Source organism: Elgaria multicarinata, chromosome 9, assembly GCF_023053635.1.
Source record: "Elgaria multicarinata webbii isolate HBS135686 ecotype San Diego chromosome 9, rElgMul1.1.pri, whole genome shotgun sequence".
Lineage (NCBI taxonomy): Eukaryota > Metazoa > Chordata > Lepidosauria > Squamata > Anguidae > Elgaria > Elgaria multicarinata.
Window position 1 is genome coordinate 9491020 of NC_086179.1, and position 144179 is coordinate 9635198.

The following is a 144179-nucleotide window of genomic DNA, read 5'->3' on the forward strand; positions in this document are numbered from 1 at the left end:
AGGTGCTGCATGCCTACAAATGAGGCCTGCTGGAATCCCCTTTTCTCTACAACTGTTAAAGGCACAGGAGCCCTGTCCTCCTTTTCATACGGTCGCCCTATGAAGCAGACCTCACTTGGAGCAATGCTGACCCATCTGGGCCCTCAAAGGAATTTCCAAATAATATCCTACCGATGCCATGAAGCGCCACTGCGTCTATTTGATAAAAACAATTGGGAGATGTAGGTGTTTATCCCTTCTACTTTCCTTCCATTCTCTTTAACCTCCCAGCCGTCCCCTTCTGAACATGTGCAAAGTGCCTTCCTGTCACCACTGATAACTGCAGTGTACCTTAGATACACTCCCTAGGGCATGACTCCCGTTGAAAGCAATGTGGGCAGTAGTAATCCTATACAGGGCTATCCGTCGTGTTCAATAGGGCTCAATCCCTGCTAAGCGTGTGCAGTACAATATGAACTTTACAAAATGTAAAGTTTCCAAGCAGGGTTCAGTTGTCTTCCAACCCCTTCTTTTAAACGAAAGAAAGGCACGAAACGACCTCCCCCCACTCCCAAATTCGCCTCTCCAAACGGCATTCCGGCCTTAGCTAGACCTAAGATTTATCCCAGGATTGTTCTGGAGTCAAACCTGTTCATCTAAGTGCCACACAGGGCTTCCAGTGCTCAGGCAGGGATTAACCCGGGATGATCCGGGGATAAACCTTAGGTCTAGCTCTGGCCTCCCACTTGGTGCGGCCAAGCCAACTGGACGGGCTGCCACCCGTGAATTGGTTCTACACGTGTTCACTTGCTGAGAGTCTACCACAGGTTTTCCCCGAACTGGTGCCCTCCAGATGGGTTTGGACTGCAACTCCGGGGAGTCCAAACCCATCTGGAGGGCGCCTGGTTGGGGAAGGCTGGGCCAGCAGGCCTGCACTGAGCGGCTGCTTCTATCCCCCCCCCCCCCCGCTCCTTTGGCCACTCCCGACCTGCAAGAATGGCCGTGACGTCAGCGCCCAGTGGCGTCGGCCAGGCTGGCCCAGTCAAGGGGCCACCGAAAGCGCCGCCTCCCAATTACAACCTGTCAATCCGGTTGCAACGAGGGGAGACAGAAGCCGAAGGAAATGTAGACCTACCTCGGCCAACGCCGCTTCCTTTCCTTGCAGCAGGCTCAGGCCTCCATGGGATTTCTCCTGACCTCAGCACAGGTTCAGGGGCCGAGGCTGCAATCCTATACAGGGCTACTCAGAAGTAAGCCCCATCAAGTGGACCTACTCCAGAGTCAGCCTGGCAGCCTAAGCCCGTGATCTATCACTCAGGTCGGTCTAGGTTGAAAAGTAACTTTTGCTACAGATTCTTTCGGCAGCCATTCCCCTCCATGCCCCCACCTAAAAAAAAAAAGGGGGGGGGAGAATACATGTGTGTAGGGTGACCATATGGAAAAGAGGACAGGGCTCCTGTATCTTTAACAGTTGTGCAGAAATGGGGAATTTCAGCAGGTGTCATTTATATGCATGCAGGTGAAATCCCCTCTTCATCGCAACAGTTAAAGCTGCAGGAGCCCTGCCTTTGACCAGATACAAAAGTCGGCAGGGCTCCTGCAGCTCAAACTGTTGCAAGGAAGAGGGAATTGCATGCCTACCCATGACACTTGCGGAAATTCCCCTTTCAGTACAACTGTCAAGGGCCGTAGCTAGACCTAAGGTTTATCCCAGGATTGTCCTGGGGTCGAAGTGCCACACAGGGCATCCAGCGCTCAGGCAGGGACGAATCTGGGATGATCCTGGGATAAACCTTAGGTCTAGCTACGGCCAAAGATACAGGAGCCCTGTCTTCCTTTCCATATGGTCGCCCTAATTATGTCCCACTTTAGAAGGGGTGTGAATTCACCACCTCCTTATCCCACCCCAAAGCAATGATGCAGTTACATGATTTCAGGCTCTGGATTTCATTGGTTTTAGGTGTGTGTGTGTCCTTATTTAGGTGGTAGAGCATTTGACTTCGCTCTCTTGAAAACGTGGGCAGCCCGTCCTGGTGCGGCCTCTCTGCGCATTTTGCTGAGCGGAGCCCTGGGCTTTTGCCCCAAAGTCCAGACGGCGCCACTATTCCCATGCATACGTAGCGAATTCCCCTCCCGTTTGATCTTCAAAACAGCCCGTGTGCGGTAGGTTCGCTGAGAGAACAAAGTAGGTCATTCGCTCAGGGTGCTTTACGGCCAGGCAGGAATTCGAATTTGGGTCTCCCCGTTTCCACGCGCGAACCTCGACACCACTTCTTGTTCTCACGGCAACTCAGAAGATTACAAGAACATAGTAAGTGTGAAATCCCTTGGACACCATGCACATGCTAAGTATGATAGTTTAGAGATAATGAGTGGTGAAGGTGAGGAAACAAATTCTTAAGTACCCCCCCTCCAAAATATCCTCCTAAGAACACCCAGAAATGGAATTTACCCGGAGGGAATCCTGTTCAGACAAAACAATAACGCTCATTTAGTGATTAGGTGTTCGTTCTTATCTATTTTATCCAATCTAATTCAAACCAAACCCTCTGGACACTAATAAGTTGGCTGAGCCATTTATATTTTGGCTGGCTTACTTTTGAAAGCGGACATAACCAAGGCTCAAATCGTCTTTTCTATTTATTACAACAAAACGATTAAAAGTAATATTTTAATTGAGACACTGATTGAAATTAATGTCTCAGGAAGGATTTTTCTTCTTTTTCTTTTAATATTTGAATTGACACATCAATTGGGGTCCTTGTCAGTTCTTCATTGGTATTTGGAGAAAATAGGGGACTGAACCCCGATAAATCGAATTTATATCCTTTCCATATAATCAATGGTCCCTGGTTGATTAAACACTGAAATCTTGGGGTAACACTTGATCAGTAGGAGAGGGTCCCCCTCTACTCCATGGCCAGCTTTTCTGCAGCAGTTACGGTTAAAAACGCATCGTGACATGTCTGGGAGAGTAATTGTTCCAGAGTAGAGTTTCGATGTGGATTTATACAGGAGAAGGATCACGGACCTGTGAACGTGGCCAAAATAATTTACACGCTGTTTTAGCTGCCAGGGATACACAAATATCATTCGGCTGTAAACTTCGGAGTGGAAAAATCAAATCCTATTTAGGAGAGCAATAAACGTATTTAATGTCATTACTCATGCATGTTAGCTGCCGTTTTTCTCTTGAATTTCTGCCTCCCTTCATTTTAAAGTTTTTTTTTTTTTTAAAAAAAGTGCATTACTTTACTCTCTCAGGCTGCGATGTACAAACCGAGTGAAACGCGATTCTTGCTCAGGAGTAAATCCTACCTTATTCAGTGGGATTCATTGCTAGCAAGCGTGCATAGAATTGCAGGCTTAAACTGGAGTAATTCTGAGTTGCAGGAATGCCTCGGCTTTGGAAATACATCGAACTCAGCCTTTTGAATATTAGCGAAGATATCTGTGCTCAAAGAAAGGATTTGTACCCAAACTTCTTGGCATCGCCATGTGTGTGTGTGTGGTGGTGATGAGGTTAAATTTCGCGCTAAGGAACCCCCCAATCTTTCCTGATTATGGAAACCATTAAGGAAGAAAAAGAAAGCCTATAAACCCGATGCAGGATTCAATTAAGCCAAAGCCTTTGGATCGCTCCTGTTTTCGGGAAAGACGATGTGAAAAATAAGGCTAAAACCTTACTTGCCCTGGGGTAAAGTTCATTGAACTCAGTAGGACTTACTTCTGAGAAAACATGCACGCGTAGACTCGGGCCCCACATCACTCACGAAGCCAATTACTTTCGCTTAACTGGGTGGAGGATCTTCTTAGAGTCAGCTATGAAAGCATGACAAATGCGGGGTGAGTGATTTGCTCAACAGGCAACAGAACAGAATAATTTAAAAATAAAAACAATAAACATAATTAACATTTAAAAATGGAGACACACTTTTTTTTTTTTTAAAAAAAGGAGTTTCCCTGTCCCACCTGCACATTTTAACCCCTGTCTCGATTTTGTTAAAATAATAATAATAATAATACCCCCCCCTTAATTCGTTTCACTTTACTGAATGTAAGGTCTGGAGGAGGGAGGGGGTGACAGGAGGGGGAAGGGGAGGAAAGAAGACGAGGCAACTTGTTGCACTTTCAGAAAACGGGGGGGGGGGGGCGAACTGCTCCCTCTGAACCGCTAGGGGATGCAATGGCTCAATGCACAGAACGTGGAGACAGTACTAGTTAAAGTTCGAAAGCGAGTCGAGCAGCCAATCGCTGAAGGCTTTTGCGAGGAGAGGGCTTTTTCTGTTCCCTGACTGGCTCCGAGGGTATCCATTCGTCTCTCTCTCTCACACACCCCCCCCCCCGCCACTTTCCCAAACTTCATTTTAGCAAACTAGTTGTCTGCGCACCAGCTCCGTGAACCTAAGGGGCTAGTACGCGTTTCGTTATTCGCCCCGGCCCTCGGGACGAGATGGATAATTATGGGATAGTAAGGCTGCTGAGAAATGAAAGTGTGCCCACACCATTCAGATCAACGCTTAAAAGGCAAATAAAATAAAATAAAATAAAAATTCCAAACATTCTCCCAATTTCTCATTTTCGCTTGCAGCACGAGCTACGGAGTCCTTGTAATTATTCACCTTGACATTTTCCCAGTTTTGTATTCGTTAGATAGGGTTGTTTCCTTTGTCATTTGCTTAATTCTCCGGTAACGTTTAGGGGTACCTATAGAAGAAAACAGGGTACCCTGCGTCACCCCCTTTGAATATTCCATTAGCCATTATTTTCAACACCCCTCCCCCCAAAACACAGTTTTACCAAATATTAGTGCTGCCTGGATCAGATTAACTCGATAGAAGGTGAACCCCCCCCATTAAAAAACATTTATTTCCGCATCTGCTCAGAGACACATGATATAATTAGCGTGGAGCTCAAAAATCATGGCAGAAAAAAAAATCTTCACGTTATAGCTTGGTCTGCCTCTGAAATGGTAACCCAATAATATATAATTTGGGAGGTGGGGGTGGGGGTGGAGGAAGGCTTTCTAAAATAAGTAGAGGAGGAAAAAAGTCTTGATTCCCCACCCCTCCCCTTAATAAAAATCAACCACAGAAACTCAAACTTTACCGGAGATGGTTAAGTATTTCTCAATAACTCAAAAAATGAGCAAAGCAAAGGTTGGATCTTTCCGGTCCGGGTTGAGGGTGGGAGGAACGGATCCTTTTTTTGGGGGGGGGGGAGGGAGATCAGCAACAGTTAGCTCCCTCCTTGTTCAATGACAGGCTCCTCCCCCTCGGTGCTGATGACACTGGAACCTCCTTAAGTCGTGTCTCGCCACAGCTGTCTGTGAATACTGAGCCGGCTGGCGCCATCCCGGGTCCTTTCAGAAATAATGCCTTCCCTTTAAAAAAAAAAAACAGAGCCAGCGAGAGAGAAAAGTAAGGGAGGGGAGAGAGAGAGGGAGGGGGGTGGAGGGGGGAAAAGGAGTACAATTTGAGCCGATCAAGTTCTCCCCGGGTCCCTCCCATGCAACTTTTAACGCCGGTTATTTTTTCACCGCCTTTTGTAGAAGTGCGTCTTTCTCCTCCTCATTCTTTCCGGCGCCTCCTGTTCGTCCTTTGCATTTTATTTGTTTGTTTGCGCAAGCGGCATTCAGAATGATCGCGGCTCTTTAGAAACCAGCGTTCCCCAACCTCTTCTCCTGGGCTGCAACAAAGTTTTGCACCGTTTCTGATCTTCTTTTTTTTTGGGGGGGGGAGGGGGAACCACCCACCCACCTACCTACCTACCTACTTACTCACCCAACACCCCCCCCCAAAAAATTCAAAAGTCCAGTAATATAATAATAAATAATACTAAGAATCCAGAAATACTCAGCCAAAGTTCTCACCGGCTCTCCCTTAGGTGAAATCGACCCGACAGGAGACGCTGGGGGAAATTATTGCCCAACCCAGAAGCGGCAGGAGCCGCCGTCAGAGGGAGTTTTTCGATCCCTCGGAGGCTGCAAAGAGCGAAAGAGAAACAGAGCGGAGCGGTCCCTTTTCGGATAGGTGAGCGCGCTCGACTTTCTTTCTTTTCTTTTCTTTTTCCGGTAGGTGGGTGGGTGGGAAGAAAGTCGCAGGGGGTGGAATTTGCGGCCATCCCTTTCTTGGAGGGAGGGGGGGGGCTCCATCTCCCGCGCCTGCAAGTATTTGAAAAGTTGTTGTGGTTGTTGGTAACCAAGTTTTTTTCGCCTTCTCTCTCTCCCCCACTTCCCCGGTTCTGTTGGGCTGCCTTCTCTCCTTGCGCAGGTGATCAGAGAGGAAGGGAAGACCGATCGAAAGGCGTGCGCTGGAAGAGCTCTGCCCGTCGCTTCTCCCGATCTTTCCTGACCCCCCCCCGCTCTTTTTTTTTTTTTTTTGCGCGCGTGTGTGGGGGGAGCTGCTTATTTAAGAAACACCTCTAGCACCTTTGCGTGTACACAGAGAGACACTTTTTATCCGACCTCTCCCAGCTTCCTCTTGACTCCCTTCGGACGAATTCAGCTTGACGAACTTTAAACAAGTTGTTGGCATTTTAATTATTTTTAAAGCCCCCCCTTGTCTCTTCCCTCTCCCCCTTATTTTTTTTTTTTTTTGCACGGGTGGGGGGGCAGAGGCACGATTCTTTAAACGCCCCACCGTCCGCGCTGCGCCATCGCGAGAAGAACGCCATGGAGGTGACCACGGATCAGCCGCGCTGGGTCAGCCACCACCACCCGGCCGTCCTCAATGGGCAGCACCCGGATTCCCATCACCCTGGACTGGGCCATTCCTACATGGACCCCACTCAGTATCCTCTGGCGGAGGAAGTGGATGTACTTTTTAACATCGACGGACAGGGCAACCACGTCCCGTATTACAGCAACTCGGTGCGGGCGACGGTGCAGCGGTACCCCCCGGCCCATCACGGTGAGTCTCGGCCCGTGCCCCTCTCCGAAGGTCCTGGGAAGGGCGAGGGGACAGCGGCCTCTATAAGCCGACCCCCTCTCCCCGGTTGCTACATTTGACAGCCCATAGTAAGCCCCGGAAATAGAAGCAGAGCGATCGTGTGTGTGTGTGTGTGTGTGTGTGTGAGAGAGAGAGAGAGAGAGAGAGAGAGAGAGAGAGAGAGAGAATTTTTCTTCTTCTCTTCCCCGCTTCTGCCTGCCTGCTCTTCCAAACTGCTGATTTAATGCAACCAGGACAAGCCATTAGCGACTGACAAGCGCAAACCATCTCTGCTTAAAAGGCTTTGAACACGAGGGCTGCGTTGTTCTCTGATCCATTTTCTCCTGGCCTCCTCGCAAAGAAGCAAGGCGGCCCCAATCTCATGGCATGGCTTACTCGGGAAGTAAGCACCCCCCTCCTCAATTTGGATCACGGGGACTTGCTTCCAAGTAAGCGTGCAAGCCCACAAACCTTTCCTGAAAAAGAAAAAGGAAAAAGAAAAACCCAAACCCGTTTGCAAGGGGGACTGCGCCTGGAAGTGCGCGTTCCTTGTTTCAGCCGGGAGCAACTTCGCTGGAAATCGATAGTGCGTTTCCTTCCGTGTAAACGCGCTTAAGGGAAGGGATAGGGCGCTCTTGAATCCGGCGTATGGGAGGGGAACGCTCCCTTCCAACAGAAACGCATTTCGGGCTGCAGCCCTTATTCCCACTTACCTGGGAGTAAGTCCTATTGGCGAAATACGACTTACTTCTGAGTAGACATGCATAGACTTGTAGTTTAAGGCCGCAAACCTAAGGATATTTGGAGAGGAAGCCCCATCGAACTCAGAAGGCTTTCTTTCGAGTAAAACGTGGCATAAGCCCGGGTTGCAATATTATAGCTTTTAAGGCGTCTTTAAATACGAAAATAAATAAATCCCACCACTTTCAGCTGGTTTAACCGGCTTGTGGGTGGTCGTGGTGAGGTGGGCATGGGAGCCAGAAGCAGGGAATTGTAAGGGGCACGATCCAGACACAGCGAAGCACTTTTAAAATCCTCCTGGATTTTCTCAGGCTCTTTTCCCGAGAGAAAGCCATTTGGACGCACCATGGGGATTTACCTCCGAGTAAACAGGCCTGCCATCGGCCCACTGCCGCTGCCTCGGAGACTTCTCGCGGTCTTAAAAGCGCTTTCAAGTTTGGGTGGATCGTGTCTCCGCTATTTTAATCCCTCAGTTTTAGTATTACACCCGGAGGCAGGACCCGGAGGGCTTAAACCCACAAGCAAGCAGTTACAAAACTTTGTCCTGGCAGAAATTCTGGCTAGTAAGTTTTATATTGGTATTTTCCCATGCACCCTGCACAAAACTTGAGGATTTCTTCACCCTGCGTGTCATTACTGGGTTATATGTATAACACCCATGAAAATCACAATAGGCTCTTTTGACAGTGATTTTGAAACCACTCAATTAACGTTGGAGACTTTACAAGTTGGGCAAAGAAAGAAAAAAAAATAATAAAAAAGAAGAAAGGGGGGGAACCCCTGCAAAGGTTCTAAAATATAACTCCGAAAAAGTGGTGTAATGACTTAGCCTCCAGGCTGAGATGTTAGAATTAAAGCTGTCAGGGAAAAGAAGTGATATAATTGTCTCACTGGGACTTTGTGCCATTAGCGTCTATGAGGCTGCGTTGAATATTCACAGGCAGAAAACAAAGAGACCTTGTCAGGACCTAACTAGCTTCAGAGTTTGACCTGCCAGTTTTGGGGCTCTTCCCAAAACTGGATGTCAACAAAGCAGGGACCTGTGGAAGTGGAAGCCTTTTTCTTCCATTTCAATGGGGCAGATGCTCAGCGCGTGTTTACTTAGAAGTAAGGCCTACTGAGTTCAATGGGGCATACTTCAGAGCAAGTCCAGATTTTAAGTGAAGTTGGGTTTACTCACACCATCCAAGGCCCTGTCCTTAACAATCCCCTTGAAGCCAAGGAGAACTCAAAGTGTGCCGTTCACATTTTGATTTTTGCAATTCAATTGAGGTGTTCTGTGTGGCTCCAAAGCTAGCCCTACCTTGGCTGCTTTTAAAAAAGGGTTTATTTTGCTTGACTTGTGTGTGCGTGTGCGCGCGCTCTACGAGGGATAACAAATTCGCAGGCTAAAAGGCCTGGGGTAGAAATGGACGCAGAAAGTGCTAAAGAGAAACACACCTAGGCAGTTTAAGAAATAATGATTAACTGGGGTGTGAATATATATATAATATATATATATATATATATATATATATATATATATATATATATATACACACACACACCCTGTCTTTTTTCTAAAATACTATATTACCAACTTCTTCTATTCTTAAGGGCTCCCCCTGAATTGTTTTCAAAAGCGGAAAAAAAAGCTTTAAATTATTCTGAAAGGAGAAAGAGGAATGCTTCCAGAACACAGCTGAAGTTCAGAGAACTGAATCCTCGCTACCCGACCCATTAGTAATTGGCTTGCAACACATTGCAAAATATTGTTAGTCTCTGTCCCTCCTGCTCGAAGTTGCAAGCCATCCCTTTGATCTCCCTAGAATATGACTGCATCTTGTACTTCCTGCCCAAGAGCATTTTCACATGTGAGGATTAAACCGGGTTGGAATGCGATTTGTGTGTGTGTGTGTGTGTGCATGCATTTACAATCGTCCATTGCTTCAAAATAGCCACTTGATTTGATTATTAATTATTATTAATTATTATTATTATTATTATTATTTAAAAAATCCTCATCAATAATATTCGCACGTGTCAGAATAACTCACGGGTGCTTTTTCCGTGCCATCTGTAAAAAGCTACCCGTTTTGGACAAACGCATCCACATAACCTGTGCCAACCAAAGTAATTTGGGATTTAGGCTGACTGGTTTGTTCTTGAATTCACTGGAACTGCCTTTCAACAGAGAGCTGGTAAGGATCCGGTTTCCATTTCTATTGCAGTCAAGGGGAGTCCAGTGGGGTTAAAAGCAAAGAACAGGGTTAAGGTCATTCTGCTATCTGTCTGTCATCTGTCTATTATCTTTCTCTATATTTCCAAGCCTACAATTAACGCTAACCCAACTCACTAGCCGATTTCAAGTAATGTAAACCTATTTAGCACGTAATCACGTTTCTGATTTCCCCACTGTTTTCGGTGAAACATCCAGAGCTAAATAGTCCTGTCCATAGTACTTAGAGGGAATGCATTTACAACTGCCTAGGATCAGGGGAGCAGCCTGTATTCCTTTGCAAAACTATAGAGGTCCAGGTCCCAGACAATATGTGTGTGAGGATCAAAGGGTCCGGTGGCTGTTTACCTAGAAGTTAGCCCCGCTCAGTTTAATAAGGCTTACTTCTGAGTAAGTCTACAGCAGAGAACTGCCTCCCTTTGGACCGGGCAAGTTGTGGTTTTAAAAGGACTGCAGACGGAGCCAGGAAACTTTAGCAGCTCTATTGCGAGTGTGTGTGTGTGTGTGTGTGTGTGTGTGTGTGTGTGTGAAATAGATACAGTTTGGAACAGTGTCTTTTTGGGGAGGGGAACTTCTCGAGGAATTATACAGAGATCAATACATGTGTTGTTCTGGTTTGGTCTTTGTCCATGAGTGACAGAGTCCCTGGAAAACTGCCTTTCTCGCTGCGATCCTAAACCCATTCACTTGACATCCTTGCCCCAAGTGCATGGATTTAGCATCATGAGTTCCTATACATTAGTGTGTGTATATACTCAAGTCATACACCGGCTGATCTAAGATATGATCTATTGATTTCAACTGAACAGGAGTCGCAATCCTAAACCTGCAAATCTTTTGCGCACTTACGTGGGAGAAAGTGGCACTGAAAATTTACTAGTGAATGCCAGTCATTGACATATAGCTGCTGCCCTATTGAATGCAGTGGGGCTTACTTCTGAGGAAATGTAGGCACCACAGTTTGGATTGCGGGTAGGCTTTCTTGGAAGGAAGGTGGTTGCAGACTTAAACAAGACCTTTGCAGGAATTAAACAAGAGAGAAAGGAATCCCCTTTTCCCTCACCGGGAAGTGCATCACTGCCCTATGCTGGTTTACTGAGAAGTGAGCTTACTCCCAGGAAAGTGTGTGTAGGATTGCAGCTTGACTTCCCTGAAGGGTAAGTGTGCCCCATGATCCTAGTGTGTTTGCTCAGAAATCTGTCCCATTGAGGTCAGTAGGGCTTGCTGCCAAGAAAGTGCGCCCAGGCATCAGCCTTATACTGAAATCCTTGGGGCATTTACTCGGGGGTAAGGTCCACTGGACTGTGTAGATCTTACATCAGATCCCTGTAGATCTAGGGCCAGGTTCTTATGCATTTGACTAACTGTCCCAGTGAACTTGACTGAAGAACTTGACCCAAACCTCAGTGTTTTAAGAGGTAGTGTGGGTAACATCCTGGCCGAAAGCCGGGTTTGAACCCAAACATTTTGGCCTACCCTGATGATGGCTCAGGCTGTCTCAACAATAATATATATGGGCTTCAAAGTTTGCAGAAGTTGGTTCTTTTCTCTAAGTCCTACTTAAAGTAGACTCATTGAAATGAATGGGATTTAAGGTAGTCATGACTAACTGAAGTCCCATTCATTTTAATAGGTCTACTCTAAGTATGATTCTACCCAGGGAGTCCTTGTTACGGTGTTCTGTCAATTTCACACCGCCCCCTAAATCCTGGGTTAAGAGGCTGTGCAGGATCGATTTGGGGAAAGGGCCCATTAAAGAGGATTTGGCCAAATTGGGAGGGGGGGAGGGAGGAGGAAGACAAACACAGTGTGTTGGGTGTGTGTGTGAGAGTGAGTATCCAAATAAAAAAGACTCCAGTGAATTATCTTCTTAAACACTTTCGGACACAATTGTCTGTCTATATAGTTGAATCCAGAGTCCTGTGCAAGGGAACTTTGTTTCCACCCCCACTCCAAACTAAACCAGTTTCTGGTAGAACTTATGTGCGTTTACACGGAAGTTACTTGCTTCCAGGTAAGATCTATTAAAAAACTGGAGTTCTTTTTTTAAATCTTCATCTGTAAAGCACGGAGATAGGCGGAATGAAGGGCTGATTCTCATGTTAAACAGGGAAAGCAAACTCTGGTTTGTCCCTGAGTCATTCTGGCCTCTCTAACTCACCAATGTTGTCATCTGATGAGAAAGGAATTGATGGGCCTGCTCTTCTGTCTTTAACAAGACCGGCAGGTGAAGACCTGTCCCCCACCCACCCTTCACAGCAGGGAGATAAACATTTTGACCGCCTCCTAATGCCTGCAGAATATGGTGCTGTTAAAAGGCACAGCTGCAGTGGTCAGCTGAAAAGTTGGCAGGGCTATTGGGAAATTATTATTATTATTATTATTTATTTATATAGCACCATCAGTGTACATGGTGCTGTACAGAGTAAAACAGTAATGTATCTTTAGGATGCAAATGGTTTTTTTTTCAGTCACATTCCATAATTCTTTTAGCTGTGCACTTAAACATATATTGTATGAACTAGTCTTAAAATTCCATTCAAATCTGTAGGATTTACTTTCAAGTAGATTTGGTTTTAAAAGGGACTGTTATTAGGAAGGCATCCTGTTTTCATTGGAACTGACTCCTATGTGAGGTTGCAGTTCTAAGCAAACCTTGTCCCATTTAATTGAGTGGGAATTGCTTTTGAGTAAAACATATTTTGGACTGGGAGTAAAAGGCAGAACTTATAAACACGTATGAAATATAAAGTGACCATATGGAAAGGAGGGCAGGGCTCCTGTACCTTTAGCAGTTGGATAGAAAAGGGAATTTCAGCAGGCGTCATTGGTATGCCTGCAGCACCTGGTGAAATTCCCTTTCCATCACAACAGTTAAAGCTGTAGGAGCCCTGTCCTTTTTTTGTATGTGGTCAAGAGGGCAGGGCTCCTGCACCTTTAATTGTTGTGATGGAAAGGGAATTTCATCAGGCGCTGAAATTCCCTTTTCTATGCGTCTGTTAAAGATACAGGAGCCCTGTCTGTACTTTTCATAGGGTCACCCTATGAAATAAGTCCGATTGAACTAAATGGAACTTAACTGCCATGTATCCAAAATATGGATTTAAATGTCTGGTGTGTTCATGCCTAGGCTAGGCACACAACGCATTTGTATGCTTGTGTACTTGGAAATATTTTAAACTTCACAGAAATCAACGTATTTTGCTTGTCAGTCTGTGTTTAGGCGAAATTTTAGTTGGGCTTAAGGCCAGAGACTTACATACATCCCAAAACTCAAGAAATGCAAGTAGTAGTGAGTCCCATTTATTCCAATAAACTGAACTTCTTGCTCATAAATGTAAGATCTGAGGGTTGGAGAGCTGGGATAGAACCGATCCTACTCACGCTTTCCTGATGATAAATTCAAATATATGTTGTTTATTAGAATTGAATCCTATAAGCAAGAATTGATGATAAATCCACCATCTTGAAATGAAATCTCCCTTCTCGGTAAATCAACTTCCAACGTCTGCTTCCTTTCTGAATAGCACAGTGATCTTACACGTTTACATATATCTCTTTTCTGTGTGTAGACTTCAACCAAGATTCACTTCCAAGTAAGCGGACTGCGAAAAGATAACCAAAAATAGGGGAGAATCCAAAACACACAACATGGTTACTATTAATACATGTATCTTGCCCATCCTGTTTTAATTTTAAACAGTCTTCTCAAAGCAAAGAATCTGATATCTTGGATCTACTCAATAATTACTGAAATATGCTTTGCAATTTTCATGGATCCATGCGTTATTTTTCATGCAGCAGTTTGAACTTTTGCCGCTCTGCTTTCTTTCTTCATTGTCTGCATTCCTTTTGTTTCAGAATTTGGGTACTGCTATATTTAGGATTATGATGTCTGTGCCAAGCCTAGGCAGTGAGATAGATTCTTTAGAATCTAGAAAGCATGGATGTCTGACATGATGTGAAGAAAGGTAGGGGGTGGTTTAATGATATCCACAAACCTCACGCTCTAACTCCCCCTCCTCCCAATTTTAGCCAAATGACAGGTAATGGGTTTGGAACCCTGCTAATTTGAGCATTGCCCCACTGAACAATCGGTCACCTGTCTCATCCTGTCCTGGTGTGTTATTGATTTCAGAGTTCTGTCCTGAATGGGGCAGGCTCAACCACAGAGGCAAGCTAGAAACAGTCCACACATTTTGACTGGCCTTTATAGCCAGCCCAAATTTGTCCTTGCCATAATCCATCACCTTGCTGTAGGGCAGGGCCTTTTTTTTTTTTTTTTTTTTTAAAAACATCTTCACATGCTCAAGGCTCAGAGCAACTGTGGGGGCAGTTCACTTCCAACACTCGGCACACTGTCAGGGAAGTCTTCCCAGTTCTGCGATCAGCAGGTTAAAAGATGCACTCTCCAATGGCGAACTGGTGCAGGCATTTGCGGACCTGTTCAAACTCGGCAGCCATCTGGGGATGCAGTATCCCCAGGGCTCCCACTTCAGCTGCCTGTACGCTTCGAGGAAACACACACACAGAGGCTAGTTAGCCACCTTGTTGAGTGCTGTTCCTTGTTCCAGAGGATGTTACTGACAGCCACCTGATCTCGGTCAGCTGCTTGGAGCACAGGCACAGTTGTAAAGGGGAGGAAGTCAAGACGCGACATAAACTTAAAAATGCAAAAGCAGCATTCTGGCCAATGCCTTATGCAGCTCATGATAGGAGAAGACACATACAACCCGGTCCAGCTGAAGTGGAAGGACTGTTGATTCCAACAGGACGCTTAAACACACCCATAGAAGTCCTTCGCTGAAATCAATAGGCCTGTAAGAGTCTTGTCTATGGTTGGAGCATGCCCAAGCTGATATTGAGGGGTGGGTAAGTGGGTAGCAGTATCTTAGTTTGGACAAGGTAGCAAAGGACTGCAACAACCTGAAACAAAACAGCTTGAGCTACTCCTGATCATGAATTGTCCACAGTGGTGCAGCTAGGTTACTTTAGACCAGCCTTCCTCAACCTGGGGCGCTCCAGATGTGTTGGACTACAACTCCCAGAATGCCCTGGGAGATGCAGTCCAACACATCTAGAGCACCCCAGGTTGAGGAAGGCTGCTTTAGACACTGGCCATATTGGTCTTCTGAAGGCCCCCTTTAGATGGCCTTTGCCTAATCTACACCAAGCAGGATATTGCACTATGAAAGTGGTATGGAAGCGGTATATAAAATGCAGGAGCCACACTACTGCTTTATAGCGGTATCGAAGTGCACTGACAACTGTTGGGGCCCATTGACACAGACCATATACTGCTTTCATACTGCTATATCCTGCTTGGTGTGGTTCCTGCCTTTTATATACCACTTTATTTTATTCATTTAAAACATTTATATCCCACCCTATATCAATAAGATCTCAGGGCGGCGTACAGATAAAAGCATACAGTATAAAACAATAAATATACACAGCTAAAAACAAATTAAACCATAAACCAAGTTAAAACGATATATAATTTAAAAGCAGTAAAACTATTATTGATTTATTTATTGCATTTTTATACTGCCCAATAGCCAAAGCTCTCTGGGCAGTTTACAAAAAATTAAACCATGAAAACCATTCAAAATTTAAAACTGCTTTCATAGTGCAATATCCTGCTTGGTACAGCACCATGTACATTGATGGCGCTATATAAATAAATAAATAATAATAATAATTGGTGTAGATTAGGCCCATGTGTATAGCTTGAGTTTTGAAGCACAGAACCAACATTTCTCTTCCTCCCCCTCCCAAACTGTCACCCCATGCTTCAACATTCCTGTTATGTTAGAGCAACCACAAAACTCTTTGCCAGCCTTGATTTAAAAACAAATAATAATTATAATAATAATAATAACCTCTGAGCATATGCAGCTTTGCATTATGAACTCAAATCATAACACCGTAATGACAACAGGGGGAAAATGGAGTTTCACATCTGCTGCTTTGATGCCCTAATAATTTCTGGTTGTTTACGTGCACATCCCACCCTGCCATGGGGTGTGGGGTCTTGGACTTTGGCTCCACTTCCAGGCGTAGCTGCATCACGAATTGTTCCAGGTATTTCTGTTTGGGGTTGCCACTCAGATTCTTACTTGAGGACATCCATCAATTTATCTCGACTACTCACTTATTCTTTTGGCTAACCGGGCTCTGCTTTGCTTTTTGTCCTAGCAGGTGGCCAGGTGTGCCGCCCACCTTTGCTGCACGGTTCTCTCCCTTGGCTGGATGGGAGCAAAGCTCTTGGAAGCCACCACAGCGCCTCCCCTTGGAACCTGAGCCCCTTCTCCAAGACCCCCATCCATCATAGCTCGCCCGGACCTCTCTCCGTCTACCCACCGGCGTCCTCCTCCACTTTGTCTGCGGGCCACTCCAGTCCGCACCTATTCACCTTCCCGCCGACCCCACCCAAAGATGTATCCCCGGACCCCTCCATCTCCACCCCGGGCTCCACCGGATCCAGCCGGCAAGAGGAGAAGGAGTGCATCAAGTATCAAGTGTCTTTGGCTGAAACCATGAAGCTGGAGTCTTCTCATTCCCGGAGCAGCATGGCCTCGTTAGGGGGTGCCTCTTCTTCAGCTCACCATCCCATCTCCACCTACCCATCCTACGTCCCTGAATATGGCTCTGGACTTTTCCCCCCTAGCAGCCTGCTAGGGGGATCACCAACTGGCTTCGGGTGCAAATCCAGACCAAAAGCACGCTCCAGCACAGGTAGGGTCCTTAACGGATTGTGATTCTTTCTCTTTTGGGGGCAGGGATGTGTCAAACCAACAAACAAATACCATGGACTGGGAGGAATCGTGTGTGTCAACGGGGACTCGGGTGGGTTTTGTGTGCCAGTCCTGAACCATAAGTACTTTCAATGCAACTGGGAGGGCTAACAGGATTATTAGTAACAGGGAGCCCCAATCAACTGCACGTTCACTCTCTTTTTTTAGGCTAGGGATACATATAACCAGAGATCAAAGACAGTGATGCAAAGAGATCAAACATACGTCTCTGAACTATTCTTCCCAAAATATCATTTACATTGCATTCCACGGTGTTTGTCATATTCTTCTCTTCCTCTGGAAAGATTGGAGCAAACTTAGATGGAGCTCGTATTGATCTCCCACCATGGCCTTGAACAGATGGAGGGGCTGAGGTTTAACGGTGTTGAAACATGAGATGCTCTAATGGTATTTGCTAGGGCCCCAGCCCATTCTGCTTGTGGATTGTAGCTCCCTTCTGATAGAGAATCTCCATTCCGGTCTATGGGCCTGTTCAGACAACATACTAAGCCATGGTTAGGCCGCTAACCCCTTTGCAGTAAATGGTTAGTGAGCGTATTTAAACTGTGGTTATGTAGCCACCATGGTTAGGAATGGTTCACCCATGTTTTAGCTCAAAATGCTTAACCACTGTGGCTTAGCGTGTTGTATGAGCAGGGTCAATATGAGATAGGATGCCCAGATGCAAAAGAGAACCAGGTTCCTCCACCTTTCCTAGCTGTGTAGACGAGGGGATTTCAGCCGAGGTGGTGTTCAGCATGACACCTGCGGAAATCCCCTCCTGCACGTAACCAGTGAAGGCATAGGCGCTCCTCTTTTGTATCTGGGCCACCCTAACTCACGTTGACTGGAAGAGAAATTCTCCAGAACATATCCAGAAAACACATGAAGATGATATCATTTCAGATTTCTGTACCGGATGTACACATTTTCTTTTCTGTACACAAGGATGCTTGATTTTTTCCCCACCAAATACTCCTTGTACATAATCCTCCTCCTCCTCCTCCTCTCTATTTTACCCTCACAGCAACAACCCTGTGAGGTAGGCTGGGCTAAGAGTCTGTGACTGGCCCAAAATCGCCTAGTGGGTTTCCATGGCCGAGTGGGGACTAGAACCCGGATGTCCCAACTCTCAGTCCGACGCTCTAACCACTAGACCACACTGTCTCTTGCAATAGAAAAATGAATACTTTTTAACCATTGATTCCCATCCACAACACTGGTAAACCAAAGTATGCTGGTTTTACTATATTATGCTGTTGTGGTCCTCCTCCTCCTCCTCCTCCTCCTCCTCCTCCTCTTAATATAGTATTTTCTCCCTTCTGTATATCAAGGTGTTTCATCATGTTTCTGTGAGGACAACAGAAGGGGCTGATACATTTCTCTCTCTAGTATTTTTCTCTAACACTAGAACCTGGGGTCATTACATATAGTTGATTGGTGGGAGATTCAGGACAGATAAAAGGAAGCGCTTCTTCACCCAGCCCATAGTTAAACTATGGAATTCACTACCACAAGATGTGGTGATAGCCACCAATTTGGATGGCTTGAAAAGGGAATTGGATCAATTCCTGAAAGAGAAGGCTACCAATGGCTACTAGTCCTGATGGCTATGTGAAACCTCCAGTATCAGAGGCAGTAAGCCTGTAAATCCTAGCTGCTGAGGAACATGTGAGTGGGAGGGTGCTGTTCACCACGTCCTGCTTGTGGTTCCCTGGTTGACGGCTGGCTGGCTGGCGTGTGAACAGAATGCTGGACTAGATGGACCCTTGGTCTGATCCAGCAGGGCTCTTCTTAGGTTCTTATCTGGGAAAATTTCAGTCCCATTGGTTTCAACAGAATTTGCTTCCAAGTATGGGCACTTTGAATCCTTGCTGAAACTGACTGATTAAAATCCCATTTCCCCTGGATGACATGATTTGTCCTAAGTTTCAAAACTCGTCTACCTCTGTTTTGAACAGAGGGAGAGAGCGGAGGGAAAAGAGCCACCCTCATTGATTTAGATTTACTTTTGAATAAGTGTTCTCAGGGATGCATCTGTGAACTTGAGCATGTTTTACTTGGACGTCGAGGCGACTGTATTGCAACTTGCTCGCAAGCCAGCGTCAGCTTAAGCAGTGCTTCTAGGAATGCATACATGGGGGTGGTGGTATATGAATTTAATTGGATTTATGTCTGAATAAATGCACTGGACAAAGGATTCAGGTTTCACCCTTTTTATGATCACATACACAACCCCCTCTCTTTCTCTCTTGAACATATACACCCCGCTCCCACTTTCAGAAAGTTTTGTACAAGGTGGTACTCATTAAAGATGTTTTCCATATCTTACAGGTCATTCCCTTTCTCTTCCCTATTTTATTTTGCCTCATGGGAGATAGGAGCAGAGAGTTGAATCGGATTTAAGTTTAAACATTACCCCCAGGACCCTGTCTCGCCCCCCACGTTCAACAAAGAGGGCAGACTAGGAGTTCATGGGAAGGCAGGGGAATACGAAATTCTGTCTATCCAAATGTACAACACATCACACCCTGTTGTGCACCTAATGTCATGTACCCTAATTGCATAGCACCACATGGTAGGAAGCCCTGTTGGGCGGTGTGTCCTTGCAGTATGAGAAAGAGATTGCGGTAGTTCCATCACACCTGAGCGTATGCATACAAGATAGACACCCGATAGGGTTGCCAACTCTTTAATCTGGTTTTGTAGTTATGCTCGGTGCACAGACCTTAGGATCTAGATCACATTTATGACCCTGCGTCAAAAAGTCACCTCAGTTGGTTTCTGTGAATTGAGCTGCTCTTAAAGGCACAACAGCAGGCCTGGATTACTTTTCTGATCAGTTGGCAATCCTAAAGTACAAAGCCCTATGCAAAAGGGACGTGTGTGTGTGTGTGTGTGTGTGTGTGTGTGTGTGTGTGTGGTGTTGTGGGGGGACCACAAAAACCTAATGTGTTTCGGAAATGTTATTTATTGGTTCAGTAACTTCCCCATGCAAAGAAGAGGAAGAAAAGAAAATTGGATAGTACTACATTCATCTTCCCCATTGAAAAGCCTCTCTCCACTTCCCCCAAATTCTTTCCCCAGATCCCAGGAGCCAGTTTATTTTAAATTGGTTTTTTTTTAAAGTTGGGTTTTTTTGGCTTGGGGGTGGGGCGGGGAGCAAGAGGAGGAACGATCAAGGAAAAGAGGGAAGTTTTGTTTAGACTGCCTGATCTGGGTCTGTCTCCTAAATATTTTCATGATCTGTCTGTTATATCTTTAAAGAAAGATATTTTGCTCACAGAGGCAGTGATCCTAAGTGCAATTGCTTGAAAGTAAAAAGCGCACCATGTCTGTTGAAATTCCTTTGTATAAATGTCTACATTCCAGTGTGGAGTTACCTGCACGTATGGCACAGGCTTAAGCCTTTTCATTCAGAAGTAAGGTCCCATTAAGTTCAATGGGACCAACTCCGTAGTAAGTGTCGATTTCAATGAAAACATGCTTGTGCTGGATTGCAAACCGCCTCCGTAGCTGTACCTTTAACAAGAGCCTTGATCTGCCAAATAGGCCGCAATGCCTGTTTCAGTGCTGTTAAAGGCACAAGAGCAGGTCAGTTGGCAACCCTAAGGACCTTGCGTGTGACTTCTCCCCTCTCCCCTTGATCCTAAAACCATGGAATCCTGTAACACTGAAATCAACGGGACGTATTTCAGAAAGAATCCCCTCTGAACCAAATGGCTTGCATATTAAACAGACCCTAACATCAGTCAAACATTATTATTTTTCTTTTCTTTTCCTTTCCCTGTCGGGGTTGCAGCAAGATTTGTCCAGCATGAGTCATATCAGTTTTCAGGGTTTTTCCAGGGTGACATTTTTACTCTGACTGTCTGAGCAGGGACTGTCTCTATTTAGCTGATACGTTTTAGCTAATCCAATTATTTTCAGACTGCTGCACGCGACAGTTACATTGTTTATCCAGCGCCAGGAACTTTAATAGAGTCCGGATGCGGTTAACAGTGACAAAAAAAAAAAAGAGTAAACGCAGTAAGGCCTCTTTCTGTAGATGCAAGCAGACTGGGGAAGAGAGAGAGGAAACAGAAAGGAACACAGACCCTGCCTGCAAGTTCGTTGAAGGCTGCTGCCACCTTTTTTTTCTGCTGGGGAACCTGTGCCTTTAACAGCTGCTAAGCCAGGCAGAAAAGAGACAGCAGTTGATCTTCTCCCTGGAATGGCAATTGTGGTCGGCGTTGGTATCATGGCAAGGGGAGGAAGATGGGTCGGCCCTACCATTATTTATTTATTTATTACACTTATATACCGCCCCCATAGCCAGAGCTCTCTGGGCGGTTTACAGAAATTCTAAAATTGAGATAAAAACGAGTATAGAAATTTTTAAATTTTAAAACACAGAACATACACACATAAAGCATTAAAAACCGTTAAAAAAGTAAACATGTGGGTGATTAAGATGTGCCGTCATATGCCTGGGCAAAGAGGAAAGTCTTAACCTGGCGCCGGAAAGATAGCAGCGTTGGCGCCAGGCAAGCCTCATCAGGGAGATCGTTCCATAGTCTGGGGGCCACCACCGAAAAGGCCCTATCCCTCGTTGCCACACTCCGAGCCTCTCTCGGAGTAGGCACCGGAGGAGGACCTTAGATGTTGAACGTAGTGACCGGGTATATTCACGTCGGGAGAGGTGTTCCGTCAGGTATTGTGGTCCCAAGCCATGTAAGGCTTTATAGGTCAAAACCGGCACCTTGAATTGGGCTCGGAAACATACAGGCAGCCAGTGCAAGCGGACCAGAGCAGGTGTTATATGGTCGAACCTTCTGGTTCCCGAAATCAATCCGGCCGCTGCATTTTGCACGAGCTGCAGCTTCTGAACCATTAGGCAAAATGAGACAGCTGCCTCAGGCAGCAGATGCGACAGCAAAGTGCAACGATGCTGCTAGGGCTTACTTTGGGGCCAACGTCTAGGATCTCACAGCTGGGGTAGAATGGAGTGGAATGACCGCCCAGAGAGAGAGAGGCAGGTGCAGAAGCAAACTCTGTTTTACTCCAGCATTCATGATGTGCTAGGATTTGTCAGCTCACAGTGCAAAACTGGCCATGCTCAGAGTATTATTTCAGTTTTGTTGTAGCTGTTTTTAACATAGCAGGCATGTGGAAGCAGTTGTAGAGCATGGGATGGGCGTTGGAAGTGGCAGAATGAAATTTCAGTTATGTGCTTCGCAACTGAAATAATACCCATGGCTATGACTGGGGGAGGGGAGGGCCTCCCATAAGACCATTACATCCAGGGGCTAAAATTCCCTAGCAGCCTAGTTACCCCCTAAGCTAGCATCCTTCCCACAGGTTTGGTGGAGGTTTCTCCCCCCATTGCCAATGTGGAAGTAAGATTGAACTACCAGTCCAGGCAGCTCCTGTACATGAAACTGAGGGCGAGGGCCATCTTGTCCTTGTTCTCCAGCTGCAAAAAAATGGGTCAGCCCTGGGAGGCAGCTGCCAGGACCCAAGGGTTGCTGAAGCAGTGGAGGATGGTGGTTTTGATGTCAGTGGGGTGGTGAATCCACTCCAGTTTTCAGTCAGAACTCTAAAGGAGCAATTTGAGGGGATCCACCACCCCACTTGACACTGGAGCCACCGGCCTCCATGGCTAGATCTTCCTTGTGTTCATTGCAGAGGCACCAAACAAACCAATCACTAGACATCACATTGTAGAGTTGAGAGAGCTGTGGTGGGTGGGGTAGCTGGCCCAGGAGAAGAGCTAAAGGACGAGGATGGCAAAATGAGTGAGGCCCAAGTCAGGTGGTGATGGAACTGACCAGGAGAGCTTCCACTGCTCTCTGAGGTTCTTCTTGCTTTGCTGCAACTTGGGCGAAAGAACAGAGGAAAAGAGGAAACTGTGAGCGACAGACGGTTTTTGGGTTGCGGCTCAGACAGACCTAGATTCAGCTGGCTTCAAATGCTCGCTTGATCTTCGCTGGGCCTCTTCAACGGCATGACAGACATCAAAGAGGGGGACTGCCCCAGCGTCTTCTGCCTGGCTTGGCTTCTAGCTTCTTGGCACCCCTCTTCCCCCTCCTGCCTTCCATGGGGTGATCTGAGAATCACGTTGATCTCATTTCATGTGGACGCGGTGGGTTTACGAGCGTTCATTGCCACACACGGCATTGGGGTGGGACACTTGTAGGCCCAAACATCTGGAGAGCCGCCTCTCCCGTCAGCTGTAGCCAGCAGAGCCAATGGTGTGGGATCGTGGGTGTGGCAGGCTAAAACATCTGCAGGGCCTGAAGTTGTCCACCCTGTCTTACAACAATCCTGTAAAATAAGCTGATATTGCTTAAGGATCTGAGGAGGGCCAACTGTGCAATCCTATCTAGGTCTAATCAGAAGTAAGCCCCATTGCGTTCAATGGGATTGACTTCCAGGCAAGAGGGAACAGTTTTGCTGCCTTAATAGGCTAATGAGGGGCTTGCTTAAGGCCACTACGCTGGAGAAAAGCAATAGTTCTAAGGGGAGCTGGAAGTGGTTTGAAAGAGGTTTCTCTGCCCACATCTTCCTTTTGTCTCACCCATGCCTCTAATCAAACAGGTTTATCAGGTTTTCGACACAACACCAACTCCTGTGCAAACTCCATTTACTGGATGGGATGTGTGCAGGCAACCATGAGCAGTGATCCTTCTTTCAAACCATATTTGACCCTGGAAGAAATAAATAAAAGATCGTCAGATGCAAAAGAGGACAGGGCTTCTGCACCTTTAATAGTTATGTAGACAAAGAGCTATGATGAGAGGGCTTTTGTACCTTTAATAGTTAATCTGCTGAAATCCCCCCTATCCTACACAACTATTAAAGGTGCAGGAGTCCTGCCCTGTCTTGCAACTGGCCATCCCACCTGTCTCCAGCCCTAAGGGGCTCAGGGTTAGGGTGACATTCAAATGGGGGACTTGGCAACTAACATACATTGGCGACTGTTGTTGAGATAGCATTCGTGAGACAGTTCGAATTCTCATACGCATAAATAACTGCCAAGGGTTATTATTACAGAAGGTGGAAGAGAAGGAAGGAGGATATTTATTATATTCTACCTTTCCTCCAAGAAACTCCAGGCAGTGTACACCATTTTCACCAACCCTTCATTTTATGGAACTGTAGGATGTTGAAATAAGCAGCATCTGTTGTTTTAGGTTGGGATGGGGTTCTATTCACGGACGGATTAAGGCCAGCAGATGCCTTAAGCACAGCCCAATAGTGGGGGCCCCTTGGCCCTTCCAAAACACTGAAATTCACGCAGAAAACATTGGTAAGACAGTCAAACACACTGAACTCTAGGGCCACAGCTAGACCTAAGGTTTATCCTGGGATCATCCAGGGTTCGCCCCTGCCTGAGCACTGGATCCCCTGTCTGTCACCTAGATGAACAGGTTTGACCCCTGGACGATCCAGGGATAAGCCTAGCTATGGCCTGATTCTTCACTGTAAGGTGCACATGATCTAATACTGGGAACACACCCTCTCATCCCTTATATGATCAGGGAATAACTTCTGAAGAAGTGGGACTCTCAGGCCACGGCTAGACCTAAGGTTTATCCTGGGATCATCCAGGGTTCGCCCCTGCCTGAGCACTGGATCCCCTGTCTGTCACCTAGACGAACAGGTTTGACCCCTGGACGATCCAGGGATAAGTCTAGCTATGGCCTGATTCTTCACTGTAAGGTGCACATGATCTAATACTGGGAACACACCCTCTCATCCCTTATATGATCAGGGAATAACTTCTGAAGAAGTGGGACTCTCAGGCCACGGCTAGACCTAAGGTTTATCCTGGGATCATCCAGGGTTTGCCCCTGCCTGAGCACTGGATCCCCTGTCTGTCACCCAGATGAACAGGTTTGATCCCTGGATGATCCAGGGATAAACCTTAAGTCTAGCTATGGCTTGATTCTTCACTGTAAGGTGCACATGATCTAATACTGGGAACACACCCTCTTGTCCCTTATATGATCAGGGAATAACACAAGACACTCCACTATCCAACCATTAAACTATAATACGGGGCAACAGTTGGAATTCTATAGTATACGTGGTATCATAGTTAATCCCGCTCTGCTAGATTGATTGGATAATCTTCTTCCATCAGAATGCCATAGCTTCATCATAGAGCACATGAGCTGTTTTACTCATAAAAGGTAGCAGGTTTCATCCAGGGATAAACCTTAGGGTTTACACATGCAGGTCTACTATCTCTTGATGACAGAAGCCATCTAGCGATGACCAGTGTGTGTCTGTAGGCCGTGGCAGATATAATTTGCAAGTCTTCTAACACCAACTCCAAAGACTCAATGTGTTTCAACAGAGCTGTTCCACAGAGCCCTGAATTGTGCAGTAATCAACGGGTATATTTTGCATGTGTGAATTAAGTTTAGGGTTGTAATCAAGTTGACTGCAGGGAATGTTATTTATTTTTATTTAATAATATATACTTTTTAATCCCTAAGGAGCTCAGGGTGCCACACATGGGTGTCCCTTCCATGGTATTCTCACAGCAACCCTGTGAGGTAGGTTATAGACAGAGGCCTCTGCTAGACCTAAGGTTTATCCTGGGATCGTTCTGGGGTTGTCCCTGCCTGTTCCCGGGATATCCTGTATGTCATTTACATGAACAGGGATGATCCCAGGACGATCCCGGGATAAACCTTAGGTCTAGCTAAGGCCTGAGAAAGACAGACCCAGCATCACCTAGTGATTTCCCAGCTAGGTGAGGATTTGAACCTTGGTCTCCCAGTCCTGGTCCGATACTTTATTTATTACATTATATTGGGTCCAGTTTTAGTTTTAGAACTGTTGAGAATCAGAAATGAGTGGAAGCGGCTTGTGAAATTTCTGTCATTGAAATTCTCTTGGCGTCCCTTGAAATGCCTTCAGATTTTTAACCCAAGCAGGATTCCCCAAATTTCCTTACTTTTTGCTCAAGGCAAAATGTGGTGGCACAGCTATGTGAGAAGGCTCTTTGAGGAATGCTGCTAATCTGACTTAAATTCTTTTTGCGCCTCTCTGCGTTCCTACAGATGCTTCACCAGAGCAAAGCCTCTCCAAATTCGCCCTGAGTTTCGCTTTGGGACAACGTTTGGTGGTAATTTATGAATGGGTAAATCACCACTACAATCAATCTTGCTGACTATATTTTAGCTTCTCCCCAAATTCCTTTGGATGTTTTGTTTGAACAGGATGCTTCAAGTTCATGTCAGGCTTTGTTTTCGGTGGAATTCGTCGACTCCTCTGTTTGCCTCTCTCAACTGGGTGTCCTCTAAATGCGTCACATTACAACTCCCATCGTTCTCACTGTTGGTGGGGGTGATGGGGGTTGTAATCAATATATTTGGAGGGCATCAAGTTGGGGAAGGCTAGTTTGGAATCCACTGGGGATAGGAGGTCCAATGGGATTCTCAGTTGTGGTCTATGGAGCATGTTGTGGTCTGTGGCAGAGAAATTTTTTTTAATGGAAAAGTACTGTGTCTATAAAAGCTGGGGAGTTGTACCTTCCCTTGTATTGTTTCCTGGCTTGTGTGGAGGTTTGGACACCCATTTGCTTGGGAGTCAAAATCAGGACCTGAGATTCTGAAGATTTTGGCCCTGATCCAGGGAAAGTCGATTTCAGTGGAACTCGTTAGTTGTGACTATCTCAATTATTCAATGGTTTCAATAGGACTTAACTATGATGACAGTTCTCATACTTATTTGCTATAAGGATGGAATCAAAGTATAGTCTCCAACATTAATGCTGTTTGGTTTTGCATCCTGTGTGAGGCCTTATCTTTACACTTCGGAGTTCATGAAAACAATTGAATCAGACTTATAGGTGGCCTTATACTATGGGTTCACTAGCGCTCCCCAAGGCTCAACCCTAAGGTCTTCTTTTAGTGCTGGCCCTACCATGAGGCAGAGTGAAGCAGCTACCTCAGGCGGCAGATACTGGAGTGGGGAGCTGTCATGAGCTGTTGGAGGGGTGTGTGTGTGCCACATGGCCTGCCCAGCATACCCTAAGCTAGCCTGCTGCTCTCAGCTCCATTTTCTCCTGTCCCCAGCCAGTGCTAAAGTAAGATTCAACTGCTTAGTTCAGTTGGCTTTTGGACCTGGGGTGTGTGTGGCACTATTATAGAATCATAGAATAGCAGTGTTGGAAGGGGCCTACAAGGCCATCGAGTCCAACCCCCTGCTCAATGCAGGAATCCACCCTAAAGCATCCCCAAAAGATGCTTGTCCAGCTGCCTCTTGAAGGCCTCTAGTGTGGGAGAGCCCACACCAACCTTTGTCCCAGTCAGCAAAATGTCTTCAGCCGGCCCGGGTTTATCCTTGAATACCTGCAATCGGAACAAATGGAAGCACCTTTAAAGAGGTGTATAGGGCCTTTTAGTTACTCTGAGCAACTGTGAAGAGGGGCGCGCTGCAACGCTTAGGGGAAAAGGTTTCCAGATTGGAAGCTGGTTGTCCTCCAGTCTCTCTTGTTCCAGAAATTAGGCATTATTTTCGAATGGTCTTTCTGGCAGAAGATGAGTGGAAATTTAGGACCATTTTAGCTTCACATGGACAAAGAACTACAGATTCATTTAGGATGGCTTCTGAGCTCCCTCAAAATGCTACCTGGGCACAGTCACAGTTCGTTTCTATAAAATAGACTTCCTCCACTTGGTGCCCTCCAGATGTTTTAAACTACAACTCCCAGCATTCCTGATCATTGGCCATGCTGGCTGGGGCTGATGGGAGTTGAGGTCCTGCAGCATCTGGAGGGGGGCATCAGGTAGGGGAAAGCTGCTCTAAAAAAAATGTGCCTCTATAGAACCGAGAACATGAGTAACCCAACTGAACGGAGAACATGGGTTACCCAACCCATTAATTGTGTATGCAAAGGGACTCCTATGCAAATAGAGGCAGGCTTTAGTATAAGAGGAAATTGAATCACCTACTAATATTCATAAGCAATAGTATAATTTGGTGGAAGAAGGAGCCAGATTAAATAGGTGACAAATCTAGGCTGGATCTAAGGAAGGTACTTAGCTGCTGTTTATTTAGGTCAAATAGGAGATCAATGTAGCAATTATACAGGGCTGTTCTAGCATGCATGTCAGTTTCACTTGCAAGTAGGGTTGCCAACTCTTCGCCTGGAGACAGTGCCTGTACCTTTAAATGCCCCAGGGAGCTGAGACTTGATACAGCCACTGGAACTTTCACGCAATCCCTTTGCTAGCCCTCTTACCCAACTTTTCCCAAACTCTTCTGCTAGGATAGTTAAACACAATAGCAATTGTAACTGGAGCTGTTGGTTCTTAAGCAGCGTTGCCTTTTTAAAAAACTTTTCTTTTTTTACACTTGTGCCTTTAAGAACAGCTCAATCCGCCGGCATTTACACCGCGCTGTGAAAAGCCGATTTCTGCACAGATCAGGCTGTATTAAAGGCCACTTGGCAACTTTGCCTTTTATACGTTAACCCATTTTTTATTTTCACTACTATTTGTAGGGTAGGTGAGGTTGAGAGGCATAGATTGAGAAAGAGGGGCCAACTGGCTGAAAGTCATGCAGTGAGCTTCCTGGCCGAAAGGGGATTTGAACTCCCCAGTCCTAGTCCAGCACTGACCATTACACCACTCTGCCTCTCCTACTTGCAGATCTTTGCCAAAGAAGTGTATTCAAAGCACCGGCTGCCCTATGCGTTTGGAATAGGGTGAATGTGTTTTATTTACAAAACAGCCCCGACTCAATTAAGAGTTGGTGAGAAGAGGGCTGTAACATCTCCTAAGCTTTAGGATGAGCATGGACACTTAAGAGGCTGAGCTTCAGATCTGAATTTGTAACTCCATGTTTTGTGCCTTGTCAACGTAGTTCCGACCCAGAAGGACATGAGTCAGTGTAAAGGAGAGCAGCCGTAATCCAGATCCCCTGCCTTTCAGACGTTCATGAAATTTTAATTTGACAGTCTCACTTCAAAGGAGAGTAGCTCAGTGTGGTCTGAGAGGCTGTGGAGGATGATTTGGAAGATGACGGAAAGAATCTGATTCACTAGAACAGATGTTGGATCAGTCCCGCGAATGTTGTGGCCTGGCAGCCCAGCTTTTTATCCCGCCATCCTACATAGAGCAGCACGGAGAGACAGTGTGGCGTAGTCCTTAATGCAGCTTTCAACTGACCTGGTGCCTTCTGGATGTGTTGGACTGCACTGGCCACACTAGCTGGGAATGCTGGGAATTGCAGTGCAATGCATCAGGAGGGCACTAGATGGGGAAGGCTGGCTTGGTGTGTCAGATTAGGACTGGGTAGAGCCCCACGGAGGAAGAGAAGGGGATTGTGGGGTTTTTTTCTGCCTCTGCTGCCAAAATCACTTGGTAGGCCTTAGGGCAATGCTGCGCCTTGACTTAGGGTTGGAGCAAAATGTCTCGGACTGGCCCTGGAGGTCATAAGGGTACCCAGGGTCCATCTAGCCTGGGTGAAGGCCTGTTCATGGACTACATGGACTACAAGTCCCATCATCCCCATGGTTGTGGATGGTGGGAGTTGTAGTCCGACAACATCAGGGCCCCCAAGATGAGGAACCATCAGTTAGTCCAATATTCTGCCCAGTACGGGGCTCTGGCAAGACGCCCACATTGGACCCCGTTTCCCTTCCTCTCTTTCATCATTAGTACCACTTGCTTGGTTGACAAGGCAGAGAGGGCGTTCGCAGGGGCATCCGCTGCTTCGCCTTCTCATCGCTACCATTGTCTGGGCCAGAGTGAGAGGCAGGTGAACAAGCAGGTTGCAGTGACGAAGAGGAGGAGCAAGTCCAGGGCAGGGTGGCCATATGGAAAGGAGGACAGGGCTCCAGTATCTTTAGCAGTTGCATAGAAAAGGGGATTTCAGCAGGTATCCTTTGTATGCATGCAGCACCTGGTGAAATTCCCTCTTCATTGCAACTGTTAAAGCTGCCATCTTTTGTATCTTTTCAGGCTAGGCAGTGCTCTTGCTGCTTTAACTGTTGTGATGATGAGGGCATTTCACCAGGAGCTGCATGCATACAAATTATATCTGCTGAAATTCCCTTTTTTATACAACTGTTAAAGATACAGGAGATCTCTCCTTCTTTTCATATGCTCAACCTCGTCTAGGGGGCTTTTGTCAGTGGGCTCCTGCTGGGTGTGGGACCTCGGTAGATGATCAACCATGTCTATCCTTGATGCTGGCCCCAATTCTGTCGCCAACAGTGGCAATCTAGATGCTTCTCTGGATCCCACAAGCAGGGCCTGAAAGGCACATCGCTAAGCCAGTGAGTGGCCATTGCTACTTCCTGCAGCAGTGAATTCCACTGGTTGCTTATGCAATGGGTGACGAAGATGCAGTCTCCGCTTTCTCCTTTTAGATCTTGGAAAGCGCTTTCCTTTGCGGTGTCCTGTTTCAACAGCCTTGTGTTTTGATAGCTTGCCTGTGTTTCTTAGGTATACGTGTTGTGGGGCAGAACAGTCTCATGTTATGGGGAGCAAAATGGGACGATGGGTTGTGCGGAGGCAGATCAAACATTGAGACACGAGGGACCCTGTGTGGTGGTGATGCCTGGAGTATTTGAAAAAGACCTCAATTATCTTCAAGAGCGCTCTTTCTCTGGAACCATGGATGTTCTTCTTCTTCTTCTTCTTCTTCTTCTTCTTCTTCTTCTTCTTCTAATAATAATAATAATAATAATAATAATAATAATAATAATAATAATAATTGGGTGCCCCTTCAAGAAAAAAGAGGCCCCTGGAAGCCCCAGAAGCAACTTGGATGGAGGTGGCTGTGATTTCTTTCTTGTGTTTTGCTGAAATCACTCAAGGGGCAGGTAATACATTTAAAATGTTCACCCTCCAAGTGGAAGATAGGATTCCAGAAGCCTAGGTAGGGTAGGGTGTGATGAGAGGTAGGAGGAGAAATATTGGAAGAAGGAAAGAGTGAGGGCTGATGGCAGAGTAATGCTTTCCCTCGGGTATGTTTTGGTACAATTTCCATGATGGAACACATACCCAAAAATATTCGGACGAGAAAATGCACGTTGCTTTTTCCCCCAGAGGGCAAATTGCAAGTAGAATTCTAGCATGCTCTTTAGGGCTCTGCCCAGCAAATTCTACACCGAAAGACAGCTCCACACGCTGCGTCACGAGTTTACTGAATTCACCACTAACTAGAATGGCTTCAAAACAAGAATGGCATAAATTCATGGAGGAAAGGTCTTCCCATGGCTGTTAACTGCAAAATCTAAGTTGAACCTCCATATACCATGCCAGATTATCCCCAAATATTATATGCTGGGGATAAAAAACCAGCGCTGCTGTATCTTGGTTTGTGTGCTTCCAGAGGACACCTGGCTGGCTGGCCACTCTTGGGAAACACAAAGTTGGACTAGCCTTTGAGGGGTGGACATTCACGGATGGGTGTGGGGTTTATATAAAGCCCGGATTGGGCAGACTGGCAGGCCAAATTGTCCCACCCCCATCCTTGCTTTCAGATAGCCTTCTCCAGCCAGTTGCCATCTAGTGAGCTGAATTGCAATCCATCATCCATGCTGGCTGGGGATTATGGGATTTTTAGTCCAACACATCTAGAGGACACCTGGTTGGAGAAAGCTGGTCTAAGTCTCGGTCCGAGGAAATTCTGACTTTCTATCCTGAGATATCATTTCCCTCATGATTCGGTTCGGTCCCCACTGCAATCATTCCAAAGCACTCCAGGGAGTCAAAACTCTTAAAGTCTGAAGCAGCACAAAGAAGAAGATAAAGACCCTAATCCAGAATATTGGGTGATTAGTGCGACATATCCTGCTGGGCTTTTGACTTCTTTTCCCTTGGATTGCAGTTTCCCTATCCCGATATTGTACGAACCACCACTTTTGAAATGTGGGGTAGTTTCAGAAGCATCTTGTGATATTAGAAGGCTGGGTATTGCTGTTCAATGGAGGAAACAATCAGGCCTTCAGACGCTCTACTGAGTGAACACAAGTGCATCTGCCATTGTACTCTGGATTGTGGTCAAAATCAGGCAAATGGCATTAAATCCATTCAACTTAACAGAGGGTATGGTGCCTGTGGTGGCGTTAGACATGTACTAGGGCACGTGGTGGATGAAAAGCAAAGTCAGCTGGGTGGAAAGGCCTGCCTGCAATGTCTCAAGATGCTGTTAATTGTCTATTCATTTACCAGTGGGAGTAAGCCCCACTGTAGTATGTACTGGTCCTATTTAGCCTTGAGAAGAGAAGGCTGAGGGGAGATATGATAGCACTCTTCAAATACTTATAAAATCATAGAATAGCAGAGTGTTCTACTGCTCTAAGAGTCAGGAAGTTTTTCCTGATGTCCAGCTGGAATCTGGCTTCCTTTAACTTGCGCCCATTATTCCGTGTCCTGCACTCAGGGAGGATCAAGAAGAGATCCTGGCCCTACTCTGTGTGACTTGAAAGGTCAACTGGGCATGTTTAGCCTGGAGAAGAGAAGATTGAGGGGAGACATGATAGCACTCTTCTCGATCATTCCAGAGTGCAGGACATGGAATAACGGGCTCAAGTTAAAGGAAGCCAGATTCCGGCTGGACATCAGGAAAAACTTCCTGACTGTTAGAGCAGTACAACAATGGAACCAGTTACCTCCCACATTAGAGGCATTCAAGAAGCAGCTGGACAGCCATATGTCAGGGATGCTTTAAGGTGGATTCCTGCATTGAGCAGGGGGTTGGACTCGATGGCCTTGTAGGTCCCTTCCAACTCTACTGTTCTACAATTCCATGAAGTAGATTAAAATTACACTCCATATAAGACAGTGCTGTGAAGGTCACATCTCTATAAGTGTTTGTGCTGTGTGCCAAATGAACAATGAACAGCAACTTGGGATGTGGTCTCTCTTTCGGGTGGTCGTTTCGGTGGACGCGCTCTGCGGTTCTTGTGCCTGTCTTCCATGTGCAATGTATTTGGGAACTGATGTAGGGCAGGAAGGCTGTTTGTGAGTGACAGGTGGGATGAGTCATTTTTGTAGGGGAAACATTCCTTAGGCCAGGGACAGGCAGACGGTTGACCAGGATCTACTGGTAGATGTCTGGGTGGTTTGCAACAGATCAGCCAACAGGATTTGAATCCCAAAGGTTTAACAGCAGTGACAGCAAAAAACCATTTTCCTTCTTCAATGAGATGCGAACAGTGACATTAGACTCTTGTGTTAATGGTCTTAATTCTATTTGCTTCCCCATCTCCTGCCATACACACTATTATTCCATGCTTTACAACTGTTCCTACATTCCTTGTATGTTGGAGCAAGACAACAAACAAACAAACAAATACCCTTTAACCTCTCTTTGCCAACCCTGGGGTGGGTGGGAAATCAAATACTCTGAGCCTGTGTTGTTTCGCATTTCGAACTGACTTAAATCATAGCATCACCACGACTTTGGGAGTAAAATAGAGTTTTCCTTCTGCTGCCCTGTGGCTGAACACATTTGCTTTGGAACAAGCACCATTTTATTTTAGAAAAGGGTAATATGTATTAAAAGTAAACAAAACAAAACGAACATCTGTATCCATGTCCATGCTCAATTGGCCGCCTGATGACAAGAAAACATTTTTGAAAATAGTAAGGAAGGACGTTGTGGTGACTGGCGTCAGATCTGGTGGGCTTTGGCATTATGTTTCCCGGGTGGTCATTTGAGCCCCTTCAGGCTGCGGGACCCTGGACTTTGGCCTAGATGTCCAGCCTGAGCTGTGCCACTCGATCCAAAACAGACATGACTTTAAATTTGTGTCTAGAAGCTATGTCTTCCCACCCCCATTTTTACTCTTGAGTAGGTGCAGTGCCCCCCTGATCTGGATCTTCAAAGCCCTCTTACTTCCCATCCTAGGGTTCTGATCCAGGTAATGGCTGAGTGGGGAGAACATCACACAAATCCTGCTGAATGCATCTACGAGCCTCCATGCGGAGTACCACCCACGCATGTCACCTTAGGCGCATGTTAGCTAGGGCTGCAAGAAGGGATGTCAGAGAAATCCAGCTGGGGAGGGGGTCAAGGCTGCTGAGCCTTTGGTGGCTGGGGCCCTGGACTCTGGCTCACTTGTCTGTGAACTGGCCTGACTTGACTTGCCCTGACTTGGGCCACCTTCTCATGTCACCGGGCAATAGCAGGAGTGGCAGCAATGACAGGTGGTGGGCAATTCTTGCACCAGTCTTTGTGCGCAAAACACTTTTTTCTCCTTGGTGGTGCCCCTGCAGGGAGACTTTTGCGCACAATGGCTGGAGTGCTAGACAAATTGGCGACTTGGAGAACCATTTTTTCCAGAAATGGTTCTCCAAGTTTCAGGGTTGTCTGGTGAGGCACTGGAGGAGCCCATTCATGGAGTGAAAGTAGTGAGAAGGTCCTTTTCAAAGGAAGATATGGGGCATCTGCTGTCAGGAGGTGGCTCTGTGAGGACCATGCAGATGCTCAGCTGACCCATGGCTGGTATGGCTTGCTGATCTCGGAGCCCTACTCATGTTGGGCAATGCCAGCCATTTGGCGGCTGAGCACCTGCACAATGCTGATGGACGTGTTCTCTTGCTCAACAACCATTTCACAGCTCTCTCTGATGAGGATGTGAGGCTGCTCCTCCTCAGTGGCTCCATCCCACAAGGTTCACCAGCTCTTTCGGCAGCTTTAAAGAGAAAACAATTATTCAAGGTGCCAAACTGAAGCCCAAGCATTTCATGGAAGGGCATGACTCCACTTCTCTGCTCATTGGCCTGCAGAAGTTTGACTCAACCGGGAAGGGCATATTCTCAAAACATGAGCTCCACACTATCACCTCCAGAAGGCTTCGGCCTACTCATGTGATGTTCCAGCATAGTTTCTATAGCAACAATGTCCTACCAGGTTCTTTGGCCTGCTGCCCTTTTAAAATTCCTTTATAATGTCATGTATGCCGGTTATTTCCATGTCTTTTACTTTGTCTCGGAAGTAAAAGGTTTTTGAGGTGGTTAATGATCCCATCCGCCTTTTATCTGATAAATCAATGCAATTTAAATAAACTTCCATATCACTAACCCTCTATTTAGGTGTTCCCTCCCCAATCACGAAGCATGAGAAAACATACAGTTTTAAAATAAAAGCTATCACTTACTGTTAGAAGCAAAGGCCAGTGTTCATACTTCCTTTTCCATTTCCTATGAGTGTCCCAAAATAGCCTGATAAAATAAACAAGACTGTCTTTAACTTGCAAGCCTACCAATTAAAAATGCCTCCCACCGATCAACCAAAAGCTTTTGTGGAATTATTTACCGATTAAGGCTGGGATTTGAGGAATGCTTATATGGGAGCGAGCCACCGTTGGACACAGAAGACCTTACTTCCACGTAAATGTGGCTAAGGGTCACCTGGGTATCTTCTAGCTCTCATTAGAAAGGACTGAAAGAACTGGGCATGTTTAGCCTGGAGAAGAGAAGATTGAGGGGAGCCATGATAGCACTCTTCAAATACTTAAAAGGTTGTCACACAGAGGAGGGCCAGGATCTCTTCTTGATCCTCCCAGAGTGCAGGACACTGAATAACGGGCTCAAGTTAAAGGAAGCCAGTTTCCGGCTGGACATCAGGAAAAACTTCCTGACTGTTAGAGCAGTACGACAATGGAACCAGTTACCTAGGGAGGTTGTGAGCTCTCCCACACTAGAGGCCTTCAAGAGGCAGCTGGACAACCATCTGTCAGGGATACTTTAGGGTGGATTCCTGCATTGAGCAGGCGGTTGGACTCGATGGCCTTCCAACTCTACTATTCTATGACTCTATGATTCTAAGATTTGATGATGAAAATGGAGGGCAGCTAGTTGAGGCTGAATTTGAGCAAGGCCAGGTTTGGTCTAATCTAGGAGGGGGGCCACATATGATCCACAGCCTGCCTGTGCACCCCTCCCAGCAGTGCATTTCCCGCTGGTTGTGTCCCCCCTGCAACACACCACAATCAATTTTCTTTTAAATAAGCACCAACACAAAATGGTACTCCATAGCAGCTGCAGAGTGCTAAAACGGCTTGATTTAACTGGCAAACACCACCATTGACTGGGCCAAAACGAGGGGCAGGTGAACAAGCAGGTTCTACTGGTGAAAAGGAGGAGCAGGTCCAGGGAGCTCTTATCAGTGGATGCCTGCCAGGGTGTGCGACCTCAGCAGATGCCTAACTATGCCTATCCTTGATGCCGGCCCTGTCGTTTAACATTGGGGTAAGGTGGCCCACTTTGCATTGCCAAAAAATAATTAAAAAATAGGGAATGTATCAGCGATCAATCACCGAAATAGAAGACAAAAGTGAGCCCCAAACATTCATGCCTGATCTAGATGACCCCCCCCCATTTAGATGGACCTCTGGTTAGGCTGAGAGTCAGTGATTGACCCAAAGTCACCCAGTGAGCTTCCATTGCCAAGTGGGAATTAGAACCCAGATCTCCCCTCTCCCAGTCCAACACTCTAACCACTACACCACACTGGCTCTCAGTCATGTCCCTACCCCTTGCCTCATGTCAAAAGTAAATCCAATTACTTTAGCACCCTCAACCCAACGCCTTGATCTCCAGATGTGTTGGACTGCAATCCCCATCATCCCCAAACAGCCTGCCTGTGATGGGAAGTCTGATGAATATGGAGGGCATCAGGTTGGGGATGGCTGCTGTGGCACATGCATGCTCAAATTTATACTCATTTCTTCCTAAGTTCATTAAGACCAAAACAAGCAAATACCCCAGGAAGAGGCTTAAACTAACCATGGGTTAACCTGGCTTGACCCAGAGCTGTTCACACACCAGTTGGTCTATAAAGCCAAAGTAAAACTTACATGATTGGGATGCATGCATTCTCTCGCATTTTGCCTGCACGAACAGCATCGACATGTGGCACCAATAATGCATACGAGGCTGAGAGGCGCTTTTTAAATCTCACACATGAAAACAGCCTAAGCCTGATTTGGCTCTGGCTTTGACATTTGCTGCTGGGTTTTTGATATTTTTTTGGCATGGTTCAACTTATTTATATTAATTAACAAGCGGGGAAGCAATGTTCTTGCATGGAGTTCTGGTCTGATCCAGCAACAGCGCAGGGTTTGGTGGGCTTCCTCCCTTTTTTCTTTGTTTAGCAAGGTTGTCTGGCTTTTTCAACTGCTGTTGAAAGGGTTAGATCTCAATTGTATGTCTGTGTTGGGAGACCCGACTTGGCAACTTGGGAGGTAGGAGGCAAATCAGGGCTAACATCATAGGAGTCCAATCCGAACAGAGATCAAACAAGAAGCAATGGGATTATTATTATTATTATTATTATTATTATTATTATTATTATTATTATTATTATTATTTATATAGCACCATCAATGTACATGGTGCTGTACAGAGTAAAACAGTAAATAGCAAGACCCTGCCGCATAGGCTTACAATCTAATAAAATCATAGTAAAACAATAAGGAGGGGAAGAGAATGCAAACAGGTACAGGGTAGGGTAAGCAGGCACAGGGTAGGGAAAAACTAACAGTAGAAAGTAACAGTAGAAGTCTGCACAACATCAAGTTTTAAAAGCTAAATGATGGTTATGTAGATTAATAGTGTTCGTTTCAGGTTTGGGCAAAACACCCTCTGTCAGTGGATCTACCTTCACCGCCATTGTTACGAGCCCTTATTGCTTCTCGGTCTCTTCTCCATCCTTGCTATCACTTGCTTGTTTGAGAAGCAGAGAGCCAGGGAACGAGGAGAGAGCGGCATTTCCTGCTCCTTCTTTTCAGCACCACCGTTGTTTGGGTCAGAGCGAGAGGCAGGTGAACCCCCACATTGCAAGGGTTAGGAGGAGGATCTATTCCAGGCAGTTCTTGTCAGTGGGCGGGACCTCAGCAGGTGCCCGGCCCTGGCCACCCTTGATGCCAGCCCTGTAGATTGACCATTGGGCTAGGGTGGCCCACTTTGAGTTGCCAAAACCGAGGAATGCATCACCAAAACGAGAACACAAAATAGAAAAGAGATTTGCATGCTAGTGAGGTCTGGCTTACATAGAGGTGCGAATTTAGAAATAGGGTCTGTAATATAAATGGAAATACATAAATGCAAATACATAGCTGGGTAGTACTGCAACCAGGTGACCGGTGTGCCTGCTGTTCAGTCTGCTGTCTAGGTGTATACTGTCGAGGGGCAACCTTCGGCCCACTACCCATCCTTAGTAGGGCTCTTTATCTTCTCACTAGATTGGACAGCTCTTCAAATAGTTGTTGTTTATTCGTTCAGTCGCTTCCGACTCTTCGTGACTTCAAGGACCAGCCCAAGCCAGAGCTTTCTGTCGGCTGTCGCCACCCCTAGCTCCCCCAAGGTCGAGTCCGTCACCTCCAGAATATCATCCATCCATCTTGCCCTCGGTCGGCCCCTCTTCCTTTTGCCTTCCACTTTTCCTAGCATCAGCCTCTTCTCCAGGGTGTCCTGTCTTCTCATTATGTGGCCAAAGTACTTCAGTTTTGCCTTTAATACCATTCCCTCAAGTGAGCAGTCTGGCTTTATTTCTTGGAGTATGGACTGGTTTGATCTTCTTGCAGTCCAAGGCACTCTCAGAATTTTCCTCCAACACCACAGTTCAAAAGCAGAGGAATGTTCCCTGACAGCCCTTTAAATAGAGGACTCTTCTCTCTAAAATAGGGCAAATGGCCATCTGGGGGGATGCCCTATAGTGGTGGGGGTACATCAGCTATTCAGCAGCAGAGAGAACTGCCCAGACAGATTGTGGAATTGGCTTTATCTGAGGCTCTTAAGAACATATATCAGAGGTATTCTAGTAGCAGTAGTGCCACCATTACTACTACATTTGTAACCCCCCCAGAGAGCTTCGGCTATGGGGCAGTATATAAATATAAATATAATAAATAATAATAATAATAGTAGTAGTAAATAATAATAATAATTATTATTATTATTATTATTATTATTATTATTTTATTCAAGACATGGTTTTCAGCACCCCTGCACTCAATGAGTTCCTGAGGAGGTTTGCCATAAAAAAAATCATAAAAGGAACACCCCCCAACAGGGGGCATTACAGGGGGGCATTACGAAAGGAAGGCAGCCCCCTGCCCCATGTAGTGCCCCATCTAAATTTCAACCGTGGGAAAGACGACAAAGAGAGAGAGGGTGACTATGTGAAAATGAAGTTACTAATTGCCAGAGCAAATACAGTCTAAAACGCTGCTCAGCAGCTTACCAACATTGTCTCATGCATCAACTCAGTGAAATCTTAGGTATATCCCCTTTTTTTTTTTACGGACAGGGCAGGCTGGGTTAAGAACCTATTGGGCCTCTTCGCCAATCTTCTTTTTTAATTAAGATATTACCCCCCCACCACACACAAATTAGTGTATGCATATTTGACTCAAGTCCACATCCCCTTTTTTGGTGATACATTTCCTCCTTGGGGGATGGCCTAAGTCCCCCAAGTTCCCCTATTTATGAGGGACAGTCCCTGGTAAATCTATTTCCCTCATTTGGGCTTGCCTTTGCCTTTGAAGGATGCCTTACTAAACTTTTGTTGGTGTGACTTGTTAAAGTGGTCATTCCCCTACTCTGGCCTCTAGCAAATACTTCTCTGAGTATGTGGTGAGGGTGGTAATAATAATAATAATAATAATAATAATAATAATAATAATAATAATAATAATAATCCGAAAGCACCATGAAGTGCATATAATTGGTCCTTTCTAGATTGAAGATGTTGGGATATATTGTGAACTACTGGTAACATATTGGAGAAGATAGTTTCAAATGCATTTTTAACACAAGGTGGGGTGGGATGGGATGGGATACTTCTTGGCTTTTAAGTAGACGGACAGGTAATTTCAGAGTGAATGAATATAGCACACAGAAGACCCAAGTGGACAATGGAGGGGGCTGTTTAAATGGTAATGTGTATTACTGGTAGAGGCCGGTGTCTCTGGTGTCAGTAGGTCAGTGAATCCACTCCAGATTTCAGTTGCAACCAGTTGGAACTCTAAAGGATCTATCCAAGGTGCCAAACCCATTTTGGGGGGAGTGGGGGGGGATAGGGTTCAGCATTTTGGGCTGTTCCTTTAGAGTTCTGGCTTTGAGCAATACTCTGTGGACACCGTGTTGCCACTATTTTCATCTGTAAAATATTGGAGGTCACAGAAAGACAATTTCTTATATGAATTAATTTTTATCCGTATGATTTCCCTGGCCGTTGAATAAATTGAATCTGATTATATTTTTCAATGGGATTTTTTTTCTTTTAAAATATTATTAATATAATACAATATTAATACACTACTGCTACTAATAATGAATAACATAGATAATTAATGACTACATAAATATATAAACAAAACATTTGGTTGGTTCCAGACTTAGTTATGCTGGGAGTTGTAGGATGTTTTTCTGTCTAAATATGCAAAGGATTGCAGTGTAAGTCTGGTTCCAACCCAATATAAACATTCTAAATTCACACATAGCATGTAATACACACTATGCAGTGAAATATTCACCAATATTAACATATATCTTCATATCTAGCGGCATCCATTTCTTACTTATTTTGAAAGTTGCTTAGAAACTTTAATTGCCTGCATTTTATTGATATGCCTATATTTTAACATGTGAGGTGGGCCCCAAATCCCTGTTTTACATAAATATTGTCTATCCTTTGTCACCATTTATGTCACTGAAACATCTATATGGATCAATATCCAGATTATACCTATTTTTCTTAAATCCAATGAAATCCAATTTAGCTAGATGTTATCTACCCTTTCTCAGCCTTATGTATTTGGTTAGTTTGGACATGACTACATGTTCTAATTGGCTAGTTGAACTTGCTGGCTTTATTTTGTTGGGTGTGTGTGCTTTGATATTGTACTTATCTATCTGAACCATAATAATAATAATAATAATAATAATAATAATAATAATAATAATAATAATAATAATTTCTATGGTAGGGATGCTTTAGGAATGGAGACAAATATGAATAAATAAAATGTTAATAAACTCTACCATTCGAGGACTACACCAGGGAACTGTCTCCTTGAGCCCAGGAGGACTTATTTTTGAGTAAATATACATAGCTGTATATCAGCTTTTGCTATGGCAATTTGGCCTGCAAAAGGTGAAATTGGAAGTCTCTACTATTTAAGTACAGGGCTGCAACATTTAAACAACGAAACGGTTAGATTAAGTGATGAATTGGTTAGACTGGTTAAAAGCCTTCCAACTGAGTAAAATGCTGTCTCTGATTAATTGGATAGTATGTGTGATTTACGATTATGATTAAATTGTTAATTATTTCCAGTACAAAAACTGTGGTTGACAAGCTCCATATTGGAGCTTTTTCCCTCATTGTCCTTCTTAAATGTTGCCTGCCATGATACATGTATTCGTTTCTCTTAAACCATCAACAAACCAAAAAGAATCAGATGCTTTTTTATTCCTTAACAGAAATAATCAGGTTGGATCCAGACTTAGTCATACTTCAAGTAAACCCATTGAAATCATGAGTCATGACTAACACAAGAATCATTGTTTTCAATAGACCTACTCTTAAGTATGATAAACTTTGGATCTAGCCCATCGTTTTATTCTTCTGCAAATGTGTGCAGAGTGAATGGTTTGATCAATGAACTGACATACGGGCTTACTTGGGAGTATGCCCCACTGATATCAATGGAACTTACTCCTGAGTAGACATGTTTAGGGTTGCATTGACAGTTAATCTTTAATGGCGTCACAGCAACCCTATGGATTTCTCTGTATGGCCCTTTCCCCAGACACATCCGGCTCTTGGCCAAGGGAGGTTGGAAGTGAAAGTTGTATTGGAATGGTGACATTGTTGAGTCCTTTCCCAATCCCCTTTCCCGTTTTCCCCTTGGCTGTCCCTCAATGAACTGTGTCCCCTCTTGTTTCCAGAAGGCAGGGAGTGTGTAAACTGTGGCGCTACCTCGACCCCACTATGGAGGAGAGATGGCACTGGGCATTATCTCTGTAACGCCTGTGGACTGTATCATAAAATGAATGGGCAGAACCGGCCCCTGATAAAGCCCAAGAGAAGGCTGGTAAGTGACTTGAATCTCAAAACTGCACTAACTTCTTATTTTCTTTTCTTTCTCCCTCCCTGTCATCTTGTGTTTTTGAATTTCCTCAGCCCAAGATGGAGGACTTTCTGGAGGGACTAGAACTGGGCAGCCCCGCCCAAAGTCTTATCTGTCTGTACAGAAGAGGGCTTTTGAGAGAGCCCACTCCCCCTTTTTCACTATGCCTGCCAAGTTATGTACCATTTCTATGTCTCTCTATATATCTTTTTAATTTTTTTTTAAAAAAAATCAAGTAAGGGGGTGATTATTTTCTTGAATGGTTTCCAGAGGGTGGAGCTTGAAGGAAGAGGGAGCTGGGGGGGGGGGAATACAAAAAGCATGTGGCAGGCATGAAAAAGCATCTTTGATTCATTGCGAAAAGGGTGGAATGTCTTGAAACTGATGTTTCTGTAAAGCTGCAAGCGTCATGGAGTTAAAACACGGGGCATCTGTTGCCATTTGAGATAGGTTCTCTGGAGCTCTAAAAGTCTAAGTATCTTGGAGTGATGTCGCTTGCTCTTAAAAGACTTGTGGTGGTTTTAGCTCCTCTTTCTCTTAGGCTTTAAAACGGTTTATTACAGTAGTGACAACTGCTGGGGCCTGGGACACACGCCATAGACCGTTTTCAAACCGTTTTCAAACCGTTGTATCCTGCTTGGTGTAGATCTGGCCTTAGTGATAAAACAGGGGTGGACAATATATAACTCAAAGGCCACATGTTGCCCCCTCCACCCTCCCAAATTCTGTATTATTATTATTTTAAAAAAGTCACTGTAATGGCTACAGAGCACCAAAGGGGTCAAAAATCATTAGTTTTTGTTTTAAAAACATGTTTTTATTTTTGGATGGTCTGGGGCAACCCGCAGGCAGCATCCAGGGGGTAAAAATGGCCACTGGACCTCACGGTTGCCCACCTCTGTAATAAAATAATTGAGAGGCATGCGAGAGAGAAACCTTTAACCTGTGGCGGTGACAATGAGTTGTCTTGGCAAAAGTGAACCTCCTCCCAGAAAAGAAAAGATATTACATTTTTTTTTTTAAACACACACACACAGTATTTTCCATACTGATTAGAGGTGAACTGTGTTGTTGTTAACTTTATTGGAGGGTTGTTGTGGGTTGTCCCCACCCACTTTTAGCTTTCATGTGAGCAGGCTGGATGCCTGCACACGGCTATGTTCTCCACTGGTTTTGGTAATGGAGCAACTGGCTTCAGGAAATATATAGCTAAGTCCAGCTGTGCGTGGCCATCGCACGATTCCTCCCAGATTGCCGGCTCAGCATTTGCTGCGTTGCGAGCGAAGGCGCGTGAATCGGCTGACCTGCTTGATGGAGGTTGCATTTGAGGTCTCATGAAGGTTCTAACTGTGTCACTTCACCTGTGATGGCCCCATTCGCACAACCATGTCATTGATTTGGCAGTAGTCAAAGGCTGGACTAGGGAGGAAGGCAGCACACCCGGTTCTTAAAACCAGACTCTGCCCTATTTACCGACATAGCAGAGGGGAGGGTCCAATTTTGAAAGCCAAAGCAGATTCAGGTACAGAGGGATGAATTCTTCCAGGATCTGGCTGCTAACCTGCCTCTGCTGTCCTCTCATAGAATCATAGAATAGCAGAGTTGGAAGGGGCCTATAAGGCCATCGAGTCCAACCCCCTGCTCAATGCAGGAATCCACCCTAAAGCATCCCTGACAGATGGTTGTCCAGCTGCCTCTTGAAGGCCTCTAGTGTGGGAGAGGCATTTCTTCTTGCAGGGGAGAAAGATACAGGGACCCCTGTATTTTTTCCTCTTGGGGTGAAAAGCAGCTTGGGGAATGAATATGAGTGGAAAACTGGCCCGAGGGGAAAGGGTTAAGCAGACCCCTCCTGTCGCCCTCCCGTTCAAGAACGCAGCCTCCTGTGGCTGCTTTTCATTACATTTTTTAAAAATAAATAAATTAAATAAAAATAGTTGGAGGAAATTTACACTTGACTGCGTGTACCGTGATGTTTGGCCCTAAGGAAAAAGGATACTTGTTTGTTTCTACATCTGTTTCTCTAAATGTTTTGGATGACTTACAAGGGCTGTTTGGATAAAGACGTTAGTGCTGTAAATCATGACGATGGCAGTTGCAGGGGAGGGGACTTGAGGAAGTCTAGATGGGGGTGAGGCTGAAATGCATAGCCTCCTCTTGCCCATTTGCTCTACTTATTACATTTATTTATTTATTTATGACAATATACATTACATTTATGTCCCGCCTTTTTTCCTCCAAGGAACCCAAGGCGGGGTACATAATCCTGCTCCCCTCCATGTTATCCTCACAACAACAACCCTGTGAGGTAGGTTGGGCTCAGTCTGTCACTGGCCTGAAGTCACCCAGTGGGTTTCCATGGCTGAGTGGGGACTAGAACCCGGATCTCCGAACTCCCAGTCCAACACCTTAGCCGCTACACCACACTGGCTCTCTAGAACCTGTTTCCATTGAGACTGAGGTGCCCAATGTCTGGGGAAACAAATCTTTGACCCCCCACTATCAACTGCATTGGCATCCCAAATTGCAGCCTCTTTACCATCTTCCTCAAAATGGAACTGGAGCTGCAGAGAATAGAGCCTGCTGTTACCTGGACAGCCTTGGTACGAAACAAGCTAACTTCAGGGATTTGAAGAGGCCCATCGTTAAAGGTTGCCAAGGGCCAGAATTAGCCCATGTCATGATTATGTGGTGTAGTGGCTAAAGTGTTGGACTAGGAGTCGGGATATCCGGGTTCTAGTCTCCACTTGGCCATGGAAACCCACTGGGTGACTTTGGGCCAGTCACAGACTCTCACCCCAACCTACCTCACAGGGCTGTTGTGTTGTGAGGATAAAAATTGAGATAATTTAGTTCAGATGCCCACTTGACTGCACACAGGATCTTTTGTTATTTCTGCTGCAACAAGCTAACATGGCCTGCTCTTTGGAAATGGAGAGCACAGACACAGGGAGACGCCCTGCTCATTGCTTGGGGGCTTCTTCACAGTTTCCCCGCCCCCACTGTCAAAAGTTGAAACACTTCTCCTAAGGCTTTATTATGGCTGTAAGAGTTTTAAGCTAAAATAGGCTGATATATATATATATTCATCCCCCTGTCCCTTTGACTCTGCCTAGGGATGCCAGAAGAATCCACAACAGAATCTGCTGTTCAGATTTTTGCTGGGATTGTTTAGCTTGGAAAAATAGGAGGCTAAGGGGAGACATGATAGAGGTGTACAAAATTATGCAAGGTGTGGAGAATGTGGACAGGGAGACCTTTTTCTCCCTCTCTCAAAATACTAGAACCCAATGGGGTCATCCCATGATGCTGATTGGTGGGAGATCCAGGACAAATACTTCTCCACACAGCACATAGTTAAATTATGGAGCTTACTACCACAAGATGTAGCGATGGCCACCAATTTGGATGGCTTTAAAAGGGGGTTGGATAAATTCCTGGAGGCAAAGGCTATCCATGGCTACTAGCCCTGATGGCTGTGTGCTTCCTCCAGTATCCGAGGCAGTAAGCCTGTGTGCACCAGTTGCTGGGGAACATAGGTGGGAGGGTTCTGTTGCACCATGTCCTGCCTTGTTGGTCCTTGGCTGATGGCTGGTTGGCCACTGTGTGAACAGAGTACTGGACTAGATGGACCCTTGGTCTGATCCAGAAGGGCTCGTCTTAAGTTCTTATGAATCTGACCCATGGGTTCTGTAGCAGACTAGTTTAAAAAAAAAAATTCTGGAACTTTAGGCAAATTTAGTTGCAGAAAAATACATAAAATACAAAAACTACTGGCCCAAAATGTGCATCTGCCCCATAGGCTAAAGTATGAAAATGCATGGGGTGGGATTTGAGCATTTTCGTAAGTGTGATTTTTTGCAAATGAGAATTTGCGCAAATTCAGGAAATTGGAAAAAAATAATCCAATTTCACCAGTGACGGCCAACAGAATGAAGGGTGTACGTGCCTTGCTCCATCCCTTCTGCTTTTGGTCCTGACCAGATCTGGATTGCACCAAACACCCCTCCCAGAGTGTCTTTCAAACTGAATTCACCCCACGGGCTAAAGGAGATTAGATACCCCTGCCCTAGGGGGTACAGCCAGGTCTTTGAGGGGCACACTGGTAGGTCCCCTTTCTCTGTTGGTGTGTCCTGGTAGGTTTATCTGGCAGCAGTGGTAGCCAGTAGCAACACTGAGTGGCTGAGGGCCACCATTGAGAATTCCCACAATGCTCTAGCTAAGTTAGCAGCATTGTGGGAAATCATAATGGCAGATACTCAGCTACCTTTTTTTAAATGGGGACCCAGGGAAGGCATTGGTGGCTAGTCCTGCCAGGATGCTGTGAGGGACTGTAGCTCAGTAAGTAGAGCACCTGCTTTGAGTGCAGAAGGTCGCAGGTTTGATTCTTGGCTTCTCCAAATAGGGTTGGAAAAACTCCTGCCTGAAACCCTGGACAGCCATTGCTGCCTGTTAGTGTTGACAATACTGGGCAAGATGGACCATTGGTCTGACTCGGTGTAAGGCAGCTTCCTGGTGCTTTCTGAGTCTCAGGGGTGCTGTCTGAGTTCAGAAGTGCCCCCGTCTTCTTCACCTCCAGTCTCTTCCATGACACTTACGGGGCCTCCTTGCACAGAAACCCAGGTGAATTTCACACCCACGAAAGCCAGACTTCTAAGGAAGACCAACATGCCGCCGCAAGTGAAAATAAAAGTGACACTTCAAGCTTCTTTTCGGAGAAGAGAGGTCTAAATTTCCTGGCCTAGCTCCATTTCCCTTTCACACAAATCATACACACAAAACATGCTGCCACCTCAATTTTACTGTGGCTGTTTCCTTGAACGGGGAAGTGGCGTCCCTGCCTTAAGAAAGGGACAACTTTAATGGCCCTTTACTGAGAAAAATCAGACACGAATAGCTTTTGAGGGAGGTAAATGCCTTTAGGACTTCTAATTGGGGCATTTTCTAATATTTTCTCCTCCTTTTAAATAAAGCTAACTTCCTAGGAAAAATCTGTACGTCGGAGATAGTTCATGATCAACAGTTTTTTTCCTTTTCCTTCCCCAATCCAACTTACTTAGAGCAACCTTCCCCACCTTGGGTCTCAGCAGGTGGTTTGACTACAACTGCCATCAGCCCCAGCCAGCAGGGCCACTATTCAAGGATGATGGGTCTTGTAGTCCAAACTATCTGGAGGGACCCAGATTTAGGGAGACTGCAGTCAAGAAAGGTGATCTTATCCGAAGAAACAGGAGGTTCCATTTTGCCATCCTAGGGAATCATCATTAACTCACTTTAGACTACTTATATTTAGGCTTTAGGCAAGTCATCTTAAATGGCCCACACCAGATAGTATTTGCTTAGCCTCTCTCCAAAATATTTGACCCTTGGTCCAACTGCAGACCATCGAGGAGTTTTTTGCTGGCTTTGCCATGGCTGAGAAGATCAGGTCAGAAGTCAGGTGCCTCGAAGATAAAATCATAGGGACATTAGAAGCTGACTTCTACCAGGTCAAAGTATTTGTTGATGATGCCCATATTGTCTAAAGAATGGCTGGCACCAATGGTAAGAACAGTCGGGCACCTGTCAAGGGTCCACACCCTAGCTGGGCCCCCTAACAAGAAGCCACTAGAGTTGCTTCTCTTCCACCATTGCAACCGGTTTATTCATAGAATCATAGAATCATAGAATAGCAGAGTTGGAAGGGGCCTACAAGGCCATCGAGTCCAACCCCCTGCTCAATGCAGGAATCCACCCTAAAGCATCCCTGACTCTTGCTCAGTAGTTCCAAGGCCTATTTACGCAAGTGCTAGCAATGATGAGAAAGAGGAGCAACAGCAGTAGGTGACAATGGCGGTGAGAAGGTACACTCACTGAGAGAGGGCCCCCACTGATGGTGTCCTGCCCAAGGGACCCCAAACACCTGGACCCAGCACTGAACTAAAGCAGTGAGAGGTATTTCCCATCACTTGCTTCTTTAATGGAAATCTCAGGAATTGAACCTGAGACCTTCTGCACACACAGCATCTGCTCTACCATTGAGCTACAGCCTGTCGTGCTGTTCTGGTTTGAAGATGGTCTTTACGAAGCTCTGGGTGGGGGAGGGGGTGGGGGAGGGAGCACCAAAAATCCCGAAGGAGTGAAGGAAAAGGCAGGCCTTAAGCTGTTGCTTGAAAATAGCAATTTATTATGTGAAAACAGACTCCCCACCCCGGGCACTAAAACAATGTGCACGCCCCACAAAAGTGAGCATTAAAAGGAATGCAACGTGCAAGTCGCTGACCTTCAAACAAAAAATATTTGCGGTCAGCGTCATGTGCATAAACAACTAAAAATATTGATTGAATTTTGTTCATGCAACACCTGCTGAAATCCCGGCTTCGACCGAACTCTTAAATGCAGAGGAGCCCTGTCATCTTCTGCAAATGGTGCGAGGTCTGCTTCTTTTTTCACTAAATTCAGTGGGCTCTGTTGCTACGTATCTAGAGCATGACAACATCAGAAGTTCCCTATTATAAGCTCTGGCATGGATTTGTGCCTTCTCCCAGGCCGGATCTATGGGGTGGAAAGGTTGGGCTTTTGCCAAGGCCCCATGACCAGCAGAGGTACTGATGTCCTAACAGTACTATCATTTCCACTTTGCACAGAGCGCCCAAGTAAGTTAGTTATAAGTGAATTCTCGGTTGGCATGTCCAACCTCTTTCAGGCTAAGGGGGCACACTGATGAGGCTGTGCCTGAACCCCCCCCACCCCCCAAATCTTGGAGTTTGGATCAACAGGGGTGAAGTCCTGAACTTATAATTCCCATAGTGCTTTGATGGTTTCAATTGCTTAGAGACTGCTAAATTTCTTAAAGGTATTGGGGCCCGGGTTTCCTTGGAGGTCAAATCTTAACCCTTGCCCCCCTAATCCAGGGATGTTTAACCATTTTTATACGGGTATCAAAAAGTGAACACTAAATAGTAACCCTGGTGTGCATCACAGCACATATTTTAACCCTCCATGCGTTGGTGTTGTTCCCCCCTATTCTTAAGGTCCAGGTATTCAGCAGCAGTGGAACACCTAGGCATGCGAGGTCTCTGGGATTGACCAGATGTTTTGGGATTTTAGCCTTCTTGGAATCTCCAGGGCAAGGGGACAGAGCCAAGAGGGCAAGCTATTTTTTCACTTGGCTTGAGAGTGTTTCTTGTTAGCACTTCCCCAAATTAATGAACCATCAGGCACAGCTAGGCTCCACCCTATGATCCACCAGGTGCAATTCTCACACCTATAGGCTCCACCCCATCCCACCAGGCTCCTTCAGTCCAAGGTAGGCTGGTGTGCAGTTCTGTCTGTATGCCATAGCTAGGCCGACAGGCCTTCATGCTCCAGTTGAGGAATGCCTCAAAGTCCCAGTGCCAGCATTCATGCCATTGATTAGCCATTCATCCCATAATCCCACTTTTCTTTCATGATACAGCTCTAGCTTTAAACATATGTTTCAGGGCTAAGACTTGGTAACCCTTGCAATAAATCCTGCTTTCAGTTGTGTGAACACCCCTTCCTTCCTTCCTTCCTTCCTTCCTTCCTTCCTTCCTTCCTTCCTTCCATATTAAGGCATCTTTGATATGAGTTGATTTTGGTTTAATGGTTTGAGTATGCTGGACCGGGGTGTTTGTAGGCACTTGAAAAATTCGGGGCCCAGGCCCATAGGACACAGAACTGCATAAAATCTACACATGCTAATTTATATCCGTCTATATTTATTTATTTATTTAGAGTATTTTTATCCCACACTTCAGCCAAAAAAGGCTCTCGGAGCGGCTTACAATTGATCAGTAAAGAAGGCAATCGCAGCCCTCAGGCTTACATTCTAAAAAAGACATGACACACAAGGAAAAGGGGATGGGGAGGGAAGAGGGAGAAAATAAAAAAGAAATTAAGGAGACTGTTCAGGCTGGTGGGAAGGCCCTGCTCCGTCCTCTCATCTCCCAATGGAGGGGCAGATCAACAGCTCCTTCTTCTTCCCCACAGGGTGAAGATGTTAGCCCTGTGTGTGTGGGTGTCCAACTGAAACAGGCTCTGATGGTTTCTGCCTGCTCCAGTCTCCCTTGCTTCTTCTTCCCACAGGGTGAAGATGACAGGAAATTAATTTCTTTATCTCAAATAAAAAAATGCAATTTATTGGCATCCTGTACCAGATTATCCCAAACCAATCGGGGTGGTGGTGGTGCTTCTCTCTGTCTGAGCTTAATTGCTATGGAGAGAGAGAGAGAGAGGGAGAGAGAGAGAGAAATTAGGGGTGTGATGGGGAAAATGTTGTAACATATGGGAAGGGGAGAGCTAACCCTTCCCATCCCCTCACCCTTGAAAATTGCCACCTGCATAGCAATGAAGCAGAAGTAAAATGCCTTCCATTGGCTCCAATGGGAGCTCAGGGCTCCAGGGAATAGATCCGGGACTAGAGCCTCGTGAGGCCAGATCTAACAATGCCCCTGGTGCTGGACCATTTTGCCAATCTTCTTGGGTTTGAGACATTGTACAAAATGTGTTGCACCACCATGCAGTGAATGTCGATCAGCGTTCCTTAACGTGGTGCCCTTCAGATGTCTTGGACTACAAATCCCATTCGTGCCAGCCAGCATGGGCAATGTTCAGGTATGCTGAGCATTGTAAACCGGAACATCTGGAGGGCGCCAGGTTGGGGATGCCTGGTTTAAATGAACGATGGAGCACCCTCAAGACGCAAGACATGGCAAAGTTTAATGAAAAGGGCCTTTTGAATGTCAGTTTTTGCTAGACAAAAACTGACATTTGAATCAACCGTTAAACCTCCACATCGCACATCTGCAGAGATTCGGGTTTCAATTTGGTTAAAGCTAAATATGTTTAAGCCGCAATGATTTCCACAGGAAGGTTAAACATGGGCTTAAAGACATCGCTTGGACTGCACTGTGGCATTGTTTCTGTCATGATCCGAAATTCTCGGCACGTTACAAGGGTCTGTAATTGTGCTCCTTATGGGTGGGTTTTGGAATGTAGTGCAGAGTTCAACACCCCAAAATCAAGTTCCTAGTCCTTAAGGCTACAAAGATAGGCTTTAAAATATGTGGGGAATGCCTAGTGAAATTACAAAGAAGAAGAAGTTGGGACGGTTGTACAGGGAGGGAGCCCTTTACTGGCATGCATAATTCCAGGGTCTCCTTCCACCCACCCTGGCATAAACAGAATTAGTAAATGTGGATGTGCAAATTTGCATCATATATACATGCTGCAGAAAGTAGCTTTCCTTGGTGTGTAATCTGGATGGAAGTGGAAAAGGGGACAGAAGCACCAATAACAAACGAAGAAAAGGGGAAATGTATACTCTGGTGTTGAGAAAGGTTTAAAATGTTTAATTTACGTATTATTTTTTATTGAAGAAATCACCATTAAACATTTTAAACCTTTCTAAGCACCAGAGTATACATCTCCCCTTTTCTTCGGGTGTAATCTGGATGACCATGGCACAGAATTCTGATATTTTTTTTTTTTTAAAAAAAGAGCTTTCTAGTGAGATATAAACAGTTGCCCGTTTGCAAAAGAATGTTGGTTCCTGCCTTGAAATTAAGCAGTCTCACATTTTCAAACTTCCTTCTCATGACCTGGATTGTTTAGGACGCTTCAGCTGAGTCTTTGCAGTTGCCCAAATTTTAATTGACGCTCCAGATAAAAGCGTGTTAAGCTGCAGCTGCAGCAAACACAAAAATTAGTCTCGTGACACCTAAAAGGCACATTGAATTATTGTGGCATGAAAAGCTTACACCACATAAAATCTGTAAGACTTCCAGGTGCCGTAAGACTGTATTTTGGGTTTAGAGGTAAAAGGACATTCACGACAGTGCCAGCTCCCTTGGGCAAGACACCCTCAATGGGCCCCCACCCTCAGTGAGTCTACCTTCTCACTGTCATTGTCACCAGTGTGCTACTGATCCTTCTCATCAGGGCAGAAAACCAGTGGGCGAGGAGACCATGGCATCTCCTATAACTTCTCACCACCACCACCACCACCATTCTTTGGGCTGGAGTGAGTGGCAGGTGAACAAGCAGGTTGCAATAGTAAAGAAGAGAAACAAGTCCCTAGGGGGTCCTGTCTGTGGGCCCCTGCTAGGGTGTAGGACCTCAGTAGCTGCCCAACCATGCCTGCTTGTGATGCTGGCCCTGATCCATAACCATAGTATTGGGCCAGATTGTATTTGAGAGTAGAGATAAGAACTTGGCAGAACAGAACTCCAGATTTGAAGTTCTACATTTTACTGTCTCTAGGAGAGCCATCAAGGCTTGCCATGGCTTTTCAAAAGTTTCCTTCCTGTGTTCTACGAACATATAGTTGGCCTAGATTTTAAGGGGAATTCCTCGCTTGGCCAAATCTGATCTGTTTGTTTGAGACATTGAAAACGTGTAGAGTTTTGAAAAGCAAATGGACAGAGAGCAGAATAGTTTCAGCAAATAAACTCCTGAAGAAGTGGGACTCTCAGGCCACGGCTAGACCTAAGGTTTATCCTGGGATCATCCAGGGTTTGCCCCTGCCTGAGCACTGGATCCCCTGTATGTCACCTAGATGAAAGGTTTGATCCCTGGATGATCCAGGGATAAACCTTAAGTCTAGCTATGGCCTGATTCTTCACTGTAAGGTGCACATGATCTAATACTGGGAACACACCCTCTCATCCCTTATATGATCAGGGAATAACACAAGACACTCCACTATCCAACCATTAAACTATAATACGGGACAACAGTTGGAATTCTATAGTATACGTGGTATCATAGTTAATCCCGCTCTGAAAGATTGACTGGATAATCTTCTTCCATCAGAATGCCATAGCTTCATCGTAGAGTACATGAGGTGTTTTACTCATAAAAGGTAGCAGGTTTCATCTCCAAGATTGCACAAGATGTGCTCCCTCTCCAAGATGAATGTGTGTGGGAAATTAGGGCGGTGTGAGTATGGGAGATTAATTCTTGGCATCTTCAGTTAAAAGGATCAGGTAGCAGGTGATAGGGAAACTGTTTCCTGGGACTCAGTCTAGCCAGAGTAGACTGGTCTGGATGGACAAATAGTCCTATGGACAAAGGCAGCTTCCTATATGTGTCTTTCTACCTTCCAAGGACCACCAACCACATATTATGTAGTCTATCCAGATGCTTCTCTAAATCCCCCCTTTTCTGGCAGCCCAGGTATACAGCAAAACCGGAAGGGTTATGGATGGGCCTTTGCACGTTGCTGGTAGTGTGTGATTGGTCCTAGTGGGTGTCACACATTGGGCAGGCTTCATCGTTAAAGAAGTTCAGTTGGGTTGACAACGTCAGTGCAATGGGATCAGATTCTAAATCATCTCCGAAGAAAGGGAAGCTTTTGCAGTGTTGAATGCCATTGTAAGCCTGAAATGTAGACATAAGGTCTGTTGAAGTCCCATGAGCTGAAAAACAGAACGCCCCCTTCGCGGTACTTGCTGAACTTTTGCTATCCTCTTATTGGAACAAGTAGTGCCTACACAGTTGATCACACATGCAGAAAGCTTACCTTTGTGTGTCCATGCCAAAGATGTCTCTATGATTCATACTTTGGCAAAATACCCATTCCATTCCATTTGGGATATAGAAATCTTTTGGAGTATGAATATAGGCGTTATAGTTTCAATCCCTGCATTTTTGGGGTGGGGGTGGGGAGAGGCTGTTCTAGATTGTGAAACTTTCAGTGTGATGTGGTATCCCACACCATGGATTCCGGGTAGATAAAAGGAAGAACTTCTTCACACAGCCCTGGGGAATTTGCTACCACAAGATATAGTGATGGCTGTCAATCAATTTGAATGGCTTTCAAAGGGGATTGGACAAATCCATGGAGAAGGCTATCATTGGCTACTAGTCCAGTATCAGAAGCAGTATGCCTATGTTCACCAGTTGCTGGGGAACATGGACAGGAGGGTGCTGTTGCACTCATGTCCTACTTGTGGACCTCTCATAGGTTTCTGGTTGTTTACTGTAGGAACAGAATGCCAGATTAGACAGGGCTTTTACCTGATCCAGCAGAGATCTTCTTATGTCCTCTTCTTTTTATAGGGGCAATAATCCTTCTCTGTGCTGAGACAGCCTGGGAAGGAGAAGAGCTGGGGGGATTCTACACGCTGTACTGAGGGCGCTTCCATGCGCCCCCAGTGCGGCCCCAAAGCGATCGTGTAACTTGCCTGGAGAAGAGATGAGGAAGAGGCGTCCTTGCCACCTACTTCCTCGCCGGCCGGGACGGAGAGCTCGGCAGAAGAAGGCGGGGTGGAGAGCTTCTTCCGCTCTCCATCCCACTTTCTTCCGCTGAGCTCTCTGACCTGGCTGGGTCGGAGGCAGGTGGGTGGCGGCGGCGGCAAGGACGCCTCTTCCTCGTCTCTTCTCCAGGCAAGTTACACGATCGCTTTGGGGCCGCACTGGGGGCGCATGGAAGCGCCCTCAGTACGGCGTGTAGAATCCCCCCAGATCTCACTCTGGTAACATCAGCATGTTCTAATAAGAAGCCATGATCCTTGTTAAAGATGAGTGGAATGTGGAGCCATACAGTTCCCCACCTCTGTGTACCTAGAAAACCAGAGCACAGCAAGTTTTAGCCCAGCCTGTAGTTTTCATAGATCTACAGCTGCAATCTATGGCAGCCATAAAGGGCCGTTTCCATAGTTTGTGACCATAGATCTATGAAAATGAGAGAGCCCCTATCGTACTTTTAGATAGTTGCTCTAATAGATGAAGTTGGATGGCAAAGGGAAGTCCCATGTGCAGCAGTGGCAGTAGCTCCAGTTTTAGGGGTTGGGGAGTGGGGAGGAAGGGACAGAGGGGGGTGAGCAAGCGAGGATGGCTTTAAAAGAGGGTTGGATAAATTCCTGGAGGAGAAGGCTATTCATGGCTACTAGCCCCGATGGCTATGTGCTACCACCAGTATTCGAGGCAGTAAGGCAGTGAACAGAGTGCCGGACTAGGTGGACCCTCGGTCTGATCCAGCATCCGGGCACTTCTTATGTTCTTATGAGTCAATGGACTCCTGTTAGGCCTTGTGTTTGGCTTTCCTTGGCACCTGCCATGCTGTGGGCACCCAAGAACCCAGAAGGGCTGATCCGCTTTGGGGAAGATGAACCTCTCTTCGGCTTCGGTGCCAAAGCGAGGTGGCCCAGGCCCGAATCACCCCAAATCAAATTGGGGCTGTTTTGGAGGCTCTGAAATGGCCTCTGAGGCAAGTCGGGGTGGGTGGGGACTGTGCCCAGCCCTAATATATACTCACCACAATCTCGATTCCCTGAGTGTCGTCTTTGTGTCATTAGAAGGAGAGGGAGATCTCAGCAGGATTGGGGGAACCCCAAGATTGCAGGAGTACAAATAATCTTTAGCGCATAAAAAACCCCAAATGTCTAGGGGAGGAATCCCCAAATAGCCCAATGCAGGCTGAGCATGCTCTGTGATTGAGAAAGCTGATTGATTGTAATGACAAGGAGAGAAAAACTTGGCAAGAAACGAAATGGCATGGGGTCATATCCTGAACAGGCGCGGGCCATACTGCAGGTCCCTCTTGTTCAGACTATATGCCTGGCAGCAAAATTTGAGAAGCAGAACCTGGGTTAAGGCATGAGAATACCACATTGGCTTTCCTTGGTGTGCCGGAACACTAAGGAAGCTTTTAAACCGAGCTGAGAAGTTGGCCTGCCGATTGCCAACAGAGGAAGGACCTCGTCGCTTACGTGCCATTTCCCTTGTGGGATATGATGCAATAGTGTCAATATTTTCTTTTGGAGAGTTGCTGTAAGGTAGGGCATGAGCTGTTAAGCAAATGTTTCTCATTCAGATCTCTTGCCAACAAGGGATTTAGTAGCTGGTTTAACAAAACCCTTCTCTCGGCTTATCTGTAAAATGGGTTTAACAATACTAACTTTTTATTTTAAAGAGTTATTGAAGTAGTGCCTAGGAAGTGTTTTCAGAATTTAGGGAAAAAATACAATATGGATACACAATGTTATTTGATTAGGACAGTGTTCTAGGTGGGGACATGGGTAGCCTTCTGTCAGAGATATTGTAGGGTGGGCATCAAGAGTTGGAAGGATATAGGCCAATCCAGAACCTACGGGAAGGCTTCTTATGGTGGTTCATCAGTGGTAGAAATACACACTGCACATGTTCAAAGGCACCATCATTTTCATTGGCTCTTCTTACATTTGTGAAGTCCTTGGCATTCCAAACAGCTTCTGCAACAAACCTGGCTCAAATTAAACTCCAACCTGGCTCAATTAAATTCCTGATTTAAGGCGGGATGGCTGGACTAGATAGACCTATGCTATTGCTACTATGTTAGCTTTTGGAAATAAGTGCCGTTATCTGACCCTCTAGCAAGTTTCGTTTAAAGATCCTCATTCTTGATGCTTACAAGGTTGTTACTACTTCTAATTTTTCTGGACTGTTCATATTTAATACTTTTTCCCTCTAATAAATGGAAAACCAACGGGAAGAATTGTTCCATATTTTGGGTTGTCGCAAGTTGCTATTGTAAAGAAATCTCAAACAATCCCAATGGATAAAATTAATTTCATGTGTGTTATGAATAACAGATTATTTATTTTGCTGCTTTGATTGAATTAATCTGTGGAATACTGCAATCTACATTATTATCAACCCCATACCGCTTCGATCCAATGTTGAGAGATGCATAATAATGGGTTGAATACAAGGATGTAATGTGTATGTTTAAGTATTGTAGAAAAATAAAATTATTTAAAAATAATAATAATGGGTTGAATACAGATGTACTCATATTTAGAATGGGCCCATTGAAATCAATGGGACCGGAGTTAGCCATGTCTAGCTTAAGTGCTATTGAGTTCAAAGGATCTCCTTTGCATATGACGACATCTGCATCCAACCCATAATAAATAACATGATTTGATCCCTGCAATTATATTGTAGTTGCAACATGCCATATAATGTCCTACTAATTGTGGTGACCATCTAGTCTTCCTATAGTTTGCTACTCTGGAAGATTTCACCTCCTTACATTATTGTTACATGACTGTACTCTCTCTTCTCTCTGTAGTCTGCGGCAAGGAGGGCAGGAACATCGTGTGCGAACTGCCAGACCACCACCACCACTCTGTGGAGGAGGAACGCCAATGGTGATCCCGTGTGCAACGCCTGCGGGCTCTATTACAAGCTCCACAATGTAAGTGAGGCGGTAACTCTCTCAAGAATGTCTCTGGGGTTAAGTTATAGCAGTTTTAAAAATAAAATACAAATCTTTTTTGAATTAGAGGAGCAAATGCAATGGCAAAGCCCGATTAATCACCGGACTCATTTGGACAGCTCCTGTTTAGGGCCCTCTGTGGTTGAATATGGTGCACTTCAATGCACATGGATGCTGTTCAGTGAATTCTAATGCATCCTGAATTAAGGTGTACAAATAGGGTATAAATGGTTCCCATGGGGGCTTCATAGCATTGCAGTATAGAAAGGAAGCAAGAGGAGTCAAACTATTACACTATATATTCCTTAACTGGATGAAGGTGCATTTCATTGCTTAGCAACCACAAGACAGTTTTTCATTCACTTCTGACCTGGTCCGGGAATGTCTTGAAATGTCTTGTAGTTACTAGTTAACTCCACTGTGCTTGCTTACTTTACTCCATGTTCAACCAGCATCTTAGACTGTTGGTCCACCTTTTGCCAAAGATCCGCTCACTTGTACTCTTGAACTACAGCAACAGGATCTAATCTAAACATTATATAGCAGAGGCCAGTCTGGATAATATTATCATTTTGTCTGACACTGGCCAATTTTAATACCTTTTTATCTGTCCTCACTCATTTTCTCCTCACAACGACCCTGTGAGGTGGGCAAACTAAGAATGAAATTTAATAGGGATAAATGCCAAGTTCTACATTTAGGAAATAGAAACCAAATGCATAGTTACAAGATGGGGGATACTTCGCTCAGCAATACTACAAAGGAGAAGGATCTTGGAATTGTTGTAGATCACAAGCTGAATATGAGCCAACAGTGTGATGTGGCTGCAAGAAAGGCAAATGCTATTTTGGGCTTCATTAATAGAAGTATAGCTTCCAAATCACGTGAGGTACTGGTTCCTCTCTATTCGGCCCTGGTTAGGCCTCATCTAGAGTATTGCGTCCAGTTCTGGGCTCCACAATTCAAGAAGGACGCAGACAAGCTGGAGCGTGTTCAGAGGAGGGCAACCAGGATGATCAGGGGTCTGGAAACAAAGCCCTATGAAGAGAGACTGAAAGAACCGGGCATGTTTAGCCTGGAGAAGAGAAGATTGAGGGGAGACATGATAGCACTCTTCAAATACTTAAAAGGTTGTCACACAGAGGAGGGCCAGGATCTCTTCTCGATCCGCCCAGAGTGCAGGACACGGAATAACAGGCTCAAGTTAAAGGAAGCCAGATTCCAGCTGGACATCAGGAAAAACTTCTTGACTGTTAGAGCAGTACGACAATGGAATCAGTTACCTAGGGAGGTTGTGGGCTCTCCCACACTAGAGGCCTTCAAGAGGCAGCTGGACAACCATCTGTCAGGGATGCTTTCGGGTGGATTCCTGCATTGAGCAGGGGGTTGGACTCGATGGCCTTGTAGGCCCCTTCCAACTCTGCTATTCTATGATTCTATGATTTTATGAAATAGTGTCTGGCCCAAGATCATCCAGAAGACTTTATGGCTGAGTGAGGAATTGAACCTGGTTCTTTCTAGTCCAGTGTTCTTGCCACGATACAACACTGGATTATTGACTAAGTAATCTGAATCCTGATTGATCAGAAAGAAAGCATAGGCAGGGATACTCCCTATATAGGCTATGTCTCAATTCTGCCTGGCCCACGTTGCCCTCTTTTTTTCTTGTAGAGCTCCTAAAGGCATTAAGAGATTCCAGTTCTGCTCTCCTCAACACACAGATCAAAGGCAAAGCCTTCTCCTCCTCATCACATAGATCATGTTCAGATGACACGCTAAGCCACAGTGGTTATGCATTTTGAGCTACACATTATAGCATAGTGTGTTGTGTGAACCATGATTTACACCTCCATCACACCGGGGGTTAACACGCTTTCTACCTCACTTCTCTGCCTGTGTTTTCCTTCCTCAAGTTCCTTCCTCCTTCAAAAGAGGAAGTACGCAAGGAGCACGAGGCCCATTGAGTCTGCTGTTCTAATGGCGCTGCTTCTCCTGCACACAGCAGCAGAGAGCAGCAATTCCGAGTTTAAAAAACATCGGACTTAATGAGGGGTTTTTTTGTCGTGCGAGGAAGGCCATAAGGGGTGCGGGAGGCAGACAACGCCATGTGAGGGACCTGTGAAAAATCCGTTGAGTGCCCGGTAACGAGTGCGCAATAAAACGCTCGTCGGATGGAGCTTTTAGTGCGTTGTGTGAACCATTCCTAACCATAGTGGCTACAAAACCACAGTTTAAACACACTTACTAACCATTTGCTACAAAAGGGTTAATGGCCTAACCATGGCTTAGTGTCTTGTCTGAACAGGCCCAGTGTGGTTTACAAAAAATGAGAAGGGGGATAGATCCCTGCCCCAAGAGGCTTCCAGTCTAGAACATGACAGAAGGGAGAGAAAGGAGGAAGAAGAGTAGTAAAATAAGGGCAGAGCAAACAGGAGAAACATACGTGTTTATTGCAGTTATACCAGTGGGGGCTGGTGGCTCTGATGTTGTTGGGTGGTAAATTTGCTCTGGGCTTCCGCATCTTCGACAGCTCCTTTAGAGTTCTCACTAGTTCTAACTGAAACCCGGGCAGGATTCACCATCCCACTGAGATTGGAGCCTAACCATGGCTTAGTGTGTTGTCTGAACAGGCCCATTATGACTTAGTGTGTCACGGGAACCTTGACTTAGCATGGCATGTGAAGCATTCTTAATAATGGTGGCTACATAACCGTGGTTTAAACAAGCTCACAGCATTTATTGCAAAAGGGTTAACGGCCTAACCATGGCTTAGTGTGTTGTCCAGACAGGCATACTATCTCTACCACAAGAAAAGTGTCCCATGGTTAAATCTCTCCAGGCAGCTGCCAAAAGCACAGGATCCCTATTGCAAAACAGAAACGAAAACCTGGCAATCTCATGCTCTTACAAAGCTTTGAGAAAAGAATGCACACAGGTCATTCCAGACAAACACGCATGTTTGTACGTGCTCCTGCCTCTTGGGGGTAGGAGAAAAAGAAAAAGCTACTTTAACTGCCCAGAATTACACAAACGACCCCTCCAAAGAAGTGAACTTGATCTAGTTTAGTGGGTAAAAGTGTCTGCCGTATCTGTTCTGGAAACATCAGATCAAATCATAGCAAAGGGCAGTGAAATTAAGTGAAACAAGACAGTCTGGCAACAAACTGTTGCAGTGTGAAATGCTCTTGTTCGGTGTGCCAACCAAGCAGTGATACCCTTTCCCAGTAAATACCATTCCACCCACATGCCATGTTTCCATTCTTCCCTGGACAGCCATGGTCACTGAGCATGCTCAGTCTTCAATGGGCTGCTTTGGGTCCCCCCCCACCTAATAAGGTTATTTTTTTTTAAAAAAAGGGGTGTTTCCACCCTGATGCCATTTTGGCTATATAAAGAATGGAACTCAGATAATGAATTTGCTCTTGGTTATATACCATGATGGGTAGATTTCAGTGTCATTTTTGTTGTTTATTTGTTCATTCGCTTCCGACTCTTCGTGACTTCATGGACCAGCCCATGCCACAGCTTTCTGTCGGATGTCGCCACCCCTAGCTCCCCCAAGGTCAAGTCCGTCACCTCCAGAATATCATCCATCCATCTTGCCCTCAGTCGGCCCCTCTTCCTTTTGCCTCCCACTTTCCCTAGCATCAGCCTCTTCTCCAGGGTGTCCTGTCTTCTCATTATGTGGCCAAAGTACTTCAGTTTAGCCTTTAATACCATTCCCTCAAGTGAGCAGTCTGGCTTTATTTCTTGGAGTATGGACTGGTTTGATCTTCTTGCAGTCCAAGGCACTCTCAGAAATTTCCTCCATATCCAGAATTTTCCAGTCTCATATCTAGGTGTAAAATCAGCTGAGGAGAAGTATAGGGCTTAAGGAAATAGCTTATCGAATGGGAGCTCAATAGAGTCCTCTTAGTGCTCTATATACCTCGTTGTGGCTGTGCAGTTGCGTCCCATGGTTTATATGATGCAGATGCCAACTCAATGCCACATCATGTAACACCCTGCAAGACTGCTTTTTCGAGACGTCGTTTTACGATGCTTTTTCCCATTGTTCTGATGTCACCATGATTGTTTGTCGTCCGTCAGTGTTGGCTTTAGTTTGGATTAAGAGAGTGGGTGTAGTTAGGGGCAAATCCCAGTGCAGGGTAGATGTGGGGATGCAGGGCAGGGGGTGGGCTTGACACGCCTAGTAATGCCCCCCATGGCAATATTAAAGTCTGGGGAACAAAAGTAAGGCTAGTCATGATGAAGAACGCAGACATTCAATGAACTGTGGCAGCACAGAAGCACTGCTACAGGCTTTCCAAGTTGCGCAGAGTTGCCAGAAAATAAACAAACCAAAAGGTTTTCGTGGTTTTCGGCCCCTCGAGATTTGCTACCCATTACCGTCATCTGACAGTGGTGCTGCAATTTTTCCTGGCTGGATAGCTCCCACGCTCACTCCTGCCATACAATGCTATTGATGCTGCTTCACAGCAGTGAAGCTACGGGTTTTGGGAAAATGGGTAGGCGAAGCATAGACTCATAGAATAGCGGAGTTGGAAGGGGCCTACAAGGCCATCGAGTCCAACCCCCTGCTCAATGCAGGAATCCACCCTAAAGCATCCCTGACAGATGGTTGCCCAGCTGCCTCTTGAATCCAGCATCTTATGGATTGGAGTAACAGTAATAATAAAGATTGGGTTTAAGGACATTTTTATGCCTTGCTTGGTATTAAAAGAATATGAATGGAAGGTACAGAGAGAGATTTTTCTCAGTTGCTTTGCTATCCCTTGTACTTTTCCTAGTAGTCACTCACTTTTATGTAATGCTTCAGAAATAAGCGGGTTGAGTTCTGCCCTCCCACACAACCCCCCTTCAAAGCTAACTGGGTTTAGATGGGGTAGATTTTCTAATAAGCGTATTCATTTCTGACTTAAAGCTGGGTTAGCTTTCATCACTGCTACACCCATCTCTACTTCCATTCTTGGTTGAGCAAATCATTTTGGGTGAAAGGAAAGCAGAGCTAAACCCTCCCCTGCTCCCAAATAATGATATGACTCATACAGTGACATTTCTTGAGACAAAGATGTGGTCTTTCTTTGGAAATGGAATGGAGAAATGGGGTTTGCCTACCTCACGCTGCCCGTATTTTTTTCATAGGCTTTCCTCCTTTGGGACTATCTCTGCTACAAATGTCTGATTTAATATCTCGATTCTTTTGAATATTAAAAAAAAAAAAAAGAATCCCAGGCAGCTGACGTATTGGCAAAACCAGCCATTTTATATTCGAAGACATTTCCAATTGAATATATTGCAATTCATTTATTTGCTTATTAATCTGCCCAATAACAAATGTTCTCCAGGTGGATTAAAAACAATTAAAATAATAAAATACCAAATTACTTAAGAATACAATACTACTATTCAAGGACCATGGAAAAGGCTCAATGCAAGGTTTGCTTTGTATTACACAACCCAGAGGACATGAATATAACAAAAGAATCACACAGCACATTTCAGGGAAAATGCAACCTCCAATGTTACCACATGATCAAAAGCAACTTTGTCTGTTTATTCATCACCCCAGGTTATCTTAAACAGCTTGTCTTCGTCTAAAATATCATTCCCCAACATAGTGCCATGCAGATACTACAACTCCCACCATCCATAGCCGGGTGGACATGATGGGTGTTGCAGTCCAACACATTTGGTGGTGGTGGTGGGGTGCATCTTGTTGGAGAAGGCTGCTGTTTTTTAATTTTTTTTTCTTTTTATGGTGAATTAAACAACACAAAACAAATCGTGAAAAGAAAAAATGAAAAAAGATAAGAAAATTATATTCAGAGAAATCTCAATATTCCACCAAGTACAACATTCTTTAAAAAAAAAAATGAGGGCAAGGAGAGTTTATGCATAAGTTTCAAGAAAGGTAGGCCAAATATATACCACCCATTCAAATGTTGATAGTGCAGTTAGTCTTCAGTCCAGAGAGAAAGCTGCTCCAAAACATTAATATATACAATTGCTGGACCTTTAAAGAAAATGATGTTAAAATATTCCTCTAAAGAATCTTGGGTATTGTAGTTTTTATATATATATGTATATTATATATACACATATACATACAATTATGTTAAAACTCCTCCTCCTATATAACTCTTGCGGAACCACAATTCTCACGATACATTAGGAAGGGGGAATTGCTATTTAAATCAGTGTAAGGATGCAGACCTATGCACTTTTACTTAATGGGATGAACTCCCTTTAAGTTAAGCAGGATATACTTCTGAGTAAGTATGCACAGGATTGCACTGACCTAGGTGGAGAAAGAGTCTGACCTGGGAGAAGACTTCAGACTACACTTCCTTACTTTTCATGCTTTCCACCTTTCTCCTTACCCTCTTCCCTTTCTTCTTTTCATAAAAAGAAACACTCAAGAAAAAGATAAAATGGTCCCCCTGAGCGTCACTTCCCTGAAACAGACCGGATGACCCTGAAAGGCAGCCTCGAAATATGTTTAGATAGATAGATATACATAGGTTTTGAAACAGCCCTCTTCTTTAAGACTTAGTGATTGCTGAGAAAGTGGCACAACGGTAGAGTTTTTACATTACTGTTATGAAACATGTTGTCTGGTGGGAAAATTCCACGCAATGGTGATTTTTTTTTTTTGAAAAGAAAGCACTCCATGCAGAATATCCACGCTGTTCAGAGGAGAGTTCTACACAACTGTTGTGTTGCATGTTGTGTAGAGGGCTCTGTGGAATTTTCCGTTGCATTGTGTTGACTTTTCCCACTGGCTACAGAGTCCCCTGGCAACTCCATGGTAGCCCACAGTCACACAACAGTGGAGTTAGAACATGTTATGTGGGGAGTACCCTCTAGAAACTCAAGCGTTGAGTGGAATGCATTGACTAACGTGTTGTCTGAACAGAGCCAGTATCTACCGGCCGATGACATCCCGTTAACATCCTGCCAAGTTAACATAGGGATGAAGGTGTTAGCAAACCACACCCCCTTGAATTTATTTATTTATTTACTTATTTAACTTCTGTGCAAGAAGCCCTGCCCCCTGCATATCAAAAAGTTATTTGCTTAGTGAGCATGCAAAGGTTCAGTTTGTTTTATTGAGAAAACCTGCCTCACCCCTTTGAGAGAGATCACTGCTAGACGTTTGGGGAAATATATAATTTATATATATATAAATATATAATTTATATATATAATATATAATTTGTGAACCGCCCAGAGAGCTCCGGCTATTGGGCGGTATAGAAATGTAATAAAATAAATAAATAAATAAATAATTTAGACAATACCAGCAAAGAAAGGGAAAAGACGAGATGGAATGGCAGATTCTAGAAGCAGCTTCCTTGGGTTGTTGTATGTGGGAAAGTTAAGGGAATGTTTATTCCAATTTTTAAATTTTAATTGGAGTGATTTGGGGGTAGTTTTTAGCTTTTGGGGCCTTCGCCAGTGCCAGCATTTAGATTTAGATAAGCTGGTGGAGTTAGGTCCTTTTAGACTCTGGGATTATTATTATTATTATTATTATTATTATTATTATTATTATTATTATTATTTATTTATTTATTTATATAGCACCATCAATGTACATGGTGCTGTACAGAGTAAAACAGTAAATAGCAAGACCCTGCCGCATAGGCTTACAATCTAATAAAATCATAGTAAAACAATAAGGAGGGGAAGAGAATGCAAACAGGTACAGGGTAGGGTAAGCAGGCACAGGGTAGGGTAAAACTAACAGTAGAAAGTAACAGTAGAAGTCTGCACAACATCAAGTTTTAAAAGCTTTAGGTTTAAGTGTTCGTATGGGTGGGGGTGCTCTTAGATTAGAAGTGGGGATCTCTTTCAGCTGGAAAACTGAATTCTGTTTTGGATGAGCTCTCAGGGGCTACATTTCAGTTGTGGGAAGGGCCAAAATTCCCAAAAATGCCATTGTATTTTAGCGTCATAGAATCATAGGATAGTAGAGTTGGAAAGGGCTTATAAGGCCATCGAGTCCAATCCCCCGCTCAGTGCAGGAATCCACCCTAAAACGTCCTTGACAGATGGCTGTCCAGCTGCCTCTTGAAGGCCTCTAGTGTGGGAAAGCCCACAACCTCCCTAGGTAACTGGTTCCATTGTCGTACTGCTCTAACAGTCAGGAAGGTTTTCCTGATGTCCAGCCGGAATCTGGCTTCCTGTCACTTGAGCCCGTTATTCTGTGTCCTGCACTCTGGGAGGATCGAGAAAAGATCCTGGCCCTCCTCTGTGTGACAACCTTTTAAGTATTTGAAGAGTGCTATCATGTCTCCCCTCAATCATCTCTTCTCCAGGCTAAACATGCCCAGTTCTTTCAGTCTCTCTTCATAGGGCTTTGTTTCTAGACCCCTCATCATCCTGGTTGCCCTCCTCTGAACACGCTCCAGCTTGTCTGCGTCCTTCTTGAATTGTGGAGCCCAGAACTGGACACAATACTCTAGATGAGGCCTAACCAGGGCCGAATAGAGAGGAACCAGTACCTCACGTGATTTGGAAGCTGTACTTCTATTAATGCAGCCCAAAATAGCATTTGCCTTTCTTGCAGCCATATCGCACTGTTGGCTCATATTCAGCTTGCGATCTACAACCATTCCAAGATCTTTCTCGTTTGTAGTATTGCTGAGCTAATTCCAGAGGGGGACCTCAGGAGGGCTGGATTTGGCCTCCGGCCGTAGGTATCCCAACTCCTGCTTTAGATATCTATTACTTCACTCCAAAATGAGTTGAGCCAGAGGCCCATCTGTGAGTAGAGCCCCAGATGTCTGCCCCAAATGTCCTACCCTGATTGCACCACCGTTTGTGTGACAGGAATTTCAGGCCAGACAAGCAGAAACAGGGCCTGTTCAGACAACACACTAAGCCATGGTTAGGCTGCTACCCCTTTTGCAGCAAATGGTTAGTGAGCGTGTTTAAACCGTGGTTATGTAGCTACCAGGGTTAGGAATGGTTCACACAACGCACTAAGTCATGGTTCACATGACAAGCTACGCCATAATGTTTAGCTGCTTAACCACCATGGCTTAGTGTGTTGTCTGAACACGGTCCCTACCCTCATATTTATTCATTCGAAATATTGGTTAGAACGTGGTACTTTCTCACGTTCTGTGAAGTAGATGTGTGCAGGTGAGAAGGGTCTTTTTGGTTGTGGTTCCCCAACCATGTCCCCTGGCAAGCCATCAAACTATTAGGGATGTGCTCCGCTTCTAATCGGACCGGAGAAGCAGGAGCGGAGCGGGGGGCTTCGCCTCCCCTTAAGGCGGAGGCGAAGAGGATTGGGGGGCCCGGCGAAGCGTGGCGAAGAGGATCGAGGTGAAGGCAGATCCTTCGCCTCGATCCGGAGCTCTGCCGGAAAGGTAAGTGGGGTTTACCGGGCCCTGCCGCTGTCGCTGTCGCCCATGCGGCGACAGCGGCAGGGCCCGGTAACCCCCCTCCTCTCCCTTACCTGCCTCCGTCCGCGGTCTCTCGGCTTCTTCAATTGAGCCCGCGGTTCAACCAGGAAGTCTGGGCCACACGGCCCAGACTTCCTGGTTGAACCGCGGGCTCAATTGAAGAAGCCGAGGGACCGCGGACGGAGGCAGGTAAGGCCCCCCTCCCCCTTGGTCCCTTACTGGGCTCTGCTGCCGTTGCTGCCCGTGCGGCGACGGCGGCAGGGCCCGGTAACCCCCCCTGCCCTCCTCTCCCGGCCTTACCTGGCACCACTCCCCTCCACTGCGGCGCTCCGAAGAGGAGCAGAGTATGGGCGGAGCGGCGCGGAGCGGGCCGATCCGAAATTTTCGGATCGGCCCGCGGAGCGGGGGGGGGGGTCTGTGCACATCCCTACAAACTATATTGTTGAAAACAATGGAGGCTGGTGGCTCTGATGTCAGTGGGGCAGTGAATCCACCCCGGGTTTCAGCCAGAACCAGTCATGAGCCTCAAGGAGCTAACCAAGGTGCATCTGGATAGCTCACTTAGAGTTCTGACTGGTTCTTACTGAAACCCGGAGTGGATTCACTGCCCTGCTGACAACAGAGCCACCAGCCTCCACTGGATGAACAAGCTTTTAAATAATTTTTGGCTGTATATTACTGGTTTTATCTGTTGCTGCTTTGGCTTTGATGATCCATTTCTGTGTTTTTATTGTTATTATTTATTATTTATTGCATTTTTATACCGCCCAACAGCCAAAGCTCCCTGGGCGGTTTACTGTTAGTAGTGTTGGGCATGAGCTTTACAGAATTAGTCGAGAATTAAAAAAATAATTAACTTAGCAGTCATCTTAAGTTGAAACCAAACCAGCATGGATGTGGGATGGGACACCATTTTAATTCTCCTCAGTTCACTGAAGTGATTCTAACTTAGGAGCTGAGCACTGCGGAAAATTCAAAATGGTGGCATGTCGCCACCAAAATATTAGCTCCCAGCTGGAGGGGGCAACATAGGAGGGGCATTTTATTGCGTGCCCCCTCTAACTTGAAGCGGGTCTCGATTTTCTTACAGCCCCCTTGTGCTTTGGCCCTGTTTTTGCAAGCGATTTTGGGAAAGCGGGGATGGAGACGAGACAACCCCACAAAAAAATTAATTGATTTTTGTTTAGATTAACAGACCCCTGACTATGAAGAAGGAAGGCATCCAGACCCGAAACCGAAAAATGTCTAGCAAGTCGAAAAAGTGCAAAAAGGTCCACGACAGCTTGGACGATTTCCCCAAGAACAGCTCCTTCAACCCTGCCGCCCTCTCGAGACACATGTCTTCCATCAGCCACATTTCACCTTTCAGTCACTCGGGTCACATGCTCACCACGCCGACCCCGATGCACCCGCCGTCCGGCCTGTCTTTTGGACCTCACCATCCGTCCAGTATGGTCACTGCCATGGGCTAAAAACATATCGGAGAGAGAGAGACTTCCCTGCTAGAATGCTTTTTAAGTTCTCAAAATGAGAGGTGCGTTCATATACTTGCCTCGTTGCAGGCGAGCGATTTTGCCCTTGGACACAAATGGAAAAACACACACATACACACACACACACACACACACAAGACAAGATATAAATATATATTTTAAAGCTGGTTGAAGGCATAAAAACAAATGAAAAATATTGTGGAAAGGTGACTCTTGGCTGCTTCATCAAGTGTTGGTGCGTTCTCAAACCGCCGCATTCGAGATCCCATTTGTGAATAAGCCATTCCGACACGAGTTCGCTCTTGAACAGGGTGTCTAGTGCTGCGAAGAAAAACAACAGACCATTCCTCCGACTCTCCTTCCCCTCGTCCCCCAAAGAGAAGCAGGTTGATGCTGAACACTGTATAACTTATATTGTAAGAAATTCTGTACATTTTTGAAGAAGACTCTGACATCTGGTTAGCTGTAAAAAGAAGAAGAAAACCGAAAGAAAAATAAAAAAAGCAAGGAAAAGCGACAGCTTGGAGTAGTTGGTCGAAGCACCACAAATGAAATACTGAGAGGAATGTTTCACGGTACAGTCCGAGACGAACGAGGTCAAACCGGCAAATGGACAAACTGCCAGTTGTGTGTTTCTCTCTTTCTCTCTCTCTCTCTCTCTCTTTCTCGTTCCTCACTTACTGGCTCAAGTTGTTTTGACGCATTAAAAAGAATAAATTAATTAATCCAAGTTGTAGGCAAATCATCCATTCCAGGCTGTGGGCCTCTGAACAATAGGGAAGTCGTGAACGGTTTCAGGGCAATTGGTGTGACATTCGGCTTGTTGCTGCGACGAATTCGTCCAGGCCTATACACATTGTGAACAAGTTCCTGTAATTGTTGTTTGTATGTATAACTCAAAGCACCAAAATAAGATACAAGATGTAGATTTATTTCATCCTATGATACAGACTGAATGGTTGTACAAATTTTACTTACTGCTAGTGTTAAGAACTGCGCTTTTGGTTTTGTTTTCATATTTTTTCCTCTCTCTTTTTTTTTTTTTGGAGAATAAACTAGATTAAATTCTGTTGATTTGATGTTGGCTGGTGCTTTTGGAGTGATGGCAAGTCTTGTGAGTACAATTCCATGGGAGTGCAATATGGCTCTTGCTACGGGGGCAAACCTAAAAGATTCTAGCCGAGGTGACGTGCTCATTTGCTCTTTCCCTGTTGATTCTTTTAATAAGAAGCATTAAGAATACATGTCCCAGGTGTCCCAGCAAAGCAGAGAAATAGCCTGTTTTCTGGTTCCTTGTCCCTTATAATCACTAGACTTATTTTTACCTTTTTGGGAGAGGTCTTATTAAAAATATTGTTAATGTAAGTCTCTAGCTTTGTCATTCTTTTGGAAGGTCCAAAGCTCAGTGGCAAGAGCTCCTGCGTTGCATGCAGAAGGCCCAAGGTCCAATCCCCAACATTAACAGGAAGGTTTGGAAAAGTGGAGCCCCTGCCAGTCAGGGTTGACTACTGACAGAAGTGGACCAAAAGTCAGCTTCCTATGCGCCTAAGTTTTGCTTCCCTTTCACCCCCTCGGTATGTGTTTTTGGGGCAACGTGTATGAAAATGGCATGCCTTGTAGATGGGTCCTTAGGCAAGGAAACTGCAAAAATTCAGAAGGTTAGGCACAGGGGCTAAGAAGCTATGATGAATGAAAGGTAGTTTAAGCCCTTTTTACTTTTCTGTTTGATGGGCACCAGAGTGACAGCAAGCACAATAGGATAGGGATGGATGATGGGTGTAGAGCTTACAGTGACAGAAGGACTTGAGCATGCAGCATGTTTCAAGCAAGCACTCAACGTTTCAGATCCCTCCCAGATCCCACAGACTCCTGAATCATTCTGAATCAGCCACCATTATTGTCAAAACCACGTACACCAGTGCCATATTGTAAAAGCCATGGGCCCTAAGCCATGGCCTTCTTTGTCTGTTTAATAATCCAGCCTTGGTCAACATGGTCCTTCTAATACAGGAGCCTTTCTAATATTGGTGGCCACCTTTGAGAACCTTTGTTCTAATCAAAGTTATCTAAAACAAAGCAGGTTCAAACCATGGTTTGATATCCTGGTTTGTTAACTAGCTTTGGAATAAACCTCATTCTCCTGAATTTGTACGCAGCACAGGGCTATGATTTAGAATCATAGAACAGTAGAGTTGGAAGGGGCCTATAAGGCCATTGAGTCCAACCCCCTGTTCAATGCAGGAATCCACCTTAAAGCATACCTGACAGATGGTTCTGGTCACCACACCTAAAAAAGGATATTGCAGAGCTGGAAAATGTTCAGGAAAGGGCAACTAAAATGATTAAGGGGCTGGAGCATCTCCCCTATGAGGGAAGGTTACATCAGCTGAGATTGTTTAACTTGGAGAAGAGGAGACTGAGGGGAGACATGATAGAGGTGTACAAAATTATGCATGGTATGGCAAATATGGATAGGGAGACATTTTTCTCCCTCTCTCAAAACACTAGAACCCAGGATTCATGAAGCTGATTGGTGGGAGATCCGGGACAGATAAAAGGAAGGACTTCTTCACACAGCGCATAGTTAAATTCTGGAACTCACTACCACAAGATGAGTGGTAGTGAGTTCCACCAATTTGGATGGCTTTAAAAGAAGGTTGCTGGGGAACATGGGTGGGAGGGTGCTGTTGCACCATGTCCTGCTTGTTCATCCCTGGCCGATGGCTTGTTGGCTACTGCGTGAACAGAGTGCTGGACTAGATGGACCCTCGGTCTGATCCAGCAGGGCTCTTCTGATGTTCTTATCTTATGCGCTTTCTGTAGGTGTGTCATTCCCCCCCCCCCCGCTCCAGTTGGGGCTTTAAATGGGAAAGCGTGTCATTCCTGGACATTATAGAAAAGGCCCCAACTGGAGCAGTAGTGGGGGAGGGGCAAGTATGACGAGCTTTCACCTCCTCTGCTCCAATCAGGACCTTTAAGGAGAAAGGGAAAGCACACTTTGTAGGGCATCCTGAAAGCATGCTTTACCACCGCCGCCCCTGGGTGTCCTGTTTTTTGGTTTCCCCAATATGGTCCCCCTACAAGGTATTTGTTCTTCTTCTGCCTTCTCATCACCCCCATCTCTTCCCAGTTTGCCATGCTACTCCCTTTTCAAGTTTTGCCTCAGCTTGAAAAAAATACTTAAATCCAGGCCCAGGTCTTCCTTCGGATGGTTCTTTCTCTTTGACCCCGGACTCTGACTGGGCGGCCTTTGAAGGAGAAGACTGTCCTTTGGAAAAAAGGACATGGGGGTTGGCTACCCTACAAGCTATTTTGTTCTTCTTCTGCTTTCTCATTTCCCTCACCCCTTCCTAGTTTGCCAATCCCCCCCCCCCCCTTCATCATATAGCTTTGGCTATTGGGCGGTATAGAAATGCAATAAATAAATAAATCTCTTGCATCAGTTTACAAAACCAGAAGGTTCTGGAAGGTTCCCCCCTCTCCTTGCTTCTACATAAGGGCAGGTTCATCTCATTACTGTTGGGTGACCTTGTTCTCAACCCTTTCAGAAGCGGAGCAGCTATTTGGATGACGGCTCGAGCTGTTGAAAGACAGGTGGTGATAAATAATATTGAAAGCATGTTCCCCCTCTCCTTCAGACAGAACTGGGGGACCTCAGGCAAGGATAGCGGGAGGAAGATTCCTAAGGTCTGCTAATACCCCAAAACAGCAAAGGTGGTTGCTGGTTTTTTTTTTTTACAATAACAAAACAGCGAAAAGTGATGACTCCAGCAAAGTTAGTATCAAAACTAGGTGTACTGAAGTGTTCGCTGCACCCTCAGGAAAACCACAAGTGGAATTTTTCTGAGCGTCTTTTAACACCAGAGCACAGCCACAACATGTATTAGAAAATGAGAACCAGGGGAGATTACATTTAATCTCAAGACAGGGAGGTGTGTTTTACTGGGTTAAGAGACAAGCTCAGAATGTGTAAAAGAGAATAAGGTAAAGGGGAAAATATACATAGATGTTAAATGTCCTCCTCGCTGTCCATAAGTAGGTTTAAATGCAATGTGTTTCTTCTTATTTTTGTTTTCCCCCCAGTTGGTTTGTATAATCTTGTTTTGAAAATCCAAGGCCCTTTCTACACCCATTTATTTATTTATTTATTTATTGCACTTATATACCGCTCCCATAGCCAGGGCTCTCTGGGCGGTTTAAAGAAATTCTAAAATTAAGTCTAAAATTAACTAATAACTTAAGGATTATCCCAGGAAAATGGAGGGATCATCCCTGCCTGCTCCCGGGATCCCTTGTGTGTCATTTGGATGCACAGGGATGATCCTGGGACGATCCTGGGGAAAAAGGCAGGTGTAGAAACGGCCTAAGAAAATCTTCTTTAAAAGAAGAAAAAGAAAGAACATGTTAAAAGAGAGATTTAAGTATGCATAGGGTGATCTCATTCGATGGGGACTAGTAAAGCATCTTTCAAGTTTATTTATTTTTATTTATTTATTTATCATACTTATACCCCGCTCCTCAGCCAAAAAAGGCTCTCAGAGCGGCTTACACTTAGGAAAAAAGACAGTCCCTGCCCTCAGGCTTACAATCTAATAAAGACATGACACACAAGGAAAAGGAGTCAAGGAGGGAGGGAGGGAGGAGAGAGAAAGAAAGAGAGAGAGAGAGAGAGTCCAGCAGGAGCAGGCCCCGATGTTACTTCTGCCTGCTCCTGTCCCCTCGGTCCTTCTTCTTCCCCACAGGGCCAAGATGGCAGTTTGCCCTGTGGGGGGGGGGGAAGAGTCCAGCAGGAGCAGGCCCCGATGTTACTTCTGCCTGTTCCTGTCCCCTCGGTCTTTCTTCTTCCCCACAGGGCCAAGATGGCAGTTTGCCCTGTGGGGGGGGGGAAGAGTCCAACAGGAGCAGGCCCCGATGTTACTTCTGCCTGCTCCTGTCCCCTCGGTCCTTCTTCTTCCCCACAGGGCCAAGATGGCAGTTTGCCCTGTGGGGGCGGGGAAGAGTCCAGCAGGAGCAGGCCCCGATGGTACTTCTGCCTGCTCCTGTCCCCTCGGTCCTTCTTCTTCCCCACAGGGCCAAGATGGCAGTTTGCCCTGTGGGGGGGGGGAAGAGTCCAGCAGGAGCAGGCCCCGATGTTACTTCTGCCTGCTCCTGTCCCCTCGGTCCTTCTTCTTCCCCACAGGGCCAAGATTGCGTCAATGGCTAAGGAGGCTTATGAAGACCAGCCACCACCGGAATGCGGTCCCCAAGAGCACCTTTCAAATGAAATGTGGTGCTACTGATTTATACAATCGAGATCCCACCCATTCAGCATAACAAAAGTCCCACGGTAGCTAGCAAATGTTTGCAGAGAAAGCTTGTGCAATTGACTCGGATTTTCTGTTGCCTGAACTTCTCTGTCTCCTCCAAAATTGATCTTGCACATCTCCCCAAGGGGGTGATAGACAAAATCCAATGAGTTTGCACTTTGTTGACCAGCTGGCAGGGCCAGATAAGGCCACGATGGGCCCTGGGCTAGCAGACTGCAGTGATCTCCCTGTTCTGCTCCAACTTTGAATTCACACACAGTCAAAAAGGCTTATCTTAAGAACATAAGAACATAAGAAGAGCCCTGCTGGATCAGACCAAGGATCCATCTAGTCCAGCACTCTGTTCACACAGTGGCCAACCAGCCATCGGCCAGGGATGAACAAGCAGGACATGGATTGTCTTCACAGACCCTGTGAAATCAATGGGACTTCAGTTAGTCATGCCTAATGGAATTCTCATTGATTTCAGTGGGACGATCCTGAGCATTAGGGCTGTGCACAGACCCCCCAATCCACTCTGGATCCTGATCCACAGCTTTTGGATCGGTTCCGCTGCGCTTTGGGACGCAGATCCGGAGCTCCGCATTTCCCCCCCAATAGACTTGCATTGAACATGTCAAACACCTATAACTTTTTTAGTGTTCAAGTTAGAAACATGAAAATGGGCACCCGGAGAGCTTCTAAATAAATCCTTAGGCATGGCCACTTTGAAGGAAATCGGATCATGCCCTGATTTTTGGTGATTTTTAAAAAGATTTCCCCGCATTTACAGAAATGCATGTATCTCTGTCATTTTTCCAGATACACTCATGCAACTGGCCACCATGAGAGCTTCCACATAGATCCTTATTCATGCCCATTTTGAAGGAAATCCGATCATGCCCTGATTTTTGGTGAATTTTTAAAGTTAAACCTGAATCAGAAACTGCTTCTCAGGCGGCCACATCAAAAATGAATACAGGGAACTTCAAGATAGAAATTTATTAAACTGGGTGAGCGTACAACACATAGCTGTTCATGGGATAAACAGCTCAGACCTTGCATTGCCACGCTTGGGTCACAATACTTCTAGAAACTTAATTTCTTTCATGCCATCCACTCATTTCAAAGTGCTATAACGTGTTGGTTTTTCAAGATGCACCCACACACCTCCATCACAGTTCACACACTGCAGGGTATACCCAGCCAATTATTAATAACAATAATACTAATATTCACAACAACAAGAAGATTTAGAACAAAAAAGCTGTCTGACTTTATTACCAGTAAGGAGAAAGTGGATGCGCCCAGTGGAACAGTGGACTGTGTCACCAGTCATTCGGCCAGTCCTGTCTAGGTACTTGCCTTTGAGAAGCCATACCACACATCAACTTGTGCAAATCATTGGCTTCCTTCCACTGGCTCCCCTTTGAAGGGTTCTGATGACCCTCAAGGGCAGTGTGCACTGGGCACGTCCACATGCATACAGCACATCATCCACTTGTACCACATCTATTCAGTTGTCCACCAAGGTTATTGTGGGTACCTTGCAGTGCTGTGTTGCCTATCTGTTATTTTACTTTGTATATTTTTTAAGGTTGTGTGTGTGAGTTTGCTGGGGCTACTGCTTCACCAATCCAATAGAAACTGAAAAAAGTCCGAGCCAAGAAGAAAAGTTACTAAGTATCCCATTTTGCTTATTCCCCCCCTCCAACATTGGGATTGAAGGATGCTTCACATAGGTTGATCACTTATCACGATTGGGAGATGAACCTGTCAATCAACGTTAAAAAAATAGGTTCCCCCCTCCCGCTTTACCCGTTCAATAAAAATTAATTGCAAACAAACCGCGTGACGAAAAATTCTGAAAATAAACACAAATGACCCCCAAACATCAATGTCTAAGCACAGTAATTTTCAGGGGTCTAGCTTTAAAAACAAAGAAGTTATAGGCAATTTTTCACCCAATGCAATCCTATGGGGAAAAAAAACCAAAATGGCGGGTGGAGCCCCCAAAACACAAGGAGCACTCCACAAATCAGCGAACCGCTTCCCGTCGCTCTGCTGCCCCAACCCGCTTCACCTCCGCCTTTGGCAGAGGCGAAGCAGGTCACTCCGCTCCCGCTTCTACAACCCGAAATGGGGAGGCGCACAGCCCTACTGAGCATGACAAAATCTGGATCAAAAAACCATTACGCACAGCGACAATGTGGGAAAATAGTCCTTCATATCTTAGTATATCATCTCTGTGCACAAGGATTTGATGTTATTTGCCCTAAAAGTTCCAGAGAAATTATAATGGCTAAGATGTTGTTTATTTTAAAACTATGTCTTTACTGCTCTTCCATTAAAAGATAACACACGGAGATTCAACATTAAAAGAACAATAAAAACACAATACATTTACACGTACTTGGGATTAAAAGTGAGGGGAATGTGTGGAGACAGGGGAAGGTCATATTATTTAACTAATGAGTTGTTTGAATTTCCCCCCTACCTTATCACTGGCATCAACCTTTACATAAAGCTGCCTTTGTCAAACATGAAAATGAGGTCACTGCATGGGATAGGATTTGCAAAAAAAGAAAGAAAAAAAGGGGCATTTATGCCAGGAGCAAATGTGGCACAGAAGCAAAACAGGGTTGCCTGGAGTGAAAGAAGACTGCCCTCCAAGAGCCCTACAAGTTGAAACAAATTACCAGAAGGTTAAACTGGAGAGGCCGTCCTTTGATCCAGATGAGTAACCATGAGCTGTGTTCACACAGTTTGGGGGGGGGTATTCTTAAGCCCTTTCATAGGAAATTCTTTTGCCACATTAAAAAATAAATAAATAAATAAATAATTTTGAATTGAAATGTGTTGACAGGACAATTGCTGTACCTTTTCCATAAACGAACCACCTCTTGACTCACCTTGTCACATAAGAGCGTTTTTGACGAGTGACCTTGACCTTCAATATTCTCCGGTTTTGATATTCAGGTAGGCTTTTGTAATTTTGCCGTGATAGAACCCCCCACCCCTCCATACACTTAGATATAACCATTTGTGTGTGTGTGTGTGAGAGAGAGAAATGGGAGTGGAGTGGAAATCCTATTAGGCACCGTCATTTCTCCTGCTGAAGCTGTTGCAGATCCCATTTCTTTTTCCAAGGCTGCTCTTTCTTCCACCTTCCTGGATTAGTTTTGGGGGTGTCTTTGCACAATCATGGGTGAACAGTGAAAGGGGATGATGTCACAATGGGATGCAGCCATTCAAATAACCCGGATGAATAAGGAAACATTTCTGCAAGGCGTTCTGAAAAATAGCAATAAGCAGAAGGTGTTATTTCATGAATGAAAACCTCAGAGGGGCAATCCCCATGATCTTATAGCTTCATCCGATGAGCATTTTAAAGCGCGCTCGCTATTGGGTGCTCACAAAATATTTACATGACGTCGTCCGCCTCTCGCGCGTCTTGCGCCCCTTCTGGCGGAAGACGCGCAGCAAAAAGAACCAGTAAAAGTCTGGTTGGAGCTCTCCCCTACCTGACTCTATGGTGCTAATTACTTCCTGTTTTCAGGAAGCAGTGTTGCAGTGGTGACGGAAGAAACGACAGGAGCTGCTCGTTGACGCTCATCGGATGAAGCTTTTATAGCACCTCAGACAATGTCTAGGGGCTGTAGGATTGCTCCCTTAATGTCTTCATCTTAATGTATGTTTATGGGGAGGAGGCACTTGGGCCTCGTTTCAGGCAGCAAATTATCTTGGTGGGCAGGAGGCCCCGCGATGTCACCGACCTTTACACTAGGCCCATCGCATAAATCCTTCTCTGGCTAAGCACCGCGACTTGAAAACCCAAAGGAGGGTTAAATAAAACCTTTCCCCCAGCTATGAGGGAAACAAGTTCAACATTGGATCGCTCTGAATATACTGCGGGTATAATCTGACGTAGGTGTTTAATAACTGTGAGGCAGGTAAATAATGCCAAGCTGACATGTGGTATTTGGTAGCTAAGGCCACAGCTAGACCTAAGGTTTATCCTGGGATCATCCAGGGTTCGCCCCTGCCTGAGCATTGGATCCCCTGTGTGTCACCTAGATGAACAGGTTTGACCCCTGGACGATCCAGGGATAAACCTTAGGTCTAGCTATGGCCTAACCAAATAATAAGAAGTAATAATAATAATAAAAGCTTTAAATAAAAATATAATACTTTCAATCCTGCCTGATATAAACTCTTCACACACCAACCACCTCACTCTCTTCACACCAATCCGAAGTCCCTAGAATCCAAACACCTCAATAAACAACTCTCTCTCGCTCACTTCTCAAACTCACATACCCCACAAACCCCCAACACTCTCCTTATATACTCCTTTCTCCCCCCACCTATTACATCATAAACCACGCCCACTCAGTTCTAACATTCCATACTTACCAGACATACTAATCTAGACATATACAAGATACTAAATTGTGGGGTAATGCCACAGGCCCCCATCCAACAGTCCGTTCACTGTGCCAAACTGGCTCTCTTCACTCTCCTACATGTCTCTAGGGCAGGCTTCTCCAACCTGGCACCGGCCAAGGAGTGTCGATCTGGCGTCGCTTTGCCTACTGATTCTCTCCCAAACCCGCAACATTGCTGCTGCGAAGCAGCATTGATAAGGTTACATGGCAGGAATGAGCGCCGGCTATCCAGCAAAGAAAATTCAGAACGCTGTTGTCAGCAAATACTGAGTGACTGAAAACCACCAAACCTTTTTTTTTAAAAATCATTTCCTGGCAACCCTGCGCAATGTAGCTTTAAAAGCCTGTTGCTGCGCAGCTGCGCTGCTCCACTTCATTGGATTTTTGTGTTCAACGTAATAACGTTCGTTCCAGAATGAGCCCTTAATGTCGCCATTACTAAACACTCATCTGGAGTTTGTTGAGCCTGGCCCTGTCTTCTCATGCCAGATGGAGCTGGGATCCGCTCCCTAACGATGCCCACTCTCTTAATCCAAACTGATGCCACAACTGAACGCCCATGCAAACAGCAGTAGTGACATCGGAGCAAAGTAAAAACTCGCGGTAAAGTGACACGTTGAAAATGTGCAGCTTTGCGGGGAATAGCACGATGCGTCTGTAAGTTGGCGGTTGCATCGTATAAACAATGGGACGCAGTTTCACAGCCACGACGATGTATGTAGAGCAGTGGTTCCCAAACTTTTTCAGGCCACCGCCCCCTTGGTTCCACAAACTCGTGCCCAGTGCCCCCTACCCTACACTATAAAAAGCATTATTCAGAATAGCGGTTTTCAACGACCCACTAAGGAAGATAATAACAATAAAATTCAAAACAGTAACAATTAATTGAATATTTATTCAAAATCCAATTGCATTTTTGTTTTAGTTTATTCAGTTAAACATAATTGATTAACTTGGTCCAGTGATATCATTTTTTCAAAGTCTGACAGTCATTTAGCAAGAATATTAGATATCACATTTCGTAACTAGGGTAGTTCACTATTCTGTAAATTCCTAATGTGATGAATGGGCTTGATGAAGTGATACCAGTTTCCCAAGGTCTGGTTTAAAGTCACTTAACATGAGTCTTAAATCACCACGTTTAGTAATCTGGAGTCGATGTCTTTGCTTGGAGAGAAGTAGGCAGACCACACTAAAACCACATTCCACCAAATATGATGTTGGAAATGCAACCAGGAGCTTCTGAACCACTCTCCATAGTGCAGGATAGCGACCAGAAATTTCCTTCTGTAACCAAAACTCCTGGTACAGAAAAGACCGCCTTGAGCACCCCCCTGCCGCCCCCTTGCCTCTTAATGCCCCCCCATGCAATCCCACCGCCCGCAAAGGAACCACTTTGGGAACCATTGATGTAGAGTATATAGACAAAACACAATAGGTGTGCCCCTATTGTGTTTCGATATTGCAACCACAGCCTTCTGTTTGTTGAATATATAGACAAGCCCCCGAGGTCTTGGACAAAAAACTCCCAGCCTGCCCGACCCGTTGGCTGCACTGGCTCTGCTGATGGGAGTCAAAGGATGAAATGCCTGGGGCCCAGTAGCTTGGGGAAGGCTGGACTACAGCATATTGGGGGTGATGAGAGTTGTATTCCGAGACATCTGGAGGGCAAGCTGGTTGTGGAAGGCAGCTCTAGGGCCTTGGCGCTCTCCTCAAAGGCACCAGCCTGCCTTGATGGGAAGTTTTCTGCTGAGTTGCAGGGTTCTCTGATTAACTGAAGGCAATTTCGCAGAGAGCTTGGCTTGGAAGTGGGTCATCTGGAATCACAGGCGTGAGAATCTTTCGCTCCCCACCGCCCTGCTGATCTGAAAATTCTCATCAAGCTTGCCACCCACTGAAGCGGGCGAGAGCCCCACCTTCTTTGAAAGTTTGGTATGTCAAGTATTTGATGGGACAAGGTCAAGACTTGACAAATCAGGTCCCCCCTCGTCAGGCCTCAAGAGCTAAGATGTCTGCGTCTGCTCAGGAGAAGGCTTCCAAGGTGGCAGAGACCTGCAAGCTGTTTCTTAGATCTAATTTATACTATAGATTAAAATTCGAGAAGGTTATACATGGCCTAAATATATGTACTCCCCGTGTGCCAATAACAGGAGGGTGTGGCATGCAGGTATCTGCAGCATAGTGCTTCTTTTGCCTTAAGTCAGGAATATAGGTGGTTATCATCATTACTATTACTATTTAAGTGGGTTTTTTTTTAAAAAAACGCAGGTTTACTTTGGTAGAAAGTTAAAAATGGGATCTTCCCTCCCTGCATCTCAACGCAGCTGCAAAGCCTGCTTGGAACACACACGGAGCCTCGGCCCTGCCGGCTTAACAGGCAATTGGGGTGGTGCGGTGCGGCTGGATTGGTGCCACAGAATCACAGTTGGAAAAAGAAGGCAACGACCAGTCGGTCGAGTAAATGTAGACCGTGGACTTAAGAACCTAAGTGTATGACTTCACTTAGTTCAAAGTGGGATAAATCTATGTTTGGAGACCCTCCTGCTCAATCTACTGAGTTGGGCCCTGAACAATTTTGCCTCGAAGTCCTACCCTGATGGCGCCACTGGCCACAATCCAGAAGGGACTATAGCATGCATGGTCGTTTTCAGCTGCTTACTTAACCCCCTAGAGCTGCCTTCCCTACCCTGGTGGTCTCCAGATGTTTTGGACTTCATCTCCCATCAGCCCTAGCCACCATGGCCAGGGGTCCGTGAAGATGGGAGTTGTAGTCCAAAACATTTGGAGGGCGCCTGGTTGAGGAATGCTGCTCTAGGGGGTTTAGCAAACAGCTAAAAACAGCAGATCAGTGGGTGGAGGGGAAGGAGCTCTGGGGTTGTCATGGTGATAGGAGGAGAGGAGGGCTGCGGGGTTGTCATGGTGATGAAGCGATGTTGTTGGAGTTGTCATGTGACTGGCCAGTGGAATGGGTGGTGGTGGAGAGCCCTGTGGTTGTCATGGTGATAGATAGGGGGAGAGGGGACAGGGTGATGGACCAAACAACTCCTTTGAACCGACAGTTTTTAGCTCCTTGTTCTTACCCCACTTCTTTTCCTTGGTGGTTTTGTATGCTACAGAGGAAAGCATCAGTCTTCAACTGCCTACCATGTTCTCCTCCCCCCGCTTAAATGTCTCTGAGCCTCATCACGTAGCCCAGAAGCCTTCATGGGCAATGAAGACGGCAGCAAGCAGAATGCTGGATGGATGTGAGCAAAGAGGAAATTGCCTTCCTGGCCGGAAGCCAGATTCAAACCCAGGCCACAGCTAGACCTAAGGTTTATCCTGGGATCATCCAGAGTTCGCCGCTGCCTGAGCACTGGATCCCCTGTGTGTCACCTAGATGAACAGGTTTGACTCCTGGACGATCCAGGGATAAACCTTAAGTCTAGCTATGGCCCCAGTGGAGCTGGTAGAGAATGGAAGCTAAGACCCAGGGGAGATTGAGCTGCCCCCTGAATATTTGGCAGAGAAAGGTGAGGCAATGGCATTATAATTCAATGGACTGTTCCAAGACAGAGTTAGGGTTCCTCTCTATTCGGCCCTGGTTAGGCCTCATCTAGAGTATTGCGTCCAGTTCTGGGCTCCACAGTTCAAGAAGGACGCATGTTCAATTCAAGAAGGACGCAAGCTGGAGCGTGTTCAGAGGAGGGCAACCAGGATGATCAGGGGTCTGTAAACAAAGCCCTATGAGGAGAGACTGAAAGAACTGGGCATGTTTAGCCTGGAGAAGAGAAGATTGAGGGGAGACATGATAGCACTCTTCAAATACTTAAAAGGTTGTCACACAGAGGAGGGCCAGGATCTCTTCTCGATCCTCCCAGAGTGCAGGACACGGAATAATGGGCTCAAGTTAAAGGAAGCCAGATTCCAGCTGGACATCAGGAAAAGCTTCCTAACTGTTAGAGCAGTATGACAATGAAATCAGTTACCTAGGGAGGTTGTGGGCTCTCTCACACTAGTCATTCAAGAGGCAGCTGGACAACCATCTGTCAGGGATGCTTTAGGGTGGATTCCTGCATTGAGCAAGGGGTTGGACTTGATGGCCTTGTAGGCCCCTTCCAACTCTGCTATTCTATGATTCTATGATTCTATGTCTAAGCCCATTTCAGTTGGCTTAGATGAGCTGAATTTTGCATAAAGGTAGGCTGGGGAAGGGGAAAATCCATTGGGGAAGGAGAAGAAAGAGCTGCAGCTAAAGGCTTTTGCCTGCTGTGTCTGCTAGTGCTGGGAAGGCTACATATTACTCCATAATGAGCAAAATGGGAAAAAGATGAGATACAACTGCATGAAAAGACAGACTTCCAGTTCTGGCCACTGTGCACCTAGGAAATGATGAAGATCAAGAAGATGCCTGTGCTTATTGTAGGGGTGTTGAACTTCAGTCTTGTGGGCAAATTCATCCCTAGGAGGCCACGCCCCCTTCCTTTGGCTCTGCCCCTTTGCCTCAATTGTTCGGCACTTTCCTAGCACTGGCAGCCGTTCCCCCAATTCTAAAAGTTTGAAATGCTTCTTCTAAGGCTTATCTTTAAGTGCCCCCTCCCAAATACACTTTCTTTAATCTTAAGATAAGAACATAAGAACTGCCATGCTGGATCAGACCAAGGGTCCATCTGATCAAATTTGCAGATGACACAAAATTGGGTGGGATAGCTAATACCCTGGAAGACAGAAACAAACTTCAAAGTGATCTTGATAGGCTGGAGTGCTGGGCTGAAAACAACAGAATGAAATTTAATAGGGATAAATGCCAAGTTCTACATTTAGGGAATAGAAACCAAATGCACAGTTACAAGATGGGGGACACTTGGCTCAGCAATACTACAAACGAGAAAGATCTTGGAATTGTTGTAGATCACAAGCTGAATATGAGCCAACAGTGCGATATGGCTGCAAGAAAGGCAAATGCTATTTTGGGCTGCATTAATAGAAGTATAGCTTCCAAATCACATGAGGTACTGGTTCCTCTCTATTCGGCCCTGGTTAGGCCTCATCTAGAGTATTGTGTCCAGTTCTGGGCTCCACAATTCAAGAAGGACGCAGACAAGCTGGAGCGTGTTCAGAAGAGGGCAACCAGGATGATCAGAGGTCTAGAAACAAAGCCCTATGAAGAGAGACTGAAAGAACTGGGCATGTTTAGCCTGGAGAAGAGAAGATTGAGGGGAGACATGATAGCACTCTTCAAATACTTAAAAGGTTGTCACACAGAGGAGGGCCAGGATCTCTTCTCGATCCTCCCAGAGTGCAGGACACGGAATAACGGGCTCAAGTTAAAGGAAGCCAGATTCCGGCTGGACATCAGGAAAAACTTCCTGACTGTTAGAGCAGTGCGACGGTGGAATCAGCTACCTAGGGAGGTTGTGGGCTCTCCCACACTAGAAGCATTAAAAAGGCAGGTGGACAAGCATCTGTCAGGCATGCTTTAGGGTGGATTCCTGCATTGAGCAGGGGGTTGGACTCGATGGCCTTGTAGGCCCCTTCCAACTCTGCTATTCTATGATTCTATGATTCTAGTCCAGCACTCTGTTCACAAAGTGGTCGGCCAGCCATTGGCCAGGGATGAACAAGCAGGACATCTCTGGGTGCCCCAGTCAGAGGAAGTGAGGTGGGCAGATACAAAGAAGAGGGGCCTCTTCTGTTGTGGCCCCCTGGTTGTGGAATGAGCTTCCCTGAGAAGCTCACCCCTTTATTTTCCCAGGCATTCCAGACCTGAGATCTGTTGGAGGAGCCCTTCTCCGCATCCCACCAATGCAATGATGGGACAAGGGAGAGGGCTTTCTCTGTTGTGTCACCCCGGCTGTGGAATGCCCTCCCCTTGGAGGCCTGATTGGTGCCAGCACTGGTTTCATTTCGATGCCAAGTAAAAACATGGCTTTTTAACACCTTTGATGGATAAACTCACTGGCACATTGTTTTAACTGTTTTAACTGCTTTTAAATTATATATTGTTTTAACTTGTTTCATGGTTTAATTTGTTTTTAGCTGTGCATATTTATTGTTTTGTACTGTATGTCCTTATCTGTACGCCGCTCTGAGATCTTAATGATATAGTCCACGATATAAATGTCTAAAATAAATAAATAAATAAATAAATAAATAAATAAATCTAGTTTTTCAGTTTCTGTTTTAAATCTGGTATGGTGTTTTAAATCTCTATACTGCACTAGGTCCTGTGTGGAGTTCTTTTTTTTATACTGTCATTTTAAATTTTTACCGTGTTTCTTCAATTGTAAAACGCCATCGATTGTAAGACACACACTAATTTCAGTACCACCAACAGAAACACCCCCTATGACACACCCGCAATTTTAAGACGCACCCCGTTTTTAGAGATGTTTAAATGGAAAAAAAACTGCGTCTTAGAATTGAAGAAATACGGTATATATGTTACAATCTCCCAGATGAGGCCTGCCTGGCACCAACATTGTTATCTTTTCGGACACAGGTCAATACTTTTCTTTTCTCCCAGGCACTTAACAGCATATGTTGAGTTTTACCTGACTCCAGAACTAGCTTTGGCCTGGCTGAGAGTTTAAAAATGGTTTTAAATGTTAGCTGTTTTTATGGTTTAAAATTTAGTGTATTCATTTTTAATGTTCAGTCTTGTAATCTTTGTAAACTGCCCAGAGAGCTTTGGCTATGGGGTGGTATATAAATGTAATAATAATAGTAATAATAATAATAATAATAATAATGTATTTTATCACTTTTTATTTTATGCTTTAATTTTTGTGAACTGCCTCAAGAGTTTCAGCTACTGGGTGGTATAGAATATAAGTAATAAATAAATAAACATCAGGCAGTATAGAAATATAATGAATAAATATAAATAAATACACTGGCATTGTTTGGTAACATTGACCCCACCCCATTTGCCTTCAGCCCTGCCCCTTTGCCTTGGCTCCACCCACCACTGGGATGCAGCCCCCAAGAGCATCTCTGAAATTGAAATTGGCCCTCGTGCTGGAAGACATTCAACACGCCTGCCTTACTGGGTGAAACATAGGAATTGGCTGACCTGATGAAGGGTAGTTTTCCGATTCTGATGGCCTATGGAAGGGACATTCTCTGCCTTTTGTTCTTGGTTCCTTCTATTTATCTGAAGCTGTAAGACAGCGGTTCTCAACCTGTGGGTCGGGACCCCTTTGAGGGTCGAACGACCCTTTCACAGGGGTCGCCCAAGACCATTGGAAAACACATATTTCCGATGGTCTTAGGAAACTGTATTGACTGAACTATGTCATGTATCATCTTTTGTATTATTAAAGCTATTGTTATGTATTATTTTCATTATTAGCAAACCATCCCATGACAATGGATCGTGTAGAGAAGAACTAAAATAATTTTATGGTTGGGGGTCACCACAACATGAGGAACTGTATTAAAGGGCCGCGGCATTAGGAAGGTTGAGAACCACTGCTGTAAGAGGAGGCAAGAGGAATCTGCGACCCTCCGGACACTGCTGGACACTGTTGTCAACTATCCTGCAATTACGGATAGTTTTGGACAAGCACGATATGTACACCAATAGAGTCTCCAAAAGCTGAACTGGAGACTACACAAAATTCAGCAGCATTTGAGAATCCATTTCTGAATCTTTGAATTGTTCTTTTTTATTTAAATGATTAGATTTCAAGGCACACACGTAGAAACCTTTCATTTTGCTGCATTTCAGAGACAAAAAGTTCAAGTATCTGTTTATCAAATTGCATCCTTTGTTCCATCCTCAAATCTGACTGTGGATGTGCTTGGGAATGTTAAAATGTTCAGATTTGGAGAATATGAAACTTTTTTATTTATTTCAAATGAAGTTCACTTAGAAAAAGGCTGAAGGGACTTGGGATGTTCAGTCAAGAGAAAAGAAGACTGAGGGGAGACACATTAGCAGTGTTCAGGTACATAAAAGGCTGCCGCAGGGAAGAAGGTCAAGAACTATTTTCCATTGCCACAGAAAGCAGGACCTGAAATAATGGGTATAAGTTACAGTTACCTAGATTTTGATTAAATATAAGCGAAAACTTCCTGATGGTAAGAACTGTACAACAGTCTGTGGAAGAGCCTACCTATGTAGATTGTGGGTTCTCCATATGTGGAGGTTTTTAAGAAGAGGCTGGACAACCACCTCTCAGAGATGGGATCATTGGTTTTCCTGCACATTGCAGAAGGTTGGAGTAGATAAACTTTGTGGTCCCTTCCAACTCCACAATTCTATGATTCTGTGAAGTGGCTTGGGTATCGACAACCCCACTCAATCAGCTCTAACCTCTCCTATAACTGTATAGGAGGTGTTTTGTGTTGTAACCAGAATGCCACATGGGCAGAGCAGTAGTCTGGTGCAGTCAGAGTGTTCTGACATTTCCAAAGCCATGCTGGGCTCTTGCTGGCAGGGATGGAAGGGTATGGCTGTAACTGTTCCCTCATGTAGGTGGTTGAGGGATGGGAGGTCCCTCTGTGCTGTTCCCCCATGTATGGTTGGGGGCTGCCCACTCCACCCACACTAAAGCCCCAATCTTCCCCCTTTCTGGTACCGCAGCTCCAATGTCAGAAGAGCAAGGGGTGGGGAACTTTCTGTGGGAGCAGGGACGGGGCCTCTGAGGTTGGATTCCCCCCTCTGAAGTCAGAGCACTATTTCTGACCTTGTTGAAGGAGATCTGATCTTTCCTATGGCCACTTGAACACCGTCCCAGGAACCATAGCATTGTGTCTTTTGTTGGGAACATTGCAACCATGGCAGGATCTACACTACTGCTTTAAAACAGTTTATAACAGTACTGGTCCCAGGACCTGGTCCCTACACAGTTTGCAAACCATTTTCAAAGTGTCATATCCTGCTTGGTGTAGATTTGTTCTTTGTCTGCAAGTTACAAGAAGGGGGCAATTGGCAGTTAGCTAGCTAATGCATGGGATTTGGGAGCACAGCTAGCCTTAGGATCTCTATGGCCATAGCTAGATGGGGCGATATCCTGGGGTGATCTCCGGGATCGTCCCTGTGCATCCACATGATGCACAGGGGATCCTGGGAGCAGGGAGGGGTGATCCCTCCCTTGCCCAGGGATCTCGCCCTACACTTTAGGCCCACTTTTCCCGCAGTCTCAGGCTGATCCTGAGACCGTGGAACATGTGGGCGGGCATTGTGGTTTGTCCCGGCTCCTCGCAGTTACTCATGAGGAGCCAGGACCTGCGTATGGGGCTTAGAGCTCCTAGGGAGCTCTGCGCCCATCAGAGGTGGGGTGAGGGGAGTAGGATTTTTTTTAAAAATAAAAAACCGCTTACCTTTTGTGCACGAGTGCTCGTGCGCTCTTTCCTCTTTAAAAAAAATGGCGGATGTGACGTCCTCTCTCTCTGAAGTTGTTGCACGCTGTGCGTAAACAGAGGGGGAGCTTTCACGATAAAAATATTGTGAGATCTTCACCCTTCCATTGTGCTAGACTGATAGGTCTAGCTGAGGCCTAAAAGTGTGGTCTCTCTTTAATTGTGTGTGCATGTGGGGCTGGTAAACGCTCATTCTGTTTTTACTCTGCTAACTGCCTTTCTAACAAGAGGCAGCAATACCATATAAACCCATCGCCTTTAAGGTCCGAAATGAATTCCCCTCTCTCATCAGGTTGGGCAGTGGAGCTTATTGCTTTTCCTTTGTGGTGTGTAGCTTGACTCATTTGCTAGAGTCGGGCTTGCCAGAGTTCTAAGTTCTTTGTCGCCAGAGACGGACACTTCTCTCCTTTGAAGAGGGGGCTAGGAGTTATGGGACAGCAGAGCCTTTGGGTGGTGGCACCCCATCAGGGAGGTCTGCTCGACACTTTCTCTACTGATAAAAAAGTGCCCCGCTGTGTCACATCACTGGCAATTACTCTGCTTAGGCAGTCTATTTAATTAGCTGTGTGAACATATGAAAGCTACTTTATACCAAACCAGACTGTCCTGCTCAGTATTGTATCTTTTGACTGGCGGTACTTCTGCTTGGTCTACCGGAGGCCCTATTTGCTAGATGTGGCAGGAATCGATCGTGGAACCTTCCAAAGGCAATTAATTAGGCTGGATCAATTTCAGCCCTAAGTTGGCAACCGAAATTGCCATTGGCTTGTGACCTCTCTCATTTTGTGACCACAGCAGTACTACAAACGAGAAGGATCTTGGAGTTGTTGTAGATCACAAGCGGAATATCGGCCAACAGTGCGATATGACTGCAAGAAAGGCAAATGCTATTTTGGGCTGCATTAATAGAAATATAGCTTCCAAATCACTCGAGGTACCGGTTCCTTTCTATTCGGCCCTGGTTAGGCCTCATCTAAAGTATTGCGTCCAGTTCTGGGCTCCACAATTCAAGAAGGATGCAGACAAGCTGGAGCATGTTCAGAGGAGAGCAACCAGGATGATCAGGGGTCTGGAAACAAAGCCCTATGAAGAGAGACTGAAAGAACTGGGCATGTTTAGCCTGGAGAAGAAAAGATGGAGGGGAGACATGATAGCATTCTTCAAATACTTAAAAGGTTGTCACACAGAGGAGGGCCAGGATCTCTTCTCGATCCTCCCAGAGTGCAGGGCACGGAATCATGGGCCAGATTCCAGCTGGACATCAGGAAAAACGTCCTGACTGTTAGAGCAGTACGACAATGGAACCAGTTACCTAGGGAGGTTGTGGGCTCTCCCACACTAGAGGCCTTCAAGAGGCAGCTGGACAACCATCTGTCAGGGATGCTTTAGGGTGGATTCCTGCATTGAGCAGGTGGTTGGACTTGATGGCCTTGTAGGCCCCTTCCAACTCTGCTATTCTATGATTCTATGATCTATCACAAGAGACTTAGCTCAGGACGTGAATCCCTTGCAGACAAAATATGGGAAATATATGGCCTTGGGTGGGTGTGATTTCACTTGCCTTGATCAACTGTTTCAAATGTGGGAGGTCTAATTCCAGAATACAGAGGCCTGATTTGTAGGCAAACGGGTATCCCACCAATGAGGGCCTCTACCTCCCCTCCCTCTGCAGACAGCTTCTCCCAGCAACTTCTTTTGACACGAAACCGGGAGTGTGGATTTTTCTTCCTGACTTATAATGAAAAATGGTCTGCACTTGTGTGGGCTTGCAGGAGGTTTTGTGTGTGTAACAAAACAATTAGGGGCTGGAGGGAAGAGCTGGTTGCCCGGAGAAGGGGTAATTAGCACCGGGTAAACTTCTAGGGGTTATACCTAGGCTTGATTCGCTTAAGTGTGTGAAATTGGTGCTCTGATAAATTGCCTTGCAGCCCAAAGGGCTTGAAGCATATCACACCCAGCATAACTCTACATGCCACCCACTTGAAAGATATATATTATGCAGTGTGTGTGTGTGTGTGTGTGTGTGTTTAGGGAGGGGGCAGATACCTTGCATTCATGGAGACTGGGGCATTTTTAATGAGGAGCCATCATTAGGAAGACAGGAAGCTGTTTCATGCCGGGTCAGAATATTTTTCTGTTTAGCCTAGCTCTCCGGAGTCTTAGGTAAGGAAAGGTGTTTTCCATCATTCTTTACCTGATCCTTTTTTAAATGGGGATGCTAAGGATTGAACCGGCTACCTTTGGCATGAGAAGCAGGTGCTGTACCACTGAGCTATGAGACCCTCCTCTGATTTTGCAGGTGCCTGGCACACCTCCCGATGCTCCTCTCAGAAAGATGAATTCACATAGTCCGTTTGTGAAACTTGCATTCCACTTTTCTACCACATGGTGCGCAAGGCGGCTAGCAAGAATCATACAAATACAATCACGTCATAAAATACAACAGAACACCAATAAAACATTAAAATAGGCTGACCATATGAACAAGAGGACAGGGCTCCTGTATGTTTAACAGTTGTCTAGAAAAGGGAATTTCTTCGGGTGTCATTTGTATGCCTGCAGCACCTCGTGAAATTCCCTCTCCATCACAACAGTCAAAGCTGCAGGAACCCTGCCCTCTTTTGTATCTGGCCACGCTAGACGGGGCTCCTGCAGCTTTAACTGCTGTGATGAAGAAGGAATTTCACCCGGTGCTGCATGTATACAAATGACACCTGCTGAAATGCCATCTTCATCACAACAGTTAAAGATACAGGAGCCCTGTCCTCCTTTCCATATGGTCACCCTAACATTAAAAGCCATAACATCTGAAAGTTAAAAGGCAAGTAAAACATCAATAGAATCAATAAAAACAAGCAGTTGAAAACAATTGCAACTTACTTACAGTCCAACTTAAGGGTTAAAAACGTTTTTGGAAGGTCATCAGAGAAAGTCCTAGCAGGGAATTCCAGGGTCTGGGAGCAGCCACCGAGAAGGCCTTGTCTTGAGATCCTCCCAAACTTGCTTCACATGTTGGCAGGATAGAGAGGACGGTCTCTCCTGAGATTCTTAAGGCCTGGGCAGCCTTGTAAGAGAGAATGAGGACTTTCAAATAACCTCCATAGAGTTTTATAGGTAATCAGCACTTTGAATTGTACCTGAAAATGGACCAGTAGCCAATGATACAGTCTTGATGTGGGGATCACATGCTCCCTATAACCACCCCTGTATGCCACCCTGAGATCTTAATGATATAGGGCAGGATATAAATGTTTTAAATAAATAAATAATGAATAGTCTGGCAGCAACTTTCTGAACGAGTTGAACTTTCTGAACACTCTCACATAGGATGCATCACAGTAGTCCCAATGAGATGCAACTAATGTAGCACAGAAGAAGCAAAGAAGATCCTTCAGAGATGGTAATGAAGGCATGGGGCCTGGATACAACGTGCAGCTGTGCATCGGTTAAATCTCAGCACAGAAAGGAATTCTGATACAATCACAGCAAGATTCCTTATTTCTCCATGATTTAGTTAATGCACGCATGTGCTGTTGAAACAAATTCATTTTTGGGCGTAATACAAATTACTTTAGCTTGCCTTTAAAGACTTACTTGCTGGACAATCTGCTCATGGACCCTTAGACTGTCACCTGTAGCTCTTCTCTGGCGGGTGGTGACCAGGTTTAGAGCCTTTTTTGGTGGTGGCCCCCTGCCTGTTGAATGCTGTCTCCAGCCTAGCACCGACTTTGCTATCCATTCAGCACCAGGTGAAGACTCCCCCCCCTTCCTAGACCTTTTAATCCTTCAAAGCTTTTGAGAAAGACTGCGTTCATTATGCTGTCTGATGAGTTTTTATTTGCTGCTGCTCTGCTACTGCAGTGAATTCTTATTGTATTCTTTATTATTATATTGTCCTATTCTCTGTTTTTGAAGTTCAGTGGTGAGTGTAGATTCTTATGTAGTCAAAAGAACACCTTCTACATAATGAGGGAGGTAAGAGCTGGCCCGGTGGGGGAGACCCCAGTTACAAAACAAAGAAAGAAAAAAACAAACAAAAAAACGTGCTGAAAAAAACCTGGACAGCTCAATGAAGAGTGAGTTACGTCATTGATCACATAATGCTGGGTGGGGGGATGGGAATGGAATGGAGTTTTCTGAAAGGGACTGGCTGGCTGGGACCCTGAGCTGGACCACTCCCCACTGCAACATTTTGTTTCAGTTCCCACTGATTGAAATAAGTGGGATAGAAATGAAATACATAGAAATGAAATAAACTGATAGAAATGTAATAAATAAATAAATAAATAAATGGATTATCGCTGTATTTGTATCTTGTAACTGTATTTGGCACAGAAGGGCAGAGTATCATTGTTATCATTTTTAGAAATAAATAAACAAATAGACCCAAAAATGAATGAAAGAAAGAGATGTGAACTGCAAACTGCATGTGCCAACTTCAAAATTACTTTTCATTAATAATAAAGGTAATAATAATATATTTATTTATAAACCACAGGGAACAACATCAAATATAAAAATACTATAAAATATATAAAGCTGTTTAAAACATATTAAGCAGGTGGAGCAGTATGCAAAGAGGATCAAAGCTACTGAACAATAAAATTGAAAGTGTGTGTGTGTTTGTGTGTGTGTGAGTGCGCACTTGTGTTAGGAAATTGGTCTTAGTGTGGTTTTAGGGTAGAGCTATATCTTCAAGGAAATCAAGTGGTAGAAGTCAAGTTTGGCTAGGGTGACCATATGAAAAGGAGGACAGGGCTCCTGTATCTTTAACAGTTGCATAGAAAAGGGAATTTCAGCAGGTGTCATTTGTATATATGGAGAACCTGATGAAATTCCGTCTTCATCACAACAGCTAAAGGTGCAGGAACTATACCAGTGACCAGATTTAAAAGAGGGCAGGGCACCTGCACCTTTAACTGTTGTGATGAAGAAGGAATTTCACCAGGTTCTCCATATACAAATGACACCTGCTGAAATTCCCTTTTCAGTACAACTGTTAAAGATACTGTCCTCCTTTTCATATGGTCACCCTAAGTTTGGCCCAACAAACAGGTCAGGTGACTGAAGCAAAAGCACATGAACAGTATATTTTGGGGATGGCCTTGAAGCCAAGAAGCCAAGATCAATCTGGGAAATGCAATCCAAAATCCCATGCAGCATTGCAAGCCTTTCTACATGGTACAGCGACTTTGGCTAGCCCTGGCTAGGGCCTGCGTGTCTGTGTTTGGCTTTTTTAACGAATGGCAAATGCAGCATGTAATAAACAAACCAGGAAGCATAGGACGGCAAGTTGATAAGAAAGGCCAGCTTGTATAGAACTTGAATTTCAATTATATCTGGACTGAATTCTTTGAATCTTAACTGCTTTTTTTTCTTCATTTATGGTCATCTCTTGCAGCTGACCTTACCTCATGCTTCCTCGCACTCCTCCATCATCACCCCTCCTTGTCCTCCTCCTCTCTCTCATTGCTATCTTCCTCTTCCTATATATTTGTTATGCTTGGGTTAAGGGCGGTAGTTACTGCTGTAGGATTATATGATTTGTAGCATAATATGTACTATCTCCCATAAGTATGAATGGCTTAAATTTTTTAAGAGGCAGCAGTTTCAAGATGGACCCCCCCCAAAAGAACTTCTCATACAATGTGCCAGTAATTTTTCATGTTTGGTGATGGCTGATGGCCTTGATGGCTTTAAGGGGGGATTAGACACATTCATGGATGATTGGTCTGCAAGGCCAATGCCAAAATGGTGCCCTTCCCAATTCCTTGTACAGAAGCTGACCAGACCAACAGTTGAACCTTTCTTGTGTTGACAACAGGGCAGTGCCAAGTGGTATAAGTCAAGTTTGGCCCAACATCACCACGCTAGAAGGCAGCAGACTAGCTTAGGCACACACCTCTGTCCTCCAAAACCTGGCAGTTGGATCCTCACACTTCCCAGCATCCTCCACCTCAGGTGGCTGCCTCACTCTGCTTCATGGTAGGGTCGGCCCTCCGATTACCCATGAGGGTTAAATACAACCTCCAGTATCCGGGCGCCGTTTGTCTCTGAGGCATACCAGTTGATAGGGAATACCAGAGGGAGAGGGTGAATACTACCATGCCCGGCTTGTGATGCCGCAACTGATTGGTCGCTGTGGGAAACAGGATTCTGGATTTGGGAGACCTTTGGTCTCATCCAGGAGGGCTCTTCCAAAGCTTTGATGTTCAGTAAGAATTTCATTTCAATTTCCGGTTTGATCAGAATTTACTAAAATTCTCAAAGTTCTCTATATTTGGGATAAAAACAACAACCTTAAAATGAAACACACACACACACACACACACACTAAATCGAATGTGGGAGAAACAAAAACTGATTGATTTGTTCACCCAGGCCCAGGGTTTTGAACTCTTGAAATTCTGGGCTTGAATCCCTGTGGATTCAACCATATTAGTGCTGAATTAGGGTTGCCACATTTTCCCATGGACAGGGTCCTCATCTTTAATGTGGGAGGCAGGTACATCATGCTTCTCACTGGGAATAGCCAAACCGATTGAATCTGGCCACTTTTGGATGGGTGAGGGTTTCATTCCATTTTGTTTTTCGTACGAATTGACCCAAATTTTGCAAAGTTCTTCATGCTTAAGAGAGAAAGCACCTGAGATGTTTAAAACTCCAATGTGGGAGAAAAACAAAACTGACAGATTTGCCGGTCCCTGCACCCCAGCTAAAAGCAGAGCATTGAATATATTATTGCAGAATTGCAACTTAAGATGTTTTGGTGTATAACTATATTGAACTGCAAGCCACAGAACCACATCGCCACAGGGGCGAAGCTCCTCCCACATGCATCTGGTTGGCAGATTGGGCCTTGAATTTAATGACAAACTCCTCATGCGATGAACAAACCAGAGAGGTTAAGGTTGTAAAAGCGAACATGTGCTAATAAGGCTCTTCTCCTTGAATACCTGTGTGGAAAAAGGCCAGTCTAACCTGTCCAGATAGAGATAATCCCGGTGCATCTCAGCTTTGTTCATAGGTATGCTGGGAAAAATCCTATAGCAAGTCCCTGGTTTCCACTTCAGGACTTCAGGTTCAGGACTGAAACCAAATTCCCTGCCCTGTTTTCTTCGCTTATATGTTATTTTCTTTCTGCCTTGTTTCGTTTTTAATTTTTTTTTTGTGCTGATTCCACTTTTATTTTCAGTTGCTTGCTCGGAGCCAAGGTGCACTTTTTTTCCTTTCCTTTTATCAGATTGTGCCTAGCTTCAATCTTTTTGTACATGCCCGGGGCAACCTGCTGTTATAGGAGCCTGCTGGAATATTTTTATTTTTATTTTAGCTGCATATGAAAATGTACCTTCATCTTTATTCACAAACCCAGCACATCTCTGCCCCCTTTGCCTCCCTCTCCCTCCCTCTTTTGTGCTTTCTGTGTCCTCGCCCCATTTGCTTCTCTGTTTATTTATTTGGTACTTGAGAGCTTCTCAAGAAAAATCCACCATTCAGTAGTTTGCGGAGGAGGAGACACCATGGGACGCTTCCCTTCCTTTACATAATTATATTTTCTCTTTTACCTTGCAAAGAAAGGTCCAGAAATCCCTCTCGGATGAAAATGTATTTCAGATTTAACATACTATTCCAGGGATGAGGAACTTCTTTCAGTCCGAGGACTGAATTCAATTTCAGAGAAACTTTCAGGGCCCCCCATTCCAGTGGTGGGTGGAGCTTAAGTCAAAGGGGGCATGTCAAAAGACAAAAGGGGGTGGGGAACACAATGAATTGTATCATACTGTAGCTTAAAGCTCTTACCTCCAGTAACTGAGGCCTTTGCTAGACCTACCTGGTAATCCGTGCGGGAGGAGGGGCAAGCCCGCGGTGCAGCTACTGTGGGCTGTTGCTCCAATCCACATGTCAGATGCGACGGGCTAAAGGAAAGCCCTGTCACATTCGCCATTTTTTTCAATTAAAGGGCCGGATGAGTACGAACGCTCGTGCGCTTAGGTAAGTATTTTTTTTTTAAAAAACGCTCTCCTCGATCTCCCCCCTGCCCCGATCTGTACCCCTGCCCTGATTTCCCCACCCTGCCCTGATGGCTGCAGCACTCCTGCAGAGCGCTGCGTCCTGTCCGCTGCTTTCTCTGGCTACTCACGAGTAATTGCGGTACCCGGGAAAAGCAGCAGAACAGGCTACATGCTCGCAGTCTAGGGCTCAGCCCGAGACCGTGGGAAATACCGGGCCAAAAGTGGTGCCCGTTATTCCGGGGCCAGGGAGGGTTGACCCCTTGCCTGAGCCCAGGATCCCCTGTGCATCATCTGGATGCACAGGCGCGAGCCCGGGGTTCACCCCGGGCTCACCCGTGGTCTAGCAAAGGCCTAAGCCTTAGGAGAGTCATTCCAATACAGCTCAAGGATGTTGACAAGGCGTTGGACTGGTTCAAGTGACCACTCTGTATTGGATCCTTGCCCCTTGTGGCTTGTTAAATCTGATATGGAGGGAAGAGCTGGCTGGGCCAGAGAGGTAGTCAATGATTTCTGGTGAGAGGGAGTGGTCCCATGTGAGACCACTCCTGAAGAAGTCCTCCCTGGACCTGGGAGATCTCAACAACTTTAGGTTGGTGGGAAAGGAATCCTTTGCTGTGCAAGGTTCTTGAGCAGGTGGCTGCCAGTCAGCTGCAGATGCTCTAGGATGAGACTGATTATCTGGATCCATTTTACTTGGGGTTCAGGCTAGGGTGACCATATGAAAACAACAACAACAGGGTTCCCGTACCTTTAACAGTTGTATAGAAAAGGGAATTTCAGCAGGTGTCATTGGTATGTATGCAGCACCTGGTGAAATTTCCTCTTTGTCACAACAGTTAAAGCTGTGGGAGCCCTGCCCTCTTTTGTATCTGGTCAAGAGGGCAGAGCTCCCGCAGCTTTAACTGTTGTGATGAAGAGGGAATTTCACCAGGTGCTGCATGCATACCAATGACACCTGCTGAAATTCCCTTTTCTATGCAACTGCTAAAGATACAGAAGCCCTATCCTCCTTTTCATACGCTCACCCTAGCCCAGGCTAGGTTTTGGCTTGGAAGCAGCCTTGCTCATCTTGTATGATGACATATGTCACAAGAGAGACAAGTGTCTCTGTGTGTGTTTGTGTGTGTGTGTGTGTGACCTTGTTGATTCTCCTTGATCTCTTGTGTTCAATACCATCAACCATGGTACCTTTCTGGAGTGATTGTCTGAGTTGGGTCTGCTCCTACTTGAATGGTCTGCCCCTAGTTGGATGGTCAACTCCAGAAGGTGGTGCTTGGGGGATATTTCTCAACCCCTTGGATTCTCCAGTATGGGGTTCCACAGGGGATAGTTTTGTCCCCATGCTATTTAATATCTATTTGAAATCAGGTCACCTGGAGTTTTGGACTGTGTTGTCATGAGCATGCTGATGACACACAGCTCTATTTTCATTTTCATCATGTGAGGCTGTGGATATGTTAGACTGGTGCCTGGCTGAGGAAATGGTCTTGATGTGGGCTAATAAAATGAAGCTCAATCCAGACAACACTGTCAGTGGGTGGTTCTTCTGATTGGATGGAAGGCGCTCAACCTATTCTGGATGGGGTTGGTCTCTCCCTGAAGGAGCAGATTCATAGCTTGGGAGTTATCCTGGAACATCTTTGTCACTTGATGCTCAGGTAGCTTCAGTGGCACGGAGTGCCTTCTATCAGCTTTGGTAGGTGGCCCAGCTATGCCCCAATCTGGACAGGGAAAACCTGGCTTCAGGAGTCCATGCTTTGGTAACTTCAAAGTTAGATTGCTGCAATGTGCTCTATGTGGGGCTACCTTTGAAGACTGTTTGGAAGCTGCAGCTTGAGCAAATTGTGGGGGCCAAACTGATAGCAGGGACCAGAAGGTCCGAACTTATAACATTGATTCTGACCCACCTGCACCGGCTGCCTGTATATTTCTGAGCCTGATTTAAGATGCTGAGTTTGACTAAGGCCATAGCTAGACCTAAGGTTTATCCCTGGATCGTCCAGGGGTCAAACCTATTTATCTAGGTGACACATAGGGGATCCAGTGCTCAGGCAGGGGCGAACCCTGGATGATCCCAGGATAAACCTTAGGTCTAGCTGTGGCCTTAGAAACCCTTACATGGTCGGGACCACAATACTTGATGATGTGGTATGAACCTTTCTATACACTACAATAATCAGCTGAGGCCCTTCTCCAAGTGCCTCCTCCAAGGGAAATTTGGATGATGGCAACAAGGGAGAGGGGCCTTCTCAGTGGTGGCCCCGTGATTGTGAAATGATCGTCTCAGTAAGGCATGCCTGGGGCCAACATTGTTATCTTTTTGGTGCCACTTAAGACTGACCTCTGCTCTCAGGCATTTGCCAACATATGATAGGATTCTTTATAGGTCCTAGGACTTTTTATTTTTGATAAGAAATAAGGAAAAAAAACTTTATATGAGTATGTGGGTGTAGATATGTATTTATAGATATATGTTTGTGTGTAAATGGTTTTTATATTGTTACAACATGGTATTATTGGGCAAATTACCCAGAGAGCTTTGGCTATTGGATGGCATGAAATGTAATAAATGAAATGAAAATGAAACCACCAGTTATCAGATCATAGAATCATAGAACAGCAGAGTTGGAAGGGGCCTACAAGGCCATTGAGTCCAACCCCCTGCTCAATGCAGGAATCCACACTAAAGCATCCCTGACAGATGGTTGTCCAGCTGCCTCTTGAAGGCCTCTAGTGTGGGAGAGCCCACAACCTCCCTAGGTAACTGATTCCATTGTCGTACTGCTTTAACAGCCAGGAAGTTTTTCCTGATGTCCAGCTGGAATCTGGCTTCCTTTAACTTGAGCCCCTTATTCCGTGTCCTGCACTCTGGGAGGATTGAGAAGAGATCCTGGCCCTCCTCTGTGTGACAACCTTTTAAGTATTTGAAGAGTGCTATCATGTCTCCCCTCAATCTTCTCTTCTCCAGGCTAAACATGCCCAGTTCTTTCAATCTCTTTTCATAGGGCTTTGTTTCCAGACCCCTGATCATCCTCATTGCCCTCCTCTGAACATTGGTGGAAAGGGATAGGATCAGGTAAAGGAACCCTGGAAAGACTGATTGGTACCGCCTGCCTGCGATCACCACCAGGTATTAGACGGTAAACCAGCTAAGAAGCAAATGAACACCAGGACTTCATTACAGTAAATCACTTCCAGCTTATCGCTCCCCTGGAGCTATGTGATGTTGCATCTCACCGAAGATCAACACCTCTTGAGGTCTTCTAGTTCCATGCACGATAGATGAACGTTCTCCAGGCTCTCCAACCTGCCTCCTGTACGAGGGCTTCTCCCACGGTTGGTCACATTTGCTTACAGGCAGAGCCATTATTCGTGATTAACACAGCTCTGTGGGGCGTGTCAGGTCTTTTATGGGCAAATTAAAAGTTGGGGCCTTTGCCCCAAGGAGAGTCAATTAGATGAATCCAAGGAGGCTCAATTAGATTAATTCAGGAAGGGCTGGATGGGAAATAATAGCAGGATGGGGTTTTTGACTGAGCAGAGTTCCTGAGAAAAGTCTAATGGGAGTGAAGTTGTCCAGGAATGGGTGGGGGTTGGGGATCTGGGAATTTTTGCATGAAGACTGGCTCTTCCACTATTATTCATGCTGGTGGTATGCCTGTTAACTGACTTCCTTCAATTGAAGTCGGTGTCAAACGGCAAATAAGTTTATTTATTTAGATTTTTCCCAACACCTCCAGAACGCAAGCCCTCCGGCTGCAGTCACCTGAGTCAGTCACATAAGTAGCCGCTGAGCGTGTGATGAAAAGAAACACACCAGTAGTGTGAACAACTCCCCTGGGTTGTGTTATGACAGTCTTCTTCAACTGGTGTCCACCCTCCAGATGTGTTGGATTGCAACTCCCATCATTCCTTGTGTTGGCAGGGGCCATGTGTTGGAAGAGCATGCGATGGGAACTGTGGGTCTTTCTATTGATTTATCCCCAACCTATTTGAAAAGCGTCAGAAGGGGCCATGAGGAGTGTACAAAGAACTCCTCCACCTGTTGAGGGATCCTGGCCCAATCAGTACATTTATTTATGTATAATTCTTCTACTCTGCCCTTCCTCCAAAAGAGCACAGAGCAGCTTGCAGTATTAATAAAACAAGCAACAGGAAAGCAATCATCAAATCCTGAGATCACATGGAGACAATGTAAAATGCAAGAATCGTAGAGCTTTATCACAGCAGCGTTATACTGTGCAATCACTGCGAATGGCATGCAAAGGACTCAGAAGTTTTCCACCTTATAATCTGCTGTGATTGTGAAGTACTCCCATGCATCCTGCCTTAATTGTGCTATAAAGGAAAACAATTTGCCCTATTTAGCCCCGACTTTTTGAGCGTACCTTCCGAGCCGCCGCTGGGGCGCAGGAGCAGGATTTTAAAGAAATGCTTACATCTGCATAAGCTTTAAAGATAAAGACACCAAAATTGGCACAGTAATAGATATTAGGGAGAGCTTTAAGCATACCAAATTTGAATCGAATTGGGTCATCCGTTGATTTTTTATGATTTTTTATATTTCCCCCCTTAAACTCGCTTCCTGGTATGCAAAGGATCGCTGTCGCCCGGCAGCGAAACCAATAACAACCGCGAAAGCTTAGTGCTATGGGGATAATCCAAGGGAAGCAGGTATGTGGGATGAAGTTTATAATCTAACCTGAAAACACCCAAACCAGTAAGTCAGATGCCAAATGCTTTTGCGATTAAAAAGGTCTTGAAATTACATTGAGAAGTATTCACAGTGGGGCTAACCGCACTTCTCCTCGGAGAGATTTCCAAAACATTTTTGGGGAGGGAGACCACTGAGGAGACCGCAGCTTGCATCCTCACCTCATTTATGAAGTGGGGGTGGGTGGGGCACAAGCAGGGCATCTCCTCCAGATCAGAGGCCCCTAGCTGACTGATATGTGCATACATTGGCATGCACAAAGGCAGTATGGTGTAGTGATTAATGTGCTGGACTGGGATTGTGGAGATTTGGATTCTTATTATTATTATTATTTATTATTATTATTATTTATTTATATAGCACCATCAATGTACATGGTGCTGTACAGAGTAAAACAGTAAATAGCAAGACCCTGCCGCATAGGCTTACAATCTAGTAAAATCATAGTAAAACAATAAGGAGGGGAAGAGAATGCCAACAGGTACAGGGTAGGGTAAGCAGGCACAGGGTAGGGTAAAACTAACAGTAGAAAGTAACAGTAGAAGTCTGCACAACATCAAGTTTTAAAAGCTTTAGGAAAAAGAAAAGTTTTTAGTTCAGCTTTAAAAGCTGCGGTTGAACTTGTAGTTCTCAAATGTTCTGGAAGAGCGTTCCAGGCGTAAGGGGCAGCAGACGAAAATGGACGAAGCCGAGCAAGGGAAGTAGAGGCCCTTGGGCAGGCGAGAAACATGGCATCAGAGGAGCGCAGAGCACGAGCGGGGCAATAGTGTGAGATGAGAGAGGAGAGATAGGAAGGAGCTAGACCGTGAAAAGCTTTGAAGGTTAACAGGAGAAGTTTATATTGGATTCTGAAGTGAATTGGAAGCCAATGAAGAGATTTCAGAAGCGGAGTAACATGGTCAGAGCGGCGAGCCAAGAAGATGATCTTTGCGGCAGAGTGGTGAACAGAGTGTTGTCCCCACTGAGCCATAAAGCTTACTGCGTGACTTTGGGTAAGTCACTGAGGCCAGATCTACACCAAGCCGGATGTAGCACTATGAAAGCAGTATGGAAATGGTATGAAAGTGGTACAAACTGAAGCTGAATCCAGACAAAACAGAGGTGCTTGCTGTCGAGGGCTTTGACCTAGGTTTGGAGGTGTGTCAACCAGTTCTGGATGGGGCTACACTCCCCCTGAAAGACTGTGTTCGCAGTTTGGGGGTGATCCTAGATCTGTCGCTCCAAATGACAGCTCAGATAGATGCGACGGCCAGGAGTGCCTGCTATCAGCTTCCGCTGATACGCCAGCTGCGCCCCTTCTTAGAGTCAGAAGACCTAAAGATGGCAGTGCACGCGCTGGTAACTTCAAGGCTTGACTTCTGCAATGCGCTCTACATAGGGCTACCATTGTACCTAGTTCGGAAACTTCAACTAGTTCAAAATATGGCAGCCAGGTTGGTCACCGGTACATCTAGGGGTAAGCATATTACCCCAACCATAAAGTCACTCCACTGGCTGCCAATTAGTTTCTGGGCAAAGTACAAAGTGTTGGCCATTACCTTTAAAACCCTAAATGGTTTGGGTCCAGTTTACCTGTGGGATCGCCTTCTCCCATACAGTCCGCCCCGCACACTCAGGTCCTCTGGGGTGAACTTACTTCAGTCAGCTAAAACTAGGCTGACATCAGTTTCCCAGAGGACCTTTTCTTCTGTCGCCCCCAGATTGTGGAATGGCGTGCCGGAGGAGATTCGTAAAATTAACTCTCTGTGTGATTTTAAGGCAGCTTTAAAGACTAGCCTTTTCCGGCAGGCCTACCCAGATTAATGTAAAATCAAGAATTTTTAAGATGTATTGATTCTGTACTAATGTTGTTCACCGCCTCGATCCAAAGAGAGAGGCGGGTAAGAAATAAATTATTATTATTATTATTATTATTATTAATGTCTCAATGGGCCCCAACAGTTGTCAGTGCACTTCAGTACCATTATAAAGCAGTAGTGTGGCTCATTATTATTATTATTATTATTATTATTATTATTATTATTATTATTATTAATGTCTCAATGGGCCCCAACAGTTGTCAGTGCACTTCAGTACCATTATAAAGCAGTAGTGTGGCTCATTATTATTATTATTATTATTATTATTATTATTATTATTATTAATGTCTCAATGGGCCCCAACAGTTGTCAGTGCACTTCAGTACCATTATAAAGCAGTAGTGTGGCTCATTATTATTATTATTATTATTATTATTATTATTATTATTATTAATGTCTCAATGGGCCCCAACAGTTGTCAGTGCACTTCAGTACCATTATAAAGCAGTAGTGTGGCTCCTGACACTTATTTACTGCTTTCATACCACTTTCAGAGGCCCTTTCTACACCTAAGGATTATCCCAGGAAAATGGAGGGATCATCCCTGCCTGCTCCCAGGATACCAAATGTGTGTCATTTGGATGCACAGGGATGATCCCAGGATGATCCCGGAGGGTGGGAGGGGGGAAGGCTGGTGTCGAAATGGCCATAGTGTTATATCCTGTTTGGCGTAGATCTGGCCTGACTGACTACCTCACAGGGGTGCTGTGAGGATAAGATGGAGAGATGGAGGAGAGTCATGTATGTCGCCTTGGACACTTTGGAGGAAAGGCCGGATATAAATGTAACAAATAATCAAACACATACAGCCCCTTCCAATGTATTCTGAGAGGGGCATGGCTGCAGGTTGTCTCGGTGGTGGGGAGTGAAGCCACTGGGAGTGCAGCAAGGCTAGCCTGCACAGCCCCACGACTGCCCTCACGTGTGCTTTCAATGTGTGGGTTGTGTGCGTATGACCCCCCGCCCCCTGGCTCATCCAATCCAGCTGGAAGTGGGCTTGTTAGCAGCCAGCCAAAATATTCTCCGCCTCTCTCTCTTCCCCACCCCCCCTCTTCTTCCACCAGAATGACAGCCATTATCATCTTCAGATCTGACTTAAGATTTATGGCTTTCCTAATAAGATATAATTGCAGAAAGCATTTGCATATGTTATAAACAGAGATCTGAGTGGGAAAGCTGGAATTCAGAGAGTTGGTGTCTCTCTCGGGGTTGATTACACTCGCTGCATCTCAAACTTTCATCCCAATCCATTTGATGTAAGTCTTCCCATTTGTCCTGCATGCTTTGAGCTTAGCCTGCAGTGTTTTCCTATATCCGCCCAGAGAACATTGGTTATTGGGCAGATTAGAAATATAAACAATAAATAATACAAAAAGTTATCTAAGGATTAATCACCCTCTGAAGTGAATTTTCATGCTCAGTTGACTGTGGAGCACCACCTTAGGCATTTAGGAGCCTAATATATTTTAACTTAATCTATGTATACAAGTGGGACTTGCTTCAAAACATTGCAATGACAAATGTTCCTGTTTAAGTGTTTCTGTCCAGCTGGACATCAGGAAAAACTTCCTCACTGCTAGAGCAGTATGACAATGGAACTAGTTACCTAGGGAGGTTGTGGGCTCTCCCACACTAGAGGCATTCAAGAGGCAGCTGGACAGCCATCTGCCAGGGATGCTTTAGGGTGGATTCCTGCACTGACCAGGGTTTTGGACTCGATGGCCTTGTAGGCCCCTTCCAACTCTGCTATTCTATGATTCTATGATTCTATGGTTCCAACTGACCAGCCAGCCATGCCCTCTCTTAGGATACTCCATTACTCTGGCTTTCTCTTTTCCCTGTCCAACAATCTATCTGCATTCTGTGACCACTGTACAGGGTCAGTCCTCATTGGGGTATAGGATGCGGTTCATGCCGCATAGTGCCTCCCAAATATTGTCATACCTCTGAAAGTCTTGAGTTTCCCCCAGCCCTGCTAATATCTTCCTGCTGTGTGTGAATGGTGCTATTTTGGCTATGAAAGAACTGGCAGGCACTCCGAGAACTGAGATTACTATGAGTATATGGGAACAAAACCTATCAGCATCACTTCCCCCAAATTTTGTTATCCTTCAGTGTGACTGACAAACACAATCTAGGACAAGTCTTTGAAGGTAGCACTTGTTCCCAGCGAGTAACCCAAAACTTTGCTGTGCTTGTGATACTGACCTCAATGAGGGATAGAATACTTGGAAATATAGGTGGAGAAGTTGGAAATACTTGGAATATTTGGAAATATAGGTGGAGAACTCTTCCTCCCTCCCCTATAAAACTTGACAGGCCTTTAGTTAGTACATTAATACAATTGGGATAAGCTATTAATATGTTCAATATTTAATACTACAACAACTACTACTACTAGATAGGGAGTGAACTGGAAAACGCACCAATAACAAAAACATCTAAAGTTTTTTAGGCACTGTACAATGCTTAACAAAACAACACAATCCCTGCCTACAGGCTGACAATCCAATAGAAATTAGATAGGGAACGGTAGAACCAGCAAATCCAGGCTCTATGTAATAAGATAGGGACCAGGAGAACAAGCAAATTAGATAGGCAGAAGGAGAACCAGCAAAATCCAGGTTCTATCTAATAGAAATTAGATAGGGAATGCGAGAACCAGCAAATCTAGGCTCTATCTAATAAGATAGGGACCAGGAGAACAAGCAAATTAGATAGGGAGAAGAGAACCAGCAAAATCCAGGTTCTATCTAATAGAAATTAGGTAGGGAATGGGAGAACCAGCAAATCTAGGCTCTATCCAATAAGACAGGGACCAGGAGAACAAGCAAATTAGATAGGGAGAAAGAGAGCCAGCAAAATCCAGGTTCTATCTAATAGAAATTAGATAGGGAATGCGAGAACCAGCAAATCCAGCTTTCTTGACGATAAGGAATGGCTACTGAGAGGGACAGTTCTGAGAAAGGAGGAGCCAATTAGAAGTCAATTCTAGTCAATATGATGGAACTAGCCATGATGTCTCCCCTAGGGATGCTGGAGAAATTCGAGATGGGCTAAAATGAGTTTGCATTTCTAAGGGCTCATCTACACCAAGCAGGATATTCCACTATCAAGGCAGAATGGAAGAGGTATATTAAAGGAAGGAGCCACACTACTGTTTTATAGCAGTATTGAAGTGCACTGCAGGATCTACACTACTGCCTTGTACTGAAGTGCACTGACAACTGCTGGGGCCTATGACACATCTACACCAAGCAGGATATAACTCTATGAAAGTGGTATGAAAGCGGTATATGGCATGTGTCCATGGGCCCCAACAGTTGTCAGTGCACTTCAATACCGCTATAAAGCAGTAGTGTGGCTCCTGCCTCATACATATCGCTTTTATACCACTTTCGTAGTGGAATATCCTGCCTGGTGTCGAAGAGCTCTAAGAATCCAACCTGTGGAATTGGCATGTGTGAAGTCCACATACCTTCAGATCTTTTTTTTTTAACTTTACCGTAAATTACACACATTTATTCATAAGAAAAGACACACAGCAGAAAATATGCTAAAAGTTATATATTTATGTAAATTACGTAAATGATTGTGGATTTTTTGTGGATTTTTCCACGTAACGAATAATAATAAAAAATTGAATCCATCTGTGAATGGACGCCGGAGTGAATGACACCACACAATCCATGAATGACATCACACAATTCATGAAACACACATGGGATGGATTTCACAAAATCCGGACCTCTCTAGTCCGCCCTCTCCTTCGGCTGCCCCAAGCTGGAGTGGTAGCTAATAGATGACAATTGTATTTTAAATATTTGTATCCCACCTTTTTTTTAAAAAATAATAATAATATATAAGCTATATTCAAAATGGTTCACAGGCATTTCAATTAACAACAATAAGATACTATCAAGCCGCTAAGAAGAGCACCAAAGGTACAAACCACACAATTCAAAGCAACATGATAAAAAGATATATTCAATACCCACCCTGTGCCTCCCTGAGTTTGGGAGCCACCATTTTGATTTCCCACAGTGTTTTGGATTAAGACTCCATTTGGGGCATTCTGGGAAATCTAAAATGCCACTCCCCTACCCAACTGTCTGGCTCTGTGGCCAGGTAATGTAGGAGGCTCCCCTATATTGGAGGGGCACTTTCTTCAGGAGCACCTCAAACCTGGAGCCAAACCTTACCAGTGCAAAGGAAGGCACAACACCACCTAGGTGGTTGCTGAGGCCTGTGAGACATTGAGAGCAAGGATTAGTCAAGCTGACAGAACGGGTCGGCCTTCAGTCCCCATAAAAAAGTCCCTTTGAAGCCAATGGGAATTTGACTTCATTAAACACCGACACACCAAAGGACGAATAAACCATACGTCAACAATTCAGGGCTCAACACCTTGTGAATCCTCAGTGTGTCAAGAGCCTAGAGACATGCACAGACTGCAAAAAGAAAAAAGGAACAATTTGCTCTTAATAACTTGGCAGCTCATTTGAGATAGCTGTATCCCAAGAAGAAGGCAGAGACACAGGTAACATTTGTCTCGAGGAAGGTACATTCAGGCTAAATGCCTAGTGACACTTCAGTGTTGTTACCTTCTCTCAACTTTTCAGAAAAGTGAGAGATCCCAGGGGCGGTGCTACGGGACTTGGTGTCCTTTGGAAGGGACAGTAAGAGTGACAGAGAACACATGCCGGAGATGTGCATGGCGCTTGTAACAATTCCTTTTCGAAAGTGCTTCAAATCTGAATTTAAAACTCTGAGAATTTTGACTTTAAGGTTCTGACGGATTTTTCAGCTTCTGACACTAGAGGTAAACATTTGATGAACCTGGTTGTTATTATTATTGGTCTGAACTAGTGATGTAATTTTTTTGGAAATATATAGGTCTTGGGGAAAAAAGAACATTTTTTGGAGGGGGGAATTGGAAATTGAAAAACAAGCAATACTTTTTTGAAAGCACTCTTTACAGATCAAAAGTGACTTTGTAGTTTTAAGACAGCCTTCGCCAACTTGGTTTCCTCCAGATATTTTGGACTTCATCTTCCATCAGCCTCAAGCAGCATGGCCAAAGGTCAGGGATGCTGGGCTCTGTAGTCCAAAACATCTGGAGAGCATCAGGTTGGGAAGAGCTGCTTTAGGAACAGAAATTAGCCTTTTGATTCCCAAAGTTATTTTATATATAACTTAGTTTACTCATAAAATTATCATTATGTTTAATTTTCTTTTAAAAAGTAGCTCAGTTAACCTGCATCTTTTTCTGTACCAAGTGCTTATTGAAGGAATGAACACCCAAGCTTTTTTATAGTGGTGCTGTGGGAACATTTATATTGCTGTTGAGTGTTTTCTTTTACTCTGTGTGTTTATTGTATTTGTCCTTACTTGAAAATCAATAAAAATAGTATTTTTTTTAAAAAAGTAGCTCAGTTACAAAATGTGTAATTATTGTCTGAATGCATTAGAACGGCATTGAATGCTACAGCATCAGAAACACAGGACTCCTATCAAACTGTCAAGAATACACTTTTACTCACATGTTGGGAAACTGAGCATAAATGTATATCAGTAAGATATACTTTATCAATAATTTTAATGAAGAATGAAAGCACTAACGATGCTGGGAACCTTACATAGAGGATTAAAAAAAATGTTTCCCCCCATGGCTTCATTATTTCCAGACATTTTACATCTCTAGTCTTTGTATAAATGTTTTTTTATTACATCATTTTTAGAAATTATTTTGGGGGAAGTAAAGGTACAAAGTAAAAAAAAATCATAATCCAAAGTTGTTCAATTTTTTTTTGGAAAAAACAAAAATAGTGTTTGGGGAAACCCCCCCTTTCCCCCCTTAATTTCACCCCCCACCCCCCGGGCCTTCAAATATCTAATTTAAACTGATTGATATGTTGCCTTGCTTCCTTGACTGAGCTTGCAACTAAGACCACAACAGTTACTAAGCCTGCAAAATATCATATTAGCCTACTGAGTATAGGCACAACAGAGATTGACACCTCCATCTGTCCTGGCAATAGCATATTGCAGTTCTATGCTGGGTGTGGAGAAGGGGGCTTCCTCTGACAGCCCAAAGGTTTCTAGACTGCGTGCAGAGAAGGGATGGTGCACTCCTTCAGAAACAGCACAGGCATTCTGCTGTCCGATGTATAGGCTGCCTCTTCTTCATCTTTCTAGCCTCCATGCTGACCTGCTGGCTCATCCTATTAGGGCACAGTCCTGTCCAGGTACCCATCAATCTCTGATCTCGGAGGCTGATGGGAATTCAATGTAAAGCAGGAGAAATGCAGACACGATTTTTGCTTCAGTGCTTCTCCTGCTCTGCATTTTTGCATTTGCGTTTTGCTAGATGGGCAAAGCTAGCCCATCTAGCTAGGGCTCTGTGGAGGAGAAAGAGGCTGGGGAAGGCTAGGGATAGCTTGCATCCCTGCTTCCTCCCATTTCCACCTGCAGAATCTCCCCCTTTCTGTCCTCTCCGAGATCGCTTTTGCAAGCTCGGAGAGGCAGTTGGTGTGGTTCTATCTGTGGAGGTTTGTGAGGGGGAGGGGAGCTGAGACTCCTGGAACCCAGACTATCCTATGCCCCCAGATGCTGTCTAGGGGCCATCAATGAGCAGAAGGTTGGACTCGATGGCTTTATAGGCCCTTTCCAACTCTACTATTCTATGGTTCTATGAAAATGCTCTCTAAAATGTTTTTGCTGCTGCTTTAGCAGTGGCAGCATGGCTTATCACAGGATTTCTGGAGTCATCTTGTCCCTCAATACCATGCTCTGAGGAAGTATTCTTTCCTCTGAGCATGGCAGGGGAGGTGGTCCAGAGAGTGCCGGCACTGCTGCCTTTTTGCCATGACAGCAGCAAATATTACTAGAACTTGGCAAGGAGGGTAGCCAACTGTCAGGATTTCCCTGGATTTGTCCAGGTTTTTGTTCTATCCTGGGTGTCAGGGGCGGGGGGGATTTTCTGTAATTTCTATGACATGCTTTCCACTTTAAGGCCGCCATTAGTGCGGTGGTGGTGAATGATGCATTTTCTAGAGGTGGGTCATTCCCCCCTCCCACTTCTCCAATTGGAGTTGTAAAGGGGAAAGTGTGTCATTCCCAGACATTATAGAAAGGGCCCTGATTGGAGCAGTGGGGGTGGGAATGATACCCTTTCCTCTCCTCTGCTCCAATTGGGGTCTTTAAGGCTCTAATTAGAGTGAAGGAGGGGAAAGCGTGCTATCCCCCCTCCCCAATTGGGTGTCCTCTTTTTTGGTTTCCCAAATATGGTCACCCTACAAGTGCCGACCGTGCTGGTTGCCCTGCCACATATTATCGGATGCTAGCTGCACCAAAATGCATAGCAAGAATGTTGACCCACACCCCTGTGCAGAGCACACCCTCCCTTCTTCCTGAAAAGTTCCAGTCTTCTTCTAGGCCTAGATATTACTAGTCTTGGAAATCCTACTTCATGTCTGTGCACCCTCCAGCCAACTAAGAGTTTTGTGCATGTTGGCTAACTCTGGTTGTTTGCTCTCAGAACCTGTTTGGAAGTTGCTTAAATAGATGGGGCGGGGGGGGGGGGAGAGGAGAAAGTGTTTGGCTGTGGTTATAGGCATACGCTTATACAAACATAACAAAGGCACCGGGCACCAGGGAGCCACAGCATGCAAATCTGTTAACGTCCTGTAGAATTGGCTTATTGTTATGGGAAAAAAACCTGGCGTAATTTGTCAACGGGGAAGAAGGAAGTGCTAGGCATTAAAATGACACCCATTAAGTTTTGAGGAAGACAAGACAGACAGGTTGTTCTGTTCTAGAGCTGTTTACTCCCCTCTCCCCCATTTCCCTCATGTGATTCATCAGGAAAGAACTCAATGAACAACCCCTGACCCCCACCCTATGGGAAGCTTTCTATCTTGGCCGGCAGGGTAGAGAGCTGCAGGGCATAAAGCTGGCCCTGAGGGCCAGCCCTACTATGAGGCAGAATGAGGCGACTGCTTCAGCTGGCAGGTACAGTGGGGCACTGCGATGTTGGAGGACAGAGCTATTTATGGCTGCCCTGAACCATCTAAGCTAGTCTTCTTCCTTCAGATGCCATGGTGGAATGTCCCATCACCACCGCCTTGAGTCCCAGTATTGGGAAAAGGCGGGATATTATTATTATTATTATTATTATTATTATTATTATTAATAATAATGTTGAAGTTGGATTCTTTACCTGGAATGGATGCGTGTATGTGTGTCCTCTTGTCCATTTCCTCAGGTGATACAAGGGCCAGGATTGCACGAAATGACAACTGAAAGTATGGGTTGAATATGGCTTGTTGTTGAATCATGGGTTGTTGTTACATAAGGTTTAAACATGGGTTGTTAACTATGAACAACCCAGAATTCATAAATCCTGTCGTTTTTTCCTGTATAATATTGCCAGGATTCGATCATTTTTGTCTGTCTCTTCTGCCAAGAGTCTTGTTCATGCATTGGTTATTTCTCGGTTGGACTACTGCAACTTTCTTCTCACTGGCCTTCCTTCTTCTCACATCAGTCCGTTGGTTTCTGTTCACCACTCTGCTGCTAAGATCATCTTCTTGGCTCGCTGCTCTGACCATGTTACTCCACTTCCGAAATCACTTCATTGGCTTCCAATTCACTTTAGAATCCAATATAAACTTCTCCTGTTGACCTACAAAGCTTTTCACTGTCTAGCTCCTTCCTATCTCTCCTCTCTCATCTCACACTATTGCCCCGCTCATGCTCTTCGCTCCTCTGATGCCATGTTTCTCGCCTGCCCAAGGGTCTCTACTTCCCTTGCTTGGCTTCGTCCATTTTCTTCTGCTGCCCCTTATGCCTGGAACGCTCTTCCAGAACATTTGAGAACTACAAGTTCAACCGCAGCTTTTAAAGCTCAGCTAAAAACTTTTCTTTTTCCTAAAGCTTTTAAAACTTGATTTTGTTCTGACTTTATACTGTTAGTTTTACCCTACCCAGTGCCTGTTTACCCTACCCTGTGCCTGTTTGCATTCTCTTCCCCTCCTTATTGTTTTATTATGATTTTATTAGAATGTAAGCCTATGCGGCAGGGTCTTGCTATTTACTGTTTTACTCTGTACAGCACCATGTACATTGATGGTGCTATATAAATAATAATAATAATAATAATAATAATAATAATAATAATAATAATAACTCAACAACAAACCATCGGTTCTTTTCCTGGGTTGTTTGTGGTTAACAACTCGTGCAGGGTTTGTATGTAACAACAATCCATGATTCAATGATAAACCATACTCTGGGTTGCCACTATGTGCGAACCAGGCCAATGTCTTGGGCGGGCTCTGCTGGCCCTTGCATTGGGCAAAGAGAACAATTGCCCTGGCCCCTGAGAATCTGAGCACAGATAACCATTCAAAGCTTTTAGAGATGGAAATTTTGAATTGCAAATTTGATATGCAAGGGTATTTCCCCCCCCCACCAGATGAAACACCTGAGGATTTTGTGTGAGAGTATATCCTACATAATTCATAACAGCTTGCCTTGTGTCAGAGGCAAGGTGTTAAGAAGCACATCTTCCTTCCTGTTTGTGATTTCTCTCTCATTGTGGGTAGAAATGATCATTTATTAATTTTCCCCCCTTGAGGGTTAAACACGAAAACCACCAACATAAAGGTGTGCGGAATTGATTGCAGCAGAAGTATGTCTTGTTCAAACTGGAAGCCAGAATATATTCCAAAAAAGAATAAATCATTAGCATTTTCATTAAAAGCCAGAGTACAACTTAGCCCCACCTCAGGCATCTTTGGCTTCCAAGGTGCTAACTTTATTGAGAACTTTTTAACAGAACTTAATTGATTTAGCTTTATTAATTTGTTCCCCCCTTTTCCTACTGTTGTACTTTGTTGGGTAGAAGAAAACCACAAATCATTCTCAAAATACACACAACCCACCCATCCACACTACCTAGAAATAAACGTTGTACTTATGATCTTGTACCAAAGCATCATTAAAATCATTAAACAATTTTCCCCAAAAGGTATGAAATCAAAGAAAAGGAGCATCATAATTTTAATTTATTGCCAGGTAGGAAGATGGCATCTTGGCCTGGAGATGACGTTGCTCTTTTTCATTCCCTGGTGTAGTTGCCTTCCAGCAACACAATGGAATGCTAGTGTCTTGACTTCAATGGTTAACATTTGGGACAGGGATTGGGCAGAAACCTGATCACTGTGCTGGAATGCCAGAGGCGCTTTGCAATTTTCTTCCGTCATAAAGTGAGATGCAGCCCCAGCATTTCATAACCAACATCAATGGCACTGCAATAAAGGCAAATGCCCATGCTGCTTTTCTCACTTTAATTAAATTCAAGAATTTTGCTAAACGGATAAAAGATGTACCAACCTTACACGCAACTGACTTCAGCCAAGTTCAGAGTCACGGGACGTTGTTTACGAAAGAGTTACAGGTGGATTTAAATGGGATGGGACTCGAGAGGTGTCAATGGGCTTGTCTAGATGGGGTGATGTCCTAGGGATCGTCCTGGGATCAGCCCTGTGAGTCCACATGACGCACAGGGGATCCCGGTAGCAGGGAGGGATGATCCCTCCCTTTCCCCGGGATATGGCACTACACTTCTATCCCGGTTTTTCCCGTGGTCTGGGGATGATCCCAAGACCACAGGAGGTGTGACCATCCGTCCCGGTTTGTCCCGGCTCCTCACAAGTAAAGGTGAGGAGCTGGGAACTGGGCACGGGGCATGGAGTCCTTCAGGAACTCTATGCCCATCAGGGATGGGGTGGGGGGAACGGGATCATTTTTTTAAAAAAAAAAACTTACTTTGGCATTCGAGCTCTCATGCGCTCATTTTCAGTAAAAAATAATTTAAAAATGGCGGCCATGACATCCTCTGTCCTCCTGGGACGTCGCGCGCCACATGTGGACTGATTAGCATATTGTGAGATCCTCCCTCCCCTCCTGGAAAGCCAGGAGGTCTAGACATGCCCCCTGGCTCTAGTGCCAACGGAGGGAAACAGTTCCTGGCAGTCAGGCGCCCGCCAGTTTGCTGACAGTTCATTTCCCACTGGTGGCCCATGACATTGGATAATATTCTTTATCAAGGCGGTGTCAAGGGTAGGCCTGACTGGGTACCTGCCAAGGCCCCACTCCCTAGCAGTATCCCAATAAAGAGAACCCTCCTTCTCTTCACCAGTGCAACCTCCTTGTTCACCGACCTCTTCTTCTCAGCCGAATAATGGCGGTGGCGGTGGTAAAAGAGGAGCTATAGATGCCACTGCCAGCAGGCTCACTTGTTCTCTGTCTGTCCATCAAGCAAGCAATAGCAATGTTGAGAAAGATGATATGAAGCTGGTGACAAGGGTGGTGAGTGTCGTGGTTCCAAGCCCTCCCACCGAGATGTGAGACAATAAAGAGGCCTGCAGTGCAAGTCACAAAGCTTTATTCAGTAAATAAACATCTCTTTACACCTAAAAGGAGTGTGAATGCTAGGAGCGACCCTCTAAGCTTAAGTAGCCTAACAAAGCAAGGCAGCTGCCTAACCACTAAATGGACAGTTTCCTCACAGTGCCTGACAAGCTTTTATTGGACCCCAGCTTCCAGGAGGGTCTTTAGTTGTAACCTCTGGTGAGTGGCTAGCCTAATGGACCATCTCCCATCTCCTCTCAACTCCACACCCTTGACCCTGTAACAGACTCTGGAATCTGTCAATTCCGATGCTCCCTCCCCCTCTGACAATGACTGAGTTCCCAAGGAGGGGGAAGATAATCTGTAAGCCTGGACCTCCGGTTCAATAAGCTCATGGAAAGATTGCTTCTTGACTCTTGGAGAATTTCCTCCCCTACTTCCTGTCTTGACTGGTCTTCTTCTTCAGCCTCCAAGTCTGGGTTGGGATCCAGAGCAGGAAGACCAGGCCCAGTCTTGACAGCGAGGAAGACTCCCTGAAGGAGGGGCCCTAGTGAAGATGTCTTGCCCAACGGCCTTCAAAAAAGGAACCAACAGTGTCCCTCATGTTGTGTTCAAGCCATAATGGTTCCTCAAGGCCACACCTGCTGTCACTTTTTTAAATCCCACACCAGTTTGAAAATATGTGCCAAGGAGTCGATTCAGGTGACATATCTTGGGAACTTGAGTGCTGATTGTGTGGCCATTGCAATTTCTTCCCTAAAATGGGGAGTTGCCATTTTGGCATATGGGAAACAACTCCAGGTGGGAATCTACACTATTGTTATTATAACGTTATGAATCAGCAACTGTGATGCAAAGCATCACATGACCCTCTGTATCTTCAGTTGTAAATGAGTTGTACTTACCTCCTTGATTTCGTTGTCCCAGTTTGTTGTTGCTGAGTACTAGCGCTTATTTAGAAACCATGTGCCCTGTTCTAACGACATTAGCTCTTCTCCGAAAATGTTGAATTGAGTGATCAGCCAATTGCTACCCTGGTTTCCACATGTTGAAATTATGAGCATGAGCAGATGAGTTAGCAAAGGGGGGACAGGAAGAGAAGAAAAAAGGAAGTGGGAGGAGCAAACTGAGAAGCTCGCCTAAACACAGAGGAGACAGAGAACAGCTACAATGGAAGAACAAACAGTGTGCCCTGGATTAATGAATTTATAACATAAAGGGAAAACGTAAGTACCTCTAGATCCCCATAGTGTGCCCCATGATTATCAAAACTGACACAGACAGCAATGTTAGAAATGGACAATAACCACATTATTAGACTAGTGTAGATCCGGCCCAGGATAGATTTAATTGGATACATTGATGTGCCAAAAATATAATACAGTGTTGGGCAATTTGTGATCCTCCAGATATTTTGGGCTGCTACTTTCATCATCCCTCACCATTGGCTATCCTGGCTAGGACTGATGGGAGGTATAAAGAGGGCCAGAAGTTGCCCATCCTTGTACTACAGCCTCAATCCAACCAAATCATGACCAACTCCTGTTGATCACTTGTGAAGGAAATATTCCCAGTTCCCATTATTCTCCTCCCTGTTGCCCTGGAATAAAAAATTAGCTCTTTCTCATGCATAGAGGGCAAAATACATCTGAGTGCCCAATGATGGGAAGAATATTGCCTTTAGACCTCTTAAGAGATTTTGAGAGACATCTGGCCAGCTGCTGTTGTAAACATAAAGCTGAAGTAAAACAGAACAGCCTCCTCAGGAGCCCCTGGAAATAGTAGTTGTATTAGAAGAGGCCAAAGATCTTCAATAGGAAATTCCAAGAACCCTCACCAACCTAGAATTCCCAGGATCCTTTGGGGAATGTATAGCTACTCTGGCCCAGTGACAGAAGGCAGTGAAGACATTCACCTGGAGGTGGTCACCAATCAGATCTTCAACAGATGCCCTGACTCCACCTTACCCATCACTAGCCCACAGAACATCCTTTCTGCAAGAAACACAGGAAGGAAAGAAGAGGAATAAATTCAGGAAGGAAGAAGCACATGGATGCGATAAATAAAGAAGTCACATTGAGCATTAATAGAAGATGGTGTAAAGCAGGGATGAGGAATGTGTGACTCTCAAGACACTGTGGGACTGCAACTCCCATGAGCCTTCGCCATTGGCTATGCTGGTTAAGTCTGATGGGAACTGCAGTCCAACAACATCTGGAGGGCCACATGTTCCCCACCACTGGTGTAAAGTTTCAAAGTGATCGTTCATGACAGAAACGTTTCATCTCCATTATTAATTATCAACCGTTCCAAGTCTCTGTGATCAAAGCCAGGTAGAAACATTCTAAACAAATGAATAAAGTGGCACTACATTCCCAGAATCCTCACCAAACTTGAATTTCCAGCAATCTTTGGGGGAAAGCCATGACAGTTAAATGGAGATATAAGATCATTTTGTGCCCTTAGTGTTGCTGGTATGGATCTAGAGATGGATGTGGTATGGATTTGTGATACCTCTTGCCTGACCATGAATACTTCAATTTAAGGGAAAACGAACAAGAGGATTGTGGTGGGTCAACTGTAAGCATTCTTGGATGAAAACAATTATGTAGATCCATACCAGTCTGGGTTCAGGCCTTGGTCGCCCTGGTTGGGTGACTGGAGCAGGTTCGTGGCTTGGGGGTCCTCCTAGAACCATCTCTGTCCCTTGAGGCCCAGGTGGCCTTGGTGGCATGGAGTTCCTTCTACCAACTCCATTTGGTGGCCCAGCTACACCCCTATCTGGACAGGGATAACCTAGCTTCAGTCGTCCATACTCTGGTAACCTCCATATTAGATTACTGCAATGCCCTCTACATGGGGCAGCCTTTGAAGACGGTTCAGAAGCTGCAGCTTGTGCAAAATGCAGTGGCCAGATTGATAACTGGAACCAGAAGGTTCAAACATATAACAACGATTCTGGCCCACTTGCATTGGCTGCCTATATGTTTCCGAGCCCAATTCAAGGTGCTGGTTTTAACCTATAAAGCCTTACACAGCTTGGGACCACAATTCCTGACAGAACGCCTCTCCCAACATGAACCTACCCGTACACTGCGCTCAATGTCTAAGGTCCTTCTCTGAGTGCCTATTATGAAGGAAGCTCGGAGGATGGCAACAAGGGGGAGGGCCTTTTCAGTGGTGCCCCCCTCCCCATTATGGAATGATCTCCCCGATGAGGCTCGCCTAGTGCCAACATTGTTATCTTTTCGGCGCCAGGTCAAGACTTTTCTCTTCTCCCAGGCATTTAACAGCATTTAACAACATTTGCTAAGTTTGTTTATTTTTTAATGGACCCCACAACTATTGTTGTTTAAATAGATACTGTTGTCTTATACTGTTGTTTTTATATTTTGACGGTTTTAAATTTTGTATACTTTTAAATATTGTCTGTTTTTAACTTTTGTAAAGCACGCAGAGAGCTTCGGATATGGGGCGGTATATAAATTTAATAAAATAAATAAACAAATAAATAAATTTATCAACAGATAAACAGTGGAGTGCAAACCAGCTCCTCTTACTCCATCTCTCTGAAGGTTTGGTCTCAGAGAGTTGTATTGGGAGAACACATTTTGTCTCCTTGGCACTTGTGCTATTGCAGGACATTATTCTCTCTTCAGCGCAGTTTGACACCTATATGAAACTGTTGGGAGTAATCAACTGGAGATTTGGAGCGAAGTGTCATCCACACGCATATGACACCCCTCTATTTCGCCATAACATCTGAATCACGTGTGGCCGTGCAGGTTCAGGACTAGTACTTGGATGTAATGGTAGCAGGTCACTGAATTTGCAGCATGACAAGACAGAAGCATTGTGGGTAGGTAAGTCACAGATCCAGACCATAGACCACTGAGCTGTCCAGGATGGGTTTGTACTCTATCTGAAGTGACAGTTGCATAGCTTGGGGTGGTGGTGGTGTTCCCAGATCCATTAGGCTGACCTTTTTAAACTAGGAAGACCAAGAACTGGGCATGTTTAACCTGGAGAAGAGAAGATTGAGGGGAGACATGATAGCACTCTTCAAATACTTCAAAGGTTGTCACACAGAGGAAGGCCAGGATCTCTTCTCGATCCTCCCAGAGTGCAGGACATGGAATAATGGTCTCAAGTTAAAAGAAGCCAGATTCCAGCTGCACATCAGGAAAAACTTCCTGACTGTTAGAGCAATGGAATCAGTTACCTAGGGAGGTTGTGGTCTCTCCCACACGAGAGGCCTTCAAGAGGCAGCTAGACAACCACCTGTCAGGGACGCTTTAGAGTGGATTCCTGCATTGAGCAGGGGGTTGGACTCCATGGCCTTGTAGTAGGGTGACCATATGAAAAGGAGGACAAGGCTCCTGTATCTTTAACAGTTGCATAGAAAAGGGAATTTAAGCATGTGTCATTTGTATAAATGGAGAACCTGGTGAAATTCCTTCTTCATCACAGCAGTTAAAGCTGCAGGTGCCCTGCACTCTTTTAAATCTGGTCACTCTAGTATAGCTCCTGCACCTTTAACTGTTGTGATGAAGAGGGAATTTATTTATTTATTTATTTATTTATTTATTTATTTATTTATTTATTACATTTCTATACCGCCCAATAGCCGGAGCTCTCACCATTTATACAAATGACACCTGCTGAAATTCCTTTTTCTATGGAACTGTTAAAGATACAGGAGCCCTGTCCTCCTTTTCATATGGTCACCCTAGTTGTAGGCCCCTTCCAACTCTGCTATTCTATGATTCTATGATTCTATGAAAACATTGAGCTAAGGCTCTTCACCCACCATCAGGTCATCGCCATCTGCATTTGTTGTGATGTATTTCTGATTGTGAAAAACTTGTTAGTTTAAAGAAGAGGTGGTTGATGGAATCATAGTCACAAGGGCCATGGCTATGACCATGAAAGGACTGACTCAGGCACTCAAAAAGATATTCCTGCCAGCTGATACTTGGAGAGAGAATGGAAATACAGTCTAACCATTTCAGATGTAATTAGATTGCCTCAAGGGGTGAGGAGGATCTTTCACACTGGGTAAAATTAATCCCGAGCTATGGGTATGTTTCCCACATTTGGGGTGGGAGAACCCGAATGACCTCATTTGAAACAGAAGGTTACTAAAAGAGGGGAAAAGGAATGCTTAGATTTGGCACCAGTGGGGATGGCAGCTGATATCAGATGAAAGTGAATGTATTATATTCTGTCTTTTCTCTGCGGAGCTCCAGCGTACTTTCAAAGCGACTCTGTGGGGTAGAAGAGGCAGAGGGCGAGACTGGCTGAAGATCAATTAGCAGGTTTCCTGGCTGAGTAGAGATTTGAACCCAGCACTTTTCATTAAATAGAGTTTTGATAGCATGTCCTGGATAGTGGCTTTGACTGTTATCGCCGCGTTCTGAAATGTAAGTGGATTGATTTGAAATCACCCTGGTATTTCCTCTTTTCTTTTTAATAACAGGTGTAAATGTACTTAATAAAATAAAGTAAAATGACAACAACAACACAGAGAAGAAGACAGGACATTAAAGTATGCAGGAATTCAGGTTTGAAGGCATTCTAACCAGCCTAATTTTGAATTTCAAATGCTGATTTGCTATGAAACCAGATGGCAAAACTGCAGGCAGATTTCTTCCTATTCTTTCTCTAACTCCTCCACTTCCCAACCTATAAATCCTTTCCAACTCACACATCATTGGATTCTATTTTTTTTCCTGACAGGGGCTTAGTCCAAAGGACTTTGAATGTGTGTGTGTGTGTGTGTGTGAGAGAGAGAGAGAGAGAGAGAGAGAGAAATAAAAAAAGCCAACCCAAACCCCTAATCTATGTGCACAGACTTAGGAAAAATCAGCCCAAATGACCACAAAAAGAAGAATTTGCTCTACAAGCGTGAGCCTAAAATTAAGACACAAAATCCTTGTTTGGGGGTTGCCAACAGATTTAAGACCGGATGAGCCAATGAAAGCCAGGCACTCTTAGGGGTGCTTAAGTTATTCCTTCAAAGTTTTTCATGGAGTCTGTTTTGCAGAGACAACGTTAGCAGAGAAGCTTCAGTGGGGATTACATGTAAGTTTACAAAAAAGCGGTTTTTACATATACTTAAGATTGTGGTCCCAAACATATTCCTTTTTATTTTCTTTCCCCTCCCTGTTTCTTTTTTTCTTTTTTTTAAAAAAACATCTTAATCATTAAAAATAATACTTCATCAGCTTCTGTGCTGAATATGCCTTAATCTTGCTCTCTTTTCTTATTTGAGTGTGTGTATGTATGTGTGTGTGTGTAAATGCAAGTTCACATGACTACATACTGAAAAGTTCGTTTGCATTCGGTCTTTTAAGTGTGTGTTGTAGGTTTAGAACATCCAGTTTGCATCGATGCCCAGGGAACGCTGGGCGTTGTAGGACTTTTTTCTCGGTCTAAACATGCATAGGATTGCGCCCTTGGATGACCAGTCTTATGCTAGTGGTTCACAGTGATGCAAAAGACATGATGGCCGTAGCTAGACCTAAGGTTTATCCCAGGATCATCCCGGGTTCATCCCTGCCTGAGCGCTGGATGCCCTGTATGGCACTTAGATGAACAGGTTTGACCCCAGGACAATCCTGGGATAAACCTTTGGGCTAGTTATGGCCCAAGAGTCCATCTAGTCCAGCTCTCTGTTCATACAGTGGCCAACCAGCCGTCGGCCAGGGACCAACAAAGCAGGACACAGTGCAACAGTACCTTCCTTCCCATGTTCCCCAGCAACTGGTGCACACAGGCTTACTGCCTTGGATATCAGGGCTAGTAGCCATTGATGGCCTTCCATTCCATGTACAGAAGGTGACTAGACTACCCAGGAATCTATCCAACCCCCTTTTAAAGCCATCCAAATTAAACTAAATTAAATGGGCAGTCCAGTCACCTTCTGTACATGGAATGGAGGGGGGTACCATAAGAAGAGAACATAAGGAGGGACCTGCTGGATCAGACCAAGGCCATAGGGATAAAGGTTTACCTAAGGTTTATCCCAGGATCATCCTGGGTTCGTCCCTGCCTGAGCGCTGGATGCCCTGTGTGGCACTTAGATGAACAGGTTTGACCCCAGGACAATCCTGGAATAAACCTTAGGTCTAGCTACGGCCGATAACAATATTTTAGTGGATTTTTTCCCCTCCTGCTTTATGCCCTCAGTCAGTTCTTCGGTCAACAGGATGGTGTCATTTTCAAACAAACAAACAAACATTTTTAGAATGTTTTTAGGATGTTTTAAGGATGTTTTAATCATGTGTGTTATGTTTTTAATCAGTTTTTAATGTGTTTTATATTCATTACTGTTCCCTGCCTTGATCCAGGTGGAGAGGCGGGTAAGAAATAAATTATTATTATTATTATTATTATTATTATTATTATTATTATTATTATTTGCTGGCTCCAGGTTTTTGAGGACTCTGGAGCAAGCCCCCCTCAATGGTCCTCCATCCTCAGTGAGGCCTCAGCTAGACCTAGCTAGGGTGGCCATATGAAAAGGAGGACAGGGCTCCTGTATCTTTAACAGTTGCACTTTAACAGTGCCTTTAATCATTGATTGCTCCCCATTCCAAAATTCTTCTCCCATGGGAGGGTATTTAAACCTTTGGATCAGTTTTCAAATAAAGCATCTTTGTTTTTTATTCAAAACATTCCTATAAAAGGAAAATCCAAACTGAAAAATGGATTTTCTAGTACTTCAGTTTTTAAAATATGGTTGCATGGAGCAGCATTCTGTGAATTTATATTTTCAATATCTCTGTTTTAATCACTGCCCTTCCTTTGGAGAGATGTGCGGCACCTCACAAAATGATCTGCCCACTCTTTTCTATAGATTCTCACCTGCTGTCCACTGTAACGGGGACACCCCTCCCCCCAAAGAGTAGTAAAGGAAGCAGCCATTTTTTTAAAAAATGGGAGCAGCCATTTTGAATTTCCCTAAATTCAGAAAACTCCTCTGAAGAGGGGTTTCTGGAAAATAAAACAAAATGGCAGCTGCTCTGATTCTGTTTCCACCAAAAGAATTTCACCTCATCTTCAAAATAGAGCTGAAACGAATTTTGAGATATGTGAAATGGCTGAAAACCTATCCTTGTTGATTTGGTACAACTCTAGCCATGACTAATGACTACCAGTAGTCTAGAGAAATGATTCCTACACTCAGTGGCTTAGCGTGGGTTGCCAGCGCCCGGGGCAAGGCAAGTATTGCGCCCCTAATCGGTGGACCTTTAGCACTCCCTGAGTCCCTTCCACCAGTCCAGTATTGAATCCCTTACCCCAGCCCCCCTCCCCAAGCACATGTATTATATTTTAATAGGCTGACCCTATGAAAAGGAGGACAGGGCTCCTGTACCTTTAACAGTTGTATTGAAAAGGGAATTTCAGCAGGTGTCATTTGTATATATGGGGAACCTGGTGAAATTTCCTCTTCATCACAACAGTTAAAGCTGCAGGAGCCCTGCCCTCTTTTAAATCGAGTCACATTATAGTTGCAGTATAGCTCCTGCAGCTTTAACTGTTGTGATGAAGAGGGAATTTCACCAGGTGCGACATGCATGCAAATGACACCTGCTGAAATTCCCTTTTCTATGCAACTGTTAAAGATACAGGAATCCTGTCCTCCTTTCCATATGGTCACCCTAATTTTAAGAAAATACTGATCTATTTAAAGTAAAATTAATTTAATACTAGTATACCGGTACTTACATTTATTTGAAATCGCCTGGTTTTAATATGTGCAATTTTTTCAATAACAGTATCGAAATCTACATTGAAATCTCTCTCAATTGAAATATTGCTAGGTTACTCAGTCTTTCTTGGGTCATTGTAGATCTCTGATACGTTTTCATTAATTTAAGTTTTGAGAAACTTCTTTCCCAACTGGCAGTTGGAACAGTGATAGTTAGAAAGATTCTTAATGTCACAACAAAGTTTGTCAAACTCTCTTGCATCTTCGTCTTGTACACCCACCGAAGCAAATCTAAAGCTGTGCAGTTAGCAATCCGCTCATCAGGATTGACTTCCTTATACAAGACAATGTGGTGCCGAAGGTGATTTATTTCGGCGATCATAGCTGCAGCATTCAACTCTGTGTACTTAGCATATGTGTGCTGAATTTGTTCATTGATAAGATCATCATTTTTTAGTATCGAGCAATGTCTGGATTTGCAGGAAAGCAAATCGCTAGTGAAGCGTATTCATCTGTATTGTACAGATGAATACGCTTAGCTTAGCTTGTTGCTCCTGCTCTATCTTCCTCCTCTTCCTGCATTGTGCACCTGATTCTTTTTTATTTAGCATCATGGCTGATATGATTTATTTATTTATTTATTTATTTATTTATTTATTTAATTACATTTATATACCGCCCCACAGCCGAAGCTCTCTGGGCGGTTTACAACATTTAAAAATAGTAAACATTAAAAGTATACAATTTAACACACACACACACACACACACACACACACACACACACACACATAAAAACAGTATAAAACAACAGTATCCATTTAAAAACAACAATTGTGGGGTCCATTAAAAACAAACTTAATGTTGTTAAATGCTGTTAAAATGCTGTTAAAAATGCCTGGGAGAAGAGAAAAGTCTTGACCTGGCGCCGAAAAGATAACAATGTTGCCCTTGATATGATAACCGATCACCTTGCAGGCTGCATTTCCTCCCAAACGGGCCTCTCTAGCACACGCCTCGCTGCTCTGTCCTCCTTCTGGATGACTAGGCAGTATGGTAGACAGAGCAACAATGCGTGTGCTAGAGAGGCCTGTCTGGGAGGAAATGCAGCCTGCAAGGCCTTCCTGACCTGTGCGCAACAAGAAAAATGCTGTAAAATGTTACTTGGCAACGTTTATTTGCCCTGTCTGATTACTACTTTCTTTCTTTTTTTGAAATTTTTGCATTCCTAAGAATTTTGCACCCAGGGCAACTGCTCCTGAGGCCCCGCCCCCCATGCTACACCACTGCAAACACTCCAACTTTATAACACATTGGATTTCTTTTAATTTGTACTTCCTACACTAACTTCTGGTGTTCAGAAGGTGTCCCTTTTACAGAGAACAGTCCTCTCCTTGAAGGACTGCCGGAGAACTGTCCTATACTTTGAAGACTTCCTTCTTTTGAAGGGCTGAATTCAGCCTCATTCTGGTCTCAGGATAAAGAACCATCAAAAGGAAGAGCAGAGCTTTGAAGACTAGGGCCTCAGCAGTTCACAGTCTTCCACACTATGGTGAGACATACTGTAGTCCTACTTCAGTTCAGTTTTATTGCTTATGGCCCTAGGACGTCACAATATAACTGAAAGAAAATATCCAGAATATTACAAAAGTAAAAATGGACAAATTATAGATCAGGGAAAATTGCTGATAATTTAGAACTGACAAACTAAAATTAATTTTAAAAATCCCTGATACTAATTTCCAACTATTATAAAACATCTATTGACCAAACCAAAATGAAACATACAAGGTTAAAATTATTTTTTAAACAATATTTTGTTCTCCAATACAACCTATTTCATTGCCTTAATAGCTTTACTGCCAACTATAGCTAATGCTATTAAGAAAGTGGTGACACCTCTCAAGATCTTTATGTCCTTGTTGTCAGCTAAAAGTCTATCCTTTGGCAAACCGACAGGGTTGACTTTCTATTTAAATTCTAATGATCCTTTCTAAAGTGGCACCTGCACATTAAAATTAGTGTTGACGAGCTTTATGCAGATAAGGGTCCTCTTTTTGGGTGATGCACTTCCTCTTTTTTGATGACTCGTAAGTGGTCACCCTAGGTCTTCATGACCCTGATATTCATCTGACCCTGGCCTTCCTGTGGCTGCTGAAAGTGAGGACTCCAATGGCTGCTCATTATAACCAAACCTTGGAGCTCATTTACACCAAGCAGGATATTCCACTATGAAAGAGGTATATAAAAGGCAGGAGCCACACCATTGCTTTATAGCGGTATTGAAGTGCACTGCAGGATCTCAACTACTGCTTTATGGTGGTACTGAAGTGCACTGACAGCTGTTGGGCCCCATGACACATCTACACCAAGCAGGATATTCCACTATGAAAGTGGTATGAAAGCGGTATATGGTATGTGTCTTATGGGCCCCAACAGTTGTTAGTGCACTTCCAATACTGCTATAAAGCAGTAGTGTGGCTCCTGCCTTTTATATACCACTTTCATACCACTTTCGTAGTGGAATATCCTGCTTGGTGTAGATGAGCCCTTGAATTCTCCATGGCTCTTCTGCACTAACTTGGATATAACTCAGTACTTCTTGACATGCAATGTTACACCGCAGTTGGTTCCAAGATGGCGCCATGATGGAAGTAGGAATGGAAAGCAAGGTGGATCATCTACCAGACCCAGTGCAGTAGATGTGTGCATCCATTTTTTATATAATTGGAACATGAGTACATGATGTAAATTCTGATGTAACATTATGCACTAACTCAACTACCTTAATTACTGTACAAATGAACAACAGAGTAAATGACAAGCAGAATCCAATTAAAGTAATCAAAACTTGGGTGGGGAGATGCTGGAAGGTGGCGATTGAACTCCAAAGGAAAAATCCACTCTCGTTTGGACATAATTATGATCCTTTTCTTTTCTTTTCTTCTTCTTTTTTTGACACAGCCCCACGGCATTTTCTTTTTCTCACTCTCTCTTTCCCTTTTTAATTTCTCCACCTTTTCCTGATAACAGAAAAAAACTAGTCCGGACCTATCTTTTAAGAGCAAACGTTGTGTTCATCCCTTCTGCATTTTGTACGTTAATCATTAAATATAATTAATTAGAGCATCTTGTAATTAACTTGGAAAGAATAATTATACAAGGGAATGAGTTTGTAACCACATCACATTTCTTTGATTTGGGAGGGAGAAAAATAGGATAAACCGCTTGTGGGATTAAATGAATAATGCTGGGTTCATTTACCTGGAGACAAAACGTTGCTCTCATTCAGAGCCAGCTTATTCAGTCAGCAGAAGGCTCTGATGGAGTTTTTCCTGTACTGGACCATTTGGGACACCATAGCAGGGAGATTGCATGTTTGAATGCTCTCCCATGGCGGTGGTAGGGACCTCCCTGAATGTAGAAAATAAGCATGTCAGGGGAAAGGATTCAGCTTAGCCTTTCCCTTACATGCTAGGTTTCTGTGTGCAGGGAACCTTCGCCCACCCACTGCTGAACATTCACACATGAAACCTCCACATCTGTAGGTTGACAGGGGGCCATTACTTGATTCTGCTGTTAGATATCAACTCGCTCTGAGTTTGGGAGCAACACTTTATTTCTCTAGTCAGGGATGGCCCAAGACATTTTGCTGCATGAGACCAAGGTGGCACCCCTCCCATTCTATATAAAAGAGCCAACTGGACAGGAAGTTGAATCCTTCTTCAACACTGGTGATGAGAGAGCACCCTCCATCACACCCAAAGGCAGCATACTAACTTAGAGGGCAAAGGGCAGGTTGTGTGGCACACAACGCCCTCCTCCAAAATCTTCCTGCTGCCTCCCAGCACCTGCCACCTGAGGCAATTGCCCCACTCTGCCTAATGGTAGGGCTGGCCCTGTGTCCAGGTGGATCAGTCCAGAATTCTTCATCTAATTCTATAAGAAACCAGGGCAATGCAACCACACATTCAATTCTACAACTGAGACAAACAACAACAACAACTGATATATTTATATAAGCAGCATCAGGACGTACAAAATATACAAAGGGTCATAGATGTGACTGAAGATTAGAATTCTCTCTCGGGTGTTTCCAGATGAAGCTTTTATCCTACAATTAACACAGAATTGTGTGTGTGTGTGTGTGTGTGTGTATTTCAGATGATGATGATGATTTATATACCGCCCCACAGCCAAAGCTCTCGGGGCAATTTACAAAGATTAAAACACTGAACATTTAAGAAAACAGATATACAAAATTTTAAACCCCGTAAAAACATAAAACAGATAATATACAATTTTTTAAAACCATAAAAACATTAAACAGATAATATACAAAGACACTATCCATAGTGATGGCCACCAATTTGGATGACTTTAAAAGGGGGTTGGATCAATTCCTGGAGGAGAAGGCTATCAATGGCTACTAGCCCTGATGGCTATGTGCTACCTCTGGTATCAGAGGTAGTAAGCCGGGGTGCATCAGTTGCTGCAGAACACGGCCAGGAGGTTACTGTTGCACCTGTGTCCTGCTTGTGAGACCCAGGTCAACAACTGGTTGGCCCCTGTGTGAACAGAGTGCTGGACTAGATGGATCTTTAATTTGATCCAGCATGGGTCTTCTTATGTTCTGAATGCAATTACAAGCAAACAAACAGGTCCAACTAATTATATTTTAAAAGCCATGACACCACTAAAAGCAGCCGCACAATACTGTATACATGTCTTCTAAGAAGTAAGTCAAGTGGGCTGATTCTCAGTGGTAGAGCACCTGTTTTGCATGCAGAAGGCCCTAAATTCAGTCCTCAACATCTCCAGGGAGGGATGGAAAAACTCCTCTCGGAAACCCTGGAGATCCCCTGTTTACTGTTTGCATTATATTTGAAACTAAGTAAATAAATAAATTCCAATAAGCCAGATTTTATGAAAATCAGTCTTCAAATTCAGCTTCCATATACAGCATATTGCTTCCGATCTCATTCTGAATCCTGAGATGACCCTCATGCAGTGTCTACATGTAGATGTAGACAGCATTGGCGTTTGAGAAACACCGTAGCTCGAGTGCTAAGGGGCAAAGCCACCGTTTCGTAGCATCCCCTTCTGGAAGTAGCCATCCAGGTAGGAATGGAACCACTGAAGCACTGTGCTCCCTGATCCTCATCCTGGTCAGCTGGTCCCCAAAATACCATGGTTGATGATGTAAAAAGATGCTGAGTGGTCTAGGCACTCCCCTGTCTTTCTCCTGTCTATTAATTCTGCAGATGGTTGCATTAGGCTTCAGGCCAGAAACCAGACTGAAATGACAGCAGATAATTAGTGTCATTCAAGAAAATCTGGAGATGCACAGCACCACCTTGCCCCAAAAGGGAAGACTGGCAAGCTGTGGAAAGGAAAGAAGGGAAGCATCACAGTATGAAAAAAAAACGAAAACAAAATGAGGTGAAGCCTGAAACAGATACTCCCAAGTCTGTATTGTATTGCCCTTGTGGCAGTGAAGCCTCTGATGGGTAGATGTTGTGTTAACGATAGCAACTTACGTATTTCCCCCAAGGAGGGAATGCATCATCGAAAAAGAGGATATCAACCAGCTCAGGATTTGCATATGCTAGAACAAATTTAGAGTTTAAATAGAAAGGCAATACATCTCACTGTACATCTCACCATAATAAAAAAAGACTGACCACGTCACCTGTGCACCTGTTTGGTCTGCTGCACAGGTGCTAACCCTCAATGGGAGAATTCAAAGCCCCTCCTCTCTCTTCATATGGTAGAATCATAGATTCATAGAATCATAGAATAGCAGAGTTGGAAGGGGCCTACAAGGCCATCGAGTCCAACCCCCTGCTCAATGCAGGAATCCACACTAAAGCATCCCTGACAGATGGTTGTCCAGCTGCCTCTTGAATGACTCTACTTCAACTTTAAACCAGATTTGGACTGCCCAGCACATCAAACTCTTAAATAGAGGATTGTCCTCTGTAAACCAGGACACTGTCCACCCTGTGGACCCGCGTGGTGGCACAGAATGTTTACTTGCTGAAGGGAACTAAGCAGTTCACAGTTCAGCATCTGTAAGCGAAGGTGAAGTTGTCAGTTTGGCTGTGGTTAACACCTCACACAGAGCCAGGCTGAGGACTGAGAAATGATCCCATGAAATAGGGAAGCTAAGGAACAGGAAGTGCACACGGCAGCTGATTAAAATAAAGTGCAGAGTAGGCAAAGGACCGAGAAAGAAAAACCTGAAGGCCAGGTAGATGGAGAATGAGATTTGAGAAGGAGAAGGGACTTCCTCTAACTTTCAGATTTTAATTTCACATCACTTCTCTGTTGCTCATTCCTCAAATACTCTTATTTTCTCTTCTCAGTAGTGGCATTGTTGCTACTTTGTTGTTGTTTTTTTGCCCCCTCCTTATTGTTTCACATATTTTCCTTGTCCTCAGTTATGGTTTTCAACACATCTCTTTTACCTGTGTGTTGAGAGATTCTGAGAACGTCTAGTGTAAATCCCAATGGATTGGGTCCAGAGATCTTGTGAATGGAGTTCCATTGACGGAACCAGTTCATGGAAGATGCAACAGGAGAGACAATTATTGTTGATTTCCCCGGTGGCCCACTACTCTCTCCAAACATTTGCTCCAGAACAGTGCAGGAGGAGGCACACGAGACTGCAAAAGGAAGGGGGAATCAGTGAAAATTATTTATCCTCCGCCTTCCATGGGTAGGAATCTCTTCTGGATTGTCAGTCCTTCTGTAAACAGAAGAGTTAATTTGGATCCAAGTCATTGTTTTTTGGACGATGTCCAATATAAATTTATGCTATCTATTTATTTAAAATTATTTGTTCTCCTGTTTTATCTTCTTTGGAAAAGTCGAATTTCTGTCATCTGTATCCTCTTCCTTCTCAGCCATTTCAGTTTTTAGTTACATTTAATCTTTTCTTTTCAGTCTCCTCTTTTGGCTCCTTCTATTTCACCTTTTGTGTCGTTTTCACACTATTCTAAAAGGTTGAAACGCCTCTCGTAAGCTTTAGGCCATAGCTAGACCTAAGGTTTATCCCTGGATCATCCAGGGGTCATACCTGTTCATCCAGATGACACACAGAAGATCCAGTGCTCAGGCAGGGGCGAACCCTGGATGATCCCAGGATAAACCTTAGGTCTAGCTGTGGCCTTAGTGTGCCATCAAAGAGTGGTTTTTTTTTAATCATACACTCGTTACTGCCCACTCCTGTTTTTTCATTGGTCTGCCTCCCGTGCATCTCCCACTACTTCTGGTCTTTTTTCTGCAAGAAATAAGACCCTGGTAAATCTGATTTTTTGGGGGGGAGTGGGGAAGTGAAATGTGCCACTATTTCCTGCTGTGTGCAGGAAAACCAGTGTGATAAAAATGCATAGGCATGTGCAAGGGATGTGCCAGGTGTGCCCAGGGGGGAATCCGCACGTCGTTCTCAGGGCGCTTGAATCCGCCCCCAGTGCACCCTGAAAACGATTGTGTAACTTGCCTGTAAAAGAGCCGAGGAAGAAGCGTCCTTGCCGGCTTTGCCGCCGCCGCCGCCACCCAACTCCCTCCTCGCCGGCTGGGACGGAGAGCTCGGGGGAAGAAGGCGGTGTGGAGAGCTTCTTCCGCTCTCAACCCCTCTTTCTTCAGCTAAGCTCTCCTCGCTGGTCGGCGAGGAGGTCTGTGGGTGGCGGCGGCGGCGGCGGCGGCAAAGACGTCTCTTCATCGGCTCTTCCAAAAGCAAGTTACACGATCGCTTTCACGCCGCACTGGGGTCGCTTAGAAGCGGTCTCGGTACGACGTGCGGATTCCCCCCAGGAACACCCTAATGTCTCAAGCAAAAAGGGCCAAATTGAGGGGGGCATTGAGTAAGCATCCAGGTGCAGCGGGAACAACCCTCTGGCTGCCCTCCGGCTGCTCCACTGCTGCCATCCCCAAACGCACACCATTGCTCCAGGCAGCAGGACTGAAAAGGAATCGCTCTGCCAGGAGCCTCTCTCCACGAGCCACACTTCAAAGAGGCCAGGAGGAGCACCCCCAAGGGTAATATCCAATAACACTACAAAGCCCCACCAGTGCTGGGGCTTGGGGAGCATCTTCTCATTCCCCTCCCCCCTGCAATGGCCCTCCAGCAGTCAGGCAAACTGAAGTAGGGCATTAGTGTCTATAGTGTTTAATAAATAAATGAATAAAAATAATGCCCTTTATGACTCAGTATTCAATAAATGTTGGCCTTTATTTTATTTTATTTTAAAATTACCTGGGTGCACACCCTAATGAAATGGGCTGTGATTGCCTATGTAAAAACACGCACTGGATGAGACACGTGGTCATTATTTACTTCCTCTTTCTTCTCCCGTGTGAAGAAAGAGGAAGTATCATGGGCCAGAAGCAATGGTAAGGAAACGCGACCTCCCCCCTCACCATCTGATGACACTCTTATTATTGCCAATAAGAGCTTCAAGCTAAAATGTGCCGGTATTTCACCCCTGCCCATTTTACCTTTGGCCTCTCCTCTTTGCACTGGCCACACGCATCACTGGAATGTAGCTCCAAAAAGCTTCTCTGAAATGGAATTTGTTTCTCGGGCTGAAAGTGGTTCTGCAACCTTGGTCTGAAACAAGTCATTCTGGGACCCCATGGCTCTATCTTTCATCCTATTTCTCTTCTCTTATTTCTTTGAAAGGTCCTCAAGCAGGTTATTTATTCCCATGATCTTACTTTTCTTTTCACTCCTTTGATCTTTTTTTTAATTATTATTTATTTATTTATTTATTTATTTATTTATTTATTTATTTATTACATTTTTATACCACCCAATAGCTGAAGCTCTCTGGGCAGTTCATTCTGCATTCCATTATCTTCCTTCTACAGAAGCTGAGCTTTGTAAGATTATCATATGGTCATTTTGCTGCTGGTTTTAGTATTGGCTTTTATTGTTGTTTTTATTGCTATTTTACTGCATTTATCTTTTTATTGCTTTTAATATTTTATTTGTGTTTTTTTAAAAAATGTATTTTATTGCTGTAAGCCGCCTTGGGAAGTCTTCTGCCCTGAAAGGTGACCAAGAGAGATTTTAAATAAATAATAAATACTTTTTTGTTTTCCTGTTCTCTTGGAACTTCCTTCTGAATCTGACACTGTTGATTGTGCTATAAGTTTGTCATCAGTGGTTTTTTTATTTACACGTTTTCCTCTGTCTTTTACTGATCCTTTCTTGATTTTGATCTTACTTTACTAAGGGTGCAATCCTATGAATGTTTAGACCGGGAAAAAAAGTTCTATAACTCGTAGCCTGGGGCATGCTGGAAGTTGTAGGACATTTTTCTGTCTAAATGTGGATAGGATTGCACCTTAATTGCTTTTTTAAGGGTCTCTGTTAATAGCATTCTTCCTCAATTCTTCCCAGTACTAAAGCTCTTCAATGTTTCGTTCTTGGTTCTCTTGCTTTTCTTTATGTATTCTTCCCTGTGGTTTGCTTATTTCTTCATTTGGTTTACAATATCACTTTTATGAAGAAGACATTCAATCTTTCGGTTCCATTTTTCTCTTTTTCTAGTCTCCGAAGCGGATATTTGATTACTATTTCTTCATTGATGTCTTGTCATACATTGAAAATCAATATGAAGAAAATGGAATTAATTGTTTTTAGTCCAAACCAAAAAACCCCCAAACAACAACAAACCAAACTAAACAAAACTTCTGTGTATCTATTTTTGGGCGATTCTGTAATTAATTATATACATCCATAGTCTTGGAGTTATATTATTATTATTATTATTATTATTATTATTATTCACAGATAAATAACTTTTCTTAGATTTTATGATAAAACTTTTCTCTAATTTGATCAGCCGTCTCCTTCAGAAAATTCTTTGAATTGCCCCCCTCTTTCTTACCAGACTAAGCTTAAGCTCCTGTAACATGATTTTAAGTGTTTTCATGGTCTGAGTCATGGTCTGAGTCATCTCTCATCTCTGCTTTCTTCTTGGTCTCTTTGCTTCCCAGATGCTAATCTTTTAACATATCATCTCTCATGCAGTACATCTTGGCTTTTTGTTTTTATCTCTCTGCTCCTTATGGTGAAATGTTCTTCCACCATCGCTCTAACTGGCTTCTTCTCTTCCTTTAAAAAACTTTTTTTCTCTTCCTTGTTGGTTTCCTTAGAATCATAGAATACCAGAGTTGGAAGGGGCCTACAAGGCCATCGAGTCCAACCCCCTGCTCAATGCAGGAATCTACCCTAAAGCATCCCTGACAGATAGTTGTCCAGCTGCCTCTTGAAGGCCTCTAGTGTGGGAGAGCCCACCACCTCCCTAGATTCCATTGACGTACTGCTCTAACAGTCAGGAAGTATTTCCTGATGTCCAGCTGGAATCTGGCTTCCTTTAACTTGAGCCTGTTATTTCGTGTCCTGCACTCTGGGAGGATCAAGAAGAGATCCTGGACTGCCTCTGTGTCACAACCTTTGAAGTATTTGAAGAGTGCTATCATGTCTCCCCTCAATCTTCTCTTCTCCAGGCTAAACATGCCCAGTTCTTTCAGTCTCTCTTCATAGGGCTTTGTTTCCAGACCCCTGATCATCCTGGTTGCCCTCCTCTGAACACGCTCCAGCTTGTCTGCGTCCTTCTTGAATTGTGGAGCCCAGAACTGGACGCAATACTCTAGATGAGGCCTAACCAGGGCCGAATAGAGAGGAACCAGTACCTCACGTGGTTTGGAAGCTATACTTCTATTAATGCAGCCCAAAATAGCATTTGCCTTTCTTGCAGCCATATCGCACTGTTAGCTCATATTCAGCTTGCGATCTACAATTCCAAGATCCTTCTCGTTTGTAGTATTGCTGAGCCAAGTATCCCCATCTTGTAACTGTGCATTTGGTTACTATTTCCTAAATGTAGAACTTGGCATTTATCCCTATTAAATTTCATTCTGTAGTTTTCAGCCCAGCACTCCAGCCTATCAAGATCACTTTGAAGTTTGTTTCTGTCTTCCAGGGTATTGATTGACATTTTGCAAGCTATTCCTTTTACCTCCTCACTGCTTTCCCTGCATGTATTGATTATATTTTTCATCTGCCATACAATGAGTGTCTTCTGGGCAGATTGCAAAGAGGTAAAATAATACAATACAATACAAACAGTTAAAATTAGAAGATACAACATAAATAACACATAGTACAGGGATAGATAAACATAAACATGTATATGAAGAGCCATAAAATCTAAAAATTAAATCTCTAAAACGCCCTGGAGAAAGGGAAGGTCTTTGCCTGGCACCAAGAAGATAACAATGTCAGTGCCAGTCAAGCCTTATTGGGGAATGTGTTGCATAACTGGGGTGCCACAACTGAAAAAACCCTGTCCCTTTTAGCCAGCTGACTAACTTCCTTCAGTGAGGGGACCCAGAAGAGGGCCTCAAAGATGTCCTAAGGGTCTGAGTAAGGAGGAGACATTCCTTTTATTAGGTTCAGCATGTATGATGTTAACGATTTCCTGTATTGGTAGAGGATTGGAATAGGTGATATCTGAGGTCGTGTCAGGTATTCTATTCTATTCTATTTTATTCTATTCTATTCCTGCTTCTATTCCTGCTCCTACTCCTATTCTATTCCTGACAACTGAATCAGGTGAGGCTGTGCAGGTCCTGGACCAGTGCCTAGACTCAGTAATGGGCTGGATGAGGGCCAATAAACTGAGACTGAATCCTGGCAAGACGGAAGCCCTGTGGGTGAGTGGTTCCCGAGTCCGGGAGACAGGCTCATTGCCTGTTCTGGATGGGGTTGCCCTGCCTCTGAAAGAACAGAGTTCGTAGTTTGGGGGTACTCTTAGACCCATTTCTGTCGTTGGAGGCTCAAGTAGCCGCCACGGCTCGGAGTGCCTTTTACCATCTTCGGTTGGTTCGCCAACTACGGCATCTCCTGGACAGGGATAGCTTGGCCACGGTGGTACAGGCATTGGTAACCTCAAGATTGGATTACTGCAACGTGCTCTATGTGGGGCTGCCCTTGAAGCTGCTCCGGAAGCTGGAGCTAGTGCAGAATGCTGCAGCTCGGCTGTTGTCTGGAGCTGCCCCTTTCCAGCATGTAACTCCTCTGCTGAGGGAGCTGCACTGGCTGCCTATTCACTACCGGGGCAGGTTTAAGGTTCTTGTACTTGTGTACAAAGCCCTAAACAACTTGGGACCAGGATACCCGAGAGAGCGCAGAAGCTTCTCCCTTACCAACCTGCCCGGTCACTGAGGTCATCCGAGGGCCTGCTCCTGGTGGTTCCACATAGATCCATCCTCCGATTGGAAACCACCAGGGGAAGAGCCTTCAGCGTGGTGGCGCCCCTCCTGTGGAACTCCCTGCCTCTGGAGGTCAGGCAGGCGCCAACCTTGTACTCCTTTCGGCACCTCCTGAAAACATCTTTATTCCAGGAAGCCTTTCTTTAACATGCAACCTTGGATTACTGTTATTGCTTCTTTTAAATTTTGTTTTAACTGTTTTTATTCTGTTTTTATTTTCATTTTACCTTGTACACCGCTACAAAAATTTTTCAATGAGGAGCGGTATATAAATATTCTAAATAAATAATAATAAATAATAAATTATTCAATTCTATTCTGTTCCTGTTCCTACTGTTATACTATTCCGTATCCGAGGGAAGCTTGGAGGATGGCAACAAGGGAGAGGGCCTTTCCAGTGGTGGCCCCCCAATTCTGGAATGAACTCCCCGACGAGGCTTGCTTGGTGCCAATGTTGTTATCTTTTCGGTTCCAGGTTAAGTCTTTTCTCTTCTCCCAGGCAGTTAACAGCATATGCTGACTTTTTTTTTTAAACTGACCCCAGAATAGATGTTTTAAATGATATGCCTGTTATGCTTTTAAAATTTTGTATATTTGTTTTTAATGTTCACTGTTTTTAACTTTTGTAAACCGCCCAGAGAGCTTCGGCTATGGGGCAGGATATAAATGTAATTGTTATTATTATTATTATTATTATTATTATTATTATTATTATTATTATTATTTATTTATTTATATAGCACCATCAATGTACATGGTGCTGTACAGGTAACACAGTAAATAGCAAGACCCTGCCGCATAGGCTTACAATCTAATAAGTTGTAGTAAACAATAAAGAGGGAAGGAGAATGCAAACAGGCACAGGGAAGTGTAAACAGGCACCGGGTAGGGAGAAGCTAACAGTATAGAGTCAGAACAAACTCAATATTTGAAGGCTATAGGGAAAAGAAAAGTTTTTAGCTGAGTTTTAAAAGCAGTGATTGAGTTTGTAGTTCTCAAGTGTTCTGGAAGAGCGTTCCAGGCGTAAGGGGCAGCAGAAGAAAAAGGACGAAGCCGAGTAAGGGAAGTGGAGGTCCTCGGGCAGGCGAGAAGTATGGCATCAGAGGAGCGGAGAGCACGAGCGGGGCGATAGTGTGAGATGAGAGAGGAGAGATAGGCAGGAGCTAGACCGTGAAGAGCTTTGAAGGTCAGCAGGAGAAGTTTATATTGGATTCTGGAGTGAGTTGGAAGCCAATGAAGAGATTTCAGAAGTGGAGTGACATGGTCAGAGCGGCTGGCCAAGAAGATGATCTTAGCGGCAGAGTGGTGGACAGAGACCAACGGACTGATGTGAGACGAAGGAAGGCCAGAGAGAAGAAGGTTGCAGTAGTCCAACCGAGAGATAACCAGTGCGTGAACGAGAGTCTTGGCAGAAGAGACAGACAAAAATGGTCGAATCTATTCTATTCTCTAATGTGTTTTGATAGTCAGCTGGGAGCAACTGATCTAGATAGACATCCCTTTTGTGGCGAGTGGGGATGATCACCCGCATAATAACAACACTAAGCATTGCTGTAGAGCACTGCTGTAGTGCTTTAGAGCGTTTTTAGAGGGATGGACTAGTGATAACACTGAGTATATAGGTTCAAATCAACCCATTCCTGGCCATGCAAGTGAGCCCTGCTCCCCTGCACTGTAGTAACCAAGTCCCCCCCCCCACATGCCAACTGATGCATTCACATAAAACCATTCTGCATTTGTCAGTCCATGTGCCGGCCCCTTTCTCACACTTGCTGTATGCATGTTGGCGGAAGGGGATGTATGGCTACCTGGTGCAACCCCGTTCCTCCTCAACAAGTTTTATTACTATCCATATATAGCAGGCAGGATATTAGTGAGACTCAGAGATAGCACCTTGTCTAACGCGACTTAGGGCCCAATCCTATGCATGCTGGGAGTTATAGGACTTGCTTTCTGTTTGCCTGGTGTGGCGCAGAGTGGTAAGCGGCAGTTACTGCAGCCGAAACTCTCCCCACGGCCTGAGTTCGATCCCAGCGGAAGCCGGTTCTCAGGCATCCAGCCTTCCAGCCTTCCGAGGTCGGTAAAATGAGTACCCAGCTAGCTGGGGGAAAGGTAACCGCGACTGGGGAAGGCAACGGCAAACCACCCCACTACAAAGTCTGCCAAGAAAACGTCAGCGGAAGCCGGTGTCCCTCTAGGAGTCAGCAATGACTCAAGTGCTTGCACGAGAGGTTCCTTTCCTTTTCTTCTGTCTAAACACGAATAGGATTACACCCTTATTCAGTTTAAATTTTAGGTGTCAAGCTAAGACCTTCACTTTTGCCCAGGCCTTTTAATGCTTCTTAGCTCCCTTATTTCTTTTTCTTTCTTGTGAACAATCCATTCAGAAATTTGGTATAGATTGATTTTATTACCTTTAGAACATAAGAACATAAGAAGTGTCACGCTGGATCAGAACAAGGGTCCATCTAGTCCAGCTTTCTGTTCACACAGTGGCCAACCAGCTGCCAGCCAGGGACCCACATGCAGGACATAGATGCAACAGCACCCTCCCACCCATGTTCCCCAGCAACTGGTGTATATAGGCTTACTGCCTCTGATACCGGAGGTAGCACATAGCCATCAGGGCTAGCAGCCATTGATAGCCTTTCTCTCTTATCTGATTCTTGGTGAATTCAGTGGCTAACCCTGCTATTATTCTGCTGCCATGAGAGTAGGATTTTATTTGTCATTATTATTTTAATTGTAACTTTGTTCTGATGGGTGTTCATCATCAGCTACTTTGGAAATCGGCATGCATATTTAAATCAAAACAATCCATCTCATCTAGCATCTCCAACAGCAGACAACTGTAGGATGACCATATGAAAAGGAGGACAGGGCTCCTGTATCTTTAACAATTGCATAGAAAAGGGAATTTCAGCAGAACCTGGTGAAATTCCCTCCCTCACCACACTTAAAGCTGCAGGATCTGTGCCCTCTTGACCAGATACAAAAGAGGGTAGGGCTCTTGCAGCTTTAACTGTTGTGATGAAGAGAGAATTTCACCAGGTTCTGCATATATACAAATGACACCAGCTGAAAACCCCTTTTCTATTCAACTGTTAAAGATACAGGAGCCCGGTCCTCCTTTCCATGTGGTCACCCTAGACAACTGGATACTTCAGGAAGCTCATAAGGCAGCCATGAAGTCAATGGCCATCTCAAGTTGTTTGATACTCTGATACACTGCGTTTGAACAGTGAGGTTTCATTACTTATCATGGCCAAGAGTTATTGATGAACCTGTATACCCCATGACTGTAACTTCAGATGAAAAGTGATGATTTCCAGCAGGTTTCTAGTCCCACAGCATTTCTCTTTTTAAAATAAATAAATAATCTGCTGCCTTTTTCAGCTTTTGTGTTGAAGATGCACATGTAAAGCGATGGAATGTATTGGATCTATGTTGCCTGTTCTGATGTTTTATTCATTCTGCAACTGCCTTTCTCACTCAGTTTCAATCCAATTTCAGGGGAATTTCAGTTCCACTTTGTTTTTCTGCGTCATCTAGGTACACATGTTTCCTCTTTGCATTTTTTGCGGTCCGCTTTGCAGGCTGATCAGAGCAGGGGAGGGTGCAGCAGGGGGCTGCTAGGGAGGAGAGAGGACAACTGTGCAACAGACGCCGGAGAAATGAAAGATGGGATTGTTTGATCACCAAAGCCACCTGGCTACTGTGATTCCACTGAGTGGCCATAGATAATGGGGCATCACAATGAAGCATGTCCCCCTTTCTCCCGAGGGTCACAGGCTGGGAGACAAAGGGACATTGAAACGTGACCTTTGAGAGATGCCTCTTTCATTCAGGAATATCGGTGCATTCCATTCTTATGGGCCCCCTGGACTGTTAATGCTCCTCACTGACTTACACATCTCGGAGCGTTTGCCAGAGGGAAACCCTTATCCTTTTGAGCCAGTGCGAAGTAGGGGCTGGAGCAGGTTTCCCCAACCTCGCACCCTTCAGAGGTGTTGGACCACAATTCCCATCAGCCCCAGCCAGCATGGCCAAGAGTCAGGAATGCTGGGAGGTGTATTTATTTATTTTATTTATTTAAGGATTTTTATGCCGCCATTCAGCCAAAAAAGGCTCTCACGGCGGCTTACAAAAGTATTTCTTGACAGTCCCTGCCCACAGGCTTACAATCTAAAAGACATGACACAAAAGGAAAGGGGATTGGGAGGGAGGAAGAGGATGAGGAGGGAAAGGAAAGGAAATTCAGGCACTACAATCTTAGTTGCAAAGTTCAGCAGTTACAGTTGACAGCAGGAGGGAGGGGGCTCTCAGCTGGAGCTGGACCCAGGCCCGATGGAGAGGTGCCTGGCTGCTGCTTCCTCCCTCACTGGTGGCCTCTGCAGTGACAGTTGGTAGCAGGAGGGAGGGGGCTCTCAGCTGGAGCTGTACCCAGGCACGGTGGAGAGGTGCCTGGCTGCTGGAACCCTCACTGGTGGCCTCTGCAGAGATAGTTAGTAGCAGGAGGGAGGGGGCTCTCAGCTGGAGCTGGACCCAGGCCCGATGGAGAGGTGCCTGGCTGCTGGAACCCTCACTGGTGGCCTCTGCAGAGACAGTTGGTAGCAGGAGGGAGGGGGCTCTCAGCTGGAGCTGGACCCAGGCACGGTGGAGAGGTGCCTGGCTGCTGCTTCCTCCCTCACTGGTGGCCTCTGCAGTGACAAAGGTGTAGTCCAAAGCATCTGGGGTGCACCATTTGGGGAGACCTGAATTCAAGCCCTTTACCTGCCACAGCTTAGGCCATGGCTAGACCAGGCCTATATCCCGGGATTGTCACATAGGGGATCCTGGGGGCAGGCAGGGACGACCCCTCCGTTTGCCTGGGATAATCCTTAGGTCTAGCTAAGGCCGCTTAGTCACTATCTCTCACACTAACCCACGTCCCTGGGTTTTGTGAAAATATAAGGCATCCCACCAAGCCCTCCTTGGATCAAGGGGAGGATAAAAATAAAATGAATATAGGAAATTACTCAGGGCTCATCTACACCAAGCAGGATATTCCACTATGAAAACACTATGGAAGCGGTATATAAAAGGCAGGAGCCACACCAAGCTGGATATAGCACTATGAAAGTGGTATATGGTCTGTGTCAATGGGCCCCAACAGTTGTTAGTGAACTTCAATACCGCTATAAAGCAGTAGTGTGGCTCCTGCCTTTTATATACCGCTTTCATACTACTTTCATAATGGAATATGCTGCTTGGTGTAGATGAGCGCTCAGTCCCTGTTTCATTGAGAAGACTGTCCTCACCTACTGCAGTCTCCTGCATCAGCTTCTATGAAGCTCATTAATGTAATGTTACCTTTAGGGTGACCATATGAAAAGGAGGACAGGGGATCCTGTATCTTTAACAGTTGCAAAGCTTCTACCAGCTTTGCTTGGTGGCCCAGCTACACCCCTATCTGGACAGGGATAACCCGGCTTCAATTGTCTATGCTCTAGTAACTTCCAAGTTAGGTTACTGTAATGCACTCTATGTAGGGCTGCCTTTGAAGATGGTTCAGAAATTGCAGCTTGCAGCTTTGCGTGCGGCGGACGCATTCAGCTCCTGCCTCTCGCTCTCCCCCGCGGTGTCATCTCCCCGGGACTCTCTTCGGTGTGTGCTCGCACACGCGTATGCAAATACAAACACACCGAGGGAGAAAAGTGTTTTGCAGGAGGAGCCGCCGCCGGCGGGATGCGCCGGAAGAGCTGCCGGGTGGGAGAGGGGATTATTCGAATGGAAGAACACGCGAGGGGGAAGCGGTCAGAGCAGCGTCTTTGAATGGGGTAGAGATTCTTCTGCAGGCAGTGCTGCCTAGCTCACAGTACACACAGTAAAGAAAGAGGCGCTTCTTTTAGGTACGTCTTTAAAAAAGGCGCACGGAAGCGCCTTCGCAACGACGTGTAGATCTGGCCTCGGTTAGCAACCGTGTTGACGGTAGGGGAGTCCCTCCCCCCCTTGACTCATGTTCAGCATGGTGGAGACCAAACAGAAACAGTCACCCAAACGCATGCTTCTTCAAAAGAGCAAGACATTGAAATGGGAGAGGTCTCTTCTTTGGAAGGATGGGAAAACCACCGGTGCTTGCTGACCCTTGGCCAGCAGATGGATGTCTGAGGGCGAGGGCTGAATGCATGATGTGGCAGCCACTGCAGGCCACATCATGCAGCCACTGTGGTGACCCACAGTGGAGAGGGAACTCTTCTGGTTACAAGATGGCATCCTTGGAAATGGTGGTGGAAAACTGGGGCTGCAGGGTGTAGTTGGCGTGGGTGATTCCCCAAAGGAGCACAGGGCAATGGCGTCATCGCCGCCTCATGCCATGGTTAGTCCCACTGCAATCATAGTGTCTGCTCTGTGCAGCCACACCTGACTCCTGTCTTTGTAAATAATGCTTTGTGGTAAAAGGCAGAGATCCCTCCCTTGGTCTCCACTCAGCTGAATAATATTACATTTAGACCCTCCCCCTTCCTCCAAGGAGACCAAAATGGCCCACATAGCTCCCCTACTTTATGCCCTCAACAACCTGGTGTGGTAGGTTCCACTGACAGAGCATGAATGGCCCAAGATCACCCGGTAAGGTACACAGCTGAGCCAGAACTCGAACCTGAGCATTTATTTATGTGTGGCTAGCAGCACCGGAAAGGTGGGAATTAATTTTTTGTAATTCGGATCCAAACAACCTGTACAAGGCTATCAATGGCTACTAGCCCTGATCATAGAATAGTAGAATTGGAAGGGGCCTACAAGGCCATCGAGTCCAACCCCCTGCTCAATGCAGGAATCCACCCTAAAGCATCCCTGACAGATGGTTGTCCAGCTGCCTCTTGAAGGCCTCTAGTGTGGGAGAGCCCACAACCTCCCTAGGTAACTGCTTCCATTGTCATACTGCTCTAACATTCAGGAAGTTAAAATATTTGGCGCAATTTGGGTTACATATCTTTCTGCTATTCTCTTCACCCTTAGGATAGTATTTTAAATGAGTGTGTTTGTATGTTTCAGTCTTTGCAGGGGTCACTGAAGAAGACACCCCGGTGTCGAAACGTGTTTGACCTGCTTTCTAAATTTATTTTTTGGCATTCTTGTATAACTTTAATGCAATCAGATGTATACAGTAGATGCCAGTGCACTTTAATTGTTTAAGACAGTTGTTGAATTGTATTTATGTGATAACACTTTGTTAAAATTGTCTTTTTCCTTAACCCTTTGAATCTGGATTCCTGTAACTTGAGCCTGTTATTCCATGTCCTGCACTCTGGAATGGTTGTTTTCAAGGCAGTAAGCCTGGGTGCACCAGTTGCTGGGGAACATGGGTGGGAGGGTGCTGTTGCACCATGTCCTGCTTTGTTGGTCCCTGGCTGATGGCTGGTTGGCCACTGTGTGAACAGAGTGCTGGACTAGATGGACCCTTGGTCTGATCCAGCATGGAACTTCTTATGTTCTTATGACACACTGCTTCTCCTGACCCACAATTTAGCTCACTGCAGACTGTACAGTCAACAAACCAAGAGCCAGCATGGTGTAGTGGTTAGAGGGTTGGACTGAGATTTGCGAGGTCCAGGTTTGAGTCCCCACTCAGCCATGGAAGCTCTCTGGGTGACACTGGGCCAGCACTGAGTTTCTGCCTAACCTACCTCGCAGGGTTGCTGTGAGCCACAAGTGGAGAGGAGGAGGACCGTGTCAGCTGCTTGGCTCTGAGTTTATCTCAGTCTTCTGCTTCTCAACTCACCTTATTCCAATCATGTCACAAGGAACAAGTCCAAAGCCATGGCCTGTTGGTTCAATTTGCAAGATGCTCCAGTATTCTAAATGATCTTGAAATGAATTTTGAAATTAAATTCCTATCTGCCTTTGCATTTGAAAAAGTGACCGATGAAACAACTTGAGACCTTTTCTTTCAAGCACCTTTGTTAACAGTTCAGATCAAGAAGATGGTCCATTCCCTCACTGTCCAATTTCTAATTACAGTTCACTTTCCTCATGGCATGTGCATTTTATGTTGGGCACCCAAACTCTGCTTCTTCATGTGCACTTAACTGTCTTCGTTGTGCAAGATCACTTTTGAAAGAGCAAATAACATAGAATTAGAGCTGTAACAGCAAAGGGGAAAAGGAAATGAGGTTCACATAGCCACAAAAATCAAACTTTTCTCTTTCACACTTACAGATTTCTGAATATCATTTGATGAATGCAATTAAGAAGTTGCTTGGGTCAATCTCCCCACCCCCCACCCCTCAAAACACACTGGTAAAGCCTTTAACACTGAATGGCTAAGTTGGTGTGAGGTCATGGAGTGTTCATCGACATTCCAACTTTCCAGGGAACAAGGCTATGGAAATATTTGCAGTCCAGCTTCTCTGAGGGAAAGGAAAGTTGCCAGTCTGGTTGGGAACAACATCTCACTGTGGCCCCAAGGACAGAGGGAACTTTGTGCAGCATATTGAGAACCATGGAAAGTAGAGGTAAGGAGCCCAAAGGGAACAGGGAGAGGCAGCTGAGGGGAAGAAGAAGAGAGCCAAGGCAGAATTTTGCAGTTTAATTTAAGCCAACTAACCAATTCTTTGACCGAAAGCTTCTAGTAACTAAATAGTTGATGTTGGGGAAACGAGGCCAGTCAAAATGGCAGCTCCTATCAGGAAAATCAGTCCAAATATCCAGCAGTGTCCCTTCGTTTTATTGGTGATGTATCTACACTACAGAGGACATACATTAGTTTTACATCCATCCAGGTGTCATGGCGCCCTATCCCATCCCGACAAGAATCCTGGGATTTATAGGTGGGTAAGATGCTGAAATTTGTTGTTGTTGTTATTAGAGATTAGCACAGTATCCCGAATTCTCTGAGAAAAGGGAATACCTATTAAACCAGTTTAAGCACATTGTACGGTTCTGTCCTGACTCGAAATACCAACAACAGATACAAGAGACAGGTAACAGAGGCTCAGGTAAGTGGAGTGGGTATACCCCCTGCTTCCCACTACTGTAGTATGTTCTGCTGTCAGTGGGAAAATGTGAGAAGATGTACTGCTTTGCGGCATTTGCCGGAATTGGTCTTGAAAACCATAGGAGATTAGATGCACTCATTGGTGGAGTTAATGCTGTTTTAACTGATGCATTGTCAGAGTAATGTATATTTTGGCAAGGACCAGGTGAGCATTAATACATTGTGTTGGCTGACATCAGGTAAACAGTCATGCTCACTGTGATTGCCTAGTCTTCCTTAAATATTGACAATATAGACTTCAGGTTTGCATCTGGATTCCAGGAATTCAAGAGTTCACAGGTATTTCAAGTTCTTTTTTTTTTAATGGTCCACCTAATGATATATAGAATGGTTATTATTTTGTTTATTATGTTTGTATTACACTAAGGAGATCAGAATCACATTTTATCAGAATTGGGCTAGATCTACGCAACTGCTTTACAGTGGTATTGAAGTGTGCTGGTAACTGTTTCGGCACATTCCAGATACCATAGAATAGCAGAGTTGGAAGGGGCCTACAAGGCCATCGAGTACAACCCCTTGCTCAATGCAGGAATCCACCCTAAAGCATCCCTGACAGATGGTTGTCCAGCTGTCTTAATGTTATTTCCTGCTTTTTATTCCACATTCTCCAAAATTCCGCAATGAATGTCATTGTGTGTCCTACGAGGTATAAATGTGCAAGAGGGATGCAGGGTTATCACAATGGGATCATAATGACTTCACACGAAGTGTGGATCTGACCATGGCCCTTTCTACACCTAGGATTTTTCCAGGGATCATCCCTGTGTGTCCATATGGTGCACAGGGGATCCTGGGATCAGGGAGGGCTGATCCCTCCATTTCCCCAGGATAACTGAGACCTCAGTTATCCTGGTTTTACCCGCGGTCCCAGGACAATCCTGAGGACTGCGAGCAGTGTGGGCACCCACCTCAGCTTCTTCCCTCTTTCCCGTGAGTAGCAGGAGTCAGGAGCCAGGATGAGGAGAGTCCAGGGCTATCGGGGGTAGGGCTTTAATTTTTTTTTTTACCTTAAGTTTCACTGGAGCGTGAGTGCACTCCAGCTCCCGCAACTTTTTTTTATTTAAAAAATGGCTGCCTCCACTTGCGTGACGTCCCTCCTCCCATCCCGGACGTCACGCTGGCCATTTGGACATGTGGGACAATCCCGGAAGGAGGTAAGTCCGGGATCTCCCCCT

General features: G+C 44.9%; 1 protein-coding gene across 5 annotated transcripts; it reads left to right on the plus strand.

The window, feature by feature from the left end:
• The first annotated feature begins 6592 nt into the window (after positions 1 to 6592).
• On the plus strand, positions 6593 to 68014 carry GATA3 (GATA binding protein 3). Of its 5 annotated transcripts, none has more exons than XM_063134691.1 (5): positions 6593 to 6890; positions 16066 to 16605; positions 41582 to 41727; positions 56819 to 56944; positions 67572 to 68014. In XM_063134691.1, the coding sequence occupies exons 1-5, from the start codon at positions 6653 to 6655 to the stop codon at positions 67854 to 67856; spliced, it is 1335 nt and encodes a 444-aa protein (XP_062990761.1). In that variant the 5' UTR covers positions 6593 to 6652; the 3' UTR covers positions 67857 to 68014. The 5 variants fall into 5 exon arrangements, with proteins under 5 accessions (XP_062990761.1, XP_062990764.1, XP_062990762.1 ...); XM_063134694.1 differs by having other exon boundaries at positions 41585 to 41727; XM_063134692.1 differs by having other exon boundaries at positions 16069 to 16605.
• The last annotated feature ends 76165 nt before the right edge of the window (positions 68015 to 144179 follow it).

Bases quoted from the DNA above. Each gene is read 5' to 3' on its own strand.
- GATA3 (XM_063134691.1), top strand. From the start codon at position 6,653: ATGGAGGTGACCACGGATCAGCCGCGCTGGGTCAGCCACCACCACCCG. The intron at 16,606-41,581 runs GTAGGGTCCTTA...TCTTGTTTCCAG, and splicing joins AAAAGCACGCTCCAGCACAG to AAGGCAGGGAGTGTGTAAAC. The intron at 56,945-67,571 runs GTAAGTGAGGCG...ATTTTTGTTTAG, and splicing joins TCTATTACAAGCTCCACAAT to ATTAACAGACCCCTGACTAT.